Source organism: Rattus norvegicus, chromosome 9 (genome assembly GCF_021556685.1).
Source record: "Rattus norvegicus strain SHRSP/BbbUtx chromosome 9, alternate assembly SHRSP_T2T, whole genome shotgun sequence".
Lineage (NCBI taxonomy): Eukaryota > Metazoa > Chordata > Mammalia > Rodentia > Muridae > Rattus > Rattus norvegicus.
This window is the reverse complement of record NC_141542.1, coordinates 77,800,155-77,944,333: the sequence shown is the minus strand read 5'-3', so window position 1 is coordinate 77,944,333 and position 144,179 is coordinate 77,800,155. Positions and strand designations below refer to the sequence as shown.

The following is a 144,179-nucleotide window of genomic DNA, read 5'->3' as shown; positions in this document are numbered from 1 at the left end:
GTCCCTTCTAGTGTTTTGTTACCATTAATAACCTATGACACAAGAATGTCAATTCAATGTCTCCAAAGTTGGAGAACGTTAGAGTAGAAGGGAAGAGACACGGCAGCTGTGGAGAGTAGGATCATACAGGATGGCACCGTAGAAGAATGAGATGTGATTAGTTGGGCAGATGCATGTAGCAAGACATAGCAGGACTGGCAGTGCGGCCCACAGGTCTCAAGGCTGGAGAGGGCTTGGGTGGAGAGGAGAGCTAGTGCCACAGGATAACTCAATGCCTGTCTCATGGGCCTGTGCCAGATGCCTTCTGGAGACTCCCTGGAAAAGTCTGGATGACAGGGGATGGGGACCAAATTTAGAAAGACCTACAGTCTGGGTGACAGACGAGAGACATGCCTCATGGACTGTTTTACCATCATAAATGAGCTATAATGGCAGGTCACAACACATGGTGACTGTGTCAGGCTGCTGGGGGCACCATGCCTATTTCTTTCCTGGCTTGCTTTCCCCGGTCACACTATCTTGCTAGAACCTTGCTCTCTCTATAAAGACATCTTCTGCAACGTACACGAGGCAGAGCCTGAAAGTCCCCTTACATACTGCAAAGGCACCTTTGAAACACATTCCCACAGCTTTCTATACCTGGCCTGCCCATGTTACTCTGTCACACTCTGAACAACGTGTGTTCCTACTCCATCTTCCCAGAATTGAGCAGGACAAGAGCCCCGTAGAATGTTTGTAGAATGGTCAACTGAATTTTAAACAGTGAATGGCTGGGGATGTCATTCCATGGGTAGAAAGCACTTGCTTAGCATGCACAAGACCCTGGTCTTGATCCTCAGTACCACATAAACCTGGGGCAGGGGAATCCTTGGTTGCATTTCTAGAAGGCAGGAGGTAGAGACGGGAGAGTCAGAAGTTCACCATGATCCTTGGCTACATAATGGGATACGTAAAACCATATAAATAAGTAAATTAATTAATTAGCAAATTAATTAATTAATACTGTTCTTTATGTGTCTTTGATGCAGAGCCCTGTGGAACCGCTACTCTATTAATAATAGTTTAGTGGGTTCAGTGCTGAAATGTTCTGAATGCTTCTGCTTTCCTGGATATCTTAGACTATCCTCCTGTTATTTTTCTCAATGGGAAGGAATGTGGCTAGAAACTGAGGGTAACCGACTAGATTTGATGATCAGTGACCTTAATCTACATTGCCACAATTGATTGTCCTTTTGTGAGAACCATTTTGCTGAGGACTTGGTACTTACTTCACAAACAAAATGCCTCATTCAGGAATGGGAATTGGGGTAGATTCTTCCCCAAAATTGGATGTCAGTGGATTGCTTTCCTTCATCCATGCATTAGTGTATGAGAGGAAGGAATCGTGATAGAAGAGAAATGACTCTACGGATGCCTTGAAGGTCAGTGCTATCTTTTGACCCAGCTCACTTACAAGTCTCCTCACTACAGCCTCACACCATGTATGTTTTACAGCCTATGTCTTGTATGTCTACAGTGGGTCTCTCTTTATTAACAAATATTTGGAAGCTCTTCCAAATTGGGATCACATCCATGTTGACTCAGTCAGCTAACTTGGTTTCCCCTTTTACACCACCATTAGCAATCCAAGGACTCCTTTAAGATAGAGAATGCCCTAAGAAAACTTAATGTCCTGATCAAATATGCAGTATTTGTATGTCCCAAGAAAATGTAAAAGAAAAACTCACAGGTTATGATGCTCATTGAAAAAATAAGAGTGGAGTTCCTTACTGAATATGAGGGGAAAAAATCCTTTGAGGTCTGAATGCTCATTTTCCTTGATCATTTAAATAGCTCTGGATGCCTTCTAGTCTTTAAATGCATTCTTCATTACTGGGGACCCTTTCCTGAAAGTGGACATATTTTATTTAGCAGTCCATCTATCTCTTCTGAGCACCCTTCACTTCCCACAACAAAGCCCGAGGACAAGTTTAAGTTTTCACAAGGTGCCTAACAGAATAACAGACCTGATGGGTATTCTGGCACCTTCAATTTTTCTCTTAGATTGTCACTCTCAAAGTCCTAACGGCATTGGCAGGAAGAAAGGTTTGCCCTTAAGGAAACAGATGCAGATCTAACACCCATACAAGGGCCCTGAACATGTCATCAGAGTGGTCCTGTGATGTGCCTCATGTGTCTGGAAGTCACTACTGAACATCACTGATGGCAGGCCCGGGCTGGGATTCAGGAATACGGTGATACAGGACTAAGATAGGGCTTCCCGGGGGAGTGTAGCAGAAGGGGGTTTAACTGAACAAAGAGCAGAGCTTCAAGTATTGTTGGGCTGCTGTATAATAATCCTGCGTCCCAGCCCAAAATGTGCCCCTTATTTTCTAAATAAAATGATTTTTTCCAAAGATAGATGCCTTTAATGTGCCAGCTGCTCCTGAGTGCACGAGCGAGTAGTTTCTCAGGTGCAGTGTCCACTGAATCAAGGAGATCTGCTGGCAGAACGCTTCAGTGGCCATTGGATGCTGGCACTAGGGATACCTGCCAGCCCCCAACTAGCAGTTGCCCCAGTTTCTCGCCAGGCACATGCCCTGTGGGAAAATGGCGTACTCCCAGTTCTCTGGCACGAGAGTGAGATCAGCCATACACCTCACCAGCACCCCGAGACGAAAGTGAAAATAAAGTGTGAGGAATCAAAGGGAAGTTGCAGAATGTATGGCAGATGTTGTTAGGTTTGTCTAGCGAAAGCCCACGTGCCAAGCGCATGATGGATGACATTAGCAAGAGAGGTTAATAGCTCTGGACGGTGCTGCCTGGGCTTTTGAAAAGTACGCACAGAACAAATGCTAAGGCCGCAGCAGGAATGGCCAAATGAAGCAAGTGGGATTTTCAAAACAAATAGCATGTCATCTGCCTACGGAACATCCACGTAGAGGTGAAGCGAAGGCAGAGATAGTGGTCTCCACCGTTGCTGGGGCCTGGAGCCTGGGGCCTGGGATGGGGGTGGGGGCGGGGTGGCTGGAGTAGGAGGAGGGGTAGGTGGAGGTCAAGAGAGCATTCTTTGCTTGCTTGTCTTGAAGGTGGCAGCCTTTTGAGTGACAAGGAGGTCACTATGAATTCTGAAGGAGGCAGTGCCATGCCTAGTTTACATCGTGAATATTTTGGCCTTAATTTATGCTGTGAGCAATGGCTGAGCCCAGGTCTCTCACGTGCCCACAGAAGATGATTTATGTGTGTTTCATGTAGTCAGACTTTAATTATTCACATGACTATCAATAAAAAATAAGGGCAGAGCAGTGTTAGATGTGAACAGGTTAGTGGGGGCAAACAGCTGATTGTGGCAAGCAGACTCTTATCGGGAGGGGTGGCAGCTGCCCTTTCTTCCACATCAGGCTGGAGAACAGACTCTTAAGCGGAATTTACACTTTCCCTCCCCTTTCTACAAACACGCAAACGGCCAACCTGTTAATCAACTCCCTGACGGCAGACAAATGTCTCTGGGAAACACATGCCAGATATCAATTGTTATTGGCCGAAACTCAGTAGCATGGAATGAATTGGCGCTGCCATTCTAGTCCGCGCAGTGCGATTGCAGATCGATAGTGAGTCACTGAGCATCCCCGTGTGAGGACCAGAATGCTGAGGCAGGGACAGCACGATGAGTTACGGCGCATATTAATCAGTGTCTAACCGTCCCATCGATATGACTTCCTTCCCACAACCCGCTATGCGGTGTAACTCTTTTATGGGGGTCTCAGTCAGATTCCTACAGGTATTAATATGAAGGTTTAGAATGAATGACCGAAGAAGTCCTAGTTGGAGGACCGTCACACTATACTGGTGTAGCTTGCCTCTGAGTAGTCCTTACAGTTTATGAAGCAAAAATAAATACATAATAAACAGAGGAAAACTAAACAAGTTCATATGGAATATGGCCTTTCCCCCATATTCTTAAAAATTTTTTTCTTTTCTACGTTTTATTTCTTTTTTTTAATCTTGTCTGTTGGGGGTGGATGCATGTGGAGACCAGAGGACAACTTGCAGGAGTTAGCTCTCTCTTCCTCCATGTAGGTCCTGGGGATTCACTTCAGGTCAGCAGGCTGGTGTAGGTGCCTTTATCCACTGAGCTGTCTGGACCACCAGGCCCTGTTTCAGCTCTTGGTCTCCTCTTATCAGACAAGTTGCCAGGGAAGCAGCTGAGAGACAGAAAGAGATTTCCTAATCGAGCCAGGACAAAGGTGACTACTCTGAGATGCAGATGTTTGAGGATGAGGAGCTGGGCAGGACCTGAGCGGGTTGCTATACCACTCCCACACTGTTGCTTGCCTGGTGGCTGGTGGCTTGAACCCACCAGTTTACACAACACAATCCATTCCCTCTATCCTTGGGTAGCATTTTTCCTTGAAGATAAATAGTCCATTCTCAGTTTCTTTCTTTAGCTACTCTCCAACTCCTTCCATCAAAGTACCTTTCCCAACCCTCTTGACGCCGTCAAGACAGGAGGATGAAGAATTTGAAGCCAGGCCAGTTGACATAACAAGGTCCTATCTCAAAACAAAGGAAAACTTTCCTCCCCCCCCCTCTTTTTTTTACGCTAGTATTTGTATTTTAAAGCCTGTCTCCTTTTTCTCATTTTTCCACCCTACTGTTTTGAGGATAAAAGAAATTGTACTTTAAGAGGAGGGGCACCTGGTGAGAGCCACAGTTGGGTTTTTCTGAAGGGGAAGCCCAAGGAAGTTGTTCTAGTAAGGCAACCCAGATTCGTGGAAGTGTCTCAGTGGGGAGGCAGTTTGCAAAGGGGAAAATGACTGGTGACATAAATGGAAGGTGGTCGGTCGGAACACACAAAGCAACAGCTGAGTGGCTTTCCCCTTATGTTAATTCCAGCCCCATTGGGAACCTGTTCTGAGGAGCGATGTGGTTTCTTAATCAACATTTCCCCAATTAGTGAGACTCTTGATGAAGTAAAGAGACAACGTAAGAGGAGAGAGAAGGCTGAGCATCCCGGGACCTTCCACAGGCTCCCTGTCGGCCCCCAAACCCAGTGAAAGGCAGGGGCCTGTTGTAACTTGAACCTATCTCCAGAGGATGTAGTGCCTCTGGCTCCTGAGAAGCTCCGCATCCCCCCAACCCCGACTGCCTTTGAAGCCCTGTGATCTCCTTCAAGTCTTTGCTGATGAGAATTATTTGGAAATGGTTGGAACAGAATGACAGCCTGTTCACCTGGATCCAGCTGAGCCCAGTGGTTCACAGGGAGCTCCGAGACTTGCCCTGATTTGAGATTCAACTTAGAAATCCTTGGTTCTTTTTTCAAACTCTCGGGAAACATTCCAAAGCCAGGCTTCAAAGTAAAATTACCCACACCTCTTCCTTGAGAGTGAGCTAGCAAATGGAGTCAGGAGGCGGCCACACTTTGAAGGCTTAGGGTTTCTCTGTCAGTGCTGACCCCTGTTGTACAGAAATGAAAGAGAAACATCGAGGTGTTTATACTAAGTTACTTTTTCATAATAATGTTTTCTTGTTCATATCTTTATTTTCACTGCTAAAAGCATTCCTACCATTGTCTTGATCTTCCTAGTAATGCAATGTAAACAGTACAGATAATCTGGACTCCGACTTACAGACTAGGAAATCAAGATTCTGGCAACTATTTTTCTTTTCAGTAATAACTAAAAACCATGGAACTACACAGAGGTTTAAATACAGACACGTCTTTTTTAATGCTGCCTCATAAACTTTAGATACATTGATAAAGGAAAGTCATGGAAATGTAACTCTCGTTTAAGTGCCTTTTTTTTTCTTTCTAAAAATGTCTTCTTAGCTTCTAAATCCAAAAGATACTAAGAAAAAGATTATGTGGTTATATCTTTTCCTTCCCCAATGCCAAGTATGAGGCAGGCTCTTTAAATCATTCAAGACAGCTAAGAAAATCTCCTATTTTTAAGTTCCCCAAGAGAAGAAGATTCCTCAACCCCTATGGGTAACTTTTCCTGGTGTTTAACATTTCTCAAAGTCAGGAAATTCTTTCTGGTGTCCTAAATCCCTGATGCTGTGACTTGAGCCCGTTTCCTCCCGGTTGGTCTTCGGTGGAGATGCTGAACAGCTGTCTGCCTCAACATAAGGGATCATTTCAAAGAGAAGGCTGTTAAGTTGCTCTATAGCCTCATCTTCCACGGCCCCCATAATCCCATGCCTTTCACTAGTTCTCATAGATCTCATTTTCCAGCCCTTTAACCGCGCCTCTGCCTTCTCCCACATAACTCAGGTTGCTGTTGAGACGAGGGGAGGAGCGGGTGAAGGACATTTGTTCTTGCAGTGAGGGAATCTAAAAGCAAGAACAGGCATGGCTCCTCCTTAGGCCTGGCTAGCTCCCCCTTCTCACGTGGAAACGAAAGTGGCCCGAACTGGCACTCTGAAGTCAGATGTTCTCTAGAGACTGGATGGGATGATTAATGACTGAAATATCAAAACGCCTCCAGAATTATAGCAGGGCATTTGACAAAATCGTTCTAGAATTTATCTATGTCCAGTGTCCACTTTTTTTTTTTTTTTTTTTTTTTTTGTACTGAGAAGGACTCTAAAACTTTCTTCAAAGTTGTATTCTCAGAAAATAAGTAACTGGGTTATTTTTCTGGGGTAGAAATTTTCTGAACATCATTAGCTACTTAACCATTCATGTGTTTCTTATATTTTTGCTTTAACACAAACTGGCAATCCACTAGGACACACACAGACTGTGATGATTTGAATGGAAACAGCCCCAATGCGCTGATAGGGAGTGGTGCTATTAGGAGGTGTGGCCTTGTTGGAGTGGGTGTGGCCTTGCTGGAGTAGAGGTGACCTTTTTGAATTAGATGTGGCCTTGTTGGAGTGGGTGTGGTCTTGTTAGAGTAGGGGTGGCCTTGTTGGAGTAGGTGTGGCCTTGTTGGAGTAGGTGTGGCCTTGTTGGAATGGGTGTGGCCTTGTTGGAGTAGGTGTGGCCTTGTTGGAGTAGGTGTGGCCTTGTTGGAATGGGTGTGGCCTTGTTGGAGTGGGTGTGGCCTTGTTAAAGTAGGTGAGGCCTTGCTGGAGTAGGGGTGGGTCTGTTAGAGGAAGTATGTCACTTTGAGGTTTCAACTACTCAAGCCAGGGTCAGTGACTCTCTTCCTCTCTCTTCTTGCAGATCCAGAGATCCAGATATAGAGCTCTCAGCTACCTCTCCAGCACTGTGTCGTGTCTGCCTACCTGCTACCACGCGCCCCACCATGACACCAAAGAAAGAAACTTCCGAACTGTAGGCCAGCCCCAATTAAATGCTTTCCTTTATAAGAGTTGCTGTGGTCATAGTGTCTCTTCACAGCAATAGAAACCCTAACAAAGACACAGGCTGTATACAGTTCCATGACTTTCATCCTGTCTTTCACATCTAGCCATTGATTCAATACCTAATCATGATAAGAATCACATTGCGATCAAGAGTACGAAGTCAAGCAGCTGTAAATAAAAGAACAAAAACTGTGCGTTAACTTTGAACTTCTTTATGTTCTTACTGAATTCCTTGTGAAATGCCTACAGGCATTTTTGGACCAGGTCTGAACACCACAACGAGGATATAAAGTCCAGTGGGAGGGATCCATCAAGGAGCGGTTATGCTTGGTATAGAAGCAAGGTTAGCCTGGGCACACAGCGGGCCTTTGACCAGGGGATTGAAACAGCAAAGTGATGCCTGGGAAGGCATAAAGGTGGCACCTGACAAAAATCTGAGGGTTGAAAATCCTGACATTGTATTTGGAGTAAGATGACTGAAGAAAAACAAATGAGTTCGAGAAGGTGTCAAGATAACTGGTCAGCATCCCGCCACCTGGCCTCAGTGGCTTTTGATAATTCACAGCAACGTGGTGTGGCTGGCCACTTTTCTTCATTTATGCAGCCAGAAACGTTAATGCTATAACGAATGTCAATTTTTATTGTGAAAGGTGATTGATAAAGAAGATAGAAAGTTTTTTTTTAAAGAAGTATCTATTTCATAAGACGTATTCACAAGGTCACCAAATGACCTTTCCCCAGGCAGAAAACAGTGTCTTACTTGTTTATTTTCTTCATTAGGACCAAATGACCCTCTTCAAATAATGTTGTCTCATTTCCCTAGCCTCTGGGGCTCCTCCCCAGGGGGTTCAATAAGAAGGAAAACTCTGGGGTTGCTAGTAACAACCTGAAATCTAATTCTCCATCCCTGTCAAGACTAACTGTAGGGAACCAGATTGAAAGCCCAGCCTCCCTGTTCTTCTTGCTACTGGGGCTCTGCTTATAACATACACTGAAAAGTAATACTAAAAAGCCATAAATTAGAAGGAAATACGTGAATACTCTTCACACCTCAGGACCCAAGTTACAATGTATCAAGAGATAGACCCCACAGACTTAGGGAGGCCTCATCCTGGGATCTGCTCTTATACTTAAACTCTGTTTTAAGCATTGACTGTCATGGTAACTTGTCATGGTAACTGAGTTGCTTGTACTTTAATGAGAATTCCATAGACTTTTCAAAACAGAGCTAGGTACTACGTATATATAAAGTTCTGAGCACAGCCTATGTGACGCAAAGGCTCAGTAAGTGCTTGCTAGTCTCTCTCTGTCTCTCTGTCTCTGTCTCTCTCTCTCTCTCTGACACACACACACACACACACACACACACACACACACAGTCACACTATCATCTTATCTCAGGCAGTGTGAACAGAAATGAGGTGTCTGCCAAGAGCCAATACCTTCCTGTTCTTGGCTGTTCCTTATCTTTTGGAAGGTGTTCTTTCCTCACATGGTTTCTTTATCCATGAGCCACTCCTGCTAACAACCATTGCCCGTGATTTTATCACCTAAATGAGTATTTGGGTCGTTATCTAAATCTGCATGAATCAAAACACGATAGAGTGGAGAAAAGAGCATTGGTTGTTGTGTTCTGGATCATTGTGACCTTGTGTATCTGGCATAATCAGACTTAGCAGGCCTGACAGATGACCCCATGTCTTGGGTTAACCTTCACTTCATATATATCATTGGTTTTTCTCCCAACAATAGTATACACAACTATAAATAAATATCACCTGGATAAGGCCAGAATGCCAGCGGACAGTTTTGTCGGCTCACAAAGAATGATACCAAACTGTCTGATGGAGGAAAAAAAGACTAATTCAGATGATTGGAGAACACTGGTTTTAGGTCGTTTGTCCCTGTACACTTCACCCTTAAATGATGTATGTCTTTCCTTGAATCTTGGGAAAGACTCAATGTGGTCTTTCCTATCTAAAGGCGAGAGGCAGCTAAGAACACACCAGGTCTTTATTCTTTTTTTTTTTTCCTTCCTTAAATCTCAGATCAAAGCAAGAAGAAAATCCCTGGAGTTCAGAGCTCCTGGGGTGCTGGAGTTTAGAATCAAATCTCTTCATAATTTTCTTCTCCAGGCACTTCCAGGGGAAAATCATTTAGTCTTGGTACAAGTGAAAGACTTGTTTGGGTTTGACCTGCTAATTCTCCCTGAGTTAAACTGCTTGTGAATAAAGAACCTTTTAAAGTAGATCCAGGCTCAACCAGGAAACTTAAGCTCATTAAAGAAAAAAGACCCTGAGTGGAATCCTCTCCACCACCCTTAAAAAAATGCTCTCAGGATAATAAGAAGTGACTTTTCAACCTAACTATACATCCTTTGGGGTGTGAAAGGGTTAGGAAACAAACCCTTGAAATAGGAAAAAAAATTATCCAACATCTTGAAATTTTCTTTTTCTGTCCCAGGTTTAAGAGTAACTTTGAAACTCATTTTAAATATTATGATATAATTACATTTCTCCCTTCTCTTTTTTACATTCAAAGCCCCCCACATACCCCTCTTTGCTCTCTTTTGAACTCATGGGCTGTTTTCTTCATTAATCATCATTGCATGTATGTATGTATGTATGTATGTATGTATATGTACATGCATATGTATTCCTAAATGTCTTCCAATGTCTTTGAATGTACGTTATTGCTGGAATACCCACTGACCTTTATCTGATGACCTTAAATTCACATATAAGCATGACTTATCCTGTTTCTAATATTGTAACAATTATCTCAGATAGTCATCCTGCTAAGAGAAAAGGGAGTGTTTTGGTCCATGCTCCAGTTGGCCCTGTTGCTTTTGAGCCTGAGGTAAGGAAGAAGAAACCACTCAGAAACACTCATACCGTGATAAGAATATAGGGAAGAGGGGCAGGGAGGAGAGACAGGATTGACGAGAGAGAGATTCAGAGATTTGGATGCTGTTTACCCTCACAAGCATATCCCCAAAGACATGAAAATGTTCTACCAGGCCTGACCTCTTAAAATTTTCACCACCTCCCATTAACTCCAAACTGGGGACTGACTATAGCATCAACAAATGGTCTTTGAGAGACATTCAAAATCAAAGCAGTGACATCCTCCCTTTCTTTCTTTGTGGTAGCTTTTACTGTTACACTGTTGCCAGTTTCTAGTCTTGCTAGGAAAGCATTTCTGTGCCTGCTATACTTCCTGATTTCCTACTGCACGCTCATTAATTAATTTCCCCCTTTAAAACAATTTGATGTTACTTAAAAGCCAGGCTGTGTTTTCTGCTCTTTACCTTACTCTTTGGAATAAAGGCCTAGATGTGTTTTCTGAAGACTCTGATCTTAAGGCTGCATCCTACCTGGAATTTATGGGACAAACATAGGATGTGCATGTAGAGTAGATTGGAGTTTGCCTGTGCTCTGTGACCTTTCACAAACGCTTTCTCCTAAATGTCAATTTGCTGGTAGAATGGACATTAGATGGGGACACCACCCGTCTTCTGTCATCCTTCTGCGTGTGTATGGGGAAACGTCTGGTCCTCCATTCATATTGATCTCTTTCCATTCAAGAGCAAAGAATGAAGGTAGGTGGACTACAGAAGGATTACAATATTCAGATCTCACCCCACAACCCTCCCCTATTACACATATACACACCTCTCTCCCTCTCCGCACCTCCTCTCTCCCTCCCTCCTTTGTCAGGAAGACAATATGTTTCCTGAGAAACATACCACATGCCTTTAATCTCACTCAGCACTTGGAAGGCAGAGGTAGAAGGATTTCTATCAGCCTGGTCTACATAGTGAATTTCAGGCCAGCAAAGGCTACACGGTGAGGCTATGTCTCAAAAAAAAAAAATCTGAAAGGAGGGAGGAGAAATGTTTATTAAGCTACTGAGAAGGAGATAAAAAGGGGCAGAGAACACATTGGAGATGGCTTATAAGACACATATTTAAGAGGAGGCTATTCTTGTTTTAAGTGATAGTCATCGTATACAAATTGTCCTAATCTAAATAAATAAATAAATAAATAAATAAATAAATAAATAAATAAATGACTTAAGGGAATTCGTAGACTTGTAAGTAAAGACCCCTGATAGATGCAAATGCTTTAGATTGTGGCTAGGTTCACAGGGTCACGTGCATTTAATTTTCACTCCAAGCTGTGTCATGTGATCTCCCATAGCTGCAAAGAATCCTAGGAAGTGGAGTTTGTTTGATTGGCAGACTGTGAGCCTGAACAAAAGCAGGACTGGCTAGTGTGGGGCCTGGAGGCTGCGGCAGTGTTCACATCAGTGTACCTCGAGGAATCGCTAGGGAGATTGAAGGAGATGTTTATGTTGAATGCCTGATGTTGAAGGCACTTGTGTAAGCACAATCATCACATGTCTATGATGGTGCTTCATCCCTCACATGGATGTGGGAATAAACTCTGGGCAAAAAAAATCAAGCACATGTGGGTTGCTTCTACAGGGCACTCTTCCCCCATCCATCAGCACTCTCAAACTCTATTCCTAAGCCTGAGGAAAATTCACATTTTGTGCTCCAGCTTCTTTCCCTGAGTGTGCTCTCCTGGGTGCAGAAACACAGGCTTGCCAAGACCTCACTGGCTTCCTCTGGGCTTATCTACATCTGAATATAATAATACATTGATAAAATACCTTGTCAAGCTCCACAGCGATTCTCTGCCATGTAGTCTCTTTACACCCTGCTTCATAATTAAAATTGAAAGAACACAAGCCTGCTGGACCTAGAGTACAGTGTGTCTGCCATGGAAGGAACGTCATGTTTGATTTCTGGGTCTAGACCCATATGCTGGCTGGGTCCTGGGGCCCCTTTGTTTCATGAAGTAATTCAACCTCTTCCAATTTCTTATCAGGTTTACTAAGTGTGTGTGTGTGTGTGTGTGTGTGTGTGTGTGTGTGTGTGTGTGCGTGCGCGTGTGTGTGTGTTTTCTCGAGTGTGCATGCACATGTGCGCACGTGTTGCTATTTTCCAACTTCTGCCAGGGGGCTGGAGGGTGGGGAGCCTTGTGACAGGGTGAGCATTGGTAAACAACACTTATGTGGAAAGAATGACCTGGGAAAGATGCTAGACTGCCATCCATATGTTAGTAAGAAGAATGCACCACTTCCCACAGTCATTCCCATGCTATTTATGTGTGGTAGAGCTTATTTAAAATATCTTGTTGCTTGCATTTCTGGAGAACCCAGCTATCTGGGAAAGAGAAGAAAGATATACACATATATGTATCCTGAAGAACTCTTCTTTTCTAGTATAAGTTGTCTACCATTGAGTCCCAGAAGCATCTCCTGGCTTAGAGCATGTAATTCAATCATGAAGCTGTTGGTCTCCTAAATTTGGCTAGACAGTGCTTGTCTATATGAAAAAAGAAGGAAGCTGATTCTTTCCCATTTACCTTCAGCTTTCTGTCCCACCAAAACCCCAACAGAGTCAGAATCTAGTCTTTCCAAAGGACAGTTTGTCATAGTTGATGGAGAGAAGCCATGTCTCCTGCAGGCCAAGGTTCATTGCATTCTCTTCAAGAGAGGAAGACAGATGCAACGATTTGTGTTTTTGAGAACATCTCAACTGCAAAATCTTTCTGTGCCTTCCAAAACCTATCTGGTTGAAAGCCAATTTTCAGGTGTTAGAAATGGCAGTGTGAGTAGCCATAAAGGGTGCAACCAAGAGGCAGGAAGCTCATGTAAGATAAAGAATACACTTAAGTCTGGACTTTTATTGTGTCAAATGGCAGGAGCCATTTCCAAACTATCTTAATGCAGAAAGAAGAATTAAGGAAACATGTTGCCTTGTAAATGGGAGTTCCAGAGATCATTCCAAATGCTGTAGGCAGTGGCTGCCTCCATGGGCACAATGCATTTGTTTTTCTCTCTGTCCTGGATTCTGCTGGCCTCTTACCTGGCTTCATTCTCAGCTGAACTATCTCAGTGAGACAGTCCCTGGTAAGCTGAATTTATGTTGCCTCTTATGTCTGAGCAATGCCATGGAAAGAAAGTGTGTTAATAACCTATTGAAAGGAAAAAAAAGTGCAACAATCACAAAATTCATAAGAAACATGTGTTTCTTATGTGGGACAGCATAGGTATTTCATTCCTCACCATAGATGTAGGGAAGATGTTTCTCTAAGAAAGTATTTTTCAAGTCAAAAGCAGACATGCAAATAAACAAGTCCCGCTGCATAAGCCTATCTTGAGCCCTTGTTTGTATCATGCTTAACAACTATGTCATTGACCAAAGTAAGCCACAGGACCAAGTCCAAAGTTATAGGTCAAGGAAATGTTCCAAATGCTTATTGGAAGAATCCTATTGTTAAATGGCAAAAGGCATAGATATAAGGAGGTAGAACTTGAGATAAATAATTCAACGACATAAGATATCTCTTTTCCAAAGCCAGGTATAAATTTCAGGTGAATATAAATGGGATTATTTGAATACCATGCTGATTTTTAAACTAATGTGAAGGATGCAAATTGGGACCTCTGAATGGCCAACCTGAGTGGTCCAGCACATCCTGTGGAATAGATTGACAGTGGACCGCAGTGCAGTATAAATAATAGCACCTGAGAACTGTAAGCGAAGGGTGTGAGGGTACCAGGAAGAGAATGGGGGACAAGGGACGCCAAGACAAGAGTCTGATCAAGGCAACAATTTTATTTTTTCCCAAGGCTGAATTTATACCATAACAGGGGTAACAGAGGGATGGGGGAAGTGTGAAACATTAACGAAGGCCAAGGACACAATATTCGTGTGGTCAGGGAATCGACTGATGTTGACAGGATGTCAGAAAGGTCACAGGTTTGTCATATCTATTAGTCAGCAGGATGAATTTTATCATATTATTATTTTTCTTTACCACCAGATTTGTATTAGTCTTCTGCAGCTGGCTGCGGATTTTCCATGAACCTAGTCATACTTAATTCTAACATCAACAATGGAGGGTTTCAAGGGCATCGCTCCCAACAGAGAACTACATGGTATGCAGGGAGACACGCACAGAGAAGAGATATGAGAAACCATGCATAGTAGTGAAGAATCATGGCTGACACTATTTGTCACTAGGAGAAAGACGGAGTCTAAATAGACATATGCAGCAGAGCTCTTATTCCTTGACCTTGCAAGGACTGAGACACAACAAAAAGAAGAGACCCACGCCAGGAGTCTTTCTCCTTAACACTACCATCATGTTATGGATCCCCACACCTGTTCATTTACATTTATGCATTCGCCCAGTGTCTTGAATGGCATTTATTCCCAAAGGCGCCATGCTTTGGCACTCACTAATGTGTGGCTGAGCGGTGGATCTTCTAATAGGTTGAGGTGGTTACATCACTGGACTCACTACCCTCATGAAGAGTTAATATGGTTCTTCCAGGACCCTAGTTACTTCCCTCAAGAGCAGATTGTTACTAAAGAGCAATTGCCCCTCCTACCTGATCTCTCCTTTTGTGACTGTTCCTACCATGAAGCCATTTAACATGACATGATAAAGTAGGGAGGTCTTTATCAAAGCCTATCATAGTGCTACCAGGATCTAAGACCTCAAAGACTGTGAGCTCTAAAACCCCTGACTTTATATATTACCTATATTTCCATTATCAGTGGACTAAGAGTTGTATGCATATATTCATATGGCTATAACTTTGCCCTTGTTATAACGTTGATATTTTCTAGTTTTCACTGTTAACTATTAAAACAACAAAATATCCTCAAATTTAATGACTTAAAGCTACAGCATTTACTTTATTTGTGAACCTACAATTTGGGCCTGGCTGATACAACTTAACTCTGTTCCAAAAAGTGCCAGCTTAAAGGCTTTCTCTGAACATATGTGGAATCACTTAGATTACAAAAAGGACATTGCTTTTCATGACCTCTTCTTGAAAATCTCATAATGTCATCTTTATTGTAGTCTGTTCATCAAGATGATCAGGAAAAGCCAAAAATGTGTTTAAGAAGAAGATATGGTCTCTATATGATTTTAAAACTAATTATCACTCAATACAAATTAGTGAGGTTCATTATTTTCTTAGTTGGGGTTTTTATTGTTATAATAAAGACTATAACCAAAAACAACTAGAGAAGAAAAGGACTTATTTCATCTTATAAGTCTCAGGTCGTACTCTATTACTGATAGAAGGTAAGTCATGGCAAGAACTCAAAGCAGGAACCTAAAGGCAGGAACCTGGAGAAAGGGCTGAAGCAGAAGCCATGGAGAAACAGTGCTTACTGGCTTGATCATGATTTGCTCAGTCTGCTTTTTAGATATAGCTCAGCACCACTTGCCCAGGCTTGGTAGCAACAGTAGTTTGTAAAAGGAAGCATTCGTGTTTGAAAGTGATGTCTAAGTGAGTGGCAGACAAAGTGATAAATCAAAGAAAAATTTGACAGAATAGGATATGCCCAATTCTCATGAGAAGAGAAAGGAAAGGGAAGCTATTTAAGAGAGCACAGAAAGAGAGAGTAGGAAGCAGTTTTACTGGAACAGTTTTATAGAGAGAGGTTGAGAGAGAACAAGCTAGACAAAGGTGAAGAGAGAACAAGTCAGGGAATGAGAAGGAGCCAGAAGATCGGGACAGGTTGCCAGAGTTAGTCTGAGGCCAAGCAGATCAAAAGTCAGAGGTCAAGAGAGAAGCCAGATTGAATCAGTCAACTTGGAGAGGAGTTTGAGTCAGAACAGCTGAGTTGAATCAGCCAGCCAGAGATCAAAAAGAACTGGGAAGCAATGAGTTTATTCGGCAATTAAGTTTCAGAGGCTGAAAACATACTAGGCTTAGATTAGATTGTTCAAAGACTAGCAGCTTCTAGGACTAGGCCCAGGTTAGCAGAGTGAGGCAGTAAGTCTCTAAGATAACAATTACTACAGGAGAATAAAAGTTACGTTTCCAGTGCCCCACTAGCTTGCTAAAAGGCTTGGAAGGTGAATTTTCTCAATTTAAGTCCCCCTTCACAAATGACTCTAGTTTATGTCAAATTGACAAAAACAAAAACACAAAACAAAACAAAAAACCAGGAAGGAGATGATATTTTCAGGCATGCATCACTTTCGCCCCATTACTGTCTGCCTCAGGTCTTCTTCCTCCCCTCGAACTGTACCTTTTGGTAGATAGAAACATTGTTGCACAGGAGTATGTAGGACTACAAATAGAGAGGGGTTGCTTATTATATAAAATACAGTCTGTCGTTGTCCTATCCCCTTCCTGCTTTGATCTGAGTTGGAACAAAATCTGACATTTGAAGTCATTCACATGACAGTTAACATTAATTGGCTATGGAATTTTAGCTAAGCCACCTGGACCTTAGTTTCCTTCTTCCTCTCTTTTCTCTCTCCCTCTTTCTCTGTATGGATGTTTTGCTGGCATGCCAATCTGTGTACCACATACATGCCTGATGCCCAAGGAAGCCAAAAGAGGATATGGGATCTCCTGGAACTAGAGTTTCAGGGGCCCCAACAAGGATGGAAATGTTACCAAAATCAGTTCTTGCAAAAATTAAAACAAATGGTTTTGGTAAGGATCCCAGCCAGTAGAACGTAATACTCTTTCTTTCTCCACAACCCGTGCAGCTATGACCACAGTTTTTCTCTGGGTATCAGGGCATATGTAATGTCATACCCCAAGTGAGCCTGGAACTGACATTGGACCCTAGAAGCAAAGCTCAGTGCCTTTGCAGTCTGCAGAGCTTTTAATCAAAGCCAGCAGATTTTAACTTAATTAGTGAGTGGGACACATTGAGGTACTAAGAGTTAAGTTTAGTTTGCAAATAGGTTTATTATAAAAATAAGCTCAAAATTGAGAATACTATAAAAACATAGATATCAGAAAGAAACAATGTGGGGTTGGAAAGATGGCTGGGCAGTTACAAGTATTTGTTCTTGCATAAGAGCCAGGTTCAGTTCTCAGAATCAACAAAGAGGCTCAGACTTACTCATAAGTCTAGTTTCTGGAGCTCTAATGATTATTTTGCTGGCCTCCATGACCAACAGGTATGCATGTGGTATACATATATACATATAAGCAAAACGCCCATACATATGAAATAAATAAGTTTGTAAGTAATGCTTTAAAAAGAAACAATTTTTCCAAATGAAGTCATGATCTAAATGTTTTCTATCTAATACTTCTATTTGATTTGTATGAGTTAATACAAAAATGTAGTCTATTGGGCCAAACATGTATTTTTGGGCTTCGTTATAAGCCCCCTACAAAGAGTTTTTCTTTTGAGACTTCTCAAATTTTTCTTTTCTCAACAGATACAATTTTCTTTTTATGGGAGATAAAAATCTTTTTGCCAGTTCCCTTCCAGAGTCCCTCCTACTTTTAATAAGGAATTGCATTCTGCTCCGAAAGACTAACCAAATAAACATGGCCATTCTTTCTGGAGGCAGCAAACTGGGATCCTTGGAAAGCTGATAGTCTAAGCCATAGATCATTGCCTGGGCCTGTGTTTTTGAAAATCAGAGTTCCCCAGTGATGGTCCTTACACAATTGGTTCAGGTCTAAAAGACATCAAGAGAAAATGATGTTTGCATTGAGTCATCTTAAGATTTGGGTTCAGAACACTTAGAGAGATATCTCTAAGTCATTCTAGAAAACAAAATATACACACTGACCTTATCTCTTCAGATTCTTTAGGTTGGGATCCACTAAGAACAAACGCCAAGCACTGACCAACACTTTACCGGGAGTTAGGAGATGCTCGGTATAATAGAGAATGAACCCACCTTATTAAGTGGTCCTCTAGACAGGCTCCTCTTTTCTCCCCAGCAGGAAAGCAAAGGCCCATGGGGAGGCTGGCTAGTTGTGAAATGACATACATTTCAAAATTGTTTTCCAGATATCCCCCAACAACTTCTTTCTCTCCTGAAGTGTGAAATTTAATTACCCATGTTAGACATGCATTCGTGATCACATATTTTTATTGCCTAAAACTCTTCAGTCTTTTAAAATGTAAGGACAGAATCCCAGTTACAGAAAAATCTTTGACATCGGAGATTTGTACAAGAAAAGATTTACTGGAGGAGCTGCTAGTGAGTATTGATTTTTCCTTTTGCTGCCTTTTGGTGATGTTGGGCGTCCACTTGTTCTCGGGGTTTGCTTGTTATGTTGACCAATGAGTTTTTATTAAACTCTCATCTTGCTGGGGTCTACTCTCAAATTCATCCTAATCTGTTGCCAATCCTATTCTTTGCTGCTTCTCACAGAACATGAATCTTCCTCAACCTCTAAGGAAGTTCATGCCCTCCCCCGGCATTTTTCAATCTCGGTTTCGCTTCTCTCGAAACAGGGTGACCAGGAGTGAAAATGAGACTCAGCACAGGGACAGAGGCACACTACAGTTTCGAGAGGAAGCCAATTAGATGTGAAATGACCAGTCATGGTTTCAGCCATCTCCTCCCTTTTCTGAAGGAGATGGAAATGTCACACTAGGCTAATGGTTTTGTTCTTAGGGAAAGCTCAAGTTAGCCTCAAAGTGGCTACGTCTGACCACGAGGGCAAAAGGACAGAAGATGCGCCCCACTGGAAAGTGGTGATATCCATCTGAAGTGTGGTTGCCGAAGCTCTTTGGAAAATTCGGTCTGGGTATCAGAACACAGATAGGGACCATGTACAGGTCTAGGGGCTGTGCCTACAGAGGAGAGGGCAGACGGCCAGGAGTCAGGATAATAAAGAGGGCATAGATACGTGATGCTTTCGCAGAGCTTAATTTGTGCCAGGGACTACTTGGAAGTTCACGAAGTGGTTAACTTAATTTCCCCAAAGCCTTTAAAAGTGGGAACTGTTATTATGATCATTTTATAGAGGACATAGAACCTTGGAGAAACTTTTCTATAACTCGATAAGCCAACGATTTAACTTTAATTTCTTCCATACTATTAGGCCCTTTGTTTTAAATTCATTCTTTTCATTTAACCTCCCAAATAATTTTATGAACACAGCACACTTCCTCTTACAGGCAGAAACTAAGACCCAGAGAGGTGAGCTCACTTCTTCGAGTTCACATACATGTAACCCAGAGTGAACAATCAGGCCCTAATCCAGATGCACCTGAGACATCAAACAGCCTTTCTCAGCACAGAGCTGATGGCTCATGGCACCCACTGTCCTCTCCTTGTCTAGAGAAAGTGAATTTGCCCATCAATATCTTGCCCAAGGCAATGGGTAAAATCCTAACGTGCCCTCAGAACCTGCATCTTTCTCAGTTCCTCGCTTTTCTGTCTTTGGACTTCTTTAGTGCTTAACTGGACCACAGCTTTGGCATTTCGATCACTGCCCTGCCTTCTAAGGAAGCTCAAATTGCCTTGTTAGTTCTTAGAGGAAGCCGAGCTTGTAAGCAATTGCTGAGTCCAGCAATAGCACATTCTCAAAGGTCAATAATGCCAGAAAACCCGGGAGGCAAGTAGAATGTAATGGTCTGAGGGTACTGTGGGACACCCCTCCACCCGCCATCCATTCACCACTTGCCAGCCCTGCAGCCTGCACCGTCCTCCTTCCATCCTGTACCCCATGCCATTGGCCTTTCATCTAGAATCCATTGTTTTTTGTTGTTATTGTTATTGTGTTTGGTTTTGTTTGTTTCGAGGTAGAGCCTTACTCTGTAGCTAGGCCTAGCCTTGAGCTTACAACCTTGGATGTGTGTGTCGCCATGCCTAACTCCTCTCTTATGCTTTTGTTTGGTAACATTATGTTTATTCATTTATTGGGATTAGGCAATATGCTACAGCGTGTCTGTGGATGTCAGAGGACAATCCAAAGACTCAGCTCTCTTTTGAGCATGTAGTTCCCATGTTTTGAATTTAGGCTCAGTGCACTTTTTACCTATGAAATATCCTATCACCCACTCACCCACTCTTGATGGGTCACCCCATCATATCAAAGTCTCTGCATCCCATGAAAAGGAAACCCTCAGATGTCATGGGGAGGCAAGAGCTAAACCTCTTTTAAGAAGTGCTCACCAAGGACAGTACTGGTGTGTGGTGTTTCACAGAAGTTCATTCATTATTAAGATCTCATAGATGTGAGAACTGAACATCTGGGCTACTAAATAACTTTCCTAAAGCCAATAGAGAGTGCCATGTTTATTGTTCACTTAAAGTGCTGCTCTGAGGAGCGCCGGACCCCAGTCCTATCCAGCACTCGGGTCTGGCTTTTTCCTAGGACTGCATTCCTGAAGACAATGAATGGGTATTTTCTACCTCTCTGCCTTGTCATTGAGGGACCGTTATCTGTGTCTTCCGTTCATGATTTCCATGCTGTCTGTAGGACTTTCCCATGAGGAAAAGGACCAGGAGAACAAAAGGCCTGTCAGTTATTTCCCTTTCTCTTGGTTTCTGGTGTCATGGAGAATATAGTTGTCAGCCTCTGTTTGCAGTACGTGTGGCTAAATTTCTCAAACCTGCTAACTGAAGTCCATGTATGGCTGAGTCCAGTGAGCAACAGAACAAAAAGCTACAAATCATTTCTATAGAACATTAATCGAAGGCCTCTGGACTGTAGAATCCTTCTCTCAATTAGAGAGCTGTCTCGGGAGTAATGTTCTCTCTAAAAATCATGATATACACAGCTCTATAAATCGATAGAAGACTTGTGACCATTAAACTTAATTGATACTGAATTTAGAGGAATGTGTTTCAATCATGTTGCCATTTTATTTGAAAATTAGTTTCTGGAATTACCTCTTCTCTTCTCTTGACATTCGAGGACATGTAATGCCCCGGAGTGACATATCTACAAGCAAGGGGGACGCAGCTCTGAGCAGAAGGCCTCAGAACAGAGCAAACAAACAGGAGATGTTTCCTGATGCCCTGTACAAGAAGATGTAAGACAGGAACATAAAGGTGGGTTTTAACTGAAATCAGAGACAACTTGTTTTATATTGTACTCCACGTTTCTCACCAATCATGCCCTATGTCACTCTACAGTGTGTCAACGTGGGAAGGGGGCCACAAGGATGGTGCTAGGGAAATAATTGACTTTTAAAATATGTTCTCAGACATGTGCTGGCACAGTTGTTTCCTTGAGATCTTTATCAGAAAGAATGCTAAGGAGCTGAAGTCTGCGACTGGCTGTGAAAAGCATCTCTGCTAAAGAAAGAACAGGGGTTGGAGAGGTCTGTCAGTGCTTAAGAGTGCTGGCTGCTCTTCCCGAGGTGGCTAGCTCCATTCCCCCTTCCTACATGGTGGTTCCCAAACACCTGTAATTCCAGTCCCAAGGAATTCAATGCCCCTTTCTGACCTCCTTGGTGATCACAGATACATGTGATCAAAACACCCAAATATAAAAAAATAAAATAAAAACAAGGGGAAAAAGTTCTTTGAAAGTAAAAGTCAAAGACAGCCTATAGTTAGGGTATTCTCGGGGCATATGTTCATACATGACCTGAAGTCACAAGCCTCATTGTATGAAATGCCCTCCCTCTACATGGTCGTGTCATGTGACCTAGAGCCCTCAGTGAAACAAAGTCAAAGAAAAAAGTACTGGAAAACACACAACTGGGATTTCAAACTGGCGCAGCCACTGTAAAAGTAAGTGTGAGTAACTCTCAAGAAAGCTAAAAATAAATCTACCATTTGGCCCAGCTGTACAGCTCCAGATACCTAGGCTCAGCTATGACTGTTTGCTCTCTATTCGCAATGGCTAGAAAATAGATACAACCCTAAATGTGCTTTGACTGACAATGGATACTCAAAACCTGCTTCATATATACCATAGAAAACTATTCTGCTGCAAAGAAAAATGAAATCATGAACTTTGCAGCTCAATGGATAAAACTAGGAAAGATCCTACTGAATGATGTAATCCAGACCCAAAAAGGACAAACATCACAGGTTCTCTCTCCTCAGAGTCTCCGGGCTCAGATCTTTAGATGTAAATATTCTAGAATAGTTGCAGAAAGCAGGGTACTTAGGAAGGGACTATGGCCAAGGAGGAGCAGGGGACAATAGGGAGGGAAATAGCAGGCTACAAGTGATCTGATCAGGAAGTGGGAAAAGGGAGGCTTATTTTGAGAGTGAGGGTGAGATAAATACAGAAGGAGGGTGGAACAATAAAGATATCTGAATAACAATAAAGATATCTGAAAAATCATAAGAAATCATACTATGTTTTTTACAAAAATTCCATTATACATAGAAGTCAGTGCATAAAATATACATATATAGTTTAAGTAAAAATTTCTCATCTGAGCTAACAATGCTCCCTCTAAGAGCCAGGGACAATAATAAAAACCCTAACACCATCCACGAGGAGACTTCTTTTGAGTTGGTCGGGTTCTCTAAGAGATTCTCAAATGTCACAGGCTATATTGCTCTTGCCCTTGGTTGCCCTCCAAGAGCTGAAAGGGAGGTTCCTATGGCTGAAGACTCTGCACACCTCAGAAACAGGGCCCGGAAGCTCCTAAGCTGCAACTGACCTGAGAGCCTCCTCCCTGAGGACTAGGTTTCACAATAACAGAAGGAGCCGGGCAAGCTTATAGAGGAGAGACAACCAACAACCTTACCCAACTATGACACCTGTGAATCACAACAATCAGCAAGTCACAAGAACCCTAAAGGTGACATAGTGGCACACATACCCCGGCAGCAACCACCAGCTCTCTAATTGGACTTCAGACCCATTCAACAGGCGAGAAATCTGATACTGGAAACCTAGCCAACGCTGGAAATCTTGGAGAACCTATTACTGCCCTCTCACTAAACCAGCATAATTCCTAATGACATGCTAAATACTTGTTCTTACACCTACAAATAAATATATTCCTCCCTACCTCATAACTGAAACTTACCTGTGCAACAGACAAGAGATTACCTCAGAAAACCACAACCAATCAAAATGTAAAGTTGTGGAGCCCAGTCCCAGCTGGGACATCTACAAAAACTCCCATAGTTAAGGCCAAAGGAACATTTCACGGGAGATGGAAAATTTGTAAGAGTCAGAGGATCAGAGAGTTTGCTGTGAGATTGTATTTCGCCCATAAAAATCTCACCAACATGGCTGCCTACACATAAATAGTATGAGGAAGATGGTCATAAGCAGGCTGAAGGCTCAGGAGTCCTCTGCCCTCCAAATAACAGACAACTATGGAATTCAGAGTGAAATAGAAATCATCTTCTTAGGGAGGAGGGTACCAACTGGTCACCCAGTGTCAAATGGTCATCCCTGAAAACAGACACACACATATATTATACCAACTGACAAGTTTATATTAAGAATACACATGCACATACATATCCATGTACATATGCTCCAACAATTAATGAAAAAAGAGGCTATGAGTTTGAAAACAAAAAGAGCAAGGAGGGCTATGAGAGGGTTTGGAGGGAAGAGAGGGAAGAAATGATTTAATTACATTATAATCTCAACAATAAAAGAAAAAAGTAAAAAAAAAAATCCACAACTGCTTGCATCTAAGGTGCCCAAATGCATTTATTTTATTACCACATTCCAAATGCGTTCATGGGAGATAGAAAATTTGCAGGAAAAAAAAAGACCTGGCTTTCTTTTATTGAGCAAAATAATAAACCCACGAGAAAAATGTTTTCCTCAAAATCTTCTGCAAATGCGTTATGCATATGGTAATATTTTCCCAAATGGGCCATTCTTATGCCTCGTATAAAGGCCTTGCTAAACATATGGTTCTTCTTCTATCTATTCTATTGCTGTCTAGAAATGCTATCTTATCTAGGCCAATTATTAATGCCACAGAACTAGGCTTTCTTCAAACCTTTTTTCTCTGAGAATTAAAATAGGTGATTGAGGATCATTGACTTTCTCATTGAAATTTCTCTCATTTTCCTTACCCCTCATTTTCTGTTTTAAACTAGTTAGCTAGTTAGTTTTCTGTATATGTTTGTGTGCCCATGTATATGAATATGCACCACCTTCATCCAGGAGCCTGCAGAGTTCAGAGGTCATAAGAGGCATGGGATCCCCATAAACTGGAGTTATATATAATTGCGAACTGCCTTGTGGGGCCTGGGAACCAAGTCTAGGTCCTCTGCAAGAACGGTTTGTGCACTTAAACCACTTGAACCATCTCTCCAGCCTAACCTCACTCTTTGCCTAATACTCTGTAAATACCAAAGAATATATGTCTTTCTGGCTAGAAACAAACCTATACTGGAAACATCTCCCATTAGGACAGTAGTTTTTATTTACGTTGACTGGCTATTTTACTCTATATAAAGGTACTGGCTTGCTGTAAAACAGCTGGAATATTCAGTTAGATAAAATTAGATAGTATAATGAATTTACTTAACACCTAAATACTTAGTTATTAAATTTTCAACTTTTTAATACATTATTTTTTTGTTAAGGTGACCATCATAGAATATAATTTGAGATAAGACAGTATTTTGAGTCAAGCAGTGAATTTATATATCTGAAAATTATAATATCCATGCTGGTAAGCTATGCACTATGTACCTCACTCTGTTTCTCAGCACGCCGGACCACTGCAGAAGACATCACCATTACCAAACAGATGATATGTAATATCTTTCATTGCAGGAGCACACAATCCAAGAGGGACTGAATACCGACAGAAGAGACTGCTTTTCTTCTACTGTGGAATATTAACATTTGTCATAAGAACAATGCTACCAAAAAACAAAAGATCAAGGGCGAATTAATTTCCACAGGTTTGGGATAGCCAGATAATTCTTGATTGGTGGGAGTAGGCATATGAAGAAATTTCTAGCCTCTGGTGTCTATAAACACAGTAGACATTAGATTCTTTAATTAACATGGATTAGAACAATACGTAAACTTTTGTAAGCAAGGAAATTGATTCGAATTGAAGTACCTGGCTTTGGGGAAAGAAGTGTGCCGACTAGGTCTTTATGACTGCAGAACAGGAAATGAAGAAGAGAAAAATGAAAGTCAAATCAAGGACAACATAGGACAAGTTTTCTGAGCTATGAGGACAAGGGGGCCTTTATTTTTAGTCATGACCTGGAGCATTAGTAAAATGTACATTGTTTGTAAACAACTCATTTATGTCATGCTCAAAAGAACTTCCTTTGAAGGAATAATTGATTACACTATAAAAACGGTCTGATTGCCAAGTCTGCCAACAGACTTCCTGGGTGCCCCTTTTGCCTCATGACACCATGGACATCACTGCTTTGGAATGTGTGGGTTGTTGATGCACTGCCCCACATAGTGGTCATTAAACTGTCTTCATCTCTTCATAACTCTAAGAGAACTTCTAGGTGGGCTATCAGACTAACCAAGCATAGGTCACATGTCCACCCCTAGTTTTCTAGAACATATATCCAGCCTTCTGTATACCAACTACAGGTGTCTCCAAATAAGAAAGGGAATTCATTGGTGATCAAGTAAATTCAACAAACGTTCATTGCAGTATTACAGATAACACCATAGACTGGTGGCAGGTCGAAAGAGTAGAGGCAATTTCTAAGGAAGAATGCTCAGTGTCTCTATGAGGGGAGGAAAGAATGTAAGGGAGGGAGAGACGGAGAGAGCGATAAGCATGAGCATTATTGTCAGGAAATCACTTATACATTTCATTTGCATGTGTACTCAGAGTGTATAAATGCATATTCAAATTACATGTCATATGTAAATAGGCAGCTGTAACTTTTGTTATAAAAATTTGTATTTTAAGAATTTTGGTAGCTTATTTGGTGGCAGTTATTAACTCTTTGTAGTCAACATGGAGCCAAATAATTTAATTCTTTTCTGCGTGACTAGGTCTGAGGTTTCAATGAGAATAATATGTTATATAATGTACATAAGCAGGATCAAAAGAGTTTATGTACAACCCTAATGTGTCTTTAGACTATTCTACACAGAAAGTACCAAGGATACAATAAAATAATGCTCAAAGCAGAGTCCACAATCTCTATTAGCATTGACATGGTCATTTTAGCACAGCTAAGCAGCTTTGTGGCTATAAATTTGAATCTTAGAGAGACAAGCAAAGCGTTGTTACTACTTTCTAATTTGAACAGAATGTGAAGTTGATGGCAAGTGAAAACTCACAAATACGCCTGGAAAATTTATAACATGAAACATTTCAGCCATTGCCAATATTTAAAGGTTATGTCCATCATGTTGGGAAGAGGCAAAAGTTTTCACCCTTTCCAAATAATTGGGCATCACACTGATGGGTAAAATTGTGCACGTCACTGATTCCTGCACCAATGCAGGGAAATTGACAGACACTGTTTAAAAGAAGCTAAAGTTTCTTCGCCTCGACATGTCGCGCCGGGAATAATTACACAACTATTTTGTTACCCTCAGCTCTGTGCTGTGTATTATACCAGCCGCTGATTCTCCCAGAGTTCCTTTGTTTGTTTTGCATAGCACAGCAGTTCTGGGAGATGGTATTTGTGAAGCGGTTGATGCTAGCACACATCATAAATAAAGCCAGAGCTCAGTAACACTGATAGACCCTGTCTTTACTGCCAGGGGAGCATTTACATTTGACTCTCACTCTCTGTTCATTGCTTTAGAAGTCAACAGAAAATTGTAGGCTAATAGGTCAGAAGTCAAACAATGTTTGTTACAACTATCAGGTAAGCCTATACTAAGTACATTTGAACCGACATCAATAAATTCTTTAGTACCCACTGCATGTATGTCTGTAGGTGCACGTATGTATGTATGTGTCCATTTGTGTGCATGGGTAAGTATGGACATATATTTGTGTATGTACGTGTGTGTGTATTTGTGTGCATGTGCATGTGCTCATGTTTGTATGTGTGGGCTTGTGTTTGTGTGAGTGTACATGCATGCCTGAGTTTGCATAGGAGGCAGCAGGCTCAAGATATTCAGGATATCTTTAGTGATATCTGCTCTTGACAGATGATATTTTTCATACAGCATTTCACATGTGCAGAGGGATTTTTCCAACATGTGTTAAGCCCCAGAGCATCGGTATAAGGAAGGGCAATCTCGAGTTATTTTTCTATGCACAGGGCACAACAATTAAGAGGCTTAAAGAGGTCTGTAAATGGGTGGCTAAAGGATTAAAGTCTAGAGGTTTCAACCCTACTATATTCTTTCCAAATCCACACTTGAAAGAAGTTAATCTTTCGCTTGTATTATCTTAATCTATAGATCCCCACGTATCCAGTGGGACCAGAGACTAAAGTGAGATCCCAGAAGTTGAAAGCATGTGTCTACCATGTGACTTGAGTGACAGAAGAGTCCTCTCATCTGAGTGGTTTGTGCCACTTCATGCCACCACCAGTCTAGCTCACTCATAGCCCTAGAGAAAGAAGCCTGAAAATGGAGGGCCAAAAGACACCAAACCTCCTTCCCATGAGGCCACAGGAATACATGTGTCCGCATAGCCTTGGCAGGCTGATTGTGAAAGAAGACAATGTCTCCAGTTAGGAAGATAATGTATTGGAGTAATAAAGAGCATTTTGACTTTTGTCATCAGTGTTAACTAATACTGAAGGGCAGCTGTAGCTATTGAGCTTGCACAGGTGCAGGGCAAGGCTGGGGATCTTGTTCCATATTGCAATAATTATTACCAGGCAAACCAGTTGGAATGAGAACCGGATTCCTCTTATTCTTAAAACTCACTTCAGACATCCCTCTGGAACTGACAAATTGCCCAGGTGAAAGTCATCTCCTGCCAGGTTTCTGCAATTTTCTCAACTTCACACAAGTTTTCATTTTCTTGTTTCTTGTCATGAACATAGAAAAAGGAAAAGGGCCACCTAATACCGTTGGGATGGCATTTGCAGTTCTGCTGCAAACTAGGAGTGCTGGACAAGGCAGGAGAGGGTAGTCTTTTACAACAGGAATTTGGAACCTGTCAGCTGCTCTGTAGCAGGCTGACAAATAACGGTATGGGGTGATTTCTATCACGAATGGGAAGCACTTTTGTTCCACAGCGATAGCAAGGCATCGCTGACTTAATAGTACTCTGTGCCAACTGGGCACACTTCCTCAGGAGGTAACTAACACAGGTCTGACAGCACAAGGGCAAGAAGTAAAACCTTGCAGTCATAAATTATTAAGCATTTTTATCCCTAGAAGATGAATCAAGCAAGCTGAGTACGGGTAAGCAAATGCTCGCAGAGATCTGACATTGCTGCATTCAGACAGCCATTCTCTGCTCTTACTAATGAACTTAACGTACCTGTAAATACGTGTAGCTGTAAGAAGCAGGGTGCAGTGTGGATGGGAAGTGTGCCAGCAGTCAAGCCATGAAAGCTTGATGGACTCTTAAGCATTTTGGTCTGGGCATCAAAGTTCCCATAGTCAGGAATGCTGAGCTTATTATCCTTTGCGTAGGTGGTCAGACCAAGTGGAAATTGGCCTATCCATCTCAAATCCCCATAGCAATTCTTTATATAATAAAGTAACTCTTAAAGCAGTAAGGGTAAGAGTTGATATTCAACTCTTGTTGAATATCAGTGAACCTTTTATTTCAAGAGATTTGTGACTGACAGAAATGTGTTTGGCATAGGTAGGAGAAGGTTTGACTAAGAGTTGCTGAACTAAATAGGGGTTTGCTTTACTTGTATAGGAAGAATTCTGTTTGAGGCATATTCTTGTCTCATTTCTATTTTTATGATAAAATACCCTGTCAAAATCAGTTTAGGGGAGGAAGGGATTAATTTCAACTTAAAGGCTACAGTCCATTGGGTTGGGAAATTCAAGGCAGGAACTTCAAATAGCTAGTCACATTACACTCACAGTCAAGAGCAGAGAGATATGGGTGTATACATACTTGCTTGCTTGAGCTTGAACTTATCTTGATTTCTCTATTCTTAAATAGTTTAAGAACCCAAGCCTAGGGAATGATATTGCCCACAGTGGGCTGGGTCTTCTAACTTCAATTAACTTAATGAAGGCAAGCTCTTATAAACATGCCCACAGGCCTACTCAATGTAGACAAAGCCTCCTTGAGACACTTCGTACATGATTCTTGGTTGTGTCAAGTTGACAAAATCAACCATCCCAGAAGTGATGAAGTTTGGTATTGATCCCAGGGCATCATTAAAACAGTCTCTACAGCAGTGGTTCTCAACTTTTCTAATACTGCGACCATTTAATACAGTTCCTCATGTTGTGGTAACCCAAACCCATATTTTTTGTTGCTTCTTCATAAGTGTACTTTTGCTGTGGTTGTGAATCATAATGTAAATACTTTTGGAGATAGAAGTTTGCCAAAGGGGTCATGACCCCACAGTTTGAGAACTGTTGCTCCACAGTGTCTACTTTTCTTCAGCACATTTGACCCAATGTCTATGGGTTCCTGGTAAGACGTCTGCTGTAACCTCACCCATCATGTCTTCATGAAAGCATGGAAGATAAGGAGCAAGGGGATTGTTATATTGTTATAGCTGTCCCTCTTACCTAGTCCAGCTTTCTCAAAGACTCCCACTGATTTATGACTATATTTCATCAAACTCACTAGGCCATGCACCACTGTAAACAAATGAAGCGGAAAGAAGTGCCAATTTTATTTTGATATTCTTTATAGTAGTATTTGGTGTCAATGAGGGGGCAGAGTGTACCTGGAAGAGAATGGGGGACAAGAGATGTGAAGAAGGATGCCAAGACAAGTCTGATCAAGGCGACAATTTTATTTTTTCCCAAGGCTGAATTTATACCATAACAGGGGTAACAGAAGGAGGGGGGAAGTGTGAAACACACGCAGGCCAAGGACACAGTATTCGTGTGGTCAGGGAATCGACTGATGTTGACAGGAGGTCAGAAAGGTCACAGGTTTGTCATATCTATTAGTCAGCAGGATGTTGGTTTTTCAGAAAGGTTACAGGTCATCACATTGGGTATCTTAACATCAGATGTTATCATATCATTATTCATCCTGACCACCACATTTGTATTAGTCTTCTGCAGCTGGCTGGGGATTTTCCATGAACCCAGTCATACTTAACACTAACCATAATAATAACATCAATAATGGAGGGCTTCAAGGGCGTCGCTCCCAACAATTTGGCAAGGGAAGCACAGGGTTACATTCGGGGTTAAGTACTTAACAGGGTCTTATCAATGGGTCCAAAATATAATCACAGGTTTTATTTTTTAAGACACTCCTTTAACTAACATCTCTATACTTACCCTTCATATTAGCTATGAAATGGCCTCTTTTGGGGGCATACTCTCTTTTTAAGATCCATTTGCATTACAATATGCAGCAGAGGAGGGGAGTGAGCAGGGGGAAACCTCTAAAGTCCCAGAAACCTGGAATGTGAGAGGCTACCAGCTCTCAATGGGGATGGCAGTAGACAAAATGCCCAACAGTAGGGACATGGAACTGGAAGAGACCACCTCCAGTACATAGACCGCCTGGCCACCAGTTGAGGCAGGGATTTATCCACCCACCTTCAAATGTTTTAACCCAGATGTTTTCCTGTCTAAATGAAATGCAGGGACAAAAATGGAGCAGAGATCCATCCCATGCATTCATGCCAAATCCTGACATACTGTGTGTGCAGACAGGAGCCTGGCATGGCTGTCCCCTGAGAGGCTCTACCAGCAACTGACTGAGACAAATGCAGAAACTTACAGCCAACCATTGGATTGAGGTCACGAACCCCATGTGGAAGAGTTAGAGGAAGGAGTAAAGGAGCTGAAGAGAATTGCAACCCTAAAGGAAGAATAGCAGTGTCAACTAAACATGATCCCTCAGAGCCTTAGCAACTAAACCAAGAAACAAGAAACATACATGGGCTGGTTAATGGCCCCAGGCACTGCCTTGTATGGCCTCAGTGGGAGAGGATACACTTAAACCTGTGGAAAACTTGATGCCCCAGGGAAGAGAGATGCTGGTAGGGGTGAGGTGGGGTGGGTGGCCAGGTGGGGAGCCACTTTCAGAGGCAGGGGAGGAGGGGTGATGTGGTGAAGAACTTGGGTAGGAAGGACCAGGAAGGGGGGCAACTTTTGGAATGTAAATAAATAAAATAAGTTAACTAAAAAAGAAAGAAAAGGAGCTAGAGTTCAAGGTTAAATCCTGAATTCTCAACTCATCCTTCCTGGTCTTCCTGGAGATCTTATCCAGACAATAAGCTTCTCAATCATTACATTTGTAAATGTAAATTTCCAGACTGGACTACATCTCTAGACTTCAGAAATGCTATAGGACAGCAGTTCTCAACCTGTGGGTCACAACCACCTTGGCACATCTCTAACTCCAAAACTATTTACATAACAGTAGCAAAATTCATAACAGTAGCAAAACTACAGTTATGGAGTAGCAACAAAAGTAATTTTACAATTGGGGGTCAGCACAACACGGGAACTATATTAAAGGGACGCAGCATTAGGTAGGTTGAGAACCACTGAACTAGATCACAAAGAAAACTCAAATTCGGCATTTTTATAAGTGAGCACTTGGTCTTCACCTGTTACTTCTCCAAGCCTTGTCCTCTTTCAAGGTTAACTGTTTAGAGGTCAAAATCTAGCTGCAAAGGCCCTACTGTTATTTTTTTCTCTCCTAGATCCGATGTTTTATCTCCTATAATTATCTTCTCCATCTTCATAGCTGTGGTCCTCGCTATGCCACTCCGCTCAGAACTCTAACGTCTTCCTCCTGTCCATTCCCATCCTACCTACCCCTGAACACAGTCTCTATGTATTTGCTGGATGAACCCAAGTCTGACCCGAATTATTTTCCTCTTCCACTCAAAACCTTTCAGAAAATAAGAAGCATATCCTGACGTTGGTTTGAAGACCCCATCGGGATCTGCAACTGTTCCTGTCTCCACGTCGTAGTCTGCTTTCTTCAGAACACCAGATACATAGGCCTCCTTTCTCTGTGTGGCTCATACCTTTGTGGCTATGGATCCCGCACAATGATGTTCTTTCTTTGAGGACTGCTGTTATTCCTGTCTTCTTTGTGTAGAGCTAATTCCTTTCCTTTCTTTGGACATCAATTCAAACACTGCTTCTTCAGGAACATTTTCAAAGAATGTCCTCACAGACGTGTCCTATATGGGCGTTATGCCATGGCAGAACGCCTCCTATAATAGAGCACACCCACACTGTCATTTTGAATTGACCTTGCAATTATTTGGTCAAGTGACTTTCTTCACTAAGAGAATATGAGCACCGTGAGTCCAGGAGCAATGTTCTTCCTCTGTACCCTTAGACCTTAGCATGATGTTTGATTCTTTTTTGACAGCTACTACATTTATTGGATTAGATGGGAAAGGGGAGCGGTGATTAGCCAAGGCTCTTTTGCAATAGCTCCCATTTGCTCTTCATTTGCCAAAGAAACATTAACTTTCAGATAGATTTTTTTGTTTATTTTGAAACTGTGGTTTAATTTCAATGTTTCTTCCTCCCCTTTCCTTCCCCCAGACCTTCCATATACACTTCCCCACCCTTGTTCAAATTCATGGCCTCTTTTTTCACTGATTGCTATTGCATACATATATGTATTGGTATTGCACACATGTTATATTTAGGAATAGATTGTGCAATATGTATATATACAATATGTATACGTGTTCAATATGTATATGTATATTGTACACATGTATTCCTAAATACAATGTGTTGAGACCATATAATGAGCTTGTATGTACATTTTCAGGGCGATTGTTTGGCACTGAACAACCAACTGGTGTGGTCTTCCATGAAAAAGGCCTTCTTCCTCCCAGCTGTACTCACTTGCTTGTAGTTCCTTGTGTAGGGTTGAGTCCTCCTGCAATTTCCCCACCCAGCATCCCTGTTCACTGGTGTTTCAGTTTCAGCTCATGTTCGGCTGACCATGTTGTTGAGAATTTACAGGAATAACTTTTGGTATTACTAAAAGACACAATCTCACAGCAAACTCCCCCATCTTTCTGCCTTTTAGTCTTCTTGCCCTCTCTCCCACACTGTTGCCCAAGCCTTAAGTACAGAAGTGTTTTGTAAATGTATCCACTGAGATGAGGCCCCACAACTCTGCATTTTGGTTGGTTGTGGTTTTCTGTAATGGTTTCCAAACATTTATTAAGTACCTACCATAGAATCGTAATTGAAGTAGAAAGATACACGAGACAGGGTGCTTGTGGGGGCTGCATTCAATTGTGAGACAGACATAATCAACTGAGAATACAAGTTGAAAGTGTACATTTCTACCTACTTCAATGCTCAGACACAAACTTGACAGCGGAGTCCTTCCCCTATCAGACAGAAACATGTCCTAGGGACTTGCTGTCTTTGTTTGCTGTCAACTCCAGGCACTTCCCTACCTCAAGACTTCTTGCTTCGATTATTTCAGCCTGGGCCCATAGAATGCAATTATTCACCATTAAGTTGGCTGCTTTCCAGTGAACTTACAAAGGGGCTAAAGCTCATCCACAGGTTAAGCTTCTGCACTAGGGAAACCTGTTTGTAGGCAGGTTTTTGGCACCTACTGTTGCAGCTGGTGTATTTATTTTAGAGGTTTCTCTCATTGAGGAAGAACTTCCTAAAAATGCCCATAGACTGCAAGTCTTCTTATTTTTAGACCTGAAATAGTTTCTTTCCTGCTACCATGGTACCGGCCTTGGAAGAAAGTGGTTCCTGAGACAGGAGACAAACTTGTCGGCAACTCAGAAACAATCTATCATTTCTCTGAAAGTAAAATAGATTCCATAGATGGCTGAGAAATAAATGTGCTACAAGGGGCCAAACTACAGTGGTTTTGTAGTTTGCTATGTATTATGAATGAAGTTCGGGGAATTCCCTTGTAGAATTAGGTGATTCCTTGTCACAAATCTACTTTGATTAGGTGTGCAGAGCCTTTGGCTAGCTTCTTTGATAGATGTAAAAAATCCGTGTTACACAGCCCTAAGTTCTCTAGGGACATGGCTTTTTAGCATCAGCTACCACACCTGCACATCCTAGGAATGGTCTCAGTGAAAGAGTGCACATCCCCTCTGCTGTGGACATGTACCAATCATTGGTTGGTTGTCATATGAACTTCTTTTATTTGCTCCTCCCCCTTTAAATACTTCTCTCTTTAGGCCTCACTATCTGTCGCTCTATTAGAAGAACAATTACCCATACTGTTTCTCAAATTGAAGCTGGTTGGGAGTGAAGAGTCCACAAGCTCTCTCCTTCTCTAGTGAGACAAGAAAGACCACTAGGATCTGACTGACACACTGGATGGTGAGAGATGCGGTGACACTGGACCGCCAGCTTAGTGCTGCTGAAGGGCAGGGGCTGTCTTTCTAGTCTTGTGAACCTTCAGATAGCTGGATCCTTGCCACTACCGTGCTACTTTAGACTCATAGCATGAACGTAAACCTCATGATCCTTCCAAAAGTTTCCTTATTAGGATGAGGTTGGTCAAGATAATGAGGGTAGTTTCTATAACTTTCAGTTCTCAAGGGCTGAAGAACTTACACACACACACACACACACACACACACACACACACACACACACACACGTGAGCGCCACTTTATTTTATATTTCATTATGACATTTTATCCACATGTGCCACCAGATTTTGTCCTTGCTCTCCCTGTCTGTCCCCTTTGCCACTGCTGGCCATTTCTCTTCTTTCCCCAGATAATGCCCCCTTCTTTATCTAATGCCACATTTTTTCCATTACTCTCTATCCCCTACCCTCTTAAAACCTCTTATTCCTCTCTCTCTCTCTCTCTCTCTCTCTCTCTCTCTCTCTCTCTCTCTCTTTATTAACTTGAGTATTTCTTATTTACATTTCAATTGTTATTCCCTTTCCTGGTTTCCCGGCCAACATCCCCCTAACCCTTCCCCCTCCCCTTCTAAATGGGTGTTCCCCTCCCCATCCTCTCCCCATTACCGCCCTCCCCCCAACAATCTAGTTCACTGGGGGTTCAGTCTTGGCAGGACCAAGGGCTTCCCCTTCCACTGGTGCTCTTACTAGGATATTCAATGCTACCTATGAGGTCAGAGTCCAGGGTCAGTCCATGTATAGTCTTTGGGTAGTGGCTTAGTCCCTGGAAGCTCTGGTTGCTTGGCATTGTTGTTCATATGGGGTCTCAAGCCCCTTCAAGCTCTTCCAGTTCTTTCTCTGATTCCTTCAACGGGGGTCCCATTCTCAGTTCAGTGGTTTGCTGCTGGCATTCGCCTATGTATTTGCTGTGTTCTGGCTGTGTCTCTCAGGACTCTTATTCCTCTCTTATGATCCCCTTTATAGATTCATTATATACACGCACACAAATATGCACATATACATATACACTTTTACCTGCATATATATGTTCTGCTTGTGAGACAAAACCAACATTATCTGCATTTCCAGGACTGCCCCTCCCCTTTAACATGATTTTGTCCATCTCTATTTTCTTCCAAATGTCCTAACTTAGTTTTTCTTTACAGCTGCATAAAGTTGCAGTGTACCACTTGTCCTTAAAGAAATCCATAGAGGTATGATTCTGTACTATGAAGAAATTTAAAAAAAAATCCTGGTCATATGTAAACACTTCCATTTGCAGTGGAAAACTCCAATGTGCATTTTACAATACATCGTAACTTAGTCAAAAATGTGTGGCCATATTGAATGAAATTGGTTATGTGATATCCATAATAAATATTAAAAATATAGTAATTTAAAACAGCACAAATGATGCTGGAGTGATGGCTCAGTAGCTAAAGATATTATTTTAAATATAATATTCAGGTTCATGAGGACCTGAATTTGAAACACCACCGTTCATATGAAAGCTGAGTGCAGTGTCATGTGACTGTAATCCACGTGACAATTTAGTTAGCTGGAAAACTTTGAGTTCAGTAAGAGACTTTGCCTCAAAAAATAAAATGGGGGATGAGGAGACAGCTCAGTGGTTAAGAGCATGTGCTGCTCTCGCAGAGAACCAGGATTTGGTTCCCAGAACCCACATGGTGATTCACAACCATCCACAACTCCAGTTCCAGAGGATTCAATGTCTTTTTCTGATTTTTGCTGGTACCAAGCACACATGTGGTGCACATACATAGATGTAGGCAAAATACCCATACACATAAAATAAATGAGTCTCAAAATCAGGTGGGAGACATTTCCAAATGCATGTACACAACTGCATACACACATGCATTCACATGTTTGCACACATGTAACCCACACATACGTTAACACCTAGTATTACTGGACAATTTCTCTCCCCTGTCTATCATATAGACAAGAATCTCAAGATATTGGCCAATTTGAGCTTTCATCTGGTGGTTCTGGAAGATAATCTCCTGAGATCATGTATGTGAGATTATTTATGTTGCTAGCAGGTCTTACATTCATGGGATTACTTATCTAAGTGCACACCCCTACCCCCATTCCTTACTGCAAGGTGGACAGAAATTTGTTCTCAGCTTCCGGAAGTGGCCCACGTTCTCAAGCCCCACCTTACCCCCATCTCTGAGGTCAAGAGAGGGCTGAGTCTTTCTCACATGTAGATCTCCTCAGATGTATCCTCCTGCTCTCCTGCACTCTCCCATCTGCTACCCCTCTCTGTCTCTTCTGTTGAAGAGCTCATGGGATTATATTGGCCCATTCTGATCATTCCAGAACAGCTGCTCTGCCTTCTTGTCCACTGGCTGGTAACATTAATTGCATTTGTAAATCTCCTTCACGATTCTTAAGTTTTTGATACTACAACCAAGGAATATTAAGTTTGGGGGACATCTTTAGAATTCTGACTATCACACTGAGTTCATGCTCCGTGATTTTTACCACCTGACAAAATGCTTCCAGGAAATAAAACCAGAACAGAATGATTGTAAACATATGCTTTAAAACATCTTTATCAGGGTTGGGGATTTAGCTCAGTGGTAGAGTGCTTGCCTAGCAAGCGCAAGGCTCTGGGTTCGGTCCCCAGCTCCGAAAAAAAGAGAAAAAAAAAAACAAAACAAAACATCTTTACCAAAATTATATTAAGCTAGGTAGAGCAAAACTGCTCACAGAGAGGCCCATCATTGCTGGATGGGTACAAAGCACACAAAAGAAAAGAATCTGATCTCATTAGACATCGTCACTCAATGGTATAATAACACTTATTTCATTTTATTTTGTCAGAGTAGAGTCTGAGACAAATTACCCCAGCATATTTCATAAACGCATTCCTTAAAATGAGATTCCAAGTTTCAAGCGATATATGAGTTGACTTTAAACATTATGTTAAACACTTTTGTTTAAGTATTTGTATATTTCTTTTTTATGCAATTTCACCAGGGATTTAGCTCAGGAAAAATCTCAATTATTGGTTTCCTTGAAAGATCACGGCAAAGTCAGTTTACTTGGCATCCTGAGAAGCAGAGGTGATGGGCTGGGATGTCGAAGTGGGGATGGAGAGTTAGGTATGGTGGTGAGTGCTGTAATCCCAACACTGAGGAGACTGAGGTAGGAGAATCAAGAGTTCAAAGCCACCTTGGAGTATACAGCAGGATGTGTCCAAAAGGAGAAACAAAGCCACGCTGGGGGAAGAGAAGGAAGTCAAGGAGGGGACATAAGTACGTAGGTGATGAGTTGATCAGTGGTGCACTCAACAACTGCTGGACCTTTGGACATGCACCTCAGTGCTTTCCAGGAGTGATGGGACAAAGCTTTTCATCTATGGACTCCCATTCTCCACTAATCTGTGATGACTTCACACTGCCAAGTCCCAGGTTACATGGGCATTACTGAGGAGTAATGCAAGCTGGAACCGGGCCAAGATGTTAGGACTCACGGGGCTCCCCATACTACAGCAGTGGCTAGAGTCAGAGGCTGGACCAGCAGCAGCTGAGTGAGAAAGCACAGGTGTCCAGCATTATACTATAGTTTCCTTTAAATGCATACTTTATGTAGACACAGAATATAAACATACAACTGCAGTACATACAGTGCAGTGTAGTATTCCGATATACACTGATCCAAACCATTGAAGAAGCAAAGAAAAAGGTGGGATTAAATGTGCTAGAAGTTATGACTGAAGGAGAAAATGGAAGGGCACCAGGGGAGACTGTGAAGGCATGGGTAGGGGAGGCAAGTGTGACCCTGAGTGGAGACAGGCAGGGAAGGAAGGAGGATCATGTGATCAGTTCTCAGACCATGGGTTAGTTCTAGACTCTGTTTGGGTTGCCGTTGAGAGTCCTCAGGTCCAGCCATACTGGTTGTTATCCCAATCAATCATCTGTACCCTGGCTTTCATTCTTTAGGTTTCACATTTCCAGCCCCCAGCTCCTGCTTCCTGCGTGCCAAGCAAACTTCCTACTCTTCCAGCTCCAAAGCACTCAGTCAGCAACACTCACAGTCGACATCTCTGTCAGCTGAGCCACATTAAAATACTCTCACTTGCAGAAAAACATTACCACTGTAACACGGTACCATGGGTATCTGGGCCTATTTGAAGAGCATCTCCCACGAATGAAAGCAGATGTGGAAGAGTCATGTTCTCATGACTACCTGTGGTTGACATTTCACAGAGGTGTTAAATGCATGGCTGATGTTTTGGAAACCTGGTTTCTGCTGAGAAACAGATATGCTATTCACACTCCTTCAAAGTGGTGGTCCTTAGAAACTCTAACCAGAAGCAAGGAGACCCTTGTGCTCCCAAGTCAGAGAAACAAATGACTTGGGGGCATTTTTTTTTAAAAAAACAAAGCTTCAATACTTGGCAAATGCATGTTTCTTTTCCTTTTCTTGCTTTAATTTCCACATTCTGACACTCCCCACCCCGTAACTCCTCAGGGACTTCTGCTTTTCCACTCACTTGATGATTCTCTAAGTCAGCACAGGGGCTTCCTTCACATAAATTTGAATGAAGGAAAAGTAAATGTTGTTAACTGAATATCAGGAGCGCCCTTGAGGAGGTAAGTGTTCTGAAGGTCTTGTTTGTCTGAAATGGAGGTGTATTATGCTGAAAAGAGCAAGTTTATTGAGTAGCTGCTTATTTAATACCTCCTTTGTTGGGGCAAGTATGTCTATATTTGTTTAATATGGATAAATTTATTTTATCCATTCTCTCTGTGTCCTATGTGCAGTGAGTAGAGTGGGATCCTGTATCTGTCATTATAACCCACTATAATCTTATTTATAACCAAACCTGTAAATACAAAATAAGTCACATGAATGATCCTAAGGCAAAGCCATGTGGTTTTCCTTGCAGATGATGTTAAATTAGGAAAAATGTGGAGTGATCTAGGAATTCCCCGAATGCTTGCGGTGTGTGAACATCTTGTGAAAAACATGGATCTATTAATGTATTAGTCAGACAAATATTGAGAGGGATGGGCAATGGGCTTCAGCCAGCAGAGGCTTTGAGGAGGGCAGAGGAGATTCAATTTCATTGCTTTTTGGATACTGTCCCTGAGCCATCGCTCCTTTTCACCTTCTGGCATGTCATGTGGACTTGCAGAAGACAAGGATGGGATTTTTGTAAGGAGGTGCAATTTTAATCCCTTTCCCGTCACACCAAGTAGATAACTCAACATGAAACACTCGGGAAAGGGCTGTAAACTTCGGTGTATCATGTAGCTCTGTTAAAACGTCCAGGTGTGAGCATTCAGATGCTGAGCTGTGCGGTCTGGGTTACTGGGTTGTTGTGGCAGCAGAAACATAGACATCATTTCATATCAGTTTTATTCTTCATGCTTGGTTGTCTCTTAAAATGTGAATCAGAGAATCCTCTAGAGGCAACCATCTGGGTGTAAACTCTGGCAAATTTGCCTGTCCTCAGCCCCAAAGGATTGCCAATACTCATCAAAGTCTGAGGTTACAGATGTACCTGTCCACATCTCTCCTCTTAGAGAGCAGGATTTGGAGTGGCCAAACGTGAGTTTTTGAAAAGTAAAGACATTGTCCAAGGTTATCTTGTGGGGCTAGTCAGAAATAATAGACTAGAATTAAAACCAATCCACCTGCCTTTTATTTCAGTATGTCAATGTTTCAATCTCTCCCTTGGACATTACTTCTGTACAGAACTCACATCCACACAGAGTTTTCTTAAAAGGCCTATATTTAAGGGTACTTAGTAGCTCAGCTATTCAAATGTCCCCACTCCAGTTACCGCTGCAGAGAAAGAAAACAAGGGGAGAATTTAATGCCAATTGAAAGCTGATTCAGAGCATGTAAAGGTGAAAGTGTGTGGTCCGAAGGCTTAGCTGCCTGTTGAGTTATTTTATTCAATAACTCAAGTAGCCTGTTGTGAGCCATGTTAGCACTATTAACACATCTGGAGCTGGTGGTCATACATTGGGGACTTTTTAGAATGTAAAAGTAGCTTTGTAGGCAAACTTGTGTTCAAAAGAAATACTTTGGAAGAACAAAGGCTAACTTTATAGAGTACAACCCTCTCTCGCTGACTCAGTTCCACTGGGCTTTTGATGGAGCGTGTGTTAAACCTATACACTTATGTGGCATAGTAAAATTTGTTCTCCTGTTCTTGATTATGTGTGTATGTGTGTGTGTGTGCACATGTGTGCGTGCACGTGCATTTTTTTAAGTAGTCCTTTGGATCTCTGAGCAGATCCAGATCAAACAAACTAATGTGACAGTCAACAGTGGCTAGCCATACTCTAATGACTTTCTATTCCCAAAGCTTCTCCCCCCCATCCCTGCCCCAAGCCACCAAAGCTAACTTGTGGGATGGCACCTGTTGGAGCCTTATCCCAGGTTGCTGATTGTTACTTACTTACTACATGGAACACGGTTTCACTCTAAAGACTTCTATAGCTTCTTTTAATCATTTAAACAGACCAGAATCTGGTAGGAGCTGACTGCTAGAAGTTAGTAGCCGGAGGTCAGAGAGAAAACAGAAGGTGTTGGAATGTGTTCTGTGTGTCTGTTTTCATCTACCCCTCTGCATCTCCAGGTTTCTAAAAGTAATTTCTAGAACAAGAGTACATGATGCCTGTCAGTTGGGAGAATCTAAATTCCCACACTGAAGGTTTAGCTGTTAGCCAACAGTCTTCTCTCTACTGTGACTCCCTTTTGCATCTGGTAACTGTGTGCACAGGCTAGCAGGCCCAACGCCCAAGAAAGCATGATCAAAATGGATCAGGAGCAATGAAGTGAAAGAATAGGTATGTTCTCGCAGGCTTTATTGCTGGGCTGTGCATTGTGGAGCTTCTCTGAAATAAAGGCAAGGGTCATGGGGCTTGAAGTCACAATTTACCCTTTGTTTCCTTCTCTAAGGATCCTCTTTCTTCCTTACTGCTTTTCCAAAGAAAAGTGACAGTCATGGGCAAGGATAATTTCTGAACCAAAACACAGTTCACCCTGAGATAAAACAAAAGAGAACTGAAGGATGCTTATTCAGGAATTTATTTCCAGAAGTTGGAGAGGCAAAGGATTAAAGACATCAGGATGCCAAGAATGTGCTCACAAGTCACTGGCCTCTAAATAAACACCTGGGGTCTCCCAGATGTCCAGGTACCCTGACAAGATTTAGTACCAAGCTACAGTAGCCTGGTGTGGCATTGGCTCCCATTCTGAGGCAGTGTCCCTGGAGAACCAGCATAGCCAAGTGTTATCATGACAATGTAACCATTTGATCTGACATTCACAGTCAGTTCCTACCAGGATCTGGTCTGTTTACATGATTAAAACAAGCTATAAAAGTCTTAAGAGTGAAACCATGTCCCCCAGCCATGACTGAAGACTGGTTTACTAGAGACAATACTCTAAATGTTGGCTCTCAATTATGGCTTCCTTTTTCTCAATGTCTGAGGAGGCTGGAATTTCTCTCAGTTGACTCCAGGCTTGTGTGACTTTGTGAAAGGTGTTTTGTCCTCAGGAATATTCTAGTTCTAGGAATATTTATCAACTGTGAACCACACCACCTCCATTTTGTCATACTGTCCTTTGGAGCGTTCAAAGCACATTTGGACAGTTGCCTTATAATTGCTCCTTTGTGGAAAGTCCCTAAAATAGCACACACCTACTTAGTGTTAGAGGCCCTCCTAACTTTTCTTTTGCTGTTTTATGAGTTCTTCTTTCTTCTACCATTCTCCGCCCTTTTCTACCCTTTCAACCCCTAACACTAGATAGGAGAAACAAAAGGATAGAAATGACAGGGGGCAACATGATTGTTAGACTACTTCCTGCTGATTTGGGGCATCCAGTTCTTTGGGGCAAGTTTTGATGTTCATTGTCAGGATATATAATTTCTTCTTGTTGTTTCTCCTTTGCACACAATTACTTAGCAAACTGTGACCAACAACAGCCAACAATCCACCTTCTCAGGGACCTAGCATGCATATACCCTCTAAAAGGTCCCTGGAATTCCAAACATCACACAATCCCAACTGGCAGAATCACTTACCTGGTAAAGCACAAGGTAAAGCATAGTTAGCTGTGGACAATTGCAGAAGGCCCACATCCTACACCTGGGATTAAAAGGAAAACATATCTTTAAATATTTGTTTCTTAAATAAATCAAATTTTCAGAATTCTCACTGGAGGCCTTTGTCTCACTGATACAGAATGTGGTAGTTTAAATATGCTTGGCCCAGGGAGTGGCACTAGTTGGAGATGTGGACTTGTTGGAATCACTGTAGCTTTATTGAAATAAGGGCATGGGGCTTTCAGACTCATCCTAGCTACCTGGAAGCTGGTTGGTCTTCTCCTAGCAGCCTTCATATGAAGATGTAGAACTCTCAGCTCCTCCTGCACCATGCCTGCCTGGATGCTGCCATGCTCCTGCCTTGATGATAACGGACTAAACCTCTGAACCTGTAAGCCAGCCCCTATTAAATGTTGTCCTTATAAGAGTTGCCTAGGTCATGGCGTCTGTTCACAGCAGTAAAACCCTAACTAAGACAGAGAGTAATTTGCTGACCCCGGTTTGACCATGCAAAGCTATTGAGATCTGACAGGATCAGAACAGAAGGTAACGAGGCTACAAGCTTAATTAAAGGAAGAGTTTTGTTCAACCCATGTTCCTCTCCTGCTCCTCCCTCCCTTCACCCAGCAATGCTCACATTTGCCAAGAAAATCACATTGAGGATGAGATTATGACCTAGTGATCTCATTTGGGATAGGACATTGTCTCATTTCAACGGGCTGGGAAAGGCAATGTCTTTTTAAGCTCTGGAGGAAATTTGACTAGTGACAGAGCAAAATTTAGCCCAGACTTTTTGCTTTTCCTATTGTTTTCCAAGACAAGAGGTCCCCAGCCAGCTATGTCAGGAAACCTAAATACTTTCCAAGTCTGTAATAAACAGCCTGCTGGCAACCGTGCCTCCTCATCCATGAATTAGTGTTATCCATATGTGTCCTAGAAGTAAGATGTAGACATACAAGGAATGAGAAAATTATATGAAGTCTTCCTATTTCAGTGTGTGCTTTATTCCCCCAGGCAAAGAAAGGATTTCTGCCCTCTTCACAAAAAGATGGAGTATTCAACCCCTTATACCTATTACTCAGTATTAAAAAAGATTTGGCTACTAAATAGCCTTTAAAGTTCATTCCTCTCAGCTTTCTGTTCCAATATGCTTTTGGTCACTTTCATTCATCTGCTCATGGCTGGCTGCCTGGATTAATTTTCTGGACTGAATACATTTTTTTGCATTACCAACATACGGTGACAAATAACCAATCTGACTCATCAAAATGCATTAGAATGCAGTGTTCCAGCTACTGAAGGACATTTGAAATTCAGCAGTCTTCTGATTCTTACTGCCAGTGATGGTAAAAAAAAAACAGCGAAGAAGTGAAGATGATACTTGAACCCGTTGTGTGCCTAGAATCTGCATTAGCCATGCTCCTGCTGCTGGTCCAAGAAAGCTTGGACCCACCTCTGTTTGTTTTGTGCCTCTTCACGTATTTTTCAAATTAAAAGCTGAAGTGTAACTGGAATGATTTCTGAGAATCCTAGCGTTGCCCAGACTAGATCAGTTATCCCAAACAGCAGCAAGGGACTATGTTTGATACCTAGTGCAGTTTCAAGTATTCTAAATATACCGTTTCTTTTCTAGGCCTGTTTCCATATTATGTACTCCAGCATGGGCCTTCTAAATCAGGATGTAGTTAAAATAAACCTACATTAGATGCAAATGAATATGTTGCAAAGACCATGCAAGTCTCTAACCGAGCACAATGGGCATCTATTGAAAGAATCTCTTCATATATGCAAGGAGTCACTGGAAAGTGGATTCATACAGTGTCTCTTTGAAGAAAAATAAGAGTGATTTTTACAACTATGTGTTATCAAATACATGTTGGGAACAGTATGAATGCAAAGAGCTGTCACGGGGTCAGAGTTCCAAGAACATTAAACACAATTGCTATATATAGACACATGCCTTGAACCTTTTAAAAGTTGATATGCTAATGAGTGGCTTGTGATATATATATATTTTCAAATAGTAGTTTTTCTATGGTTTAACCTCATTCCTTCTCAGGGGTTCTTAGACACCTATGTTTCTGTCATTACATGCTTGGAGCTCTTTTTTGTACAAGACTCATCAGATTAAGGGCCTCCTGAGAATCCAGGAAATGCAGGTGCAAACATTTCCCACAGACTTTCTTCCTAAACTTAAGTGACCTGTTCTTTCTCCTCTTCTTTAATACCAAAAGAGCAAAGCTTGCTCATGGTTCACCTCTGAAGGGAGAAACCTCTCTTATAAAACACTACGGAGCCCTTTGCCATCACAGCGTGTGAAACAGACACAGGTGGGCACTCGGCTCCTTGCACAGTGGGGCCCAGAAACTCATTTTCACTCCACGAAAGCTCATGCCTGTGCCTCTCAAACATTGCTGAGGAGAAATGTTCTCCCAATCCAAGTGAGCATACCAGGCCTGCAGTGTTTGGTCAGCTCAGTGAGAGCAAGAGCGATTACAGGAGATTGTATAGCTCAGCGTGTCAGCCTGTGGGAGTTTGGGGGTCTGGGCTTTGGCTGCCTATGTTTAAATCCTCCAGCTTCAAGCACTTTACCATTTGTCTAGCTTTGGGAGCATTTGCTTGATCTTTCTGCACCCCTGCTGCCATATTTTTGGTGGTGACGATAAAGAATCGTCTTGGGAATACCTATGAACCACTCTGCAAGGCACTGAACCAAGAGTTAACCTTCACACTTGTCAGTGTCACGTGGAAATATTCAGGCAAAGGGAAAAATAATGAAGTACAAAATGGTACCTCCTCATTTCAGGGATCTACAGTGCAATTGGAGCAAAGGCAAATATAGCCACTGTATAGGAACGGCTGTGGGACCCCAGAGGGTGCAGATTCATTAAACTTCAGGTCTTGTCTTGTTCAGGAACTTCATTTTTATATGAGGCTTTCATTTTCTTTTTAAATGTTGTGTAACAAATACCAGAGATGTTGCAATAGGTGTACATCATGAGTAAACAACGTATTTTTAAATGTTTTGTAGAGAAAGTATCCATGTTTTTTTTTTTCTGTTTGCTATGTCATGTATCCTAAGTAAATCAAGTAAGTAGTATGGAAATGGAAATGCCTTATTAAAATACTTTAAGTGCAATGCTATTATAATTGATTTTAAAAAAAGAGGAGGGAAACATTGGCTACAACACAGATAGACTTAAATTTGGATTAGCTAGGACTAATAGCAAGATAGGTCAACACTGCTATTGCATGGGGTTGGGGTTCTAAGTTTCTTAAAAGGGTTCTGTTAGAGAAAATTCTTTCAACACCATGCCATGTGTGTGCTTTCTGTGAGAAAGTATCCAAGCTAGCTAATGCATTCTATATTAGAAGCATAACTTATTTCCTTCCATGACTAAAGTTATACCTTCAGTTCAGACGAGTACAGCAGCCTCTGTCATGAACACAAATTTCTGTCCATTTGCAAACTCCTTGAATACTGAGTTACATTTTAACATATCTAAAAATCTGATTGAGTTTGGGAAAATTTGAATTAGAACTCAGCAAATTTTAACACCAATTGGGTCTGATTATTTGAAGAGTTTTGCTATTTTTGTTTCGAGCGTTCCTTGACAGAGGCAGAATAGACTGGGAAGATGGCTTTGATCTTGTCAGTCTCTCCTTGTCACCTCTATGCTGGGTAAAGGGTGTCTCTTGAGCAAAAGAAGGTAGGATTTTGAAATACCATCTATCTAGCCTATGTAACAGTGACCCTGCTTGTTCCCTCAATAAGATTATGCCAAAGCAGCCGATGACTGGATAAGAAAATGCCTCTAGCAGAGGTGAGGGGCCCAAAGGGCTTGAAGGAGGTAAGCATATGTCATTAGTCAGAGAATTCAGATTAGGTGGTAATTTTGGTCTGAAAAGAAATCATATGTCTCAAAGGTATAGCAAGAAAAAGTTGAGTAAGTTCTGGTGGGGCGGAGTTGGAGGAGAGCAAGATAAAAAGACCAACTTGGGGCCAAGGATATGAGAATGTGATATAATGAATAGCTATTTGGTCTCTCCCCTGGTTCTTGGCATGCAGCTCCCTAACCCTTTGAAACTCCTTAAATGATGTGTCATTTTGTGTGTTGCTGAAATGACTGATGTCTGGGAGCTCCTTGAGAGCCTCAGGATAGGAACTGGTTGCCAGGGGAACCAATCATATCATTAGAAGGTCGAAACTCTCAGTCCTACTCTCAGAGCCCCTGGGAGGAGAAGGAACTGAAGGTCAAGTTGCTTGCTAGTGGCCAATGATATAATCAAGCTTGCTTGCATGAAAGAACCTCTGGAAACATTGCCAAAGCTTCAGAGGGCTTCTGGGTTGTCAAACACACTGAGGTGCCTGGAGGGGACATAGAAAGTGCTCATACCTGCCTGATAGCTGTACATCTCTCTCTTATAAGTGTGCCTTTACTGTATCCTTTATTATAGTGTGCCGGTAATCATAAGTCAGTGTTTCCTTGATTCTGGTGAGCCATCCTAGCCAATTAATCAAGCCCAAGGCAGGGGCCATGGGAATCTCTGATTTGTACTTGGCCAACCAGAAGTATAGCTGCCAACTGACTACTTGTGACTGGCTTACAATGTGGTGCAAGCCTGGGGGGGTCAAGCACTAATCTGTGAGATCTGAATGTCTCACAAGAGAAGTATACCAACAGCGTTAGATTGTGAGACACGGAGTTGGTGTTCTCTAAAGAACTGTCTGATGTATGTGAAGAAGCCATGCCCCATCCCCCCAACACACACATGCATATGTATATAATATGGTGAGTAGGCAGGGGTAAAGTCTTTAGAATTGTACTGAGTATATAAAGCATGAAGATGTTGGTTTTCACCTGTCTCAAAGAGGATGAAATCAGAGAAACCATAGAAGGACACAGACTGAAAATGGAAGAGAAGCCCGACAAGGATGACGTTAGCAGCTAATATTGATTGAGCACTCGATGTGTGTTCTGTTCAATGTGCACAAGGGGCTGTATTCTCTTGGTTTGCATAAAGGACCTGTTAGCTTTTCGGGCCATATGGTCTCTATCATAGCCATTTGGCTTTGCCTTTGTAGCATAAAACAGCTATAGACAATATGAAAATGAGCTGGAATGGCTGACTTTGGCTTATGGTAGACCAGTAGACCAGATGTAGCCCAAGGGCCACAGTTTGGCCCAGTCACTGCTCTGGGAGGTAGGTGGTATGATTCTCTGCATCGCAGACACGCAGAATGGGCCTCAGCTGTGTGGAGGGAGAGTGCTTTAGTTCCTGTTGGTAGAACACTCATAGAGGGCAAGGACGAGCTGCACCCAGAAGAGAGACCTGTAAAACGTCCAGCAACTAGAGTGGCTGACACTATGCACAGGGAGCCAGCAAGCACCTGACACCTCCACACTGTAACTGGAGATCTCCAGGGCCAAAATCAGAATGGCTATTTGCGGGATTTGTGAATCCTGTAGTTTGGGAGAATTCTGGGACTGAAGACATTAGGAGGAAAGGCACTCGTCTGGTGGGGACTTCAGCTGCATCCTTTGGAGACACATCTTCCTGATCCATTTCTCTCTGAGAAGACATGGGGACTGGTGTTCAGTAACTGGTCACAGTCTTCAGTGACAGACAGTCTTGCCAAATGCCTCTGTTTTGCCTACTAACAAGTGTACTGTCTTGGGCATTGGACAGATGGGTCCCTAGCTCTGAAGAGCCTGGAATCTAGAACAGGAGGTGCAGCAGATTTCACATTAGCACAGATTTTCTGAAGTGGCTCTGCGTCTGCGTCTTGAAGATGAACATATTGGATCATATATTTGCCTTTGAAGTCTTGTGTTTGACACTCCTTTAAGGTTACAGTCCTCTGCTGCTGCCTAACTTTGGGCATTTTCAACCTCACACTGATAAAGTAAGTGTCAGAAATAAGAAAGAGGGCTGGTGTTTTAATTGACGAAAGTCGGAAATCTTCAGTAACAGACACACAGAGAAAACATGGGAGAAAGCATTTGTGAGCCCATGCTTCTGAGTTCTGCCACAGAACACCAACACCAACACCAACATGACAACGATTTCACCACTACTGGTCAGTTGTTATAGCTGTGGGAATCCATAGATGTTGATCTACAGTTGGGACAAGCCTCACGTTGTCTTTAGTAGCTCTCATCCTATTCACCTCAGAATAAAACAAGAAACAACGCACAAGTTAAAACAGCGCTCGCAGTCTGCTAACTTTTCCGAGAGCCCCACCTTGTTTTAGAGCAATGCAAACACTTCCAGCTGGCATTGCTTTGGTGCACCAGGGCACCAGAGCTAGGGCTTTGCTTGAGAATGAAGAGTCCTTGTTGGTGCTTAGTAGAGCTTTTAATTGGACGTTTCTGACCTGAGTCTTCCATAACCCCCTTATGTTTGAGGTGTATGGCTAGTGTGGATTCGACTTTGAACTCCAGTAATGTGCAGTATAGACAGATCCTGTGGTCAATATAAGAGGCCATGAGCCATATATGGTTGCTTTGAGAAGATTAAAAGTTTGTCTCTCCAGTGGCCTTAGCCACCTTGGCTGACTGCCATTGTATGGTGGCCACATTGGAAGCCCAGACACGGAACATGTCCACAGCCTGAGGAACTTCTCTGGGAGGGTATTATCAGCATAGACTTGTCATATAGACGCTCACCTTGTAACTTGTCCTTCTGAGATCCTACCTTTAGGAACTGACAGCCACGGGCCATTATGGCGCCAGTATGAAAATCATTCCTGTCTTTACTGCACTTCAGCTATCGGGCTTAAAACCACATATTAAAAAGGTAAACCTGCATGAAAAAAAAAAGAGAGAGAGAACAAGAATATATAACAAAGTACAACAAAACTCCATCATGACTATTTCAAAGGATGGGAATATGGGCATTCATTTAGTTTCAAGCTACTTGTAATGAACTGTCCGGCAGTTTTGTCTGCCCTCCACCCCTACAATGTAGCCCCCAAGAGGCACTTGCTGCTTGAGTTCCTAGAACTAGCTCTGCCGGAAGCTCAATCCAGTCCAGCTGGACTTCCCCATTATATGAGCCATTTAAGCTGATTTGAATTAGGTTTTATTGCTTATCACCCAACAAATAGTAATTTGCCACTTTCATGATTTTCTATACCTTCTACAGTGTGCATGCATTACTCCTAAAAGACGAAAATATTAACATTCAAAACTTACACACAGTCGACAGCCCTCTACTGTGTTTTTCACATCAACCATGCTCTGGTATTCGAGAGCTCTTACAGAGCGGCATATCTGAATAAACCAAAGCTGCTTTGCAAAAATCCACAAGGACCATGGCAAAACCTGCCAAGATAACTTTGTTTATTAAAGGGAAATTTGAGACAACTGTTATTGCTGAATTGTTTTGGAGTTCTGGCAGAAAAACTCCCCCAAATTCTGATTGGAAGGTCTTTGGTAACTCCTATGGTCAGAGTGGGTTGTAATATACAAAGTAACATCTCACTTGACCAACAAAACACACATTAGCATAATTTATCATTAGAGAACATTCTCATCTGCTAATCTGGCTCAGTCCAAGGATACTAAATCACAATTTTCCATTCTAACAAATGAGCCTATTTGCAAGTCTTCTAACACACATAGGTTTGGCACATGAAAGGAATCTACATGACTTGGCTCTAGGCGCTGGCTAGGGAGCTTGCCCTGGGATGGTATTTTGGTTGGCGATGCTACTGAGATTTTGAATCACCCCATTCAAAAGATCCTTCTTCCCTCTTAATTGATTGACTGGCAAGAGAGTCACATGAACACTTATAGCTCTTTACCTTTCTATTTTGAAACTCCACTAAGCATCTAATGTGTGTGTCCCCTTACCTATAATTGTTCATGTAACTGGTGAAAAGCTAACAGAAAATGGCCCATTGCTGAGGGCTCCTTCTGTGTTTCTGGGCTCTTTTGTGAGTGTTTTTGGCAGTGGGCTTGACTAGGACTTTGAACACATTAATCCTTCCCTTGAAGTCACACATTCCACAGTTTGCTTGGAGGTGGCAGGATAATGTTGGCTGGAATAAGTTGCCGGCTGACCCAAGCTCCCCGAGGGATTTGTCACTGGCTTGCTATAGCAACCAACACCATGGCTTTGTGCTCCCCCTTCCAAGGGGGAAGGCTGACCCTCGGGCAGGGTCATCTAAGGGTAGGACCACTATCTGCAGCTGTGCAGAAGGAAGTGGTGACCTAAAGGGATGGGATGCTCCTCACACAGCCCCTCTTCCTACTATTGTTTCTCTACGGACTTTCCCTTCTCAGCTCCAAGAGGCAGAACTCTTCTTCACCCCTCCAAACTGGCTCCCACTCCATAGAAGTTCATGTCCCAGGTTCCCAGTGTGGCTTGCCAGTTCTACAATGTCTGTGGCTTGTGTAAATTTGGTATTTCTCCCAGCTGTTGTCTTGTCCAAACAGCACCACTGTGGTCAGGGTACACATCTGTCAGGAGGTATTTAAGCTTGCTATCTCTTTGGCCCCTCAAGCCTTCTGAGGCTTGGGCAAGGTAGGATTATCCCCAGTGTTTGTAAATGAAGACGTTGTTGTATTTCTTTCTTACTTTAAATCTAACAAGACTTCCTTGTTTTTCATTTGACTTTATAGTTCCAAGATTTGCAGTGAATGAACGTCCCAAAGGAAATAAATGGTGGCAGTGCTCCGAAGAAGTGGCGTTAAAAAAGTTTTTCAGGGTGCCTATCATCAAGAACAATTTTATTAATTATCTATGGTTGGGTATTCCTACTCAATTTCTTCAAGTGATATTAAAATAAATGTGTTCTTATTCTGGTTTTCACTGGGAAAAATAGTCATATAGTCTGAATTTTGTCATAATTGTTAATGATAATATTAGACTATTGTGGTTTTTGTATGCTAGATACTATGTTAAGTACTTCAGTACTTTAAGAACACTATGTTAAGTATTCTTCAGGCAGAATAGAATATAAGATAGTGATAGAGTCTGAGGGTTGTGATAATTAACAATAATTGTTACTGTAATGTTTTCATGTATGCTAGACCCTGTGCTAAATAATACAAGTAGATTTTGTCATCTAAACCTTAAGAACAATGCTGCAAAGCAGCTCTGGTTTGTTTGGTTTGATATTGAGACAAGGTTTCTCTGGGTAGCCATGGCTGGGATAAGAGGCTTGCACCAGCACCCTATACAAAGCATTCTTTATAAAGACAAAAGTGACTATAGCAGAAGACATGTGAGAGGTGGTTGAGCATTTATTAAGAGCATGGAACTTGTCAGAACGCAGAGAAGAGTCAGTTTTGTGCTGGACCACCATTGGGACACTACTTCTATCACAGCTCTAAAGCTCAGGGACTGTCTCAGAAGAGAAAGCCAGCCTTTCCGTTGCCTTCATCTCTTGGTTTTTCTCTTTGAAAAATGATGACACCTTAAAGGCTATTCTAAGTGTGAGTGAGATCATCTTAAACTGTTAGTTTCTAGCATACTGAAAATGTCTGGTAAGTGTGAGCTTGCTGTATTGGGTTCTAAATTGAAATACTATGGAGCCTATGCAACCATAAAGAAGCTATTCTGCCCACACCAAAAGAAACTTCTGGTTGCCCACCTAATCGGTGCTCACTCTGTTGAAGTTTTCAAGTCTGTTTGATTTTAGAAGTAGTTGTCCATAAATAATTCTTTGTTTTATTTCTTTTTAGGTTAATTTGTTTTATGTGTATGAATTTTTGACAGCATGTGTGAATGTATACCACATGAATGTGGCTGGTGCCTAGAGAGGTCAGAAGAGGACATCAGATCCCCTAGAATTGGAGTTACAGATAGATCAAACAATTTTGTGGGTGCTAGGTCTTGCGCTTGGGCAATCTGCAAGTGTTCTAAACCATGGATGCATCTCTTAGTTCCCCCAAATACTTTCTTAGACATGGTAAAGGAAAAGATTTATAAAAATTCTTTGTGGGTGAGACAGATAGAGCTTACAAGATGATCACCTGTCAATGAAGTCAGCCTTGCTGCTGACTTAGAGCTCCTCCAGGTTGGTTTTTCTTCTTGCAAACCTTTTTCTGTGAGGGAGGTGGTGTGCAAAGTAAAAGTGATCAGGTATCTCTCTCTGAAAGGCCAGAGCTTTTAGAACAACAGTTCTCCACCTATGGGTCTCAACCACCACAGGGGTCACATATCAGATATCCTGCAGATCAGATATTTAAGTGCAATTCATAACGGTAGCAAAATACAGTTATGAAATAGCAACAAAATAATTTCACGGTTGGGGTCAGCATGACATGAGGAACCATACTAAAGGGTCGCAGCATTAGGAAGGTTGACAACCATTGTTTTCGAAGAAGAGGCAGGATAGCATGGTAATCAACAGAGACTTTAGGAGTTGAGTGCCAAATGAAGGCACGGCACCCTACCCCACTCCCACAAGTGGTTAGAGAAGCCCACCGGGCAGGAGAGGAGGTGCTCAGAGTCGAGGGACATCTGTCTGCACAGTGCATGAGGGCGCTTGGGAGGTTTGGCATGTGCTGGGAAAGGGCTGTGGGCGGGGCACCGATACACAAAAGCACACCTTGGAGCCGGGAGAGCAGGTGTCTGGCACCTCAGATCTGCAGCCGGTGTCTTACTTCAGCTGACATTTCAAAGGCATAACGTTAGTACACATCTCTGCCAAGGATTGCGATACGAGATTTAGACAGCCTGGGCCAACCTACCCGCTCGGTGTGGAAACTGGGTTTTACCCATACAATTAAAGAGAAGGGAAGAAGACCAGAGGGAAAGGCTGCCATTTCACTGTGGTCAGTTTGGACCATAAAGTTTGTTTTATAACAGAATTCTGGCTTGCCAGACTTTTATTTTCCTGGAAAAAATAAAACAAAAACAACCTCGGCACAGATCTTACCCTCTCTTTTCCCATCTAAAATGACACAAACTTTGCTCCACTGGCCACCACCTGCCATGTTGCTGGTTGACCTCTGCAAGGTCAGACATCCACAGAGGAGATGAGCATGCTGTCCTGTCTGAGAGGTGATGAAGAAGAGTCAAAGTCGAAGGCTTGCTCTTCTTTGTTTAACGAATGTCAGATCACACCTCCACAGCGCTCCTCTGCACGCTTGGTGAAATCTGCTCCAGTTGACTCTAGAAATGGATTGGTACGAGCAGGCCTCTCAGGACTCCTGCTTGGAATTTCATTACTGAGATTCCTCAGGTCATTTCCCAGGAAAGATATCACCCTAACGCCGGCAGGCCAGTCACACTCCACAACACTCCACAGGGCTGACTCTCTGAACCACCTTGTCAGCCAGAGCTGTGAGCTACACCTTCCCAGTGCTTCCGACGCCAGCAGACACATTGGAAGTGAAGGAGTGCCATTTTTCTTCAAGAAAAATTTGTTTCCCTGGAGACAGGAGTGCTAGCAGCCTGGAAGGGTCCTCTGACTGGAACAGAATTCCCATTAACAAAGACTCTGGGGGACATGATGGTGAGAGTTGATGGCTCTCCTGAGCCAAGGGGGAGATAGGCCCTTGGTTCTTTTCATGCTGCTTAGTGATCTGTGGAGGAATATTTACTGCTGAGAAAGGCATCCTGGCAGAAGCACTTTCTTAGATCATGATGACGTCACCATGTGACAAAATAGAAAAGTACAGGACAAGCTCTCATACAATTTAGGTATAGCCTAGACCCGGAAGTCACCTCTTGCAAAAATGTGTGCATATAAGCTCTGTAGTGCCTCATGCATCCTAACTGATGGGGCCTGGGCTACAGTTTTGGTATTTGTCTGCCAGACACATAATTTATTGAACATTAGCTTTTATTGATAGTGTGAGATCCATAGTTCTCATGTTAGTGGGCACTTTAATAAGGTGTTCTCTGAGGAACTAAGCAAATGGGACCCGGCTCTTGTCTCAGAGGTGTTGAGTGATCCGAGTTCCCATAGCTGACCCCTAGCAGGCCTAAGCCTATATATTTTCCTTTCATATTGGAGAGAGTGACTAGGAGCTCTAGTCGCTATATTTTTTCAAGGCCATTTAATAGCCAAGAGTCTCTATGGCTTTTAAGAGCCTACATGCCTCCTGCTTGAACTGGCATTTGGTCTTTAGCTGTGACTTCAAAGTTTCTTTAATCCTAAGCCTTCCCTAGTGATGAGGGAGCTGCTTATCCCTAAAGACAGTGCAATTGAAGAGGCTCCAGCGATGGTCCCTATTGAAAGGCTCTATACTCGCTCTGATGGCTTGTATCAGTTTAAATGCTGCACTTTGGAAATCATGTTTTATTTTCCCAAGTCTTGATAGTGAAAAACTAAAAGAAGAAACTTCAAATGCGCTTAAAACTAAAGACCTTTAGTAAATAGTTTTGGAAACTTAGAAAAATATTCAGAGAGCCCACATCATTACACATTTTCATAGGGACTGTGGGTATGTACCCAAGACCTGCCAAAAAATCAAGCCAGTTAAAGTCCATGCATAGAAGGGGAAAGACTTACGAAGCCCCACCTGTAGCTGAGAAGCTGTCTGCAAACAATGACCATAAGGGGATAGCCAGTTCTCTGCAAGGATCTGGGCACCTAGAGGCTGCCTATATCCTGTGGATGGCTCTACACCCATGTATATAAGGGCAGCACTAAGTGAACTCAGTTAAGGAGGGAAAGGTAGCAGGAGTATGGGGAAAAAATGGAGGGTGGGAATGGGTGGTAGATTTATCAAAACACATTACATGCCCCTATGAAAATTTCAGACGATTAAAAATAGTCAAATGACTGTGAATTCCTTAAGAATGGGCATGCTGGCACCATTGCCCTCTAGTCCTTGCAATGATGCCACCTGCCTATCGTGTGTTCATGGTGTGTTTGCTGGACAAGAATCCACACTTCAAAACTGTAAATTCCCCAGCATCAAAACCTTTTACAGTACGTAAGACCCCTGGCTGCTCTGTCTACTGGCCGTCTGACCAAGACGTTGGGTAAACAGCATTCTATATTTTAGATCTCTGAGCCCTGTCTGAACCCCTGAAGAGTTGAAGCCAAGGTCATTTTTAGGTTTTAAAAATGGAATGACTCTGATGTCTATGCCCTCTGTCTCCTGACTATTACACCAGGAACTATTCAAACTGTCCCATGTTTGCAGGCATGCCCATGAAGCTGAGTCTGGGAGGATAAATATAAACGAAGGTTCCAGATAGCCTGCTGTCAGTACCAAATGGGTTAAGAAAAACTGTCCTTCCTCAGAAATGAGGATTTTGGAACTACAAGTAAGAACTGAGGGCTTGTATTCTATACAGAATATGTCTTCCCCTCTGAAAAGGGGACCATCAAAATTAGGATTGCTTCCCTGAGCTATTTTGGCTTACTTCCTCTTCTTTCTGAAATATCTTAAAATAGAATTTGAATCAAAGACTTTTCTACATCAAGTCTCTCAAAGGATTTGGTTGGTAGTTGGTAAGTAAGGTTTTAAGCTGCCTTCTTTCATGTGCAAATGGTTGTTAAAGCAAGCTGCTGTCTCCCAAGGCAAAGTACCCTCCTACTCATTCATTCACTTGTTCATTCAGTCGTTCATTCATATAAAATACTTAGCTTGATATCTACTGTGATAAGCTCCTACGTAATCTCTCAATGGTGTAAAGTGACAGCAAGAACTAACATCAGAAGGCTGCAAGCCAAACACTCACGAACATGCAAGGCTTAGGACATAGCCACATTCGGTCAACATATGACCTCCCTCCATTGACACAAGGGACCTGGCCTGTGTGTCAGAAGCTCCCCAGACATCAGAAGACGCTTTGACTTCCAGTCACACATAGGAAGCTGTGTTATTACCGAGGAGTAGCCTTTGCCATTCCAGAGAGAAAGCAGAAGGGATGGGGACACTAATCAAATGTCACCTTCATGTGGCTGCTCAATTCTGAAGGAGCTCATGAAGGAAGGCACAGGAAGCTGTTATTTAGGGATAGAAAGGAATAAAAGCAGCAGGAAAAATCACCCACGTCCAATACCTCAGAAGCACTAGAGGGTCAGTAACATCAGTCGGAGTCTGGGTTTGGCATCTTCAGGAGGATAAAAATCTTCCCAGTGCCCCCTCCTATCTAATCCTCACCTCTAGTGTATTAGGATCTCTGTTATCAGAACTGGACAGGAAGGGAGAAGAGATGGTGCCGAAAGAGGATGAAGTGTGTGTGTGTGTGTGTGTGTGTGTGTGTGTGTGTGTGTGTGTGTGTGTATTGGCTGCTAGGGGAAGGAAAATATCTGTTTTCTTTGGGATGTGATCCTTGAGAAGTTGACCGTGCTCCAGTGGAGGGCCCCGTGTTCATGTTCATATTGGTTGCACTAATTAGACTCCATGTGTTATAAAAAAGAAGAGAGAGAAAGAAGACCATGAGTGGAAAGGAAGATAAGAGAGGCAGTTCTTGACAAGGGACAGTGCAGGAGGAGTTGGAGGTGACTATGACGGAAATACAGTGTATGGACGAAATCTTCAGAGAATCAGTTACAATATTATACTTATATTTAAAAGGAGGAAGAGTAGCGCTGTCGGGGAGAGTACATCAGACTCCACCTAAGAAGAATTAGAAAGGACAGAGGAGACGTCAGGGGAGTTTACTTGGGTGAGAGGAAATAGTGCACTGGCTTCACATAGAGACATGCACCAAACTATTTACTCTCCTCTCCCTGCTTTGTCAGCAACACTTGGGCCACTAACAGTGATGGAGGATGGGTAATGACCAAGTGGCTCATTCCCAGGCTCTGGATCCTGACTGGGAGTGAGCAGATGAGCAGACAGCAGCCTCCCCAGGCTGCCATGTGGTAGGCCTGGCTCCATGAAGAACCCTTTGTTCTTCCTCTCAGTAGCCAATACAGTTGCTCTGTGTTTTATTTTCAATTAAATTCCTACTAATCCCGAACTACAGAAACACATAGCTGCTGGAACGCCCCCTCCCTTCTGAAAACAACATGGTCTGTAGAGAGACCTTTCATTGTACAAGCCCCGCCTTGTACACGCCATAAAAGACGCATATGCCACCGGTTTGCCGACAAGGACTTTCAAAAAGGTGCTTAATGGGCCCCTGGACCCCGGGCTTCCAAGGCGGCCTGTGAATAGAGCCTCTTGTTAGGGTGGTTGCTATAGCAAGCCCTTGTTTTTAATTCAATTGCACAGTAAATAATACTTTATCCACAGTGGGACACAAATGGTCACTATAAATTGCCTACCCTTCATCTGGTCAAAAAGAGGCATTTGTGCTTTGAGGGATGGAGCAGAGCACCTGCGTCCTTCGCTTATTTAGAGTTCTGCCATTTTCCCACCTGGTGAGCTATTGAGGCTTAGTGAGTTGTAAATACATGTATCCCCCCTGAAAATCAGATTTATTAACATTAAAGAACATTTTAAACAAACACCCCCCTGTTTGTTTGTATTGGAGTCTAACTTGTGAATTTCTACTCACTCACGGATTACCCCCCCCCCCCATGCTCTACATTCCATGACACTGAAGAGCTGGAGAAAACACCACAGCACTAAGAAATAGAAAATGTGGTTTGGTGAGCTTCTACACCACATGATAAATAGTTGACAGCCTTGGGACTCTCCGATTGTTCTGGAAACATGAAAAAATGGGGAGTGAACCAAAAGAAATCAGAGGGGTTAGACAAAGGGGGTACCCTCCTGGTAACTCACAGCTGGGGGCGGGGGGTGGTCAGGAATTATATGCTGCTGAGGACTAAAAATAAAAGGAGCATAGAGGTTAATAAAATGGGGACATAGTCTTCTCTCCAGACACGGTGAGGTGAAAATTACCTATCACCTGCTGGAGTAGATGTGCGAACAGGCCAGTGACCAAGTGTGTGGCAGGGAATATTCTGTACCTGATAAGCAGCCTGAAGCAGGCTCTCCAACAGGCTTCCGGGCAGAGCAGCGTCTTGAGGCAGCCTCATCCTCATTAGAGGACAACAGCTGTTTCTTGCTATAATTAGCTCACAGTTCAATAGTTAGCGCCAGTCTCTTACACCTGTATCGCACACAACACGGAGATTACAGAAGCACATGTTTTTTTTGTTTTTTGTTTTTTTTTTTTTTTTCTTAAATCACCTCCACTTACACACGTTGTTAAGCATCTAATAGAAAACAGCGTCCCTTCCCTAGTTCCTTCCCTCCTTGGATCGCTTTTTAAAAGCAAGTTGGGGAAATCTGGGTTTTTTTATGGGCCCCAGTTCCCATTTCCAATCTCACCTCCATGCTCCATAGAGCCCCTGAATTAAAGAGGGTCTCCAGCGCTGTCAACCAACCCACCATGCATCAGGCCATAAAATCTTATTTTCAACCACCTGCGGGATGATGGAGGGAAGAGGAAACTGAATGGAGAAAGGGGTGGGGGTGGGGGTCAGGGGCGATCCAGCTGGCCGCTGAAGATGGCTTCCACAGAATTCTTTGCGGGGTGGAAGGGTGCAGAATCTCGGGTCATTTCCTGCCGGGTCTGAGCTGCATGTGGAGAGGACCTCCATAATCACGCTGTCTCACAGTTCCATTAGTGTCAGAACTCATTAGGAGACCAATCCACTCGGCAGCAGTGGGCATACAAAAGAAAGAGCGGGCCAAAAAGTCTACAGACTGACTGTTCTGTAGTTGTTAGAACAGGGGTGGGGGCGGGCAGGGAAGAGGGATTGTAAAATTCCCGGCTGGGTAATTAGAGTCAGCAGGGAGGCAGGGAGGCAGTGGCAGGCCTCTTTTGTCTCTCCTGGTGGTTTTAAAAGATTGGCCGGGGTGAGAGGTGTGGGGTGTGGGGGTGGGGGTGATTGGTGGATTAGGGGGTGCTTTTTTCTAGGTGAGACCATGGGCCCACCGTCATCATTCATAAGGAAAAAATGGTCATCCATTTGCACCTCATTTCTGAGTGACGCTGAGGAGACAGACTCCGGGACCATTGTTACTGAGATCTGGGTAGAGCACGGAGAGGACGTGGGGTAGTTAGTCACCTTGGGTGTGCTTAGCTAAAAGCAAATGAGCAGACATCCTGACAGTCTGTTCTGTTGGGGCAGTTTCAAGCACCCTGTGCATTTGACAAGGGAACCCAGTAAAGGCTGTGGAGGTGTGAAAAGGTATGGCGGTATTATTCTCTAGAACAACTACCTTGGGCTTTCCAGTGTGTCTTTCAAAACGTCAATAAGGTCAATGAGGGTTACACAACAAATTGGCACAGCTCGTCTGTCAAACCGTAATGGCAGACTGGGAAGATGACTCCGTTCTTTGTAAAGTGCTTGCAAGGCGGTATTACTGTCTAGCCCAGCTATCTTTGGCTTTCCAGGATGGCATTCTGATTTTCTTCAAGTTCAACGGCAGTGATTTAGGCAAAATAGACACAAAACAGCTGTCTCTGGCTGTTGAACTTCTCTTTCATGGCAGTTCTGTCAAATACAAAGGCTTACCCAACCAAAAGGGAATGTAGACGTTTAGTAACTGAAGAGTAATCTATACGCAATGAAATTCACTCATCTGAAGTGTGGAATCGATGAGTTTTGACAAATATGTGCCTTTGAGGCCCCGCATTCAATCCTTAGACCCTGTTTTTGTTTTTGTTCTTTTTTTTTTTTTTTTTTTTTTTTTTTTTTGTGAATAAAGCCTGCAGTAAGTGGCTGGCACTTGTAACCCCAGTGCAGGAGAGGTGTGGGGAGGAGGATTTCTGGGGCTCCTTGGCCAGCCAGCCTGCCTAGCCCACTTGGCAAATTGCAGGCCAGCGAAAGACCCTGTCCCCTCCCTCTGTCCAGTAGGGTAGATAACACTTGAGGAGAAACATTTGACATTGTTTTCAGATTTCTACCACGTGCACCCACACGCACGTGCATATGCAAACACATGAACATACACATGTGTGTGCGCACACATAAACATGAAGGCATGCTGCTGCCCTGCTTGGCTGAACTTGACTTTAACATGTCTGTCCCATTCTTTAGGCTTCATATAAGAACAAGACCAAAACCCAGACTATGGAATATGAGGGATGCACTATGGAGAAGCCAGTTAGTTGCTGTTATTCCGTGCTGGCTCATTGAGGTCATCATTCAAACTTCATTTTCTTCTATCATTCTAAAGAGAGAGAGAGAGAAAACCGGCCTAAGAAACCATTTTGAAGTTTTGAAGCCAGAGCCTCATTTTCACAAACACCTGAAACCAAACTGACTGCTCCAAGTCTGCATTCCGTTTCTCTATTTCCTTTGTTTAAAGTCTTGACCTTAACTTTGCTATTATGCATTTTGGGATTTCTGGAGCCCAACTTTACCCAGAGGGATAACAAGGAAACAAATACGCTTAAAAATACGTTTTCTGACCTAACCCTACATCCCAAGGTCACTACTGAAACACACCATATTGAAAATCTGCAAGGTCTTAAGGCCAAGCTCATGGGAAAATCAGAAAAACTAGAAGCTGTGAAGGACACAGATCTGCTGAATATATTAAGCCTGTGTGTGTGTGTGTGTGTGTGTGTGTGTGTGTGTGTGTGTGTGTGTCTAGTCCTCTAAGGTAAATTTATACCATCCATACAGATGTACTCTTTTCTGTTTATTATCCCCAACTGGGCAATGGAGGTTAATGTCGTGCAAAGGAGAAAAAAAAAATCAAGACTTTGACAGCACTCCCTCAATTTTATTTTAAAGCAACACAAAGAAAATGAAAGCTTGTTCTTTGGGGCCAGCATTTCTCCCTCCCCAGTTCCACCCAGACTGGATCATCTTAAATCTGATTTGGGATTTGAGTGTTATTTGGATTAGCTCATTAGTGGAGCACCATTCTGACAAGCCACTAATCTGAGGCACTGGTGCACGGCACCATGACAGTATTATGCTGAAAATGAGAAATCTAATGAGATTGGACAGGTCCTTGTGCAAATGATCGGCCGGTATTTTGTATGACGGCCCACGAGCTTGGAATGCAGGATGCGGGCAGATTGAGGCATCAGACTTCCTTGACCTACGACTGGGCAGCTCTAGAGCCCACAGGTAAAGTCTACTGAAAGACAGCAGCTATGAACCATTTCTGAGCAAGGTCTGGGGAACCCCAAACGATGGCCCAGATTAAAAAGTGATAAATATACCAGGTGATGACATTGGGGGTGGAGGTATTAGCTGTCGGAGAGAGAGTTTTCTGGTGAGATCCTGATAGGTTCTGGTGTCTGTGGAGCACAAACAGGTGCAAACAGGAGCAGTCACAGGGCAAGAATAACTGGAGGCTGGGGCTGGCCACTGAGCACATTCCAAGGGTGCTTGCCCCGTACAGGCAACGAAACCCCATCACTGTCTTCCCGCTGTCACAGTGATTTTTCTCTCCTTCTTTCACTTGCAATTTTAGTCAATTTTAAGCTAAACAGAACATGCTGGCTCCCTTTTGCTTAGAAGGGGCCTGTTGCTGAGATCAGAAAATGCTAGACTCCAATAATGCATGATTTATAACGTCCAGATGTGACTAAGGGGCAGCAGACAGCACACAGTGGTTGGGGACTTGATGCCTCCCCCATCTCTTTCCCTCCTTGTTCCCTCAAAGAGGAAAACAAAAGTTTCCCTGGCATTTTCTTGCCTGTAAGTGGAAAATCAAGCTATTAACAGAGGCCTGCAGTTGGCCCCCTGGGATAGAGGGTTGTTTTTTTTTTTTTTTTTTTTTTTTTTTTCCCTTCATGTTGTGCTACTCTGCCACCTAGTGGTGACTTTTAGTATTCTGTGAAAGGCCTGCCTGTTAGTAGATGCTTCTCAGTTAAAAATTCTTCCTTGAGCCAAATGGAAAAGTCAAGGTCAATCGTGCTATCAAAGGTCGTTAAAATGAACAGGTATGAAGCATAAGAAAATACACCTTTCGTTCATGTTAATAACATACCAAGCCAGTAACATGAGTCTTTTGTTTTTTCTCACCAGGCAATGACTGGTTGTTCAATGAGTGGTTGTTTAGATATAAAAGTCTAGATATATTTAGTTTAGACATAAAAAACTTACCGTTAAACTGTATATAAATGAATTGAAGACAGAACTGGGTTCTATTCAGTTATTGTACTTTACCAAAAGTATTGGAGGAGATAGTCTCTCTGAAACTTAGGCATTTTAGCTTTGCTTCTGTCCGAGGAATCTTCACCAAGAGTGGACCTGGACAGGTATTAAATAAACACCAAGCATTCTAGTCCCAAGATGAGGTAAAGAGAGCAGGGACAGCTTCCTGCTGTCATGGGATCTTAAGAAATTTCTAAAGCAGATGGAAGGATTGTGGAGAGCAGATGGAGAAAGGAAAACCTGCACGCGAGAAGTGCGCTGTCCCAAACACTTTAACCTTCACAGGCAGAACACAAAAGGCAAGTTCAAAACAGTCCCCCGAGTGCAAAAATCTAGAAAACCCGAGGTCTCAGGATCTCTAGGAGATGACTGAGAATAGGGTGTATCGATAGAATACTACATTGTCTAAGTGAGCAAGTGAGAGGAGGGGGGAGAGAGGGAGGGACGGGGAGGGAGGGGAAGGGAGGGAGGGAGGGAGCATCAGGTCTGTGAGTAGCAAGGAATAAGAGGTTTTCAAACCCCTTCTGCAGAATCCATTACGTTTTTTTTTTTTTATTATTTTATTTTGCCTTTTCTCCTCGACTCCTGAAAGGCCTTTGCCATCCAGCTGTACCCAAGCAGTCATCTATTACTTCACTTAAACACACACCGAAAGAGGTGATGTTGATTAATCAAAGCAGAAGCAGCAGACACGCTTTGGAAACAAAAAACTCAGTGCTTCAAACGCAGTGCCCATTGGCCATTGGGAGCTCTGTTGCCAGGGAGATGGTTACCAGGCATAGGTGCCTCCAGAGCGGCTGCGTTTATGGAGGGGTGGCCCTGGACAGCTTATTGGTACCCTTTGGACTGATGTCACGAGCGAAGGCTTCTCAAATATTTAATTTTCCCCGTGTGTGTTGGCAAGAAGGGACTGTGCTATGTGACTGCTTTTCAAAGGCAGGATTAAGGAAGGGAAAGGAGAGGCATTGGGGAACCGGAGAAGTGATCGAATATGCCGGAAACAGAATGTGAAGAGAGAGGGAGGGACTTGGTTCGTGGCAGAAGTCCAGAGACAGTACAGCCCAGTAAACCTGAACTAAGGTCTGAGTTGGTTGCAGGGCAGACACCTGGGTACAGGGAAGCCACTGTGGTGTGACATCTAGAGGGATGCCTCACACTCACATCACAGCCTCTCTGTGAGCGCCTCCCTTATCCACTTCCATGCTCACCCACACAAGACCTTACTTACGTCATAATACCTGACTCCAAGATAAGAAGTGGAACTGCAAATGCTGGTGTCTTTTTGACAGAAAAGGGGCTAGGATGTGTGTGTGAGAGCTTTTTTCAAACTCCTTCCTACTTCCAAATTTGTTCTTCCAGGATCTTTCATAGAAGTCGCTAGAAATCCTTCCTCCATGTGTAGCTAATATTTCCCAGCACCAGCTCCACCTGAGGAAATATTTTTGGATGAAATGTTTGTGCACAGGTGTAACTGCAGACTCAGGTGATGCTGAGAGCATCCAGGAGACAAGGAAGTAAATAATAATAATAATAATAATAATAATAATAATAATAATAGAAAAACATTTCTTTTAGTCTGAGAAAGGTAAGTGCTGAAGTCAAGACTCACAAAAACTAGAACACTGGACAGTCTGGATGGATTTCAGGTAACCTAGGATGGGAAGCCCAGTGGCCTGACGTTTGGAAACTGTAAGGGTTAAAGAGTTAGAATCAAGCAGTGTCTGGCTGTAAGTGTTGTTGGAGGGGTCACTCCAGGGACCATCTGACAGAAGCGGGTGTGTGGAGTGAGAGGTGAACTGGGTGTTTCTGAGAATGACTCCCTGTTGTGTATGTGTGTGCCTGCCTGTTAGGGAGCTCGGGGCTGAGAATAGAATGAAGCAGACCAGAAGGCGACAGGTCCTGAGAGAGGAGGGCACTTGCTGATCAATCCAGAATCCCTCAGCACTTTGTCTGGGGCCAGTTAGGGTTAATATGTAGTACATAATTAATATGGAATTTCCCGCCTTTAACTAAGAAGGAAAAAAACAGAATTATAACATGGTTGCTTTTTTGTTATTAACTCATGAGAAAGCAAATTTCATGGAGCTCTGTTGGAGCATTCCGGTGAGCAGCGAATCATCTAGAACATCGAGGGCTCTTTACCCTCAGTCCAAAGACAGAGGTGGGCGGGGTGGGAGCGGAGCCCTCCAGGACAGGGTGATGGGTTTTGCATGTGTTGTCAGGTTGCAGCTGTGGCTGGCTGACATGACAGCACCAGGCCACATGGCCCCATTAGGAAGAGGTGAGGCTGTGAATTACTTTCACAGCCTGGAAATGACTTCTCTCATTCATCCAGTGAGTTATTTACATCTGGATTGAGTGTGAGGGCCTATGAGTCTATTTCTTTATCTTTGAGGATTGGTGAAGGGTGTGTGTGTGTGTGTGTGTGTGTGTGTGTGTGTGTGTGTGTGTGTGTGTGTGTCTGGTTTATGCAGAAGGCTGTGCCATGTGAAACAGTTGAAGAGAGAGAACTGTTTCAAGGCCTCAGTGAGCAGGACTTTCTCCGTGGACTCTTCCACACAGGAGGACTGAGAAAGTAGGTGTGCTTTATCTCTGGTATAAACACTTGCCAGCCATTGCAAACCCTAGGTGAGGCCTGCAGGCGTAAGTGTAAATGCATGTTAATAGGGGGGGAAGACTTCCTTGCCTGAAAAGTGTCCATTGTCTGTTGGAGGGGAGGGCAGGCACTGTCTGTAAACAATAAATCACTTTTATACTTTGATCCAAATCACACCAAAATTGGACAAGGTATTTACTGACCACCCTGCCTCACTGGCACTTACCCAATGACATATCTGGCTTCATAAAACCTCAACCCGAGGAGAAAAGGTAACAGCCTTCCCTGCTCTGTTTAGTTATCTTAGGAAGAAAAAAAAAAGTAAACTACTGTCTTCAGTCCCATTTAAATAAAAACATTCCCACTTCCCCACCTGATTGATGCTTTTCCATTTATTTTATAATGTATTTTTCCCTCAGCAAGAGATTGTTCTCCAGAATGCTAGAAAGGAAATATTTCCCAAATCATGTGCTGGGATTGGTTGGTGGGGGCCTAATCAGATAGTACAGATGGTCAGGTGGGAAGATGAAATAGGGTGGGGGACAGCAGTGATTTGTCACTGTTCTCAGCTGTGGATAAAGACGAGATTTGCAATGCCAGCCTGCCTGCCACATCTCGCAGATGGAATAAAACTCGCTCTCTCTCTCTCTCTCTCTCTCTCTCTCTCTGTCTCTCTCTCTCTGTGTGTGTGTCTTTCTCTGCTTCTCTGTCACACACACACACACACACACACACACACACACACACTCCTACCTCTTCAGATCTATCACTGACAGAACAGTTATTAAACAAAATCTCAGCCCAGGGAATTAATAATCTCAAAGATTCATTTCTTTATCAAATCCTGTGGCCTGAAGGAACAGTACTTTGTGCTTGCAGAGGACCAAAGTACATTAATCACCTGAGGGGAAAGGAGGGGTTTCTGCTTTTTAATACTTGTCAATGAAGGGGAGGAGGAGGAAGAGATGGAGAGAAGAGAAAGGAGAGACTGGGCTTGATCTCAGAAAGTGTTTGCAAACGCACAGAGGTCAGACCTGCTTTCTGAAGAGTTCCTGGTGCCAGCGGACTGGAGGAGGGGTGGGAGCAGTAGCTGTGATGGCCAGGGACAGATTGAAAAGGAGGGACTGAAGTGCTTTCAGTATATCTCCACATCTGAGAGTCCAGGGACTCTGCCTTTGCAATCAGCCAGAGAAAGATCAAGGGGGATCAAGGAGGACAGAAGCCACAGCTGTGGTCTCTGGGCTACTTCACCACACCACAGTGAAGACCACTTTTAAAGCACAACTCCATGCTACACCCACTTGGGCTCTAGCTGTCATGCCCCAGCATGAAATCATACATGAAGGATATGAGGTTGGGGCAGGAAAAAACCTCTCTCCATTGCTCTTGACCTTATTCACTGGGACACTTGTAACTTGTCACTCTTGTGAGCCAGGAGGAGACAGAAGTCAAGAGGCTCCTGAGAAAACTCAAAGGAACTCATCTTGGTGAGGCAGAATGATTATGAGCACCACAGACTTCAGCTGTCAATTTGCACATCGCAGTGATCATCAGCACAGACAAAGGGTGTCTTCATCTAGTGTGTGCATTCCTTGTTCTGAAAGTCTGGTTACTGTGTGGAGGAGAGCACCCCCTCCTTGAGTTTTCTTCAAAGTAGCCAGGTTGCAATGACAAACCATAGCTGCTTGTTCGTTGACATTCCTGTTACTCTCAGGATTCCTTTCCCATCTTCCACTGTCAGCCTCTGCCTCCGTGACCATCTCCCACACAGGCAGCCCTCACCCAACTGCTTATATTGGGCTCCAGTTTCCATGAGAAAGTGTCTTCAGACAGCAAAAACGGAACACATACAAGGACACAGATGATTTCTCATCAGAGCCCTGTTTCCCACACAAGACCCAACCTGACAGTATTGGTTATCAAGTCACTTTACATTGGTGGCAGGAAGAAGTTAACCTTGAGGGTAGGACATAAGCCTGCCAACAGCCAAGGTCGTTTGACAGTCAGTTATTACTGCATCCAGTGTCATGGAAGGTAAGCCTATTTAGGAGTATTTGTAAGACTCCAGGGTTAGGGTTGGCTTCAGGAGATGAAACTTATTCATTTGATTACAAATTCATCAATATATTGAACATGTTGTCTAGCTCATCTTTATCTCATCTTTTAAATCTTTCATTTTATTATTTATATAATATGGTATATTATATATATAATTATAATACTATATATAGTTGGAAAATAAAATATGTGTCTGGAAGTGAATCCTCAATCATTTTTCAATGGGTATTGGATAGAGAGCTTTTGAAGGCCACTGTAGCGATGGCTAAGAATGTTGGTTCCTGTTTGAGGTCATGTTTGCTTTTCTGTTGTGATACAAGCCATGACCAAAAACCCCCTGGGAAGGAAAGGAAAGGATTTGTTTCATTGTACAGCTTTCAGGCTAACAGGAAGGAAAGTCAGGGCAGAAAGTCAAGGCAGGAACCTGGAGGCAGGAACTGATGCGGAAGCCATGGAGGAGTGCTGCTTACTGGCTTGTTCCCCATGGCTTGCTCAACTTGCTTTCTTATAGCACTCGGAACAACCTTGCCATGTGGCACCAGTGCACTAGACCATCCTCTATCAGTTATCAATCAAGGAAATGCTCCAAAGACTTCTCCACAGACCAACAATGAGACATTTTCTCAGCCTATGTTCCTGTTTGCGCTTGACTGTGGCTTGTTCCCAGCTGACAGAAATCTAACCAGCACAATTGGCTTGCTGTTCACAAAGCTCAGCAACATACTTGATCCTGTTACATCTCTGCGAGATCTCCTTCTAAATAGGACAGGGTACTGTGAATATTAATGAGGAAAAATCTAGAACACACACAGAAATGTGGCTAGGGTGGTAAGCAGTTGATAAAAGGTTGATGTTGACAACCGATCCTGTATTTTGGTCAGCGTAGGTACAACCACCATACTAAATGTTGTTTTGGTTGTAAGGGTTTGGAAGTTGACTCTTTTGACCTTTCTAGGCAATGAGTTCTTGGAAAACAGTGTGAGAATTCCAATATTTATTTGTCATTTCTCTGTCTTGTTTCCTGATGTGATCCTTCACCCTGAGAAATGGCAGCAGTGATGGCAGGTCACCTTGATTCTGCCTTCCCCAGAGATGCTTCTGCTGTGTCACTACTAAATAAGAGACTTGTTGTGGCTCTAAAGATCACTCCTATGACTTCTCTTCTTAGATTGCCTAAGAGGTTTTATTTTATAGTCCAGGGAAAGTATCAGCACTCGATAATTGCAACAAAAAGTTGAGTCCGTTGCTAAAGGAAGGAGGATACTGACTAGTCAATGGCTGTCTGAACAGAGTCTCCTGTTGATCATAGGTAGAAATTAGTTAGTTTTTGATGCTTTTCGATTAATCCAGTTACAAAGGCAGTAGTTGGTTGGCATAAAACTTAACAGTGCATTTTGGGAGATGGCAAGTCTTGTTGATTGGCTAGGAACTGCCCCTGGGATGACTCAATGATGGAGTAGTTGAGCCTCAAAGTATGGACGACCAACAGCTTGCTTATCACGCAGCATACTTCAGTAAAGTCAGTGGCCATGGATCAATTAGACTGTAGTGATTTACCATTGACTGGCCAAACAGCAGGTATGATGTGGTCCCTGGGAAAAAAACAAAAACAAAAACAAAACAAGTAGGTATCACGGGGAAACAGTTGCCATGCTACAAAGTAATAAGATGACTTACATCCCTGATGCTAGGAAGTGGGTTAAAAGCTATAAAAATTCATTGAAAACAACAACAGGGATATGATAAGAATCAGAACAGGCTCGTCCTAGAAAATTACTATTTTTGCAATGCACAATCAATATTAATTGAACATAGCAGGAACAAAAAGTATGTACTATTTATACATCTCACTAGATGAGCAAATTGGGGAGTTTTTAGCCAGCAGCAGACTATTTGACAGTTTTTCAAGATTAGGTTTTGGTCAAGGGGAATTATTTTTAAAAAAGGTAGGGTTCAAGTTCTAAACCCTGGGATCCTGGTCAGATGGTCCATGATCTTTTGAGATCATAAGATACATACTTGTTTAGGTTCTTCTGTTATTTACCAAAGCTACATGATCATGAAAATACAGAAATAGTTTATTAGAGCCAGGGTAAAGGATAAGCCATGCCAGAAGGAAAAGTGATAGAAGACAGATGTTTTTCCTAAGCATCAAAACTGGATGTCCTAAGGCAAAGATGGGCTCCGTGGCAGCCACGGGTGGTCCTCCTTGCAACAGCAGAAGGCAAAGCGTGCAGATGACTTAGAATAAGACCTGTCAATGGAAGAACTACGATGTATGCAAAGAGAGAACAAGGGGACATTTAAGGATAACGAGTTACCCACTGGCTAGTAAGGAGGCATGCCTAGGGATAAAGGAGCAAGGAAAGGCACGGTGGAAAATTGGCCAAGTAGAAGTAGAACCGGGGAGGAGGGATTTACCCCGTCTGTGCTCTTAGTCACAGAAGGGCACAGTTATTCCAGGAAGAAAAGAGTAAAGCTCAGAGGAAGAGAAGAAAGAGTACATGGCCTCTCTGTTCTCAACACTGACCTTCTGTCTGGACTTCCCCCAGCAGACTGCATGGCAAGATGGCTCAGGTGGTACAGTCTACCGGAGGGTCAGTGCAGGGAAGATGAGGAATGCTGGGAAATGAATGACGTTGGTTGTGAAAGAAAATAACAGCCACATTCCCCAAGTCGGGAAAGAGAGACTAGCAATGAATCAGTCTTTCTGCGGTTCTTTTGGGGATTTGTGCACATGGTTAAATTCCTAGAGATGAAAGCGATGCTTCTAGTTTGGTGTGTACATTTGGGAGTCAGAGCTACAATGGGGTCTCCCCCTTTTTTTCCTCAATGTGTCAAATTATGATGCTCAGAGGAGGCAGAGGAGTGAGTGGACTGGTGTGTTTTGTGGTGTTGACGCAATATCAAGACCCTCTGCTCCAGTGAATCCAATAGAACCTCATTAAGAGACATAGCAAGTGTGGGAGTTTGCCCCGTATGCATAACCAGCTGGAGTCCCCGCCTCCGTCCAGAGGCAGGGTTTTGTGAGTTAATGGCGTGTGACGCACAAAAGGAGCCGTGAAGGGAGCAAATCTCTCTCTAAAGTGAACATTTTATAGAAATCCCATTTTTTCTGGGCCTCAAAGCCAGACTGACTTAGTGGATTAAGCTCTGAGGTTTTGGTACTAGGATGGATTTCAGGACAACACCAGCCTACAGATTTGAGGGGGGTGAGGGGAGACCCACAGTGAAATTCACTGGTGACTTCTGGATTATTTCCTCTGCCCAAGGCTGTGTCACAGAAGTGTGTTGAACTGACTTGGGAGGTGGGGAGGCACAGAGTGGAGGTACTGAGCTATTGGAATAAGATAACATCTACTGCCATTTCTGTTGGATTTTTAACCCGGGGCTCTTGCCTGGTGCCAATTCAGAGAAGAACAGTCTTATTTGGTTCATGCCAGTAGAATGCATTTTTTTTTGTCAGTTCCAGACAAACTTTCATAATTACTTCTGTCACCTCAGGATGATTTTTCCCTCCAAGTCACTTCACACAAGTCAAAAAGCAGGTGCCTCTTGCCTTAGATGCATCAGGCTTCAAGCACCCACAGCCCCCAGCACAACCAGCTGCCGTGGTCCATATGCACATGCATTTTCACTCAGAGTGAGAGTATGTGATGGGTAATGCCCAGGGTGCCGTGCAATCAGTGTGATTCATGTGAAGACTGTAGACTAGGCCTGGCATAATTAAAGTGGCATCCTGTCACGGATGAACACACGCCCTCTGTTCCCCTCTCCCACTTCTTAGCTGAGATTCCATTTCTGGGTCTGATGATGAAAAGCAGAAGGAGGAGCTATTATAACCTTATTCTCTCTCCTTTTTTTAAAGAGATTGAACTTTTAAAAAAGCGTTTTAATTTTGAAATTTATGTTATTTCTATGAATACACTGTAGCTGTCTTCAGACACACCAGAAAAGGGCATCGGATCCCATGTTGTAAGTCACCATGTAAGTGGCTGCTGGGAATGGAACTCAGGACCCCTGGAAGAGCAGTCAGTGCGCTTAACCACTGAGCCATCTCTCTGGCCCTCATAACCTCAATCTTAATTCAAAGGAGTAGTTGAGCTGTCTCTAACAATGCTCTAATTTTCTGTTTGGACTCTACAATACACCTAACCTCATAGCAGACATTAAAGGAAAGTATCCAGACTGTTTTATTCTGAGGTAGTCAGAAACAGCACAAGAATCTTGGAGGCTTTTAAAATTGAAACCATGTAAACATGTTCACGGTTCAGACACTGGGCTTTTTTATATGCCACCTCATTTGGAGCCCAGCAGCTCTAGGGCTAAGACTAAGATAGTAGCTCACTGATGGAAAAACTGAACGCTGTCTGTTTTCCATGCTGCCCTTCACCTGTATTGTGCGTGAGCCTGGATGCATAAGATGCTTCTCATTCCCCCAGCCCCGATGAGTAGCCTGCACTGCTGAGAATTGTTTGAAGTTCTTTTAGTACTTTGGAAAAGCAAGGCAATTTCCCTGCAAGGTCTGACTTGCTATCTTTTGCTGTTGTTGTTTTGTTGTTGTTGGTTTTTTGTTTTCTTTTCTTTAGGTTTTATTCTTTTAATCACTTTATTAATTCTTTGAGAATTTCATGCAATGTGTTTTGATTCTATCTCCCCTGAAACTTCTTGAACCTACCTTCTCTACGGTCAACTACCTAGCAACTTGGGGTTTTCTTTCCTCCTCCTATCCTGGCCATGGAGTCAAATTTGTGTTGCCCGACTACTTAGTCCTAGGAGTAGGGCTTGACCTGGAGTGTGGTGACCCTACCAGGGGTCATATCACTCAAGAGAACTAACTTCCTCTCTCCCAGCAGCTATCAAATGGCCATAGCCTCAGCTAATGGTAGAATTTCATGCAGCCTACCCTCATGCTGGGATTTTGTCTGGCTTTGCTTGTACATACTGGATATCTATCCTTTGGTTGCTCTGATTAGTCCCACAATGATGTGCTTCTTTATTCCATTGACGAATGTTGACTCAGTATTGGGCTGAGTTGATATAGGACAACCAACTGGAAGGCTTTTACATTAGTCTTAAGAAGAGAGAGCACAAGTTTAGGCTTGGAGAGTAATAGTGAAACAGCAAAGAGTATGCATTTAAGAGCTATGTTGGCAGCAGATCTGACAAGATGAGCTTTGCGCCAGGTTCTGAGCTTGGCCCTCAGGCTATAGTGATAAATAATACAAATGAGATTCTCACTTTTCTCTCATTGGGGCTACATTGTAATAAAAGAAAACAGTAGATAGTGACATACATTTTAAAACACAGGGGTTTTTTATGTCTTAAAAAAAGAAATGAAAGCATAGCTGAGAAAATTGGAGGAAGAGATTGGGTACATAATTGGGTGGTCTTCTCCTGGATAATACCCCACGAGGGTGAGATTTGGAGGCTGGGAAGGAACTAGACAGGTAGGGAGCTGGCAAGTACATTCCAGGCAGATGGAAGACCTAAGATGCTGGTTTCAAGGCAAATACCTCTCAGGAATTGTCAGGCAGCCTGAGGCTGCCAGTAGAGAGGGGAAGAGTTTCCACAATCATGTTCGGCTGGATGTGGTGCTAGATTTTATTCCAAATAAAACTTGGAGACAGTAAAGAACTTGGTGTAGGTCATAAGATGAGATACGATTTTTATTTCAAATTGTTACTCTGACAAGTCTGTTAAGAATGCCCTAGAGGGGCTGGGGATTTAGCTCAGTGGTAGAGCACTTGCCTAGCAAGCGCAAGGCCCTGGGTTCGGTCCCCAGCTCAAAAAAAAAAAAAAGATTCTAGAGTTGAGTCCATAACCATCATGGTGGGGAACTTCATGGTGGGAACATAAACACACACACACACACACACACACACACACACACACACACACACAGAGAGAGAGAGAGAGAGAGAGAGAGAGAGAGAGAGAGAGTCTAATTGAAAATGCTGTAGACTTTTGAAAGCACAAAACCTGTTCCCAGTGACACACCTCCTCCAGCAAAGCCACATCTTCTAATCCTTCCCAAACAGTTTCGCCACCTGAGGACTAATCATTCAAATATATGAGTCTATGGCAGGCATTTTTGTTCAAACCCCGACCAGGAGAAATCAAAAACATATTTCTGTTGTCAATAATTGGATGGAGAACAAGAAGATTTAGTGAAATGAAGAGGGAGGCAGATCATAGGTTACAACTCGTTTCTTCCATTCTGCTTGATCTATATTCTAACATCACATTATATAACAGCCCTAGATTGAGAGTGAAAAGATATGTACGTGTTTCCAATTAGCCCAGGAATCTCAATTAGTTCACCATACTTCAATTTTCTCATTGTTGCTTTGGACTCCAACAAGCAAACCATGCTTTAAATTGTATTTGTGTATCATGCGTGAAGCTGAGGTTTCTCAGATTCAGTACTACTTTTTGAGTACCAAATCAGGAGGAAGGGACATCAATACTTATAGCTTAATAGTAATGTTGGTGATGGAATTTGGGTGGCAAATCATTTGGTCTCCACAGTAATAGTAGCCATAGACCTCCTGCTAACATGCCAAAAGAATCACTGAAATCCAGAACTAGAAAGTTTGATATGTATTACTGTTTGTTAAGCACCAAAGACTGCAACTATTGGAGGATATTAGTTAGACATAGTTATCATATAATTAATTTCATTTGTTGATTTGCATAAAACACTGCTTATAAGGTTTTTCAACTATAGGGTATGTTTACATATACCCTTCTGTCCTGAGACTAACATTTTGCAAAGGCACTTTGAGAAGTGTAAAGTGCTAAGCAAATGCAATGCTATTTATGCTGACAGGTCAACAAATTCAATAGTGGGGGAAAGGATCTCTTCTCCTGTGGTAGGCACCGTTCGAAATTCTGGGAGCCCTTTAGACTTTGGATCCTTATGCTTTGACAGCACAGGGTGTCCTGTAGACGTACTGCATTGTGTTTGTCTGTTTTGCTGCTAACCTTATCCCAACTTCTGCTAAAGAGGCAATCTTACGTAGGTGATAAGTGCCATGACTTGGGTTACTGATCTGCTCAGAAGAGGTACTGACTCCAAGCCATCAACTAATCCATGGGTTGGCCAGCAACCTGAGATGCCTCTGTCAAGCCAAGTTGAGTATCTATATAGCTACTGAATTTTTCTTTGTGATTTTTGGATCAGAACTACCTAAGGACACGAGAAAGTCCTTAGCAGATGGAACTGAAATGATGCATAGGGACAAGCCAAAATGTCAGGTTGGGACCACTAGAAGCTCAAATTATGGAATAGTGGAGAGAATGAATAGAAGCAGTATGGTAAGGGATCCCTTCCACCACCACATTTTGAAATGACTCCATTAAACCCTCATTTCTCAGTGACCTGTTAGTTGCCACCTCCAATAAGATCTGTGCTTGTCATCCTCACCTTTGCAGAAGTAGATGGTCTTGTGTTTTCTTTGGAGCTCTCTTCCCTTAACCCTCAGCTCCTCTCCTAATCCTTTGCTCCTTCCTCTTTTTGTCTATTTTTGTTTCTTTGAGGATCTCTTCCATTTTCAAACAAGGCAGTATATGAAAATGGTGCAAGATTTATTCTTAGGATGGGTTAAGACCTAAGTCTTCCATTTCTTTTTGATTGTCAGAATCCACACCTATCCTCTGATGTTTTCATTGCCACCCTCACCCTGATTTTCTGATCATGAACTTCATTTTCTAATAGCTCAGGCTTGAACTCATGACAATGACATCTGGATTACCTTTTGCCCTGCTGCCCTGCTGTCTTCTCCTCTTTCTGTTCTCACTGATGACCACCATGCTCCTCCTACATGTTATATTTTCAGTCTTCATAATTATATCTTAGGTGTGAGGGTGCTTTGTAGATGGATCCATTGTAGATGGGACTGGGCTCCACAACTCTAAATTTTGATTGGTTCTGTTTTTCTGTAATAGCCTCTGTTTCAAAGAGGGGACAAGAAGGAAGAAGGACAGGGATTACACTTATTTGTCTGTATAAGGACAAATGTTTATAGATTGTTGTTAGATGCTTGTTTAGTAAATTAGTGATTGTAGATTCTCCTTCATGATTTCACTAGCACTGATTAGTTAGTGGAGTTTCCATTACTGGTCATGGTATTGTTCTTATTGACAGGGTCTTAATTTCAATTGGAGAGCTTTTGATTACTGCTAAGATATTTGTGCCACTTTCTACATCTGTAGGGCTAGTATGACACTATTGTATTTTTAGGATTATTGTGCCATGCTAGCCATTGATATGGTTTATAGGCATGATAGCTGGGTGGAACTGTTGACTGCCCCTTCCCTGTGGAAGCTTGGATGGTGCCATCTGGTACCATGAAAGCTATTCTTCAGGGAGAGAGCATTCAGGCCGGTTCTAGCTCAGGGGCCTTTGGCCCTGATACATCTATGTAGCACTCCCATTCTTCAGGATCAGGGGACATTGCAGAAGAGGAGGCATAAAGTTTGAAAGAGCCAGAGGAGAGAGCCGGCTGTGAGATTGAATCTCCTAGTAACATCAGAAGCTATACCCATAAAAATCTCATCAACATGACCACCCAAATATGGGCTGAACAAAGGGGACACCAACAAACATGCCCAACTACATAGAGGCTAGATTTTGAGGCCTCAGCTCTACATAGAGAACTACAGACAACCGAGCAGAACGGGGAGCAGGAGAGGCTGCCCTCCCCAGGGGAAAGGACACCAATTGGATATTACGTGCCAAATGGTCAGCCCTGAGAACATGCATACACATAATATGTTGCCCAACAGGTTATATTTGGGAATATATGTATATTTGAATACTTATATGAATGCAATAACAATTTGATGAAAAAAATCAATTTAAGGGAGATTGGAGAGGAGTATGTGAGAGGGTTTGGAGAAAGGAAAGGGAAGGGAGGAACACTTATTGTAATTACAATCTCAAAATATGAACACCCCCAACAAATAAAACCTTACCCTAAATCTTGAAAAAAGAACAATAGAAAAACAAACTTGGATTTTAAGTGTGTGACAAAATGTCAATGTTTTTAAATTAGGTGATGGTTATAAAGATTCCATGTTACTATTGTCTCTAGTTTTTCTCTATGTTTGAACATTTATATAACAAAAGTAATATTAAAAATTAAAATTGAGTGGAAAATCCATCTTAAGATACTTCTGTGTGTTGCATTATCGTTCATTGACTCAACCTTCCAATCATGTGACCATTTCCTTAAGAATAGACATTGTTTAAGTAGCTTCATTTTTAGCTCCTCCCCACCCTTCCCCCCATCCCCACCCCCACCCTTGCTCTCTCCCTCATACACACAGATTTGTGACTGGTATAAATGTATTACACATAGGAGAAACTAAGTACTTGTTGATTTTTAAGTAGAGACTTCATGAAGTTCCCCCTTTCAAATAATACAACTTGCATGTAAATGCATTGAATCTTTACCTGCAATTTCAAGGTAGAGAACTATTTCTACTTCAGGCGAGTCTAATACCCTTGTACTTGCTGCATTTAAAAAGACTGCTCTACTAACACCTACTTGCAATCCTCAATCTACTATTTAAAACTTTTAATGTGTGCAAGCTTATTCAAGCAGGGGAAATTTTCAATTGTAGTGAAGGAAAACTGATCTTGTGGAGTTGTGCTATCTTGGGCATGTCATGTGGTTAAGAAATAAATAGGTTTACCGGGCAGGGAGAACATATTTTTGACTAAGAGCAAAGACATTTGGCAAGGGAAGGAAAAATCTTGAAGGGGTGGGGAGGGGGCAGGAGGCAGATGTTCTTTACAAAGTAGCTTGATCAAGATGAGGCCATTAGTATAACACGAAGACCAGCCTGACACTTACCCTTTCTTCTGAGGCCTTAATTGGGCCTGTGAGCATTCTCAAAAATGGTAAGATGTCAACACTCATGAAAACAGAACAATTTATTCTGGAAACTTCTACATCAGATACGTTTTTAAATGTTGTTCTTGCCACGGTTCATAGAGAGTAGAGAGAACTTACATGTTCTTGTTGGAAGGAACAATTGTACTTCCGTTTGTAACAACTGAATATTCCCCAAAAAGAATAGTCTTGGCCTAGATATTATTTAAAGTCATTCATAATGTAAATATTTAGTGATTCTTTTATTTCAGTAGTAAAGTTAATTTATGGAGCCTCGTCTGAGTCAGACTCTCCATGAAGGAGACATTAAACTTCCCCCGGGCTACTCCTGTTCTCAATGTTCCCAAGCCATAGCCAAGCTTACCCAGAGCAGTTACTTCTCACTAGAGGTGGCCAAGAACCAGCAAAGGAGAGAAAAGCAGTGGGAGCTGGAGGGGTGTCTGAGGGCATACCCCTCCTGCACCTCAACCCTGACGACTTCACATTTATCTCTTCAAGATACATTTTTGTTTAATGAGAGAATTCTGTCACTTTCAAAAGAAAAATGAGAAAAGGCAGGGAATTTGCGAATGTTAAAAACCACAGAGCTGGTGGCTTGGGTAATCTTTGCTGGCTTCTTTCTGCAGCATGCTCTCTGGAGAAAGACAGCTGGTGAATGGTACCTCAGAAATATGACCTAGAGACTTGACTTTTGAGCTATCCCAGGTCACAACAGTGTTTTGGTTTTTGGTGGCAGTGGTGGTGGTAGTGGTGATGGTGGGTTTTGTTTTTGTTTTTTGTTTTCCTTTCATTATCTGCTACTAGGTATTCCGGAGCCAACGGAAGTGTTTATCAGTAAGCATTTTATTCTAGACCTATGGTTACTGCAGGCATCTGTCATTTAATAAAAGAAGAAGGAAAAAATCTATTTACTGGAATGGAGATTTTGCCTAAGTTTTATTTATGAGACACTTAGGAAAGGACAGGAAGAAATGTAGAGTTGGATAGACAGTATACAGCTGGACTATGAGACTAATACACAGGGAAATGTTATGAGACTGAATACAAACTCTATCTCATTACATGGTTTACAATCTACAAGATACTCACTGTGTATTATCACACAACACAACACACACACACACACACACACACACACACACACACACTTCTTAAGCTCTGGGGCAAATCATTCATCTGCAGAACCCTCTGTCAAGACCACCTACAAGCAGCCTCTGCTGAGTTATTCCCACTGTCTAGCTGCTTCTTTCTTGCATCCTGGCTAATGAAATCTTTTGGAGAATCCTGTAGTTTGGGGCTAGGAAACACTTCCAACCTGGCCTTTGTCTCTTTTTAATGATCCTATTTATCCTTCTGACCATGCTCCAAGCCTGCCTTTCTGCATCAGATCTATACCATTTTCTTTACCTTTTATACATAGTTGAATATAAATACTTGATCAAGATAATATGTTCCTACTGTAATCCATAGAACCTTCTAGATACAATCATCCTGGAATTTCTGGTTGAGCTCCAAATAAGCGAGAGAAAGGAAAATTTGAGAGTCACATAGGGGAGAGTATGAAGACAAAGGCAGAGTGTGGATCATGGAGGACACAAGCAAGAGATGCCCAAAGCACTAGAAAGTGGATCCTTTCCTTAGCCTTTGGGAGTAAAAATTCCTTAAAAATACATGTCATTAAATTTCTGCTGTTTAAAAATGGGAGATTAAAATTATGGGTCTTTAAAAGAATTTTAACTTGTAGTCATTTGATGCAATCACACACATACTCACATACACACACATACATACACACATACATATATACACACACATACACACACATACATACACACATACATATATACACACATATATACACACACATACACACATACATACACACATACACACACATATACACATATACACACATACATGCATACACACATATACACATACACATATACACATATACATACACACATACATACACCATATACACATACACACATACACATATACATACACACATACACACATATACATACACACATACACACATACATATACACACATACACACATACATATACACACATACATACACACACAACACACATACATACACACATACATATACACACCTACATACAGACATACACACACATACACACATACATACACACACATACACATATACATACACACATACACACACATACACATATACATACACACATACACACGCATACAGAGAGAGAGAGAGAGAGGGAGAGAGAGAGAGAGTCCTAACTTTCTGCATAGTCATCTTTTTTAGCAGTGGATGCTATTGATTTCTTTTCTAAGAAATCTTTTCTAAGGCTGTCCTCCCCAAACCCTCCCATTCATCTTTTCCTTGACTTTAAGGCGTGGTCCCTTATTCCCCTGAGCTGGTGTAGATATTTAAACTTCTAGACATCTCCCAGATGTGCAAAGCCACTGGGTGCAATCATAAGAGAAGTCGAAGTGAAAAGCTAGAACAGAAGACAATAATTAAAGAGAAGCAGAGGAAGAATAAAAAAGTAGAATCACATCAGAAATGTAGTAGCAGTCTATGGTCACCCTCATGTCTCATCTGTGCCCCACTGAAGGGTTGGAAAGACAATAAATTCACTCTATTGCCTGCAGATACTCAAGAGCAATATTAGTTACCAGGAAACTAGGAAAAAGTTGGCCAAGAGACTTGCCAGTATTCTCTTGTTATTGACCCTCTCCTCCTGTGTGGCCCATGGCCATCGTCTCCATTTTAAAACTGGCCCTCTCGCCAGACCCAGGAGTTTTCTTTTTGCTCTTGACATTATTTCCCAATGGCATTTTCTTGTTCCTTTCAAATATGCTCAGGTCTTCAAGGTCTCTCACATTGCACTCTCCTAGACTGTTATTTCTTTGTCCCTTTTCCAAGAGAGTTATCGCCTTCTTAGTCCTTAAATATCAACATCTCAGAGGTTAGCCCCTGAGCTCCCATGACTCAATACTTTTGCTACCATCCTCAGTAACTCATATTTTTTCCAGGTATGTATGGTAGAAATTGGTCTAAATCTGTAATTAAAACCCCCTTTGAACATGTAGAAGACCAAGAGGAGGAGGCGAGTTGCCCAGGGTTGAAAACTGGAGAGTACCATCCTGCTTCATAGGAAGCTACCCATGATGCATGTAGAATGGCATCTTTTATTCTTAGCATGTTACATAATTGCTTTTAGTCCCCAAATGAGTGCTTTATTGTGTACCTTGCTCTACAGCTGTCCATGTAGCCCGATTGTAGGAATTGTTATCATACCACTTTGGCCACAAAAAAATATATAAAATCTTCATTTATAAACATGGTCATTTTAATCATAATTATATCACTGTGGCCAAGAAGGTATTTTTGAATCAAATTATATTAAGCCAATTTTATTATTTGATCAGTTTTTCTATATAAAGCACTTAAACAATTTCCACTCTTTTTTTCCAGTTTCATTTAACCAAAATTGTTTTCAAAATCAATTTTGAAATTTTATGATGAAGATTCAATTTACCCATCAGCTTTCTCCCACAAACATATCAAATGTTGCCTATTATCTCTTCTGCTATTATGAGTTTCCCCTTATGACTCTCATTCTCCTCAGTATAATTGTCCAGGGTCAAATTTTACACATAAAATTTTTGTTTAAAATATTTCATTCCTGTTACTTTTTAGCTAAGGAAAATTTGTCTCATAGGCAGCTTTAATCTAGTTCATGTCAGTTGTTCTGAGCATGTCTATTTTATCTGAAACTCACTTTTGAATTTTCATTGTTGCCGAAGAGATGGGTCCTTCAGCTATTTTTATATTTATTATTATTATATCATTTATTTGTCATAAATCCTATTGTTTACAAGCTTCACCCCTTGCCCATTTTGTTTCGTGTTTTTATCTGTGTTATATTAATTATAGACAAAAGACTGAAGTTTTTCATTTTGAGAATCCGGGCTCAAATGCCAGGGAAAGTCCCACTGAGCTGTGTTCTAGACACTTGGGATATGTCTGGGGAAGCAGATAAGCCCTTCTGCTCTTAGGTAATTTCCTTCCTGATGGGGGTGAGAAGACAGCACACAAGCAAACAAACAAATGTGAAAAAAACATATTGAAATAATGACTGCAAAAAACATTAGCGCTATATGACCGTGACAGTAGAGGCGTTGTGTGAGCATGCTCGTCCAGGAGAGACAGGGGTAATCTGTGAGCTGGGACCTGAATGAGCTGGTTACACAAATAGGAGACGTGCCTGAACAATTACCTTTGCTAAAATGATTACTTGTGTTTGCTGCTCCTCACTGTCCCCTGGTGTGGGCCATGTCTGATGTCCTTTGTGGGACTGAAGGAACAATTATGGAAACATGTCTTTTATTTGTCTTCCATTTTGCCCTTCACTACCAGGCCATCAAAAAAAAAAAAAAAAACCCTTCGGATTGATTGTTCTTTAAGATTTTGTATCATTAAATATAAATGAGATTTAAATATGGATTTTCTTTCTGATAAAAAGTACAATTTTAAAGCTTAGGATACTGAGTTCTTCCTCGAATCACACGAGACTGAGGCTCTGAATATGAATGTATCCCTGGAGGGCAACTGTGGGCCTCTCTTTCAGTGGAACTTACAGCTCACCAGCAGCTGCTACACACACTCTCCTTAGCACCCCAACTCTTCTCTCAAAATAGGAGGGAGTTTTGGAGGAAGGAACTTTACTTGTTGAATAGCAGAACAAACTCTTCTAGGAGAGGGAGAGGGAGAGGGGAGGGGAGGGGAGGGGAGGGGAGTGAAGAAGGGGGAGAAAGAGAGAAAGAGAGAGAGAGAGAGAGAGAGAGAGAGAGAGAGAGAGAGAGAGAGCAGTTAATAGCTAGCCACACACAGACAGACAACATGACCATCTGCGGTTTAAATGGCAATCCCAGTTATGTTTGTACTTCCCCAAGGACATTAGCTCAAAAACATGCTCTGGTCCTTCCTGGGGCCTGCAAGGATCCTCAGTGAGGAACAGTGACTTTCGGCTGCACTTTCTCTGAAGAGATAAAGAAGCTGTCTCATCTGACCCTCCCTCTCCCCTTCCCGTTCTTGTGATGTATAAATTAGCACATTCATGCCCTCTGACATGATAGCTCAGAGTAAAGGATAGGTTTTGTTTAGAGAGACCATTTAAAACAAACAGATGAACTACACACAATATTTTTCCTCCTAGAAATCTGGACTGCTTTGCATTAACATCGAATCATTGAAAGGGCTCCAAGGTAAACTGTATAATACAACGTAGACTGCCAATGCTTAAATCTTTTTCCTTATGGAATCACAAGTAACATGCTTTAAATAAATAAATAAACACAGCCTCTACTTAGGAGTTTAGATTTATGTGTTGTGGTTACATATAAAACAGCAGGAGTAACATTTAAATCATTTTGGTTTTGCATTCTCAGTGAAAAATTTGTCACGGTGAATACATACCCCAGGGAAACATCAGTGTTTGGGTGACTTTTCTGTTACTGTGAAACACTAGCAAGTCACTTGCCCACTGAACTCTTGGATTTCCTTTGTACGACACAATATACTCCTCTGCTTGTCTATATCTTATACCCATCATGCGTCAGCAAATCCTTAAGAGCTCAGAATAGAAAAATAAGAATGATGTGGTTTATACCCTCAAAAATTCATTGGCTATCTAGAGGGAAGCACACAAATGAGCAACGAAATGGTGTGTTCTGTTAAATACCCCAGTCTGCGCTGTCCTTCAGTCACTGCAACAACATCGTGTGACAAACACTGTCGCTATACACAATGCAAATCCACTCTTCCAAAGCTCAGGAGGTCAATGAATCAGCTCCTTTGGGAGATGTTGTAAGAAAATCCAATTTGTTGTCTCGCCCAGCCTACAGAGGCTGCCTTGTCTCATAGCCCTCTTCCGTCATCTTCACGTTGTTCTTAAATTCTGGCTTTACTACCACAGCCTGTTTTCAGACTTTCCCCCTCTTGCCCTTTTCTTATAGTGCCCCCTTTCCAGCTTCACTCGTGTAGGCTTTGTGCAGGCAACAATGGCCACTGTGCGGTCATATATGAGATGGCCCTGTCCCTTCCCAAAGACGCTGATTCTCACCATCCCTCCTCAGCCCCTGGTGCTCAGTCTTTCTGCTTCCTCTTCCTTGATGATCCCTGAGATTTGAAAGAAGTAAGTGTGATATAGATAGACCATTGAAGCTGACCGTGCCACCAGTCACGGGTTCTCTGCACTGCAGTCATGAAGTCTCTGCACTGCAATCAGTTGTGCGCCTCTGCGGTGCAACCACTATCCATTCAGAACTCAGCTTCCTCCGAGGGGAGCTGAGCTTCATTGCTCTCTGAGTATAAAGGTGGATATTTAGAAGGCAGCGTGCTGCTCTTAGCAAAATAATAGAAGTCAGCTCTCCCCTAGGACATACCCAGCCGAAGGTTTTGGTCCAGTTTATAGGACAGAACTAGGCATGGGTTCTGTCCTTGAGTGGAACTTAACTATAAGCAGAAAGTGGCTGCCCCACTATATTTGTGCTGCTAATGCACAGATGGACAAGCCTATCAGGCCAGTTGTGATGGTGGCTTTGGATTACAGTGATTGCCCATGAACACTCTAGGAGAGCTCCCTAGTCCTTAATTTAGGCACACCCACAAAGTCTCCTTCCCTACGGACATATCCGCAAGCTCTGGTTTTCTAACACTGACAACCCTGCAGGACCATTTTGTCTACCCTTGAATTTATCATAGTATAAAGAAGACACAAAACGTCAAAATAAAGACATTCTAAATTTAATGGGAATCAAGGTAGAGGCAACACCGATGGGGGGGGGGTTGAAGGCAGGATGGTGTTTTGTCTGATAGGCTTGGGAAAGAGGGGTTGTTTTAAAGGACTAGGAGTTACAAAGTCTCAGGTAGAAACTCTACTTGAGATCACACATGTCAGTCGAGGAAACAGAAAGCCCAAAGACATAGTCTGCATTAATCAAAGGGTAATGAAGCCCTAGAGGGTGACAGGTCACACGGTGCTAGGATCCCCACCCTTTCTGTTCATCCAAACCTTGAGAAACACACCAACACTTACATATATGCTTAGGTCCAGATGGCTGGGATTTCTGCCTGCTTTCCAATTTCCATAAAATTAATGCAAACTTAACGTGGAAATCAACCAATTGTGAACTGGCAAAGTGTAGTGTTTGATTTTTCACTGAGAAACACAAATATCCTTCCAAAAAAACTTCAGAGGCCTTCTGGATTGATGGTTTGGAACAGGAAGAAGGATATAAATAAAGATAATGAGACACACTCATTTTTTAAATGACAACTCTATAAGCTCAGCGATTTCTTTGTAGAATATGAATTGGCAGGTGTCAGTGGAAAAAACTGTCTGACTAGGAAGTGGATGTTTGTTGAATAAAACCCATTAATGCTTATAGAATTCACTGTCCCCGGGAGAGCCTGTGACAATATGATGTTCACAGAGATGTACTAAATGGGCTTTTTATCCATTATTTCAGTCACTGGTGGGAATAGGGCCAGATTTGACTTATTATCAGCAGCCTGAGAACTCCATAAATACCGATTTAACTGATAGGCAGGACATAAGGAGTTCTAATTGTGCCACAGCACAATGGTGTTACTTAACTGTGACTGCATGGATGTCCCGATGTTTGTCACTCCTACCCTCCCTTCATGAAAATTCAGAGAATTAATCCTAATTATTCCTAGTCTCTTCCTCAGACCTCTCCTTGGAAGTTTTACATCCATGTACAGGTCTTTGCCCTGAAGTGATGGCGACGAAGCAGTGGCAGTTTTACCCACTTGCTGTAGGCCTTCACTGCTGAGAGCTGAGTGAGTGAGAGCTACTCATTTTAAGAGTAACTATGCTTGCTGCTTAGTTTAAGAGATCTTACTACACCCAGTTTTTCCTTGATTTTGTCTTTTGGGTGAAATGGTATAAATTGTATGGGTATTTGGAGTAATAGGCACTTCACTAAGTCAAAGATAGAAGTTTCAAGAAAAAATAATTTCCATCACTAAATTATGGTGAATTTAGACATTTAATCTTATTTTATTATCAGTCCAGAAGGAGAGCTCTTGTCAATACTTTGAGGATGCTAATGTTGCAAAGAGATAAGAATGATGAGGCAGGCTGAATCCAGAATGGAGAATTTCCCTATTAGTCTGCAGGCTGTATGCTGACTGGAAAATTAGTTCCAAATGGACTAATGTTTGGGAAGTTTGTGCAGCCAAAAAGAAATAACCCAGGAACATGCAGAACTGCAAACCAGAAACCATGTAACTTGAAGTTGCTTTGCGCCTAAGAGAAAAGTGATTCAGCTAAGAAGACAACATCCCAGAATAAATGGTGAAGAGAAGACTAGAACATTCCAATAATGGCCAGACAAGGAGCAGAAGAATCCAGGGAGAAGAGAACTCTGGGGACAGATGGTGAGAGGCATGTACTCCACTTCTAAAGCCCTAGAGTGGAATTGCACCCAAGAATTCAGACCAGACAGGACTGAATTTTGCCTTCTCTATATTAAAGATGGAGGGGGTTGCAGCATGGACTGCTATGTTGAGGGCATCTGGAAAGTATTAGCTCTAAGTAATATTTATGCTACCATTAATAGTAATAATGGAAGTAATTTTGACTGGATTGTGCAGCTGGGCAGACAGGGTTCAAAGCTGACTTTTTCTAATAAGCGAACTGTGAGTCGGCTTAATCTCACTGGAATTCAGTTTCATTGAGAATAATACCATCTTGTGATTTGTTGGTAAGAATGAAACAAAAACAGTTTTGGGGAAGTGTTTGACCCCTGGCTATGCACAGTGAAGGCTGGCTTCCTCTAGGGCTCAAAGCTTTAGCATTTTTTAGGTACTAGACTGGAGTGTTCATCTGTCCTCATTGTGTCTGTATTCTTGGTTCTCTCACATCCTTTCTGAAGTTTCCTACACTTAATCTTTATGGTACGATGGAGCGTTACAAAGGACTGATTGATAGGCATGGGCTTTAGCTTCAAATTTAGGGAAGTTAGCAAGCACCATGTATGCCTGTGAGCATACATGTGCGCGTACACACACACACACACACACACACACACACAACACACACATACACACACACTCTCGATGGCTTAACATTTCAATTTTGAAACTCTAAAATATGAAATGTACCCCAATCTGAAACTTCTTGAGTGATTACATGAATGCACAAGAGGAAAATCTCATACTTGAGGTCATGTGACTGGTACAGTCAAAACAGGGGTACACTAAAAATTTTATAAAATTACCTTCAGGCTATGCATAAAAGGAATATATGACCCATACCATATTCTACATATTCAGATGTTCTAAACTCTGGAAGAATTCTGAAATCTGAAATACTTCTGGTCCTAAGAATGTCAGACAAGAGAGTATATATATATATATGCATATGTATGTGTATATGTATATATGTAATCCAGCCACACTGTGCCTTTATAAAAATACATATTGTGTCTGTGACAAGCTTTTCCTGATACCTTTTGTCAGATGACATCAGTACAGGTTGACCAGAGTGCCGCTCTGCACAAACTAACGTAAGTTGGTGACTGTCTTATAGCTGTGGTTTTGCACCTGTAAATCTCTCCAAAAGGTGAGCATTGGGAGGCATGCTATCTCTTCAATGTTTCATGTTTTCAACAGTTTTCCTCAGAGTTTGTTGGCAGTAATTGGTCAAGTAATTCCGAACTAGACTGTCAGAGGGTGAACATTTTTTAGATCTCCTCAGAGAGTTCCAGTGCTTTTAGACTTTGGGGTGAGCAGAGACAAATGGTGGTCCAACTCCAGCTTAAACAACTAAAAAGCAAAGGTTTTCAGTTCTCAGAACTGAGAAGGGCTTTGTTTCCAAACCAAGCATTAGAGGATCTCAAGGTTCAGGCTGGGTAAGCTTGCTTTCTTCCCATCTCTGAGTACACTCTCCTTGCCTAGGTTTCTGCCATCAAGATATTTTTCTCCATGTGGCTAGCAAATGGCTGCCAACTGCCCTTATCTTATATATACTTCACTTCTGCCTGGTGACATTATTGGAATAAACTAGTCTTCTTTTTATTTGCTCATGGAAATGTCCTAAGTATGACGCTGGTAGGTTCTGCTTGGATCACGTGATATGTTGTGGGAGGGACCGAAGAACAGATTCATCATTCTTGAAGCATCAGGAAGCAGGTTTCAACCGGAATACTGAGTCCTTTTAGGAGGTGAGGGCAGAGCTACAGGCCCCTACACACCAGCTTCCTGCCAGAGGAAGGAATCTTCTTCATCCCTTCCCTTAGCAGCTCGTGACTTCTCTAATGCCTGCCCAAAGGAGTTATATTGGAAATGATCAGGGCAGAAGGGCGAATGGCTCCTCAATCTTCTAGTATTTTATAGAAATAATGGCTGTGTCTTTTGTAGATTTAACACAGAATGCAGCTGGGAGATATTTGAAGAAAAAAAAAAAGCTCTATGACCAATGATCTATGCCAAATCATAAAACCGTTCTTCTAAAGAAAAAAAAATAGGGATGCATCATAGAGGCAGGAGGAAGTTTTCAGTCTGGCTTTATGATGTGCTTTGTGGCTGGCTTGGATTACTGTGTTGTAGCATCTCAATCTCTTCCAGGGATCCGCCACTCCGCTCCATCTCCCATGCCCATCAGCCTGAATTCAATCCTTGGCCTGCCAGGCTTCTATCTAAGCGGTCATCTCACAAAATAACCAATTACATCTTTGACTGTGGCCTCCTGACGACTTCCTCAGTTCTGTTCCGAACCCCATTTAAAATACATTTCTCGTTTTACTACACATTCAAATTTTATTCCTCTGGTTATAGAACTATAAACGTCTGCATTTCATATAGACTCGAAATGAAGGGTATATAACTGTGTGTAAATCACGCTGCAAAACTTGCATTTTCTTCATTGAATTGTACTTGATATTTGACTGGATGAAAAGTACATTATCTGGCAAGTGTGCATATTCTTTCATATCTAAATATGCAAAAGAGGCCCCCACACAGCACATTCTTTATGCAATTGGGCTACTAAAGACCACATTTTAATGTGAAATAAAATTTCTTTCTGAAATCTAACAATGCTCTAGTGGGTCTGTGTGTTTTTTATACCCATATGATTGGAGTTAAATTTCATCTTATAAAATTTTGGGAAGTTCAGTTGTTGGGAATTGAAAAATGATCTACTGTGTAAAATGTGCAAAATGGGGGCCATAACACTGACCCTGCCTCGAAAAGGTGACCCACAAAACACAGACACAGCTTCTGGTCACACACTGGGGCGGGGCTTGTGTTTAAATTTGAGACTGGAGAGCAATACTGGGGGGAAGCTTCTGGGGCTTTGCAAAAATAGGAAGGGAGTGTCCTTCCCTAACTCCTGGCACTTGAGAAGCTATTTACTTGTTCACTTTGTTTTTTAAAGCCAACAAAACGTTCTTAAAATAAACAAATACACAGGTGCTAGCAACGTCAGAGAATAAAGCCACAGCATGGCCTTGAGAATTGCTGCTGTGGACACTACATAGCAGAGAGGGGTCCCGACACCTGGTCCTTCTGCAACAAAGAAAACCAGTCTCATCCTGAATTCTGAAGAGTAGACTAGGACCCCTGAATGTATGTTCCTATATGCATAGTTTCCCCAAACCATCTGTCAGCGGCACCACAGTCTGTGTACAAACACGCCAAGCTAGTAAGATCTCTGGAGGAAAGACGTAGAAGCGAAAGCGGCCCAGTCAGCAGAGGACTTGCCTTGCACAAGTGAAGCCCTGAGTTTAATACTCAGGATCCTCATGAAAACCCGAGCCTGGAAGCACAAGTCTTACCCCAGTGGCGGCAAAATGGGGGCGGGGGGGCAAAAATAGAAGGCTCTCTAGAACTCTCTGGAGAGATAGCTAGCGGGGTGGCCTTATCTACTTGGCTAATTCTAGACCAATTAGAGATACTATCTCAAGCCTAAGGTAGAAGGTACCTGAGGAACAAAACCAAGGTTGTCCTCAGATGTCTACATGCAGAGACAAGAGGACCAGATCTGGAGTGGATAATTCCACCTTTCCTGAACAGGGAACATCCTTAAGCAACCGATTTTATGTTTGACTCAACATAACTGCTCTAGCTTAACGAACATTCATGAAATAGGAACACACATGAAGAAACGTAGTGGGAGATGTCAAATTTCTCTTCCATTCCCCGGTGGCTGGCAAGACCACATATTTGCTCCTTCTCTCTAAATCTTGACAAAGTAAGTAAGAGATTCCCAGCAAAACACAGAGTTTTAATTGTGTAAAGCTGAGATTCCGTTTCCAGGAAATGAGAAATGTGTCATTGTTAACTCCACTGACAAAATCCACACTTCCCTCAACAACATGAGAAGTACGGGTTCAGATCACTTGGTAAGAAAAACAAACAAACAAACAAACAAAATACCCCACCCTTTTCTGAGAGAAATTTAAGCTGCAGTCTTAGTACAGTCTTTAACTTTGTCTTGAGAGGCTGCAGTACCATAGTAGCCCTACTTTTCTTCCATTTTTTTTTCTGGTGCTTTTGTCTTTCTTTATACCTTTTACTTCTTCAGCCCGTGCCTCCATTGACCAGCATAGGTGTGACCTGTTTGCTTTTTGTGCATTTATATTTTGATCTCTTCAAAAGATTGCTAGCCAGCAGCTAAGAGTGACGATGACGGAAGATAGCTCCCAAGGTATATCTTCCTGGTAGCCTTTCTGGAGCCTGCCTCAGTGTGGAACTGTCTCACAAAAGGCCACATCCTTCCTAGCACAGTTTCATGTAGAAACAGAGCGAGTGGATATGTGAAAAGTATGGTGGATTCTGCCCAATTCAGGATAACTTGAAGGCAATTTTCAAAACCACCTGTCTGCCAGGTTGGCTGAAGTTTTGCCAGAACTGCAGGAGAGAGAAGTTTGCCTTTCTCCTCTGGCCACTCTTGTTCCTTCTCCTTTCCTCCATAGATGTGGATCCTTAAGTTTTCTGTGCCCTAAATTCTGTCCCAGTATCTGTTCTAGAGAATCTGGCCCATGATTATGTTAGACTCAACTTTGAGATACAGAAACACTTATCTAAAAGCAACTTAGGAAAAAATATAAAATAATAAAGTATATTTACCCAAAGACTTAGGTGATTTAATCAAGGTTTTATCTTTATTCATCTCTTACTTCTGCCTACTCTAGCTTTATTCTGAGACCTATCCTGAGTGTGGTTGCCATTGGCATTCTAAACCTACGACTCCAGTGAGATCAACGTTCTCACAAAGTCCTGGAATTGACTTTCATTGCTGCTGGTTACTGCATCCTAAAGCAACCAGGACAAGATACACAATTTGTATTACCCACTACAAAATAAGAATTCAAGGTGTCTTGTTTAAAAAGAAATGTCAGACTTTCAAGATGGAAACAACTGCCCTTTAAATCAGTTATTGGATCCTCTGAGGACCTCTGAGGGGCACAGAGAAGCTTGCCCAGCTTATAGGTTTCTGAACCCAGATCTGTCAATCACTGTGACTGGTTTCTAAGGTTGAGGTGGATGCTCCCAAAGGAGAAATCGGAGGCATTGCTGATGGGTTTCCCAAGACCACTGATACAGCATGACAAATTTATATTAGCTTCACATGTGCGAACAGCCTCCATGATGGAAATAATAAAGTCCAGTTTCACAAAGTTTTGGCATGGAATTCTGAGTTGGATGTTTCTGGAGAGTGGCATTCTGCAAGTCACTGAAAGTATATGTCCTTTCCTTATAGCAGGCATGCAAAGAATCTTTCCTTGTGAAACTCAGATAAAACAATCTACGTAATCAATTAGACATGAGCCTATCATGGTAGGGTCTCTCAAATGATGGTGGTCATGATGGTGGGGTTGGGAAAGATACTACCCCCCCAAAAAATTATGTAGGATAAGAAAGAAACACTTGAATTTATGCCCTGATGTTTGGACTGGGAGCATCTTTCTTAACCTTAAGCTCCTCAAGAATCAAATGAGATTTCATTGTTTCTAATCTCTCCATGTTATCCCAAGGATGGTTGGAGTAGCAAGTCTGGTGCCAGTGTGGCCACCCTCTGCTAACCAGCACAAGTTTTGGAGGGGAGTTAGGGAAACCCCTCTACCACAACTGCAGAACTGGAGGATTACTCATTTCCAGGTCTGGATAGAAGATTCTCATGGCTCTGAATAAAGGCCAAGCTGGGAGGTCATCAGGAGAGCAAGCAAAAGGTAAACCCCAGATGAACCCTTGCTACCGTGTTGGAGGGGATTACAAGTCACGCTGAGTACAGTGAAACCTTAATGTTTGTTCTCATTTAAGTGTGCTCACTTCTGTTCTTTCCTAGCCTGCTTCTCAAACCTGGGTTGGAACCACGACCATTTCCTTGTCTTCAGGCCTCAAGTTCACTGAAAATCGTAAGACTCGGTTAACAACACAAATTGTCCACATGGGCAACTAGACTTCTAGGACATAGGTTCTTTGTCATAGCTCTACTACCAGAGTGGCACTCTAGTGTCAGCACTGATTTTACTTTAATGTGTGCTCATCGCTGTGTGTTAAGCAAATGTTCAATATTCGGTGATCACTTCTGCAACAGTAGAAGGTATAATAACTACAGCATTCACTAGGGTCGTTTATTTAGGTCCAACAGCTTTGAAATTAAATTATAAAAGTATTGTTGTATCATGCTGGGAATGTAATAAGCCTGTCATATTGACTTGTTTTATTTAAAAGTAAAAATGAGACTAGTTGGAAATATTTTCCAAATGATTGAGAAACACAGTAATTGATAGGCTGCTAAAGTGATTTTGCTGGAGACATCTGCTGGAGGCTTACAGGAAGAAATCAGCCGAGAGTATTTTGGATGGGATGGGGTGGGGGGATCCCCCATCTTCCCCAATGCCTTGTGTTCTTCTGTATTCCCCTGATGACCATCAAATCTCTCCCTGGTGTAATTAGCAAGAGACTAAATCAGTTTGCTGAGATACTCAAGGAAAACTTGAATTAGCTTGACATTTGTGGCCATGTCACCAATGCTGATGGATTTCCATAATCTTTCTGGAGCAGGGGTGGGGCTGGGGGTGGGAGGAAAAGCCCAATAGTAGCTATAGTTGGTGTCAGTTCAGATTGCATAGAAAATTCAACCGGAGGCCAGAGAATGACCTTCTGACCAGTTGTGTACTTCTTGAAAGTAGATTTCCCACTTTGCCTTGACAAGCAGAAAGCTTGCAAGTTGTAAGGACACGTGGAAAGGTGAGTGGCAGGGAAATTTCTACATATTCTAAGTAAGCAACATAACATGAAACACTGAGGAGAAAAATCTTAAACCGAAATTCCATTTAGCTTAGAAATTGTAATCAAGACCCAGAGTTGGTTATAAAATCATGATTATTTCCATTACTTTTAGCATAATTGGGAGCACTGTGGACCTGATCCATCAACCCTCTGCACCTCCTTTAGCCCCCACACCCTGCTTTAAAGAGCCCAGCTCTTCTTTGCCTAGAATTCCCCAATCTGCACACCCTTGGCAGCACTCTAATCCCATGTAATTGTATTAGTCTCAATAGCAGATTAGTGCTAAGTGCCCCCACAGAAAGGGAGCTGTCAGCTTGGCTATTGTTTTTCATTTAATGTGATTCTGCCACAAAGAAGAAAGGCAGCCAGAGCCTTCCATCTCACGTTACACACCACAGTTTCTAAACCAATTAAGGGGAAGGGATTTACGGTCCTCAGGATTAGAGACTCTGTTTATATTATCCTATATTTCTTTTCATAATGATCTCCATTTTGTGTCTCTTCACAGCCATCTCTCTGGCTGGGATGCTGCAGCTCACTCCCCTGAGCAGCTCTCTGTGCACTTCCCTGGGCTTGCTGTCTGAGTATAGTCACAGAGCTAGTTTAATTCTCTCTGATTGTTTTAATTAGGTTTCAGAATCTTCGTGCATTCGCTGTCTGGAGAACCTGAGTAAGGACGATGCTGGTACCAGGCCCAAACCTGACACGACAGAGCAGTGTGTTTCTGTGAGAGCAATCGTTCCAATTAATTGAATTAAAACACCCTGCAGGGTGTCTATCAGAGGAATACCTCTTGGCTCTCAGACAGCAAATTGGTCAGTATCCTGATAAATACAGTGAAAGGTGCCAGTTGGTTTTTCCTTCTAGAAATCTATCTGGTATGGAGGGTGGAATGAGACCTCATTGAAGCAAGGAATAAAGTGGAGAGTGCTATTTAAGAAAGAGTCCCTGCCCACTTTAAACACCCTTGGTTGGGTGTGAGGGTTGGTGCGAGGTCTCCCTTTACTTCCCCTTTCTTGAAGTAGGCTCATGCCTCAAAAAGTCCAGCTGATTTTCTCCCACCCAAGTGGATGTATAATTTTTCCCTTGGCTGGTACTGCAACAATGAAAACCTCACTCAATGGTTTTCTATTAGAACCAAATGGATTTGGGGAGGCATTTTTACTCTTAATGGAGCTTTTCTATTGAATTCCATTTTTCAGAATTTTATTTTAGTTTCAGTTGAATATTTAAACAGGTTTAAAATTTAAATATCTGTGCTGAACAAGCCCAGATATATATTTTTTAAATTGCTGTAATACTTCACTGAGTTTCATTTTTAACCCAATACAATATGCATAATCCATTATGTTAGCATTACATAAGTTAGGAATGCTCAGACACTGGGCTCGGGTACCCATTTACACAGTTAAGTCATACGGCTGCAGCGGGCTGTCTTATCAAATTATTTTTATAACAGCTTTGTTACTAACCAAGCATAAAGAGGGTTCTAAAATTCAACTCAGGGCTCATTATGGTAGGAATACCCATTCTGATTAATGAAACTTTTATTTAAGGTTTTCCTTAAATGAAATTATTATATTCTAGTCTGTTAACATGATCAGAAAGAAAAGGCTAGGTCTCCTTTGGGGGGAATCATATTTCTATGCCTATTGGTTTTGTAGACTCTAGCTGTTTCCCAGGTTTTTCTTAGGATTACTTTGGCTCTTGGAGATGAACAAATATTTGAGTGTTCTAGGCATATTGGGGAGGGAGGAGAAGTAACTGCACATAAGTAGCACCCAGTTCTCAGGGAGTTTTGTTCAACGAGAACCAAAAGGACTCTGAAGAGTGTACAGAGTGTAGCTGGAAGTTTTGCATGGCTTAGGCTTCCTGGGCTTGCAGGAGTCTCCTATGACTTTGGGCAAGGTTCTTGTGTACCTAGGACACTTGCTCAATGACTTCAGCCTTGCCATTTCACCTCTGCTTTATTTTTCCTACCTTTCTAATGGAGACACTAACTGCAGCTATCTCACCTAAATAACTAATATTAAACAAGATAGCATAATGCCCTTAACCTCATGTGTGCAAAGGCCTCAGTTAGAATCTCCTGAGAACAGAAGCCATAGCTCAAGATCATATATAGCCAAAACTGTGAGCTGAAAGCAAGGTGCGGATATGAAGTGGGAGGTGAGCTCTCAATAGAAGAGATGTGACCCTTTGCCCTTGTATTTAGGGGCAAGCTCCAGCAACTTCTCCCATTGCCTGCAGCCAAGTCCAGGGCAGTCTTTCAATCCATCCAGGAAGGTTGAAACGGGCACATATAAAGAAGGGAGTGTAAATGAAACAGCTGTGACTCTTTACTCCCTCATGATATTTAAACTTAACTCGGTGTATATTAGCAGTGCTGTAGAAAAACAGCCCTGCTCCGTCCATCCAGCACAAAACCCACACTCACAGTTCATTCGCTAGGCTTCTAAGAGTCTCAGGCTAGAGCAAATTGGAGAAATTGATGTTTACCCTGAAAGCTCGTACCACACACTATTTGTAGCTGCCGTTGCCTTGGTACATGTCTGCCAGCGTGCCTGGACTTAAATCCCTGCCTGATAACCTTTAACTCTTTGCTGGGAGGCAAAATCAATCGAAGGCAGAACTGGGTAGGAGATGGAGAGGGAACACACAGGGGCTCAAGCACACACACCACATCTCTCTCCAGACTTTAACACATTCTGGACATAGTCCAGCCGTGCTAAATAGCCACAAATTCTAAAGTCATCCCCGTGCTGACATTTCTAAAGAGTTTCTGGTCACTGTAAGAGAAAAAGCATTTCCTGGAAATCAGGCCGATCACCTTGGGAGGGTGTGAAAAAGCTGAAGTAAGTATATTTCTGACACACTCACGTCCCTGTGAACTCAGTATGCAGGACTACAGCTACAGAAGGCTGCCATCACGGCTCGTCCCCCACTCCTGCCACCTTTCTCTCTTGCTGTCTTCTCCCTTAAGAGACAGCCCATTGATTAATGCCTCAAAGAGCCCAGGAGCTTTTGCCTTCTAATGTGCTTCTGTGTATTGGCTGCAGGTGTCTAGCTGCCTGGAAAGACAGTGTGAGGCGTTTTGATGTATGTAAATTATGCCCATACTTTGAGCCTAGTCATTATTATAAAATTTATAGAGGATAAAACACAGGCAGCCATAAAAATAGAATTTTTACTTTGATCGTGACAAAGTTATGGGCTCCCTCAGTAATTAATCTTTTATAGGTCTTAAAGATGGCTGCCAATGTGAAGGCTTAGCAATCTTCCTACCGCTGTCCAACTCACCCCACAACAGTACAGGAGCAAATGGAGGCTCCAGAGAAAGGTAATGACAGGGACAAACCTCCCTGCTGAGTGGTTTCAGAGTCCACATTCAGGCAGGGCAAGTAGAGCTGCACAGGTTGTAGCCTCAGCATCTGAAGCACACACCACACCAAATGGCTCAAGACAGTGGCCAGAGACAGGAACTGGTTGGCATTCCTCCTGCCTAGTGGGTTACGCTCCCTGCCTTGCCTGAAGCTGCCTTTAAAGTGACCATTCAGACATTTGCCCATAAAGTTGAAGTGATCCTCACCCCCTTCCCGTCACATTCTGCTTGTTGTTAGCTGTTTGCCCCTGCCTATGTCTAACACTTTAACACCCTTCTCATGTTCTGGGGGCAAAGGGCGGCCCTCTGGATTCATCCCAACCTTCTTGCTCAGACCTGTGAGTGATAAATCTTTGAATTTATTTCTTCTGTGGTAGTTGACTTTGTGTTTTCCATCTGAAGAACTAGGAAGAACACAGTCCTGGTTTCCTTCCCGACATACCAGGAAAGTGCCAGAGTTCATTTTCTGTGCGAAGGGTTGTAGTCACAGGTCAGGTACCTGGGCACTAGATCACCAGCTCGGTAGCAGAAGTGTCCCATGAAAAGCAGATTTTAAGTATCTTCAGCACCCCTAGGCATTCCTTTCAAACAAGATTGGGAGCTATTCCAGTAATGGGACCCCAGTGTACAGGAGTCCTCAACATATACAAGAATAAAACAAATATACGTGTCGAAAACAGATAGGATTCAAAACCGAAGATGACTTGGATGGTGCCTGTCATCTTGGTTTGTCTCTCCTTGTTGGGTGCCCTTAGCATGTCATTGAACTTCCTTGAACTTCTTCTTCCTCAATTATAAAAAGAGGAACTTTAAAATTCTCCAGACTTCGTTCCATCCTGACCATTTTATAAAGAACTATACTAAAACTCTCACTGTTTTGTAAAGTAGAAACATCTTAGAAAGTGGATGAGATAGGGTAGGCAGTGGTAAGGGAGAATAATCCCCAAGTTGAAGAAAACCAAAAAATTTTAAATATCCCGAATAAAGAAACTCTCTTGTAACTGAGCAAGGTTCTTGAGGTCATAGGTATGTTGGCACCCTCATCTGTCACATAAGATAAGTAACAGGTACAGCATCTACCCCAGCAAAGGAGACAAATGGTAAGTGCGCATTGCACACAACATGCAAAAATCCCAATGACTGGGCAGGCAGGCTGTGCCTTGACAGTTGCTGGTTCTGTTTCTCTGTGTGGTCCTTCCAGTGGTTTGAAGGCTCTCCACAGATCAGCACAATTCTGAGTATACTACATACCTTTAGTAATTCTCGAATCAAATGAGCAGTGTGTGTGTGTGTGTGTGTGTGTGTGTGTGTGTGGTGTGTGTGTGTATGTGTGTGTATGTGTGTGTATGTGTGTGTATGTGTGTGTGTGTGGTGTGTGTGTGTGTATGTGTGTGTATGTGTGTGTATGTGTGTGTGTATGTGTGTGTGTGTGGTGTGTGTGTGTGTATGTGTGTGTATGTGTGTGTGTATGTGTGTGTGTATGTGTATGTGTGTGTATGTGTGTGTATGTGTGTGTATATGTGTGTGTATGTGTGTGTGTATGTGTGTGTGTATGTGTGGTGTGTGTGTGTGTGTGTGTGTGTGTGTGTGTGTATTAGAGAACAATCTTGGGTGCTGGTCTTCACCTTCTACCTTGTTTGAGATGGAGTTTTTTGCTCACCACTATGTCTACCAAGCTAGCTCGCCTGTGAGTTTCCAGGTATTCTCCTGTCTTGCTACAGGAACGCTGAGATTTCAGGCACATTCTTCTGTGTCTGGTTTTATGTGGGTTCTGGTGGCTCCAAACTCAGGTCTTCATATTTGCATGACAAGTGCTTCACCCACTGAGCCACCTCTCCATCTCTCAAATTATAAATTTTACCACCGAATCCTCATTATCTTCAGAGTTTCAAGGATCAGAAGCTACCAAAATGTTGAGCTTACAAAGGAGAGAGGGAAAAAGGCTCTCCACAGGTAAAAGCCTGAGAGCAAGACCCGTGGAAACACAGATTCTGTATTCACATGAGTTCCTGTGAGCTAGGAAAGTTGACACACTTTCTGCCAAGATTCACATTAGCATATGAAAGGCTCTGGTTACCATACAGCAAAGTAGCAGAACTACATCAATATTTGGTGTCTTAATACCCTCAGGTGTTCAGCTCTAAGTAGGACATCTATATCACACACACACACACACACACACACACACACACACACAGAGAGAGAGAGACAGACAGACAGACAGAGACAGAGACAGAGAGAGACAGAGAGAGACTGAGGAACATCATGGAAGGAGAGAAGGTAGCAAGATAGTAAGAGGCAAAGGTAATGGATCTCAGTAGAAAAATAATATTTGCTGGACATGACAGGGTTATTGCGTATATGAATTCATGTCTGTTGTCACTGCCTGCAGAAGACTTGCACAAGATCAAGCCAGTCAAAATCCCAGCGTGGTTGGGCTAGAAATTCATGGACGCCTACCCACAGCTGAGTATCTACTTGCAACTGATGACTGCTGGGGAAGGAAGAGATGGTTTTCTTCAGGGCTGTAAATCATTCTAGGCTATCCATTGGTCCAAGAGATGGTCTGTCTTAGCTATGGCTTTTATTCCTATGACAAAACATCATGATCCAAAAGCAAGTTGGGGAGGAAAGGTTTATTTGGCTAACACTTCCAGATCACAATCCAACATCGGAGGAAGTCAGACAGGAACTTAATCAGGTTAGGAACATGAAGGAAGGAGCTGATGCCGAGGTCATGGAGGGTGCTACTTACTGACTTGCTTCCCATGGCTTGCTCAGCCTGCTCTATCATAGAACCTAGGACCAGCTGCCCAGGGAAGGTATGACCCATAATGGGTGATCACTAATTGATCTCATGGAGGCATTTTCTTAACTGAGGCCCTTTCCTCTGATGACTCTAATTTGTGTCAAGTTGACACACAAAACCAGCAGGTACATGGCCCTATACTGATGCATATAATAACTGCATGAAGTTGACTCAGTGGGTGTAAAACACAATGAACACACAAAATTGAAGCAGAAGGGAAAGGTGCTGGGGGGAGAGATAGGGGAGGAATTAGAGATGAGGGAATGGTGGTAGATTAGAACAAAACATGTTATGTGTACCTGTGAAATTCTCAAAAAATTTCAAAAAGTGTAAAAAATAATTATTCTCAGAAATAGCATTAGAGTTTCACAGAGCAGAGCTTTGGAAGGATGAGCTGAAATGCTGACAATGCAGTTTCTCCCTGTCACCGCCGTGGTGACCTCCACTTGACTGCTCACATTCCTCTTTAGGAAAATGCTGCCTTCCACAAGACCACTGTGAAGTTCCTCTTCTTAAGTCATCCCTGTACATTGTCCCTGAAAACCAAAAAAGCATTTAATGGTTTTGTGTGTGTGTGTGTGTGTGTGTGTGTGTGTGTGTGTGCATTCATGTGCATGTGAGTGTCTGTGTGTCTGTGTGTCTCTGTGTCCGTTCATATGAATCAAAGGAATAATACAAGCTAAATATGCCCCTTCTGCTGGAAAAGAGAAGGTGGAGAAAATTGCCCCCTTGACTATGTCTGGGTTGAGCAGTTTTCATTCTGAGTAGAAGCAACAAAGAGACAAGCAAAGGAAGAGCTAAGCCATCGACTTGCCTTTCTTAATATGACAGATGCTCTTGGTGCTTTGGTCCCACCATCATAGTGCACAGCCATGGCATGCTGACAACATTCCATCTAAGCACCTGGTTCCAGAGCTCAGAACCCAATACTTAGCAGTTTCACCATCTGTATCCAGAAGCATCAGCACACAAGGACAGTCCCCAGCAGAGAGGAGAAAGTGATCTGGATAGGTAGCCCAGCCTCCCATCTCCTCAGTGTAACTGTTCAGAGGGCATGGTTACTCTATTCTATAGCAAACCCATGGACCCACGGGTTTGTGAATGAATCACCCATTGTAGCAGTCCATTAACACACTTTAAAAAAAAACCTTTATTTTCTTCCTATTCTCTGTTTCCTTCATGTCCCTGCTTTGGCTTCCTGGGACCATTTCCAAAGTAATCTACCTGTACCTAAGCCATTGCCTAGAACCTTGCTTTGGGGAAACTCAGGCCAAAATGAACATTCCAGGTTAGTTAATTATTTTCCATTATTTGTTCCTTTTGCTCATTTTTCTTAGGACAGATAGATAGATGGATATAGAGATATAGATATAGGTAGATGCATGAAGAATATTGATGGGATATTTAATAAACAAACCAAGCTTTCATGACACAGATGTACCTAGAGTCTCTTATGTGGGAAAACAAGGAAGGGATTTAAAAGGAAAAAGTCAAAGGGACATAGAAGATGGCTTTAAAGAGCTCCCACTGACTATATATATATATGTATATATATATACATATATATATATATATATGAGAGAGAGAGCATTAAAGGAAGAAAATAAAATTGAATATTGTAAATCTGTATTTCTCATCACCCAAAGTGACTCTCGTGTCGATGTTTTAATATAAAATTATCAATAAAAGAACATGAAGGCAGCCTATGTTTAGACATTTTCATCTAATTCGTTAATTGAGGGGGTCTCCTTTTAAAATTGTCTGATGGGCTGGAGAGATGGCTCAGCGGTTAAGAGCACTGACTGCTCTTCCAGAGGTCCTGAGTTCAATTCCCAGCAACCACATAGTGGCTCACAACCATCTGTAATGAGATCTGATGCCCTCCTCTGAAAAGGTGTCTGAAGACAGCAAACATGTACTCATGTATATTAAACAAATAAATAAATTTTTAAAGATAGTGCTTTAATATCGCACTCATGACCTACATTAGTAGTCATCTCTAAGAGGTAGAAACAATAAAATTCTTTCCCTTTTCTCTACCTCGACTATTACATATATTTATACCCTTTCATAATAAATTCACATTTGATTTGAAAGCTTTGTGACATTTTTGCTTAAGTTGGGGTGGAATACTTAAGTAACTGAAGAAATAAAAAGCAGAGCTAGGAATCCCATGAATGAAACTGGTCCCTCTAGACAGAAGGGAGTAAATACAGAAAGAGCAAAGTTTACGGTAGCAACGAGTAAAGCCGACTGAGGCAGATCCTGGTGTGTTGAGCATGTGGGGTGGGAACTGAAATTGCAAATAAGTTACAAATTAAAACTTATTCATTTATTACTATTTCCTGTTAGGAAGCTTAAGATGTGTCAGCTGATTAAATCTCTTTAGCAAAATCACAAATGCTATGTGAATCCATGAAGAAGAAAACAAGGGGAAATAATGCAGCTGTGAGAATTGTTGCGATACGCTCAGGTGTTGAGACGTGGAAAGACCCAGTGATATTTATTTCTAATCCAAGTAAGACATCTCACGTTAGAGATGTTTTCTCAGCTCAGGAACTGCAGAACAAGGTGTCCAGGGAATTCTGGGGCCCAGGAAACTTTAATGGGGAGGTTAGCTGGGGCTAACTTCACTTGCCTGGGGGTGTTTGAGATATTAGAAAATGTAAGTAATTTCAGCTGTGAAGAATTAGATGCCCAAAGAAAGTGAGTCCCGCTGTGCAAGGCATAGATCCCCTTGATGCTCAATTATGGGTATCTGTAAAAATACCATGGGCCAGATCCCGGCATGACAAACTTAAAAGAAGGTAAAAGATTATTGACTGGCTGAGGTTTGCTGTAATCAACATTGCTCAAAATCTCATTGCCAGAAGGGCTAGGTCACTTTTCTGTGGTCAAGGACTAAACATAAAACAAAGCAAGACCCAACTCTCTTCCAAGACAAGGTGACTTATTAAAACTGGCCAAGCATACAGACCAAGGCAGGACCCTATTCTTGCAGAATCCAATAATTTCTCCCTTATCACTTTTTTCTAGGGTCTTTTCCCCTGAAGAATGGGGCAGTTCTAATTCTTTGCTATTTCTTGAAAACATCCATCTTTTCCTAAGTATTTTTTCTATATTAGCTGGTGCCACTGTGTTGTATTTCTTTCCTGTTTGCATTATGTCATATAGTCAGGTTTCAGATGTTTTCATTATAATAGGCCAAAAGAACTTGTGAAGACCACTGGTTGTACTGGTATATGTATTGTGTGTCTGTGTGTGTGTTTTCTGTGTACACATAGAACTTAAGGGACATTTCATTCATAAAACCAACAAAATCCAATTTTTATGCCATTGGTTAGAGCATAGAGACCAAATTTTTAGTTTCAGTGATATTCATAATAGTGTTTGTCTTGCTATAATACTTTACAGATGCCCTTTGATGGGTTAAAAAAACAAACTGACAACACAAATATGAACTAAAAACATGAATCTCAAATGTCTTTCATGTGCAAGGCTGCTGGTGTATATGGCAGTCAACTGAAGAGTTCCCTCCAGAGGGCGGGGCAACAGTATGTCAAAGATTCACAAGGGAGCCACATTTGTTTATCATTCCCTAAGCTGACTTGGCACCTGTTGTATGCATGGACTCTTTCTAGCATATGGGCTTACATAAGTAACTCACCAAATTTTGGCTTCTTGAAGATTACACTCTAATAAAACACTAGTAAGTAAATCTGGAGAATGAACAAGCAAGTGAGAGATGAGAAGCAGATGGCCTTTAGCTGGATGATAGTTCAATTCACAAATTCTCAGCTTGGGATGAAACCATCACATACATACGCAACCACTCTGGCCCTTCTTCAACACGGTAGTCAGGAAGTTACACGGTGTTCAAGCCTTATCATAGACTGGGCTTTACGCTAGATGCTTTTGCTCAGCCATAGACTAATGTAACTGCTCTGAGCACAGCCGAGGCAACACAGGCTGAACTATGATGTTCAGTAGGTTAGGTATATTGGATACACTTTCTACTTCCTGTATTTTCAATTTATATGAGGCTGTCATGGGATGCAAGTCATCTGTAAGGTAGAAGCATCTTGCTATGTTAGAGAAAGATGGGTAATAAGAGAAGGCGCTGTAAAGGTACCAGGATAATCTTACTGAAGAGGAATGAAAAGCTGCTTTAACAACGTCACTTTTGAGCAGACACATGAAAAATGAGATGATTTACTATGAGTAAACTAACAGTTAGGTCATTGTAAGCAGGGAGAAGCAAAATAGAGTCCTGAGGTTTGGTTGGTGTATTTAAAGAAAAGAGGTGACAGTATGGCTGCAAGCAGGTAGCGGTTAAATCAGTAGATGATAATTTCAAAGAACGGCAGCCATTGTTACAATGCATCGGCAGAGTTTTGTGCATTAAATGCATGAAGAGCCATGATGATTCCTGAACAAGGCCATAGGCGATGTTGCATGCCAATCCTCTAATGGATTCAGGCGCTGTAGTCAAATGAAGTAACAGCAAGTTTTCTGATTATAGCTACATAGCAAGATCCTGTCTGAAAGAATAAAAGAAAAGGAAAAAGTGGGAAGAGATTACTATCTCTTAGTTCTGAGTCAGCAAAGAATCTTTTCTCTAAGGTGGAAGGTTCTTTTGTTAAAGCAAAACTGGTCAGGATATTGGAGTTCTAATTACCAATTAGCTAATTTGGAGCATGGAAATCATGAGATACACCATAAGCATCCATGTGTTCTCGGCACTGCTTTAATCTCAATAACGCACTTCATTTTTCAATCATAAGCAAGTAAAACAAGTATCATTAAACTAGCTTTGTCAAGCTAGCCCATGCAAAGCAGTAATAAAATCTTGGAAACAATACATACATGTGCACACTTATGTGCACAGAGACGGTTATTTGAAGAGTCAGGAGCTTCACTGAAGGTAGGGATAGGAGGGGTATTTGCCTCAGAAGGGAGCTAGGAAAGATGAGATATTCAGGTTTTTAGGGTTCTGCCCGAAAGCTCAGCCTGCATCATAAGAAGCCAAGAAGCTTAAGAGGCAGAAAGCCACAGCTGGCAGGAAAAATGGCAATGAAACCGGGCAAGTATAGATCAAGAGACCGGGCAAGTATAGATCAAGAGACAAGCCTGTAATCAGGCAAAGAAAAAGGACTCCTGACATACAGGAAAACACAGTAGATCAACTTCTAACTTTCCTCGAGAAGCAGTGGAGGGCAGGGGACAATAATACAACATCTTTAAAGGCTGAAAAGTAATGGTAGTAACAACAACAACAACGTCAGTAATCTAGAATTCAACACAGAGTGAAGGTATCTTTTAAAACTGAAAAACAAAACAAAACAACAAAACAACAGAAACAACAGAAACACAGCCAAGTGTATTTACTAGCAAGCAGTGTGCATAAAGATGTCCCAAAGAATGGTCTCACGACTGAGGGGAAATGATGCTCACCTCTTCGTGGGACAGTGAAGATGTCCAGAAATAGAGTATATGTGGATGGATCTAACAAACGTATCTGCACATATGCATACGTATAATATAGCCCATCCTTGTTGTTTATGGCAGCTGCATCCTGTAACGTATCTCTGTAAACACTGAATTAGTGAATACTGAATTACCACTCCTAAGGGGGAAGGTGGCACTAATCTCTAGGAAGTCTCTCGTCACATTTTCATCAAATAATCAATATACAACACTGTTTTATGTGAGCTGCTATGTAAAGATAAATTAATTAATATATGTGATGTTTCATTGTAGTCAATAGCACTTTATAACTCATGCCTGAAGGAAATTTATTAGACATAGGTATTTTTCCACAGCCTGTGCATGAGCAACACTAGAAGCATGTTACCTCAGTCTTATTCTTTATACACGGTGTCAGGGGTACAAATCACCAACAAAAAAGAAAATTTGCATTCTAAGTGGACTGATGCAAACATCAGTAAAGAATTACTAAGAATAATGCAAAGGACATTAGTGTACAATGTAAGATATCAAGCAGGAAGTTTGTAAGATATCAAGCCTTGTTTGACCTCAGCTTGGAATATACAGATCAAGTAATTCCTTTTTTTCTCTTTTTTTTACTATCTTCACTTCTCTGTAAATGACCATAAAAGAGTAACTAACATTGATTTTTTTTTTAGTTTAAGATAAAATTTAGTGAGAAAGTGAGTTTTCAAATACATAAAATACCATGAGTAGTAAAGACTTACTATGAATTGATACTTTCTTCTTGAAAAAAATATGTGACTTGCTAAATTATGAAGTGTGTAGTTTTATGACAAGTAGTCAACATAATAGAAAAAACTAATACAAAAATTAAAGGAGTAATAGAGCCATAGTGTTTCAAGGTAATTTAGTGTTGTGTTAAGTAATTGCTCCTAATTCTGCATAAATTATAAGACATCACATAGCATAATGCTCAAAAGCAATATAAAGAGAAATAGCTGAAGTCAATGAAGGAAACAAAATAGAATACAGAAAGTCTAGTAGCCTCCCCTATCTTTGCCAAAATGAAAATAAAAAATATTAAAATGGGCAAAATAAAAATCTAACATGCCATGGCAGAAGTAATCTCTATGATGCCAGCGTTTACACAAGTATGACTGGGTCAACCCTACAATAAAAGTCACATATCAGCAGAATGGCATGCAAGATCTACCTCAACAACACCCACACTACCCACAGAAGATGCTCGTTATTAAAAACTTCCAAATACTGTTTGTAAAATAACAGAAATAGGCAAATCACGCAAATACTAAAACAGATGGAGTAGCTTTGTTATAAAATACACAAAATAAACATTGAGAAAAGGAACATTATTGGGAAAAAGCATGTTTCTTAATAATGAAAGTATCTATCAGGAAATTAGAGTAATTTAAATTTCTGTGGGCTAAACTTTATTTCAAACCATATGTAACAGAGTATACTGACTGAAGGAAGAAAGAGAAATTATAAATTTATAATTAAAGGTTTTTAGCACTCTTAACCTCAGTAAGTTATAGGAAGAAAATAGGTTAGATGCTAATTAATCTGCATTGCCTTTGTAGAGCAGAACCCCAACAACTTCAGGATAGAAGTTTATTTTCAGGACTCATGGGACATCTGCTATGATAGACCACAGGTAGGTTTTTACACACAAGGAGCATCCACTGTAATAGACCACAGGTAGCTTATATAAACATCTTGATATGGTTCAAAACATGGAAGTTTTGTAAGAATAATCTCTGACTAAATGAAGACTAAACTGGAACTCTATAAACTGTCTAGAAAAGCTACAGCATTCAGAAATTAAATGAGAAATTTTCACATAACCTGTGGATCAAAGAAAGATTACAAGAGAGTTATGAATAATTTTGTAAAGGACAATAAAATATGGCATAAAAATTGTGTTGCATAGTTAAAGCAATGCTTACAGGGATAAGGGAGATCTTAAGTGAGTGTCTGTGTTAGGACACAAGATCTGATTTCAGTCGTCTTCAGACATTAAGAAAGACAACTAAAAAGAATTGATAGAAAGCAGAACAATATGTAATAAAAATAAAACAGAAAGGACAAAATGAAGAAAGTAATTTTAAAGACAAAAGCCATTTTAATGCTTTTAATTCAGTTGATGATCATATAACAGAGCTGATGTTGGACAGGATAATACAAATGACCAGTATCCAGAGTAAGAGCTTGAAGGGGCTCGAGACCCCATATGAACAACAATGCCAACCAACCAGAGCTTCCAGGGACTAAGCCACTACCTAAAGACTATACATGGATTGACCCTGGACTCTGACCTCATAGGTAGCAATAAATATCCTAGTAAGAGCACCAGTGGAAGGGGAAGCCCTTGGTCCTGCCAAGACTGAACCCCCAGTGGACGTGATTGTTGGGGGGAGGGCGGTAATGGGGGGAGGATGGGGAGGGGAACACCCATATAGAAGAAGAGGGGGAGGGATTAGGGGGATGTTTGCCCGGAAACCGGGAAAGGGAACAACATTCGAAATGTAAATAAGAAATACTCAAGTTAATAAAGAAAAAAAGGAAAAAAGATTAATATATAAGAATAAATTGTTTTCTACATGCTATGCTAAAATAAAAAGGTTACTATCTATAAATGTTGAGGAATTGGGAGAGCCGGAAGGAAGAGATGGGAGACAGATATGGTCAAAATACACTGTACATATGCATGAAATGTTCAAAAACGAAAGTGAATTCTACTCCCAATAAGGTAATATAAATATGCATTATAAATATATAAAAGGTGAACAACATCCATGTATTAGAAAACATGATGGACAGAAATTAAAAAAACCTAAATAAACAGTTATACCAATTAATAAATTAGAAGATTTAGTGTTTTTAAAAATACTTGCTCTTCTCTGGTTAATTCACAATTTAATATGACCACAAATTCAGAATCTGGGATATTAAAAATAAATTAAAAGCTGATTCTAAAATGTTTGTGAAAAAGAAAATAAGTAGACCATCTTATCAATTTTCTTGTTGAAAACACAAGTTCCGTGACCTACACATAGAATGTGCCTTCAAAGCTCCCTACGAAGCTGTCATAACCAATGCAGAGAGGTATCAGCATAGGATAAACAAACAGATCGATAGAACAGAATGCAGAGACCAGAAGTAAGTCCACACTTATGTTGTCGATTGATTTTTCCCCCCACAAACATGTCAAAACAACCATGTGAGGAAAAAGACCACTATTGACAATGGCGCATTAAGGAGACGAGCATCCACTGCAAAAGGAAGGAAACCCGAGCACTGGGCTTCTGGTCAAGCTACTTCCATTGGCTCAGCCATTCCATTCTTCATTATTTATTTATGCAACAGAGGGGAAAGCAAACACCAGCCAAAGGATTGGTTCAGGAGTGTTTACTGATGTTTTTTTCCCCTTCACAATAGTTGATGACTGGAAACAGCCCAAATGTCTGTCAACAAAAGAATCAATGAGCAAACCGTAATGTTTTCATACAGTGAAACACTACCAGCCAAAACGGGATAAGGGAGGTAAAGCATTGCTTATATGCACATGAACAGGAGCAAAACTCACAGACATTAGGACAAATGAAAAGTACAAAGAAACCCTGTATGGTTGTGCATATAAGAGGTTCTTAAAAGAGTGAAAAGATAATGTCTACAATGACTGAGTAGTGCATGAGGGAACTTTCTGGAGAGGTAAAGGTGTTTCATCGTACAATATAGACATCACTGTATGCACATAGGCCAGACTCGTGCGTCTCAGCGTGCACACACCTGAGATAGTGTATAACAACTTAGTGGGCGGGGGATACAGAAGACTAGAAACCACCGAATGTTCAGGGTTAGAGGTGAAAGGTGAGTACAGAGAGGTTCAATATGCAATTCCATTTAGTTTGGATATGTTTGAAATTTTCAGTAATGTTTTTTAAATGTTTAAAAGCCTAAAAATCCAATAGTAGGGCAGGGACATTAAAATCAGGCCATGGCCTTAATATGAAACTTTCTATGAATATTTTATTTTATTTTATTTATTTCCTAGTTCCCTAGAGGAAAACATTCTCCAAGTTGAAATTTGCTTTATGGATTTGTTGTCAACATTTTATCAACAAATATGTTTGGTTTCTGCTGTCCAGATCAGTTCTTGAACAGCTCTGAGTAAAATCCTTAAAGGTGTGGGTGTCCCCGGGAAAGGGGAGTTGAACACTTTTTCTCAGAAAGACATTGAAGTGTTGGATTAATTTGCTTAGGATCTTCAAAGTGTCTGTGTTCTGGGAGCTTCATCTAAAATGAGGTCCCACGCAGTGTAGGTTGTGATGGACACGACTGGCCCCCATCCGCTGCCATCCTTGACTTTCCTCTGCACGGCTCTCTATCCACCTCCCTGCTCACGTCAAGAAGAGGATGTGTTCTTTTTGGGTTTTGTTGTTGTGTATTTGTTCTTAGGCCTATACAGACTCCTGTGTTCTTTACTAAAACCCTTTGAAGACAGAGGAAAATCTATCTTGTTAAAGTAACTCTTTAGCATCCACAGTTCTTCTCTGGAGAGGTTTTCTTTGGGGATGGTAATGGATGAGGCCTGTCTGATCATGACAAGAGTTAGCAGCTGGTTCTGAGCTTACAGGGACTGGGGACTTCCTATCCACATAACAGGACCCCAGGCTCTCACCTTCTGCAAGTTAGAGGGAAGGATGTCACCTGCAAGTGTCTTTTCTATTTTCTATCAAGGCCTTGCATGCATCTTTGATACTGTGAGTGGGACAAGGAGACATAAGTGGCAACCATCTAAATACTCTGTCCCAAAGTATAGTCTCTTGGCATTTGGGGAAACAGCAGAAGCAGGTTGCTATTCTTCCATGAAGCAAGCTGAGGGGGAAGTATTCCCTCCCTGCATCTGAGGGGGGAGAGACACCAAGACAGAGATGTTTGAACACACAGCCCTTCCTCGGCTCTCCCTCTGTGCATGAGAGTGCATCAGACTCTCTTCTCCAATTCTACATCTCTACAATTGTCCGTCCACTCTCTCCCACCCAGGCATACATGTGTAAAGCTGTCCCCCTTGGCTTCTCATTTCTAAAGGTGCCTGTGTCATGTACAACTTACATCAGATAAATCGATGGGTTTTCTCTTGTTGTGTCATCCTTTGTTACAGGGTCTCAGGCAGAAACCTTGCAAAGATTTAGGAAAAATGGCTAAGGATGCACTGTACTATGCAGAGTTTAGTGACAAATCAGTGCTTGCTAAAATTATAACCCTTAAGGTTACTAAAGACAAAAAAATGAGGGGGGTGGACAGAAGGGAAGAGTAAGCTTGATTCGTTTTTAACTGGTTACTTATAGTTACACACATGCACACACACACACACACACACACACACACACACACACACACTCATGAAGCTTAGTAGAATAAGGAAACTTGCCCCTCCATTCCAGTGGGATGAACATTCTGCCGTTCACTGGGATGATACAGGAAGAGTAACTAGTGACAGAGAGAAGAAAATTGATACTCAGTTCTTTCACAGAGCTGTGCCTAGCAATACCCAGAACTCCCCACAACCAAGGAAGCCTTAAGAGAATGGAGCTTTGCCCTTTTCTTAACAGGCTCAATGTATTTTTTTCAACTGTGCCAGTGACTATGACCTGTATGCTTCCATTGGGTTTGAAAGCATAATTCACTTTTATAGCAAGGCATCTCTGACTTTATCGCTTTCCTGCCTGGTTCTCCCACACCCATGCTAAAACCTCAAATGATTTAGTTAAAATTAAGTTTCCTTTTCTAAGAGGATACAGCAAATCAAAACAGGAAAGGATGGAGAAGTAGAGTGTGGACAGTCGAGGAGGCCTAGAGGGTCATCTAAACTAATTGGAGTCCATCTCCCTTCCCCTTTCTGTGTTCCCTACCAAGTAAACCTTTTCCTGATTACAGTAAACACCTTCTTAACAGATCAAACACAAGGATTCTGAAGTGAATTGTTGCTTCCCCACAAAATTCTTTATGGGAATGGCATTTCGTGCAGCAGGGCCCCACCCTGCCTCTTTTTGGTCTGCTGCTATGGTCATGTTTCATTCAGGCAGTTAGTCTGCATTTGTTCCTGTCAGACTTTCTCGGTACTCGTCCCTCAGGTTTAAGGAGCAACTCAATAGAATGAGAAGAGCCAGGCTAGAGACAGATGTTTCCCCAGTGTTTTGAAGATGCATTCTGCAAGAGCATACGCTGTATATTTCTCTTGCCCTGTCCCTGCAGGTACACTCCTCCCCCACACCTCTATGATTTGCCCTGTCCCTGCAGGTACACTCCTCCCCCACACCTCTATGGTTTGCCCCTCCAAACTCCTTTGTGCTGCAGCCTTCATGTCTGCAGTGCAGGTTTTCTGTGAAGATTATTTATTATTAATAATATAACAGTTTACAGCGTACCTCCCTCCTAGGCCTCAGTCTCCTAACGAAAAATGTCAGGCCACCTAATGAGCACCAAAGGGTGCCACCCTGACCTGAAAGGACCATCTCTAGAACAATGTCATTTTGCTCTTGAGGGCCACTAGGATAGACCTGTGGGTATTTGACCAGTTGTAAGTCTGAAGACAAACGCGGGAGACTCTCTAATTGGCAAAAATATAATTCTGACATTTTGCAAGATGGGAGCAATTTAATCTGACATCTGCAAATGACTCACCTGGACTATGCATCTCTCTGTTTCCTTGTCGGTAAGACTGACAGGAAACAATCTCTCGTTTTCTATGTCTATCTGCATCCCCCGAGCCCCTGCATCAGTTGCCTGCTTCAGGCTGCTAAGTGCTTTCCTTCAGCTCCCTGGCTTGGAGCTCTCTGAAGCATTTGGAGCTGTTGACCACATGCATTTCAAACTAGTTAAAACTTTGGCTTGCAGAATTCTAGGATACCCACTCCCCACTCCTTAACTGCTCGCCTATCCTGTCTGCACTCTTCCTTACAGGCTGCTAATTTTCTGTTGCCACGTTTTTGTCTTTTCATGACCCTTTCTAGATTTTTCTTTTTCCTAATCATAACGACAAGGATCAGGGAAATTCCCACACACCTGCATTTCCACATCATTTCTTCCCATCTCATAAGAGCCATGTACACTGGGTGGAATGTCCCATTACATTCCATTAACACCATTATATTCCACGTCCTGCCTGTCTAGATAGTACATTCCTCAAGGGCAGGGACTACTTCTGTCTTAGTTCACATTCAGTACCACGTAGCACATGGTAAGAGCTGTAGACGAGTGCATTAACAACTTTAACTATAACTATAATATATACTACTGTATTTTACACATAACCCTGTTGTTTAGAGAGCTTTGACTTCAGTCAAGGCATAGGAAACATTTAAATGGCTGGCTTTGAGTCTCTATCTTTTCACGATTGTAAAATAAACCAAACTCCCTTTTTTTTTAATCACTGTGCACAACTAATAGCTAGTCTTCATCAATTCATGAACAAAGCTATAGTTTCCCAGTTTGCCTAATTACTAACAATAGATGGAACATTCTAGAGCAATATGTGTTTCTAGATGCCAGTCTAATTGTGCAGCATGTCAATAACTAGAGGAAAGGTCTAGAAATCCTCTTCCTCTGTATCAGTGTGATCACGTGACTTACGTAGTGCTGCCAAACCAGGGTTCAACTCCCTAAAAGAGAGGAACGTACAGGAAGCCAAAGAGACTCAACCGTAGAGAAGACACAAAGGACGAGAGCCCCAACTGTGTCTCTGGTCTGAGTGGTTCTCCTCAATACAGGAAACACAATGTTAAATGAAGCTAATGCCTCTTAAAACGGGATCCCAGGTTATCAACAGAACATAGAACTTGTGAGAAATGGAGATTCTTGGGCCTGATGACAGACATATCTGACTTGAGTTTGAGTTAAACCTGAAGATGAAACCCAGTCGCTTGGGCTTCCAGGTAATTCTGACCTACTTTAAACTCTAGAATGCTGTCCTTGGGTAACATCCAAAGCAGGATATATGGATTCTTATAGCAATGTTTTCTAGCACCTAAAAATCACTTGAAGATAATTTTCCCCCATTCAGAGCCAGTCCTTCATAAATGTAGGTTTTATCCCTTCACAAACCAGATAGTTCATGTTATCCCCCACAACTATTTTTACTGCTCCATTACATGGCCTCAGTAAAAATGTTCTCCACCACATTGTTGCATCCAAATCAGCATCTTGTAACTTTGACCATTTTGTGTAAATTTATCTTAGCACCGAGCTTGATGTTCACGAGTTCAGTAATCATTAATCAAATTTAAAAATTTTAAGTTTAATAAAACATTTTTAAAATGTGTGGTTGCCATAGTGCTTTGGTTAGAGTCATAGTGGAGAAAAAAAGGACTTATTGCTGGCTTGAACCTCTGTGTTATCCATCATGCCTATTTCATGCATTTTGTCATAGCCTTTCCATTTCTTTCTGGTTCTCTTGCCTGCTGCTCATATTCGAGACACATCCCTAACTGCTTTTCATTTCATCTTTATCCAACTACTTCTGTTCACTCAGATTTCTAATCCTGTCTTCCAAATAGTTTATGATTCTTTCCTCCAGTTCACTAACACCTACAGGTGTAAATGGTGGTTTTCCCCTTTAATTTTGTCCCAGGATTTGTCTGACACCTCATTCCCCATCTCCATCTTCCAAGCTTAAGTCAGAGTCAGTAGACACAGAGAAGAAAGAGAAATGTAGCAGGGTCCGTGCCAAATTAAATCAGATGTGTGTGTGTTGGAGGGTAATCTGTTATTAATGTGCATTAAGCATTTGGGCACACTAAGTGCTCAATTCATGTCAGTAACTACAATAATACGACACAACTTGAGGAAATGGTATTGTGTTTACACCCTCCCTGCATGGGTCACTATTCAATACGGTCAGTTGGACATTTGGACTCAGGCCAGTGGGTACCCAGTCTGGACTTTGCTAAGAGGTTACTGCAGATGTTATTGTCCAGGAACCCCTTGTAGTTCTGTCTAGCACCCAGCAGGGAGATGCAATTGTCCAGCAAACAGATTTAAGAAATGGAGTCTCCCAGGAAGCATTTTAAAAACTAATCCTTCCATTTTTTAACAACCACCACAAAAGAAAATCAAGAAAAATGCAGTGCACCATGAGAATCAGTTGAGATGGAAAGTATTCAATAATTTATACCACTTCTAAAGCATTGCTTTCCTATAAACTTTTACACAAATTGAATCTTCATTTTTATATCAAAGAACCTTCCTACCTCATCACTGTGTGGCTATTAGATACGTGCTTAGTTAGCTGGATGACTGGGAGTAAATGCCGACTAATGGGTTAGTCTTTCCACAGAGAGAGGACTCTATGGAGGCTATATATGTAAGAGAAAGAGCACCACACTTGGCATCAACATATCCAGGTTAGATGACAGCTTCCAAAACTCATTGATTTCATGATGTTACATGAACCTCAAACTCTCTTAAAGCTTCAATGGCTTCTTCTATAGAATAGGAACAATGATTTTCTCTGTACAAATTTACACAGCTATTTAGAGAAAAATAAGAGGTAATGTAGACATGTTAGTATCTATGCTTGGTTTTGCTATAATATTATCATACAACAAATAATCTCCAAATGTTTGCAACAAGAATTATATCTCCTTCATAAGTTTTTGGACAAGTGGTGGGCTCATTAGATCATGACTGTACTTGGGTTCAAGATTGCTTCAGTGCGAGCCAGGCTGCAGGTACAATGGGTCTTTCCATTCTTGTGACTGTCAACTACAATGCAAAAGAGGACTGGAAGCTTCCTTTGGGTATACAAGACTGAGCTTTAACGTAACACATTTCTCCCAGAAATATACATTCCACTAGTTACATGGCCAAGCCCAATGTCAATGGAGCCATCAAAACATCTCTAGACCATTGGGAAGATATGCATGAGTGGAGGGAAAGAATCAATGATGAACATGAGTAATATAATCTATTGCAGTGGATAGAATTGTTCTGGAAACTACAGAAGTCCATTCAGATATTGAGGTAATAATAACAATTACTTTGGCTTTAAAAAGCAGTCTGAGGTTACTTTATAAATGATGTGATTTGGAGCTTTGTAGAAATAAAAACATTCAAGCATAGGGTTCTTCTTGTAAAACCCTCTGGTTATTTGTGAATTCACAAACCATCCATTTCCAGAAAACTATGCATGTATCTAATAGACAAAAACAAATGGTTGAGAGATGTGATGCAGGTCAGGATGTGATCAAGGAGTACAGCTTCTAAATTGTTCTCAATTCTTCCCAGGAGCTACATTGGAGATGGTGGATTCCATGTGCTCAGGATATACTTCAAGCCAGGTAACATGAAAAGCCAGCATGATTTCCTTATGTGGTTGGTAAAATTGCCCTTTACAACACTGGCATCCACGTCTAACAATTTTACAATGGATATTATAATGACTTGTCATCCTACCTGCACTCTATGACTTGAGAAGGTACAGGACATATGCGATCTCCTTTGTTATCAGGCCAAGGAGCACATGCAGAACTAAGCTGAGGCACTCTGCCTACTTTCTAAGTGCTCCTTAAATTTTAACCAGCAAGTGCTTATAAACTGACTAGAACAGTAGTCCATAGGTTCAAAATATACATCAACTTAGAAAGTCATAGAAGTTAATCAAAATTTATAGGATTAATTTTTATAATGACATCTCAGAAAATACAAGTGACAAGTTGCATGGGTAAAGTGGATCAACTAAAAATAAATGTGACTGGAAAAAAAACACGGGTAGTTCCTATTATGAATTTTCCAGATAACCCTGATCCCAGATTCCATAGAGTAGCAAGCAGGCCCCACCATGGAGCCAAAATGAGCACAGACAGAATCCACTCTTACGTATAAGGATAGATAAAGAAGGAAAAAGAAGACTCCTAACACCACCTCTGCTTCAAGGGAGGCACCACTATGATGAACAAGGATTTGATGCAGAGGTGGGAAGGCTAGGATAACAGAGCAGGGAGTGTGCTATGGAGAGACAGGACTCAAGATGAGATGGTGGTGACAAGTGAGAGAAAGGGCTGAGGTGAACATGATGTCATTTCCCAGTAGAAATGGCAAGATGGTGTGCAGCAGCCTGGAGCTCATGTAAAGGCAGACTCAGCCCCCAAACTGATGCCTGGTAGCAGGACCCCTGTCTCAGAGGCCCAAGATGAGAAAAGAACCTCCTTGAAGGACCACATATTATGAGATGCCACCAGAAGCCATGTAGGTGTCTGTACTCCATGCTGCTGTCCCAGGCCATGATAAAGCCTGAGCCCCACATGAATGAATGCAGTCTGTGCCTCTGCATATGCCTTGGTGATATCCTCCGGTTTTGCTGCCTTGGGGAGGTTTGGTGGGGGATGTTGATGCTGATGCTAATAGCAGGAATAGCCACCTAAGGCCATGTTGAAGCCCATGGTCCATGCAGCCTCTAAAGGCCACGAGTGGGTCAGTCATCCTGATATGACTGTGGGTCATGTTGATGTCTGTGGCTCAAGTTACCACACAAGCACATGGTGATGTCCCTCTCTGGGCTGCCACCTGAAACCATGTTGATGTCTGTAGGTACACAAGAGAGCTGCACTCGCCTCTCTCTGGCCACAGCAAATTGATGGCTTCTGGAATGGATGCAGGTGATGAAGGTCTCATCTAACCTTGGGGGGCTGGCTACTAAGAATTTGACTATGCTCCAGTGAGTATATGGACAACATAAAATGAACTTTCTTTTCCACTTTCTTCTTTTATTGGGGGGTCATATGGGAGGGGATAGACATGAGAGTACTATGAGGTGAATACAATTGGGGTGCATGATGAGAGATTTCCCAAGTAATCAATAAAAAGGAAGGAAAGAAATTTAAAGGGAGATTTTCAGTATAGACAAGAATTATTGAAAATATATTTTGAATGAAATTTGTGCTTCATGCAATATGGGGATGATATAAACATGAAGGACAGCTCATTATCATGAGCAACATGATTGAAAGGAATCTGTGACAAAGAATACAGGTGCCTTTCAAAAGTATAGAACTTGCTTTTAATCTGGGCCACGGTCAGTTTCCAGAAATGGAGGTAGGTTATGGACATTCCTACCATTTTCTTTACTGTCTCTAAGCCTTCTTGGGTCCATGGAATGACTATAACACCTTCTCTAAAGTAGAAAAAACACATTTAAATGGTTCCTTGTAATTACCATCTTTATTCTCCTATGATTTCTTCCTGACATTTGAGTACTTCAGGAGGAAAAGAGAAATAGTCCGGCAGGGTTAGACTCTGATTGGCAATAGAAATGAAAACCAGGAGATAGAGGAGAAAAACATGAGGCTGGCAATCAAACAGAAATAAATTTAAATACTGACTCTACCACTAGGTCTTCTCTAGTGGAGCCTTGCCTTGGTTTCCTTGTCTGTCTAATGAGAAAGTCTGTTTGGTAGGGTTGAGGTAATAATGCCATAAGCTACTGCAGATGGAAGTGGGAAGCCAGTGCCGGGCTCCTTAAAAACAATAAACCGCATCATACCCTTCTCTTTTCAACTTAATAGACATCTCTCTCTGCGTGTACACTTTTTCTAAATAGAAATTATTATTTCTAAATGAGAAGCATACAACATTTATGCAACAGGATATTGTATAGTGATTTCTTTTAATCTGAGAAAGTTTTACAAGTTTATACAGCTATGAAGGAATTTATGTAGTCTTTGACTTTTAGTTTTCATTTTTAAAGGAGATAATGGATATTGTGTTGTGATTAGTAGATAATAAAAGGTAGAAAGAGAAATTTAAAATTGTATGTTAAATATTCTTGGATTCTCAAACATGTAAAGTGGTTTGAAACATCAAGGAATACGCAGTTTTGGTAATTAACCCAAACAATTAGCATTCCTGGCTATTCTTCAAGTCCTAAGTGAAACAAAATAGAAAAATAAAGCTAGCCAAATATGATGTATTTCATAAGCAAATTTGCTTTTAGGGAAATGTAATGTTCTTTGGTATGGCTTACATCTATCCAAACCTATAAAGTCGCATAGCAAAACTCTCCAGAAAACTGGGGGGAGGGCTTAGTCAGTGGAGTGTTTGACTTGTAAGCATGCAGAACCTACAGTTTGACCCTCCAGAACCTACAGTTAAAAAGCTAACCTACTGTACAACAGAACTCTAAAACATTACAGACTACCGCTGTTGCTCTTGGCTGTCCCACAGAGGTAGAATGTAAATTCCTATTGCTGAGAGAATAATGCACTCAGACACAAAGCCCAAAGGTCTCTGAGCTGGAACTGACCTGAAGGCCTCCTCTCTTAGCATTAGCTTTCATAGTAACAGGAAGGACCACGAAAGCTTCCTAAGGAGAAGGAAAGCAACCAACAGTCCCACTGAGCTGTGGCATCTACGAACCACAGCAACCAGCACAGCACAATGGCCATAAGGGTGCAGTAGTGGCACACATAATGTAGCAGTAACCAACAGCTCTCTAATTGAACTTATACCTCCTCAATTAGAGGGAAACCATTCCTGGAACTGAAAATGAAGTTAAGTGCCCAGGGTTAGTAAAATTTGGTGTATGCCTTAGTCGGTGGTCTATTGCTGTGGAGAGGTAGCGTGACCATAGCAACTCTTATAAAAGAAAACATTTAATTGAGGCTAGCTTACAGATGCAGAGGTTTAATTCATTGTGATCATGGCAGGGAGCATGGCAGCAGGGAGGCAAGACATGTTGCTGAAGAATTGGCTGAAAGTTCTACATCCAGAGCTTCAGGCAGTATGAAGAGAGAGACTCAGAGCTTAGAATGGACATTGTGAAACGTCAGAGCCCACCCCCAGTGACACACCTCCTCCAACCAGGCCACGCCTCCTAATCTTTTCAAATAGTGCCATGCTCTGGTGTGCAGGTATTCCAATCTATGAGCCTATGGGACCATTCTCACTCAAACCACCGCCATGTACTTGTACATATTTGTAACCCCAGTACTGGAGACAAGGGGATCCCTGGGGATCATGATGAGATCAAGTCAAAACAGCAAGATGAATGGCACCAGAAGAATGATACCCAAAGTTGCTCTCTGACTCACATTTACACCACACACACACACACACACACACACACACACACACACACACACACACACACTCCACTGTATATGTACTTACTCAAACATGAAAACTCAAAAATCCTTAGTAGATTCAGGATGAGTGTTTCCTCCTTCAGACAAATAAGATGATATGAATTAATGCATGAAAGCCATACCCGGTACAAAGCAAAAACAGAATTAATGTCAGTTGCAATAGCAGTATCATTAATATTGGCTGACTTGGCCATGGGAGTTCCTTGAAAATAGCTGACTAATCTCAATACTAGTGGAGCCCAAGCTTTATGATTAAAAGATTCAGGTATAGTGGGCAGGTCTATGAGTGGGGATGGAGAATTAACATTTTGGCTCTGAACACCACAGCTTCTGGTACTAGGGCACTGCTCCTGTTTGTGGTTGCCGGGAAAAGTGAACTAATGTGACAGCCATTTGTGGATTCTTTCCAGAGTGCCAATATACTGGGGACTTTATTTTTCTCAGAAGGAGGAAATCTCTGGCTCATGTCCAGAAAGACTGACAGGAAAGGTCCAATCAGTCCCCGGGGTTTAGAATTTTAACCCTCCAGTTTCTACAGGAAAGAGATCTTTTTCTTTTTCTATTTCTTTCCTTTATTTTTTTTCCTTTTGAATTTAGTGGCAGAAGAGCCATGGGACATAGTTCAGAAGAACAACATTAAAAATTAGAAAGGATATAATTGTCAATGCTCTACAAGTCTCGCTACTTCACCATCAAATACTACAAGTATGCAATGCCTGTGCCCACATGAGTATGAACTGGGAGTATGTCATTTCCAGGCACATTCTCACAACTGAAAATGGGGTAGATTTTTTCCATCTATCTGTTCATGCTGGAACCAGAATTAGAACTTTGACTCCTAGTAAAATCTTCGTCTAGCTATATTGGTCTTTATGGTAATAATGGTTCACAAACCCATACTATAAGAAAAAAACCCAAAATTACCTTTGTGAGAGAGTTTTTAAACTTAACCCACACAACACACACACACACACACACACACACACACACACACCACCACCACCACCACCACCAACAACAACAACAACAACAACAACAAACAAACAAACAAACAATTTTAAAAAGTGTAGGACCTCAGGGTTTGTCATGGTTAATCTCCATGGCCAACTTGATGGGATTTATAATCACCTGGGAGACATAGCTGTAGATATGTTCATTAAGAAATTTCCAAAGAATTTACCTGGAGTGAGAAGATTCATCCAGAGTGTTGGCAGCACCACTCTGTGGCATAGGTCCTGGAAAGACTACTAGGTGTACTACTCATGCCTGTGCTTCCTGACGTCAGAAGACCAGTTGTTTCACATTAGTTGTTGTACTTTCCTACCCACAATAGACTGTATATTCAACCTATGAGAGAAAAGAATCCTGTTCCTCTCTTAGGTTGCTTCTAATCAGTTATTTGGTCATGACGAGACAAAAATAACTCACAACAGTGAGAAATTGTTGCTAAATTCTCAAGGAAAGACATAAGAAACATCTACCCATCCTCATAAGGTCTTAAAGACAAAATAAGGCATGACTCAACAAATGAGTTTATTGGGCTGATTTACCTTCTAAATGGGTATGAATGTTTCTTCAAAAGCTATAGAGAGGAAAGTTTTTGCCAGGCAGGGATGAGGTCTTTCCTATATGTACATAGACAGAGTCTCCTTCTACTAAATTTCTTTGCCTACATACTTTGGCCTCATGCAATAAGGGCAGAGCTGAAAACAATAGGTGGGATACTCAGGCGAAGGTCTCTCTCGTGACTCTCCATAACCCTCTATGAGGGGTGTCATCAGTCAGCTAGTATATTTGGAGTGATCTTTCTGAGGTGAGCAAGGTTGAATGCCTCAAGGGCAAATGTTTAACTCAGGGACCAGTCCTATAAAACAGCAAGGAGTGCAATGATCCTGCTCATCTGCCCTTCTATTTTGCTAACTCTCTCAACTCCTTTCTAAGAGATGAGGGCCCACAAGCAAAACTACTTTTTCTGAGAGAGACAGACACAGACAGACAGAGACACAGACACAGACAGACAGACAGGCAGAGAGAGACTCACCATGTAGGTCAGACTGGCCTCAAACTTGTGGTAATCCTGCTTTACCAATGACTTGCTGGGAATACAGCATGAGACACCATGTCCAGTTAACAGCCAGAACTCTTCTTGACTTCTGTGTAAAAACTTGAAACGAAACCCTTTCCTAGAATGTAGAACAACCTGGATTCAGCATTGTAAAGGAACAGAAAGAAGAAAGGAAAGAAGAAAGGACACACACATAAGCCCACACACAGATGGAGAGGGAGAGCTAGAGGGAGACTAACAGACAAACGGACAGACAGATGGCTAAATTCAAGGCCATTTAAAAAAGAACTCAGTAAGCTAGACTCCAGAGAACCAAATAACCCTATTAAAAATGGGGTACAGAGCTAAACAAAGAATTCCCAACTAAGGAATATCGAATGGCCAAGAAGCACCCTCCCAAAAAAATGTTCAACATCCTTAGTCATCAGGAAAATGCAAATTAAAACAACCCTGAGATTCCACTTCACATCAGTCAAAATGGCTAAGATCAAAAACTCAGATGACAACAGATGCTGGCGAGGATGTGGAGAAAGAGGAACACTCCTCCATTGCTGGTAGGACTATAAGCTAATACAACCACTCTGGAAATCAGTCTGGAGGTTCCTCAGAAAATTGGACATAGTACTACTTGAGGACACAGCTAGACCACTCCTGGGCATATACCCAAAAGATGCTCCAACATATAACAAGGACACATGCTCCACTATGTTCATATCAGCCTTATTTATAATAGCAGGAAAGAACCCAGATGTCCCTCAACAGAAGAACGGATACAGAAAATGTGGTGCATCTACACAATGGAGTACTACTCAGCTATTAAAAACAACGACTTCATGACATTCTTAGGCAAATGGATGGAACTAGAAAATACCCTGAATGGGGTAACACAGTCACAAAAGAACGCACATGATATGTACTCACTGATAAGTGGATGTTAGGCAAGAAGCTCAGAATACCAATGATACAACTCACAGACGATATGAAGCTCAAGAAGAAGGAAGACCCAAGTTTTGATGCTTCAGTCCTTTGTTCAGGGGAACAAAATACTCATAGGAGATAGAAGGTAGGAGGAACTTGTGAGAAAGAGAAGAGGTGGAGGGGAAGGGGGGAAGGATCAGGTATGGGAGGAGACGGGATGATGTACAGAGGGTCAGGAAACTGAACAGAGCTGTGTAGCAATGGGGGAAGGGGAAATGGGAGTAGCCACAAGAAAGTCCCAGATGCCAGGAAAGCAAGAGGCTCCCAGGACCCAACGGGGGGGGGGGGGGAGGATGAGACTAGCTGAAATGACCAACAAGGGGGAGGAAGAACCTGTAGAGACCATATTGAGAGATTAGGCAAGGTCCCTGGTGGAAGGATGGGGTCACCCACACATCTTCAAATTTTTAACCCCGAATTGCTCCTGTCTAAATGAAATATGGGGACAAAGTGTGGAGCAGAGACTGAAGGAAAGGCCATTCAGAGACTGCTCCACTTGGGGATCCATCCCATATACAGCCACCAAACCCAGACACTGGAAGTGCATGCTGACAGCCTGATAAAGCTGTCGCTTGAGAGGCTCTGCCAGAGCCTGACAAATACAGAGGCGGATGCTCACAGCCAACCATTGGACTAAGCACTGAGACTCCAATGGCAGAGTTAGGGAAAAGACTGAAGGAGCTGAATATGTTTGCAACCCCATAGGAAGAACAACAATATCAACCAACCAGACCCCCCAGAGCTCCCAGGGACTAAACCACCAACCAAAGAGTACACATGGAGCCACATATGTAGCAGAGGATGAGCTTGTCGGACATCAATGGGAGGAGAGACCCTTGGTTCTGTGAAGGCTTGATGCCCCAGTGTGGGGAATGCCAGGGTGGTGAGGTGGGAGTGGGTGGGTGAGTAGGGGAGCACCCTTACAGAAACAAGGGGAGGAGGAGGGGATTGGAGGTTTGGGGGGGGTGTGAACTAGGAAAGGGGATACCATTTGAAATGTAAATAAATAAAATATCTAATAAATAAACAAAGCAGCATCTGACCCCTCCCAGTTGCTTCCTTGACTCTGGAGGACTTGGGTAGTCTGCCAAGTTTCAGGGGCTGAGTGCATGTGGTTCTCAAAGCTCTAAAGATGGCATCCCGTTTTGGGAGGGCATAGTTCTGAAATTCAATACAGCCTCAGAAGGCAGCTGCCTAGGCCTGGCCCTCAGTAGTGACATGGGGTGTCTTGGGTGTTTTTTTGTCCTATACTGGTACTGTCTCAGTGAGGTCCATATGGCCCAGCAGGAACTATGCCCCCAGGGGAGTGGGGCATGGTGGAATCATTGGATATGATTCCACTTTTGCTAAAAACACATTTTCCTCTCTACTTCTTCAGCTATTTGTTCTCTGTCAGAGACTTCACAGGTGGCCTTGGCTCCTAAAAGCCAGTCATCAAAAGATCATGATCAAAGAGAGCCTTTAGCCAGACTATGGACCACCTGCCTGGAGAACATTGCAGTCAGCACCCTCCCCTCCTCCATTTGCAGTGTCCAGAGCTTCACATAATTTTCTACTCTGCTCTCTATTGCAAGCTCCAGGCACCGGGCTGTGTTATTAGATTTAAGCATCCGGGTCAACAGCATACTTTGCAACCCACCCCCACCCAGTCCCGATCCCCCAGCTGGGAGGGTCGTCAGTCTCCTCTACACTGGATATTTTCATTTCATCCCCTGTCTTCCTCCTTCCGAAGGCAGTGGCATTAAGCCTCATTAGGAAAAGGCAGCTGAGAACATGAAGCACGGCTTATCACAAAACCAAAACCTAAATCTTCGCACTCACCAGATCTGGCACGGACTTGTCTACCCCAGGGCTTCTGTGTGCCTGGAAAGAAGGAGTTCTGCTTTACAGCCCTTATTCCCCTGTGGCCAGGGACAAGGGGCTGTTAAGATCCGATGTGCTGCCACGTTAATGCTTTGAATTTACAAGGTCTGTTTGTGAGATGCCCTGCAGCTTGATTTCTCTCTCTTGGTTGCAGAAAACCCCTGGAAGGTTCAAGGATGGGACTGGTACTAATAGAGTAAAACGTCAACTAATTGCGGAGCACGGAGTGCAATATCCTCTTTGATACCAGAAACTAGGTGAACAGAGGTAGAGGTAATCTAGACACACATGGAGGCACTTAGGATGTCAGAAGGAGGGAGTTACAAAAATAAATTAGTTAAGCTAGCAACAAATGAGCTGGAAATGGAAAACATGCATCTGAATCTCTTGGGTCAAAGGTAGAGAAGGGAAGGGATAGGTTCAAGGTCGGCAAGAGAGAGCCCGATTTATGAAGGGAAAAGAAAGGGGCAGAAAGAGGGGGAGCCTGGAAGGTTTGCAGAGCAAAAGGCTCCCTCTGAAGTAATGGGAAAACGCCAGAACAGGGAGGTCTGAAGGCAGATTGTGGCCCCGGGCATCACATAAGAAGCATCTGAGACCCCAACATCTACATGAGGCTTCCAGCATGTACCATCCAATGGCCTGCTTCGCCTATAGAAGTGGGAAGAGCTGTCAAGATCCATTCTGATTTCTGTTCAAAGGACAGAAATTGCTTAGCCTTCAAGAGTTAACCCTGCTAGGGCCTGGAGAGGTGACTCAACAGTCAAGGGTTGCTTACTATGCTTGCAAAGGACCCAAGTTTAGTTTCCAGCCCCTGTGCTCCTTGGCCTACAACTGCCTTTAACTCCTGCTCCTAGTAGCAAGTCTTTGTTAAACTTAACTTCTTAAAGGTAGTTTTTGTCAATTGTCTTCTCTCTCTCTCTCTCTCTCTCTCTCTCTCTCTCTCTCTCTCTCTCCTCTCTGTCATATATATGTGTGTGTGTGTGTGTGTGTGTGTGTATTATGTGCTTTTTGTTTGATTGTAAGAATAAGTTAGTAAAATTGTATTGATGGCTCACTCTATCTCTCCTTGGATTTATATACACTTCCTAAGAACAGTTCTAGATTCTCCTAGTTATACAGTTTCTGCCACTCTAGGAAATATGGAGGAGGAGCCTGAATCTGACCCCAGTGGCTTCCTGGCCTTCTTCTTCATCCTGCTGACTGCTGAGAGCCAACTCTACTCTAGAAATGGTTTTGTGCCTCAGTTACAGAGAAAGCATAGGCAGGGGGAGATTGACTAAAGCGTCTGTCACACTGATAAACTGATAAGTGAATTCCTAGGATTCTGTTTAGTTTTGAAGAAGGAAGGATTATTTGGAATTTGCCATTTAGAACTGGGTTTCTAAAACAGGAATGAGAGGTAATAGCAAGGAAGAAAAAGCAATGGACAAAGATGTATCTAGAAGACTTAGATTTCCTGATTTGGCCCCTGTCTGAGGAATGGACAGGCCGAGGCTACAAGCACTTCACGCATCTATTCCATGGTGGTATTATTCATAAGGCTTTGGGTTTTGTTTCCATTTGTTAGATTTTACAAAGCAAGTTCACTCATTTGACACGTGCTTATTGAGTGTCTTTGTGGGAGCCAAGGTGGGCTCGCATTATGCACTCTTTGACAAAGAAGTCTCTTTCTCCATGTTTTTATTGGTAACAGCAAGGCTGAGGTTGAATGTAGATGAATGTGGGCAGAGGGAAATTCTTCTAACACAGGCTCGTAGGCCACAGACTTAGGAAGGATATTAATAGTGTTCGATGTTATCTTTATATCTGACCTGTGATTTCATACCAATACCTCCCATTAAATATGTTCATATCCTTGCTGCCTGAGAAGATGCAGAGTTTGTAATTCTCAGTCCAGTAAGATCTACTCTATTGTAGCTCTCATTGTTAAAGAATACTTCCCTACACTGAACTAAAAGTTACCTCTTTATGGCTGTTTTTAGTTGTTTTTCCAACTTTGACTACTCAGAATCTTATTTTCTCCCACATGGCAATTGGTTCCTTGCAGAAACATAATTCTCACGCTCTTTAGATCCTCTCAACATCTTCTCCTCTCTAGACTTGGCCTGCTTGCTGTATTCCCTCATGCTTCCCTTGTGAATGATGTCTTTCAACTTTTGACCTTGCTGACTGACCTAAGATTCACCAACGGGCTTCTTGAAGGTATGGCATAAAACATTCCAAATACGATTTCTGAGCATCTTAGACCATAATGGGGACATTGATTTTCTCATGCCCTTCCATGATTTACACAGAATGAGTGAGGATTTGCTTTTATTGTTATCTCCCACCCAGTTGGCTTGTACCCAGCTCATTGGAAACAGTGGTGTCAGCACGGTCATTTGCACAGGTCTGTACCTTAGCCGAGTCTGTTGACTGACAGTGTAAGTTTTCCTGAATCCAAAGTCTTCACTCCCTCCATTCTTAAGTTTCAGTCTGTGAAAACAGCCGGGCTATTTCAGCTGATTGGCTCTGCTTCAGAATGGTTTAATGACTAAACAAGATGGGTGTCTTTCCAGTGTCATTTCTTACTCTGTTAGGCACCGGTGTATTTCCTTGACCACCTTATACCTACTGTTCAAAAGACAAGGGCTCTAAATAGGGTTTTTAGATGGGGATGCCAAACTATCACTGAAAAAGCATAGAACGATTCTCCATCCTGGACACTGACTACTGACAAAGTAAGCAAGTGAGCAAAACCCCATCGATGGTACACATCTCTCCATCCAAGACCACAGGCCCACTCCATGCTCCACCGTGAGAAGCCAGTTGGTGTTAAAGTTTAACACAGCCTGAGCTATGTTTGAAAATTATAGATTAGGCCTTCTAAGAAACATTGATAAGTTTGCTCAAGACTTCTAGGAAGATAATTTTGACCCAACGATTTCAAAGTCATTTCTAGGCATGACCTCCTCCTCCCAGTGTAGCCTAAAATTTCTAACTTACTTATGGGCTCCATTTGGCTTCCCATTCTGTAGCGTATTTATTTATGAATTGATACCTCTGTATGAAAAAGATAAGCTCGTTGAAGTCAACCATCATAGTTGACTTATTTCTGCATACAAAATCTAATTTCATACTAAATATAAATGCTCAATAAGTAGTTGTTTCATAACTAAATTTCTAAATAATGTAGGCAGAGACTACTAATCCCAATTTAAAGGGGGGATTTTAGGACTGTGTCACATTTTGAAGTTCCAAGATGAAACCTCATAACTTTATATTCTTCTTTAATATTTAAAACAAACTTCCGTTCCTCAGTTTCACAGTTTCTGAGTAAGACGCATTTTTTTTATTTGCCTTTAAGCTAGCCTGGGGCTTCTCGTTTGCTACAGAAAAGTCTTTTCTTGGTACATTTTCTTCAAAATCAGTTACATTTTCCATCTAACCTGCAAGAGATAGTCAAGGTCTCCCAATCTGCAGTAATTATCTTGACAAGGTCAGTTAGTGTTTTAAAATATGGTTTGACCACTTGACCTTCTCCTCCTCTTATTTCTTAACAGAATGCTTCCCAGCTCCCATTGCTGTGGAAGCTGCATTGCCCCAGAGGGAAAAGGTGTCTCTGTAGATGCCAAAAGAAGTCTTCCGGCAGGAAGAGGGGGTTGGGGAACAGTTTTATAGGTGTTCTGGGATGCACCTTAGCTCTAGGCCCCATCATTCTGTGACTGCATAATGTTCCAAGCTGCCTGGGACTCTCCCATAGCAGCTTAAATGCCTAAGGGAGCTGCTCAAGTGCCAAGCTTGAAGCTTAGAGGCAGAAGAAATCGGTACAAATGCGGAAAAAGCATCCCTTGAGTGGCAGACACTTAGAAAAACCACCACCACCAAAACAAACAAACAAACAAACAAGTCTCCTGTTAACCAGTGTAAAAGATGGAAATTAGACGGAGCTTCAGACAAACAGGAAGTCTTTGTCTAGTTTGTTTTTGTTATCCCCAGCACTGCACAATGCTTAGGGAGTGGGTAGACCTACCTGCCTGTGGAATATTCTGTCTTTCACTGCTTTTATGAAGGAGAATGATGTAAAGACATTTTGTTACTATGCTTGCTTTCCTGGTATTTTTCTTAGTAGCATCTAATATGAGGGACATGATTTTTGAGATTCATCTTTCAGAAATCATTAGTTGTACATTTTTTATTTACAAGTGATTTTCAAGGCTGCCCTTCATATCTGCATCTACACGTAAGAAATTCCTTAGGGCTATAAAATTGCCTGGTGTGGGGTGGAAAGGAGCTGAAGTCAGTGGGGGTGTTGTGGGGGGGATTAAATAAATGGCAAATTAGTAGGTCAGGACCACATTCTCTTCTCTTTCTTGGAACCCTTCTGTTCTAGGCCCCTATACTCCGCATCACCCTCTAACCCCCATGGAACTCTTCTCCCCATTAAGCTCCTTGAAAGGCAGAGCAGGTGACTAGAAAAGAGTGTGGCAAGAGTGTGAGAATCACGTCTCTGACATCTGAGTGCAGCTGGGCTCTGAACTCTGCAGGGTCAGCCACTTCCTCCTTCCTGTATGTGGAGGTCATCACTGGGCCTGGCATGGAGTTGGTCGGTATCAGCTGTCTCTGGTGCAGGCTGCAAGTTCAGTGGGAAAAGGTTAGCACTAGACTGGAGAGTCAGGCGCAATTTCATTCCACAGACTCGGCCGAAGTAAGAGTGGCTTACATAACCTCTCGGCCTGCGACACCTGCCACGTAACCTAAATCTCACAAATCATAGGCCTAGAAGAAAGAAGATTAAACTTCTCTCTTCTCTGGGAACCAGCACAGGGAAAAAATTAGATCCTGGAGGTAGCTTTCAATATTGATGGAAAGGCTGGCCTGAAGAACCACCTTAAATCTTATTTTCTGTTGTCTCTCTCCAGGGTCCTGGGATAATTTGTAATTCAAACTTGGAAGGAATCCTAAGTTATTTCCTTCAGAGTTATTCTTTCCACATGTGAAATGAAATAATTAAAACACCTCATCTGCTTTTAGAACTCGAGGTTTTTTTTTTTTAAGCAAGAAATTGCTGATTAAATCCATATTTCTCCCAATCTTCCACTAATTGAATTTAATGTCAAAATTATTTCTTATGATGAACAATGATTTTGCATACAAACAGATCTTTGAAAGTGGATTTTAAAATTTATATTTGTTAGTAAATCATGATAAATCTGTCACCCACATCCTTATTAATCAAGATAAGCTCTACAATACTTGAAGCTAAGAGGACTCATGTCTCTTTTAATTCACTTGAGAAGTATTATTCATGTTATGCCACAGAGTGTTACAAATAGCGGAGAAAGGATCCAAGCACTGCTAAGTGGACACTTGCAATGTTCATTAATCTAAATTAACAAAGACCTTATAACTATGTCTGTTCGCGATTACTTTGGTTAACATGTGTTTATTATATGATGTCACATTTATCAAAGTAAAATCATCTGAATCTAAAAATGTCCATAATATTAAAAAAGAAAAATACATTGTCTTACGTCCACTTGGAACACGAGGAGGTTTGACTTAGAGAGAGGCGGGGTGGTTAGCACACACTGTGAAGTGGACGGAGGAGCTGGTCAGCGGATGCACAGTTTTACTTCAGCAGAAGGGTAAAGGCCAAACATCTATTATCCAACACTCTCACTAGAGCTGGCAAGAAAGTACTGTATTTGATGAGGAAATGTTTATCACTAGAAGCTCAACTTAGCCATTCTATAATGCAAGTATATGTCAAAGCAACATGTTATACATGATAGATTGATGCAATGTTCATTTTCAATGATTAAACAAAACCAAAAAAAAAAAAAAAAAAAAAAAACTTCTGTCCCAGAATCTTTCTAAAAGTCTTTTCAACCAAGAAGCTTGCTTTTGAACAGGTTGTAGCATCCCTGTGAAGGCTGCAGGTCTTGAGTATTTCTAACTTCTCAAAAATTTAAGAATAGTCTTAGGTTACACTTACCCAAATCCTGCTGAACAACATCTTTGGGAGACCCTCCACTGCTGACCTCAACCCTCCAGTACTATTAGTCTAGGTGACAGTCTTTGTCCTACCTACTTGTACTCTCCCCAACACCTTAGTGAGTAACTGCAAGCTCTCCATAACTTACTTCCTGTTTGAATAGATGATGCTGTAGTTACTGGTCAGCAATCATGAGGAAACACAAAGTGTATGTGTTGTTCATTTTTATCTGCTTGAATAAGAGTTGGCTGGAAGACAGCTTTTGGTCTTCATGTTTCTCCAAATGTGAGACTTTTCTTCCTCAGCATCACCACACACACACACACACACACACACACACACACACACACACACACACACACACACACACACAGAGAGAGAGAGAGAGAGAGAGAGAGAGAGAGAGAGAGAGAGAGAGAGAGAGAACTGGAATCTGTTTGAAACTGCTGATGAGAATCTGTCACCTGAAGAACACAGCATTGGCTCCTCAGTATGGAACATGAAGTCCTGGTCCCCACACTCCACAACTGTCCATCTCACCTGTTCAACCTCATGTCTCCGATGTACTGTGTTCAGGCTACTCCAAAGAGCCAAGATCAAGATCAGATAATGTCCCTACAGAAACTTTCAATAGTGAACCCATGAGCATTCTTTAGGTGACTTGATTTCATGATTGTGACTGCTGACCACCTTTTGGAATCGTTTGGAGTGCTTGTAAGACTGGCTGGGTGCCAGCTAAAACAATGAGCTTAAAAAACATCCTTTAATGGTAGATTGTAGAATTTAGTCATGGCACTGTTGTAGAGTTCTCTAGATAACTATAATAGGTAGCCATTGCTTGGACCCCCCAATATCTGTTGCTCTCTCTATCTCTATGTCTGTCTCTGTCTCTCTGTCTCTCTGTCTCTGTCTCTGTCTCTGTCTCTCTCTCTCTCTCTCTCTCTCTGTCTCTCTCTCTCATGTGTAAATGACCTCATTTCTCATAGTGCCTACCTTTTGTCCTTTTGATAGCTGTCATACTGCCTGAGACATGGGAGGTGTCCAGCCATTCTTTGTAAATTCAAAGTAAGTAAAATATGCATGAGACAAAGCTACCTTGACATAACTTAGACAATTCATAAACTTGCTTTTGTAGTGACTCCTGTAACTGAAAACTTTGTATGAAGTTCTGATCCAGAGCTCGAGAATAAGTGCGCTTGGCTCTCCCTGCTAGCATGAGTCGTGATTCTAAATGAACATCAGCAGTGAGTCAAAGAATCGCCTCTTGTGAGTATGTTTTGTAAAGATGGTTGTCACTTCTTCTAAACTCTGAAAATCTAGTATGTTGTTGTGATAGGTCCAAAACTATGTATGTTTAAATAAAACAAACGAACAAAAACTTTAGTGGAATCAATGGAAAATAATCCTCAGAGACATCTAGAAAAGAAATTTAAGGACTGGGCCTTATATAACGTGGTGTTCCTTCCTCCAGAAAATATAAAGAACCTACTCCATGCCTCTCTGTGAGGATCTGGCTGACTTCACTCCACTGTGCCCCCTTAATTGACCCTGGGTGCCAGTTACAGATCATGGTTGGCAATGTGCCACTGCTCCTGGTAGGTGGCTTCCACTTATTAGATGACCTCATTTGCCCTCAACCCAGCCCTCTGATAGATATTGAAGCTTCCTGTTAAAAGGACGAAGTCTTCCCTAAAGCCTGAGACGTAATGAATGATAAGTGCTGTTACTGCTTGTGGCTCTGAGCGGGCATGGTTTCATCACTTGACAAAAGGGACCAATGCTGCAAACTAAAGCAGAAGGAAATGGCTGGCATGTTTTTAGACAAGAGAAAGTATTTCCTCATATAAAAACCTAACTTTGTTTAAGTCCAGACACTATGACCTTTTGAAATGCATTATTGACAATCTACTTAACACACAAATTTAATTTCTTTGCTCCAGACATGATGGAGGGAAGGCATCCTCATTTCTATCATAAAGATTTTAGGCATACTATTCAAATAATGCAATCAGTTGAAAATAGGCTCCTTGAAAAAATATTTTAAGCTGTCTATTAAAGCATCAAGTATACTAATGTATAAACAATCTTTTGTTGGTTAAATACCTGTCAAGGCCAGAGTATGGCTCAGTTAACTCTGCTGCACCCTGGAGCCATAATCCATTTCTCCTCTTCTCACTCTGCTCCTCTGATCTTATAAAGGGTTATATTGGTTTTTTTTTTGATAGCTTTGACCTCTATACTTAGAGAATGGTAGACAGCATCTAATTTGTGTATTCTAATTCCATTTCTCCTTAGAGGCCTTTTCTTGAGACATTTTTATTTGAATGACAGCGCAGAAAGATTTCTTGACTATGGTTCACACACATGAAAGTGTGACATTTCCAAGGGCTGGCTTGTGACGCTTCATGCTCACAAATTTCACATCAGTATGAGCATCCTGAGATAGAACAGAGAGTGCACCCCATGAGAGAGGCTGCACCGTCACTTCTCTTTCAGTGGCAGATCGGGAGAATATTTTCATTTTCTTCTGACCCTGAATAAACTTCTCTGGTCCAGTGATCATGAGCCCATTGGGCAGCTTCTTCACCATCTTAACAATGCAACACCACTGTTCATAGACACCACAGCCTTATAACCACCCCTCCATTGACACACTAATTCTATGCCTGGGGATTTTTCTTAAGAAAATAATCAAGATGTTGTCTATTTCATTTAGAAGGAACTTAAAGACAATCATGAAGATTTTGTTGAAACATTATAAATAAGAGTCTGCCCCATTTAATTTGTCAGATTATGCTAATTTAACATAATTAGTATTTAACTAATTTAACATAATAACAGACTTCGTTAAATTATAGTTCAAATAAAGATTGGAATACTTTGTAGTTTGTACAACATTATAGGATGAAATTTTATGGCATAAAAGATGTTTGCTTAGTTAAAAACTAGGCAACAATAATATGAGTTTTAAAACAAGTCATAAAAGACTTAATATCTATGTCAGAATGATAATAAACAGAGTTTAAAATAGTAGTTCCCCTTTTGAAAGAAAGGCTATTTCTGAGATGGCAGAGACCAAGTGTGCTGTGAATACTTCTGCTCTGAAATTGATTAAATGAGTTTACTAATTTTTTTATAGCATACACATTGTTTTGTTATATATCAACCATTCTACAATAAAACATTGAAATTACAAGGGAAATATATCTCTAGTTTTGGGCCATTGAATGCAGTTGTTCCAGTTATCCTATGACAGGGGTATCAGGGTCCTGGCAAGCAAATGTTCCAGTTCAAAGGACCTGGTGCCCTCTTCCTTGTTTGCATAAAAGAATTCTCTACTTGCCAAAGCATGCAGCTACGGGGGCTGAATCTGCCCAGAGAGGTCACCTCTTTTTCAATTTGATGCCCAAGGTTAGACACATTATTCAGTTTTGCACACAGGTGTTATACATTCAGGCACAGACATGCATGTTTGTATAGGTTAAAGCATACTCACATTCAGTCTGTGCACACATACACATACACACACACATACACCACACACACACACACACACACACACACACACACACACACATATATATATATATATATACATATGCACTTAAACTCAGAATGTAGTAATTTTCAGTTTCACTTGCTGGTTTTGTGTGTGTGTGTGTGTGTGTGTGTGCGTGTGTGTGTGTGTGTGTGTGTGTGTGTGTGTGTATGTGTATGTGTTTTCTTCACCACACACCACTCTTCACATAAAAATAGTCAAACAACATTTTTTCAGACAAGATTCCTTTTTCAGAGAGATGGCTAACGCTAAAAATATGCATTTAGAGGTGACAGTAATACACTGGACAAGTTCACATCTGGCCCATCCTCTTGGCTTACACACTGCTCTCCCCTACCTCCTTCCTTTCTCAAAAGACGGACTCTCTCAGAAACAGCGATCTTCCCACCGTTAGAGCCCATCTTTTGAGATATATCTGTGCACCACCTTCTACATATGAAGACTTTGGCACTGAAAATATCAGTGATACCTTATGCAAAAATTGAAAGTAAGGGAGTTGAAAAGGAACTCCCAAAGTTAATAGACAGTTTTAAAAAGTTAGGTACATAGCTAATTTAATCTATAATGTGTGGGTTTTCATGTGCATGCATAGCTAACAGGGTGTGCAGAATCTACACGGAATGATTTTTCTTTCCAGACAATAATGGTTTTATTGTTTTTTTCCAAATTTAAAAAGGTAATATATGTATGGTCACATATTTTTTTAAAATGTGGAAATAGCTTTAAAAGCAACCTATGATATTTGCCCCTCTAGTGAATGGCTAACATTCAAATGTTGATTCATTCTTTCAGAATTCTTTTAAATATACCCTACCTACCTTTTATCTAGAATGTTCAGTGAGTGAGGGAATATGCTAATCTGTTCATGTTATATTTTTAAAGCAATCTTAAGAAACAGTTACCCCAACTTAAGACATTGTTAAGAATTATCTCCTTATGAAAAAACTAAAACTTGTCACGTAGTCAAGAACGGAATGAGAGCCAAAGGGAAAGTGGTTGTCTCCAAAGTTTACAATATGACAAATCAAATTAACGCATGTTTATACATCATGATGTCACCAAAGATATATATATATATATATATATATATATATATATATATATATATATATATATCTCCAGAAGACTGTGACCCTATTTGGAATTATTTGGTTATGGGTATAACTAAATCCAAGGATCAGGATCTTCACAGAACAAAAGAAAAAACAGAGACAAAACATCTGAACTTCTCTTGATGAACTGTGATCCACAGTTATATTGTGAAACACACCCTTTCTTCCTCAGGTTCTTTTGGTCATGGTCTTTGTTACAGCAATATGAAGCTAACTACTGCTTTCTCCTAGCCATTATTCACCATCAAGATGTGAATCAAGGGCTTAGTCTGCAAGATGCTAGCCTTGGAAACAAAAGGACCTGAGTTTGATTCCCTGAAATTCACTTACAAAGCCAAGGGTGGTGGTGTTCACTTCTAATGTCAGCCCAGGGGCAGATTCCTGGAATTTACTGGCCAGAGAGTCAAGTTTACTTGGTGATCTTTAGGCAAGTGAGAGGCCCTGTAGAGAAAAAATAAAAAGCTCAGACATAGAGCCACCAACCAGGCAGCATACACCAGCTACTATGAGGCCCCCAACACATATACAGCAGAGGACTGCAGAGTCTGGACTCAGTTAGAGAAGATGCCCCTAACTCTCGAGAGACTTGGAGCCCCAGGGTGTGGGGAGGTCTGATGGAATGGGGAGGAGGCAGGGACATTTTCTTGGAGATGGGAGGAGGAGGTATGGGATATGGAACAGTCAGAGGGTAGACAGGGACGGGGATAAAGTCTGGGTTGAAAAAAGAATAAAAAAGAATAAATTTTTTAAAAAAAGAAAAGAAAAAATAAAAAGAACGGTTTCCAAGGAAAAACACTTGGCAATGACCCTTTGGTACCTACATGCAAAAGTACTCCTGTGTATGGGTATCTACACACACACACACACACACACACACACACACACACACACACACACACAGTGGTATTCTCAGACATTGTAAATGAATTAAGAATATATTTCAATGATGAAGCTCCTAACTAGAGTGGCCTTGGGCTCAAGTATCAGAGCTGAAAATAAAAAAATTACAAAGAAACAATGATGCTGCCACTACCAAGTTCAAGTTCAATAGCTTGTAAATTAGAGTCTTGAAGTAAAACTCAGGAGATTCGGGCCAACTAGAATAAAGAGAAGCACAGCTTCTCTGTATCCACCGATTTAACTACAATCTCCCTCCGTGTAAGAGGGGCCATGCATTCTTCACAGGAAGCAGAGTCTATGTTGTAAGTTGGCTCATCAGAAATGCTCTCTATAAAGACGCCCAATGATAGCCTGGCACAACCGGTACTCTATAAATACAAACCCCACTATTAATAGGACAAGGATAACCTTGTCATGAATGTGGCTAGTTAGCACAAGCAACTGAGAGTTCATCCTACCCAGGAGTCCAAGGTCATGGTTCAACCCCAGTTAACTTGGCTCTGCTCCACAGTCACAGATTGCATCCTGGCTCTAGCCAGCTGCCATCTAGGCAGCCTAGTGGCTGCATAATTAAATCATCAAGTGCCATTATCACGACCATCCAGAAGGACTTAGAAAAGATCTTTCTACTGAGAACATTTTCAGAAAATGAGGAAGCTGGGAAGATAGGGAGCTTCTAGGGAGATATGGATCCTCTGAGGGGAGAGAGAGAGAGAGAGAGAGAGAGAGAGAGAGAGAGAGAGAGAGAGAGAGAGAGAGAGAGAGAGAGAGAGAGGTGGGGGATATAAGGCATGGGTAGTCTGAATTCTGAGAGGAAAACACAACAATGGCAAGTGTGGGCCTGTTTTTACTGCTATTATTTCTGGCAGCTAGGGTCCAACCATCCTTTTGCTGACAGTGAATTGACTTGTCCAGATAGACAAAGGCAGCAGAGTGAGATACAATGTGTCCATTATCATGGCTATAACCAACTGTTAGAGGATAAGAAGTTGTTCCCAAATCTTATGAGAGAATCTTCATCAGAAGAACTTCTTAATAAAATGTGTAACCTTAAACTTCTGGGGTACAGTGGCTAATGGGAGAGCAAAGAGTTTTGCCTTAAGAACTCACTTATGAAAGCTAGCATTGAGAGACGTTTCCATCGTGTTCCTAAGAAGCAAGGTAGGGGGACAAGAAGTCTTCCTCTTTCTTTTCTCAAAAGACAAATCTCTAGAGAGATTAATCTTTGAACATGATTATATAACAAGACATCTATTTCTGAAAATAAATGGTACAAATGGGCAAGATCTAGAAGGGTTAATTTTTGCTCTTCTTCTTCATGAGGAACATGTACTAAAGAAGACAGTTCTGCACTCACACATCTGCCCTCTTGGGAGGACTGTTGAAGGATTTCCATACCACAACAAAACAAAACAAAACAAAACACCTCAGAGTAATAGACTTACAGAAGAGACTGTGTTCAAATCTAAATGCCAAGGAAGAGGTTGCTTTCTTTAAGACATAACATGTTTGTTCTTTGTAGACACCATGAAACGTCTTTTGCATTTTGTTCTGTCTGTCTGTCTGTCTGTCAGCTCAGAAAAGTTTGCAGATTTAGTTTTAGATGTGAGAATCTGCAGCTGGTTGGGTAGTACTTTAGTTTGTGCCTTATTTTCTTTTTTTTTTTTCTTTTTTCTTTTTTTTTTTTTTTTCGGAGCTGGGGACCGAACCCAAGGCCTTGCGGTTGCTAGGCAAGCGCTCTACCACTGAGCCAAATCCCCAACCCCTGTGCCTTATTTTCTTAATCAGTCTACATATTTTTGTCTGAACTTATATTTTGGGTTTGCTAAAGTATTTTTTGATTTCTTGAAGTTTGTTTTTTATTTTAATTTCAATTGTTTCTCTTATTTTTTGAGATTATTACATAATTTTCTTTCTTCAAACCATCCCATATATACTTTTCTGTTCGTTTTCAAATTCATGGCCTCTTTCCTTACTAATTTTTTTTTACAAGCATGTATATGTTTATGTGTATACATACACTCCTAAATACATAAATATACCTTGCTCTGTCTGCATCATGTTACTCATAAGCACATGTTCAGAACTGACCATTTGGTATTAGATGGCTATCTGGTGAGCTTTTCCTTGGGGAACACTATTTTTCCCCTTTTCAGCATTCCTTTGTCACCTGTAGTTCTTCTATGTTAGCATGTCTGCCTATGTTGCCCTTTTTCAGCTCATGCTTAGACAGTCGTGCTGTTGAGACTTTATGGGCATAGCTTCTGACATTACTAGGAGACACAATCTCACAGCAGACTCTCTGATCCTCTTTCTCTTATAGCCTTTACATCCCTCTTCTGCAATGTTCCCTGAGTCTGGGGTTCAGACGTTTTTCTACAGACATATCAGTTGGTGCAGGACTCTACAAACTTGTATTCTGATTGTGGTTGGCTGTAATGGTCTTTGTCTATTGTGAGGAGAAGTTCCCCTGATGAGAGATGAGTACATGTATCTGTGGATATAAGGACAAATAGTAAGGCTGTAATTAGGCTTTACGCTGGTTTAGTAAAGTAACAATTGTAAGTTCTCCTCCTAGATCTAAAACTTTGCTATGCCTGGGTAAGTGGTGAGATTCCTAATACCAGACATTATTTCCCTCTTTTTGATCCAGTTTTAAGTTTGATTAGAGAGCTTTTGGTCACCATCAAGATAAGCATGCCACTACTGCACTCCTAGGGTTAGTGCCATGCTGGCTGCTGTTGTGGTTCAAAGGTGTCTCAGCTGGGGAGGAACTGTTGGTTGCTTCCCTTTGGAAGCTTACATGGTGCCTTCTGGTACCAGGAAATCTACTCCTCATGGAAGAGGCTTGTAGGTCAGTTCCACCTTAGGGACCTCTGTGTCCTGTGTGGGAAGTACATGATGTCTTCAGCAATAAGGACGTGTATCCACCTCCAGTAGGTAACCAAGGGAAACAGCTATATTCTGTAACGTTTTAGGAATCTCTTGGACAGCCCTAACTAAACAACTCAAATAAGAGCTTCTCATGACTGGTGTTGGTATTTTCGTTAGATGACCTTTAGCTTTTGAAGGGCATATTATCAGCCCAGATGAGCAAATTCCGTTGAAAGTATATATGCGTATTCCACTCTATTGTGAGCCCCAGGCAATCCAAAGCCCCTGAAAGCCTATCTCAAGGGAAAAAAAGAAAATTAGGTCCTAAAGTATCTTTATATAAAACCTTAAGCCCACAGCAGCATAAAGCAGCATTTCAGAAGTGGATTCAAAACTGGTAGAGAAATTGGACTTGGAGTTAGTTTGGTTTTGAGTCCATATCTGCCAAATGGAAATGCATAGTATTAATTAGTCTCAACATCATAATATTTCTATAAACTAGCATATTTGTTACTTTGAAAGCAATAAAAATCTATACAAGGTAAAGTATTCTTGGTATATAGCAGCATACATTGCTGGGCAAGGTACTCGTGAAATTGAACTAATAGACTAATTTGCAGGTTTACCAGTGGAGTTGATGTTTCCTGAATGTAGTGAGACCCTGATAAAACATAGACCCTGATAAAGCAGCCATCAAAGTTGAGATATTGTTGAACATGGTATCACATGCCTTTAATCTCAGTACTTGGAAGGCAGAGGCAGGAGGATTTCTGCATTTAAGCCCAACCTCGTCTATATAGAAAGCTCCAGGATGACAAGAGAAACCTTGTCTCAAAAAAACAAAAGTTGAAATACTTCAGGGCAGAGAATCTTCCTTCAAGATTAGTTTGGCTCCTACTTCTGAGTTCCCTAATACTCTTTTCAGCATGATGATCCATTCATCCCTCTGGCCATGCTAAGTGGGACTAGCAACAAAGGACTAAGCCTTAAAAGGCAGAAACGGAAGGCATTTTGTTGTTGTTGTTGTTTCATTTTGTTTTCTAAAAACACAGACCTGGTGTAGCCTTCCACTTCTTAAAGCCTTTCAATGTCTACACAGCACCTTTGGGACTCTTGTGTTATCTCTCCAAGGGCTTGTCCTCTCAGCTTCTCCAACCTTATCTCCTGTCTCTAGGAACTTCAGCCATCCCTGTTCTCTGAATGCACACAGCTTAGTGAGACTCTGGGCCTTTCTTTACCCACGCTATCCCCTCTGTCTGGGTGACCCTCCTTCTCAGTTGCCACTTCATATTCCGTCTACATTGGAATCTCCTATGACTTGCTTAGGCCTGTGACATGTCCCTTCTCTATACTTCTGCTGTAAGTACTCTTCGGTGAAGTAAGATTTCTCATGAGGATCAAGGTACAAGAGTCTAAATTGGGTTCATCGTCATAGACCCATTGCCTGGTCATTGTTCAGTTCAAATCTGCTATGTAGCTATTCAAAACACTCTTGTGGATAAATGGATAAATGTGAGGAATTAACCCTTAGCCAGACAAATAAAGATTCAACCAGGATTGAAAATGTAATAGCAGGTCTGAGGAAGTCATGTGGCTTCCAATCAGAAAGGAGACCAAGCAAAGTACAGAAAAGGAAGGAGGAAAAATAGCTGCCTAGGTGCATGGGAGGATTTGGGTCCTGAATGTTTGTGGGGAAATGTACATGGTTCTTAGTTCCCATAGTGAGTCCAGGGATGTAGATGATTTGAATGAAAATGGCCCCCATAGGCCCACAGGAAAGACACTAGTAGAAGGTGTGGCCTTGTTGGAGTAGGTGTGGCTTTGTTAGAGGAAGTGTGTCACTGGGGGTGGGCTTTGAGGTTTTAGATGCTCAAGCCAGACCCAGTGTCTCTCTCTGCTGCCAGCTGATACGGACATAAAACTCTCAGCTACTCTCCAGCACCTTCATACTGTCAGGCTTGCCACCACATGAGATTAGGGAACTAGCAGGGGATGATGGGATATGGACATACACCCTAACTTCCTTAACAGGAAGGAAAGAAGGGAGGGAGGGAGGAAGGTGGGGAAGGAAGGAGATGGAGAGAAGGAGGGAGAGAGAGGGGGAGGAGGGAGAAAGGGAGAAAAGGCATGTCTGTGACTGACAGATGGACAGAAAATGTGCCTGTCAGATTTTCAACAGCAGACAGTGTAATTAACCTTGGCCTTAGCTACTACACTTTAAATCTGATCACCTTTCTCTCACTGAGGTCACATGTCACACAGGGCTCCACATGTCACTCAGCTGATGACTGACAACTGGAAGATATGGATGACTAAGGTCTGTGGTGAGATACAGAGGAGAGGTTCTGACAGGCAAGCTTGGCGCTGGAACTTCCTTCCTGAAGGGCCTTCCACCATCCTTCCTTCACCAGAGCTGTTCTCTAGGCTCCCCCTTCTTTCTCTTTCTGTTCCCTTTCTCCCATAGACATTTTCTCTATTTACTTGTTTCATATTTAATTCTATGTAGATATCTTCTTGAAGGATTTGTACTAAGTTGAGAGTTAGCATTAACATGAAAAATAAAGAATTTCTTGAGCATAAGGAAGCTTGTTTTCTTTCTATGGTTTTCTTTGGAGCTCCTTGTCCCCCTTATAATGGTAGCTGTTGGCTATCATCTCTGTCTCTTATATCTTGAGGAAACAGAAAGCAGTGTGAGAGACTTTTCCAATCCTTCCTTCTTGTTTTGAGGTAGAAATCAGCCTGCCATTGTACACAGGGACACATTGGGAGTCTCCATTCAGCTTCCCTTTCAAATAGTAATCAACTGGTTAAATTTGGCAAGAGATTGTAAGTAGTGATGTGTAAGAAGTGCACAGTTTTACCAATAGGTTCATTCGAGAACATTTGCTGTGTTTCTCTTTCTCTCATAGACATTTTCCTTTTGGCCAACAAGAATGTAGCTATGCAATCAATACAGGTTCAACTGAGTGAGACACCATAATAGATGTCAGAGCAACATGATAGAAGGAAAGGAGGTCCCTAATTAATCCCAAGGAGCAGAGCTGGTTATACTGGGTGTCTTACCTGACACTGATTTTGGTTGTTTTTGTTTACTTTGATGAAAAATGTTCAACTTGATGGAAAATGAACTATTTTTGAGTCATATTCTTGGTATCTTTTGTTATAGCCGCTTAGCCAATACTGGACCTAATGCATCTATTTAAAATGTGTTCCAATATTCGCCCTCTGCTTGGTTGACTCATAACTGGTTGACAAGCTGGTTCCTTAATCCATTAATGCTTACTCCTCAATATGGCATTTAATTACATTTGATGACTTTGAGGGACAGCAAAACTAGTTCCCTTTGGGCACAGGATTATCTCAAGTCAGAGTTAATAGCCTTAATGGCTTAAAATGGCACTAAATGGTTCTCTACATTTGGGGAAGGCCATCTGGTCATTTGCAGATAAGCATGATAATAAGCACCCGGGCAGATTTCCACATATGGGCTGAAATGCAGACATGTTCCAAATTATATACACTATAAAATTTACCAGCCCTCAGTAAAACCCAAATCACAAACTATCCCTTACTTGATTTGCAATAATGAGTTGTCACTCAGTCATTGTGATTGAGATGATTTTGTCACAAACAAAGACCCTATTGAACTACAGACTCTAGTCAAGGTCAAAGGCAATCATAGTTTTGGGAAGAGCTTCTGAACATTCACATCAGTCATGGACCTCAGTTCTGCTCCTCCACGTGGATGCCCGCACACGCGCACACTCACAGAGCAAGCAGATTTATTTAAAGTTGAGCTGTGACAGTTGGCTAAAATCATGTTCTAGAAGCATTTCCCTCCTCTGAGTGTGACTGATGAGTCATGAAAGCAAATTGAAGGAGTGATAAACTAATTTCTGTGCTGCAGTAACATTTGTTTCCATTTCCTGCCTCCAATTTTTGTCACGGTTTTCAGATAAGTGGCATATAAACCTTAAGAAACCTTAGCATTGAAATGTTCATGATGATTTTCACTGCTTCGTGGGAGCATTAGGAAGGAAACATAAAGGGTGACCAATAAGGTTCTGAACTTTCTCAATAACATTATTTGAGGATGTTTATTTGTCAATCATTAATTGACATTAATTTTCAATCATTGGTACCTTAGGCTGCATATTTCTCCTGACTCATGAGCTATCAGTGAATGCCCCCTTGATCCTGTAGTAGTGTTAGTGACAATCCACCAATTCCCCTTAATGTCTCTTAAAGCCCTAAATCATTTGGAAAGAAGATGTCCTTGTAATGCTTTGGTAACCATTCCCCAGCTGACTAACGTGTAAAGCAGAGATTGGTCATATGACTAGTTAGCCACTTGCCTGCAAGAGTACCAGAACGAAAGAATGAGGAGGGAATAGCAGTCATACATCTTAAGAGACTAATGAATGAAGCTTCCATATGCAAATCACTGTGGCTTAGTTCTTTCTCTAAAACGCACAGGCCATGAACTTGAGTTAAGAGTCAAGGCTTACGCTCTGGTAAATGAATTTTCTTTTATCCCTGCTAACTAAAATCAAAGCAATAAACAGATTGCATATTCTTTGTAAATAGTCTGCAAATAGGGAAGGCGGGGGTGGGCCTGATCTTTCCTATGATTGGATGGGGATTTTTTATCAGCTGAGGCAGGCCAGGATTGAATGGCTTTGGGCTGCCCTCTTGTATTTTTAACTTGCACCTAATTTACCATCCGGCTTCGCACCTGGGTCTCCTTTGGCAACAGTGTGGTCCAGATTTTTTTGGCCCAATGGATATCTGCTTTTTGAATTATTTTTTCCCCAGATGTACTTTTCATGTAGCCAAATTTAGGCTTGTTTTATCATTTCCTGCCCCTCATGTTTAACCTCTTTGGGGACATTGTGATCAGCTGAGTGTTGACAATTCAGCCCTATTTTAAAGCATCTGCAATTTGCATCAACAAGCAAATCTTTTATATTTATTAATAAAGACAATATGAAATAATATATGATTATGAATATAATATATGATTATGAGCATAATAAATTATGCTATGTATGTGTAAAGACTGACATTTCTTCAAGAGCACTTCATTTATTCATTCTTAGCCATTTTCAGACCACATTCTTTTTTATTCCAATTTGATATTGGTCCCAAACAAAATAGCAAAACACACAGTGTGAGCAATCACTTGCTCACCACCACATACAGACAGCATCGCCTTTGTCGGCTGATGGCCCAAAGCTACTTCAGCAGCTTCATTTGTATCAGTCTGGTGCTGTTAAGTTCTTTCCGTGTGGCTCTTGGTTCCATTTTCCTCCTGGATTTCATGCGACTTTCCCCTCTGTGTTCTGGAACTGTCTTCTTGTCTTACAGGGTTGCTGAACTCTCAACTCTTGCTAGAAAGAGCAAATGGTTAATTAACAAATTTTGCTGCTCTTCGAGTGTGTGAAATGTTAGGCTCTTTGTGCGACCCACTTAGAACAAGCTATTTCTTCTTTGGAGAATTTCTTGCGGCCTTGGCTTGCTCCCGTAACTCACATCTTCATGTTCTATCTGGATGCATCGAAAGCTTTACAGGAAACAGAAGGTGCTATGTAATCTCAGGCACCTTTCTGCTCCCTGCTGATGGGAGCTCCTGAGACAAGAGGCGCAATGAGCCTGGACGTAAGGTTCTTCCAAATATAAGGAGCAGAAAGAAAACATGGCACCTGTTTGGCTAGGCACACACACTTGGCTTTCCCTTGGGCTGGAACAGAAAGAGAAAAGAAAGCCTTACCAATCCTTGGCCAGCTACATTTTCTGTTTACTGGTTAAAACTCGCCAGCATTGAGCTGAGCCTACAGACTGGTGGTTTACCCCATTCGTTTACAAGCGGAAGTGCTGTTTCTATCTGGGGTCTTTGCCGACTCCCTCAGCTGATCTTCACCTTCCCTTTCCCCTGCCACACTGCCTCTGAATGTTAGGTAAATGCCTTCTTCCTATTCTAATCCTTTTTGCTGGCAAGCTTTTGGTCATCCATTACATCTGCCCAGACTGCTTTAATCAAAGCAGTACACTCTTGTTTCGTTCCATTTCCAGGAGATTTCTATCCTGTTATCTCCCCCCTTTTTTTTCATCTTCTTTCCTTTTATCCACAAACTTTTACTTGTGAAGCCAATTGAGATAGCAGAGAGTATACATTATAATTCATTTGAAAAAGAATCAGCTGCATTTTGATGAGCAGGATCATTCTGCAAAGCATTCGAGAAACAAGGCTATTGTGCCCCCTCTCCGTATGCAGGGTTGGAAGGCGCAGGCTCATACTTGTCTCTTCTCACCTCACGGTTAAGCAGTCCAGTCACATCGGCAGCCTGGCACCAATTGCTAGCCATATCTCACCCTCACTATGGCAGGAGGCAATCAATAGATGGATTAATCACACTTTGGGGAGCTCATACCCCAGGAAGGGGAGAAAATGAGGTTGGGAAGAGGAGGCTGCAGTCAATGTATTCTGCCCGGAGTTCGCAGCCTGGTGCACACAATACAGAGCCACAAAGAAAATCCACTTCACCCAGGACGGTGACCTTGACCAGTTGTGCAATGAAACCTTCTAGAAATTTACCATC

At 41.8% G+C, this 144,179-nt stretch overlaps 1 long non-coding RNA gene across 1 annotated transcript; it reads right to left on the bottom strand.

The window, feature by feature from the left end:
• Positions 1–68,195: 68,195 nt before the first annotated feature.
• Positions 68,196–123,154, bottom strand: LOC134480374 (uncharacterized). The gene is made up of 4 exons (XR_015629968.1): positions 123,117–123,154; positions 120,294–120,435; positions 118,278–118,329; positions 68,196–68,808 (listed from the first exon to the last, which is right to left on the bottom strand). It is a non-coding gene; the product is annotated as an uncharacterized LOC134480374 (long non-coding RNA).
• Positions 123,155–144,179: the final 21,025 nt, after the last annotated feature.